This window comes from Chionomys nivalis, chromosome 6 (genome assembly GCF_950005125.1).
Source record: "Chionomys nivalis chromosome 6, mChiNiv1.1, whole genome shotgun sequence".
Taxonomy (NCBI): domain Eukaryota; kingdom Metazoa; phylum Chordata; class Mammalia; order Rodentia; family Cricetidae; genus Chionomys; species Chionomys nivalis.
Window position 1 is genome coordinate 18902587 of NC_080091.1, and position 144179 is coordinate 19046765.

Genomic DNA, 144179 nt, shown 5'->3' on the forward strand with positions numbered 1-144179 from the left:
GCAGCGAAGTGGGGAGGCTAAGTCTCCAAGGGTGGAGAGCTCAAAACATCAACACATAGCATTTTGAATTCTCTTCCAGGGGAGGTAGATCTAAGACACATTCAAAAGTATCAACCTAGACTAGCCCTGTTGGATAGCAGACTTGCTCACCAAGTGCCCCATAATAAAATGGAGGGAAAGATGAGACTAGGAAGAATTCCTCATCGCTAGGTGATATTTCAGTGCTTCATTAAGCCATCTTGGAAGACGATGCCTTGACCAACCATCCCATGCCAGGTGCTGCACAGAGGGTATAAGGATGGACCAATGAGAATTCAGCTCTATATTCTCACTTTCAGAATGAAGTGTCCCTCCTGGTTTGAAAAAGCATCTTAAGGTGTAGATCTCTTTAGGGAACCTGAGTCATTTCCAGATAAGAATTAGCTACCCATGTTTCCTGAAGAATGGGGCGCCGGGACACCATCACACAATCCAACATCCATGCTCCGTCTGAACGTCTGCATCCTTTCATGCACTCCATCATTCAGTGTGCAGATTCAGTCCGCAAATATCCACTAAGGCAGAGTGTATGCGGTAAAGAGCATGCTGGGATACCACGCTGGGCACATGGCATCTCCAGTGTGTGGAGTTTAGTAATCAATCAGTTGCAAGCAAACAATAATTTTCAAATGTGTAGGGAAAAAAATGCATGATACTCTTTTGAAAAACCAAAAATAGGAGCAGGACAAGCTGGCCTGACTAGGAAGTTGGGGATATTTTCTCTAGTGTGTGTCTTCTGGGAGAAGCAGAAAGTGCTGGCGAGGCTGGAGGAAGAGTGTCCCAGACAGGAAAAATGTAATCTGGAGAGTGGGGTACAGTGCAGCAAGGCCGGGGTTCAGTCAATGTCCAGACGAACCACCGCTGAGAAAGATGGTACCAGAGATGTCCTATGCTCCTTAAAGAACTTAGGCTGAACCTAGGAATTGTGGAAAGCTTGTCTGACACACAGACATGGTGTCATTGATAGTCTCTCTGGCTGCAGGATGTGTGATTGAAATGCAGTGAGCACGGAGGTGAGCTGAAGTCCTTTCAAGGACCAAGCAGAAGGTAAGTGGGCTTGCTGGCAGGTAGTATGGAGGTGAACATGGGAGGGAAGTGACCGAAGTGAGGGGTAAAAATGAAAAGGCCTATATTAGCTGTGTAGAGCGGACTCTGTCTGCTGGTTTTCATTCCAGAAGGGCGGGAGACCACGTCACAACCTTCTTCACAGTTTGTACCTGTATGCACCACACCCAGCTGATCCAACCCCTTTCCAGGCTGTCCCGGTTCAGTTGCTCACCCTCAAGCTCAACAGCAAATCATCTAGATGCCACTTTAATGCACTCACAATTCTCCTTAGTGACTGATGCCCCATTCGGTCTTCTGCCTTGGTGTTCTGGGCTGTCTACACAACTCTTGACTGGGACCTGTGAGCACTTCTTACCACCTCCCTCTCGTTACCGCGAATTCAATCCATCAGCTGTTTCTAGCACACGCTGCTGCACGTCTGTGCCCTACTCCCACCCGCTTGGGCTATAATAGGGAGATAAGGGCTGCCTTCATGGCTACACAGAGATTCTCAGCACTCATCATCCTATCATGCTTCCATATCAAGCACAGAAAGCATCATCTCTTAGTGAAGCAGCAGAGAAGAAACCAGGGATGATGCGCTTCAGTGGGCTATTCATTAAACACAGCATTATATCCTGAAGCTTAAACGTTTAAACTCAACAAGAACACATTGAGGAAACTATTACCCCCTTTTGTGGATAAGGAAACCGGGACATAGAACGGTTATCTGCCAAAGGTCGTGTGATCTGTAGTGGTTACAGTGAAATTCGTCCTAAAGGGCCTGACTCCAGAGCTAGATGCCGAATCGCTGGAGTTGAAACCTCATGCTGCAGTCAGATGCTCACACCTCACTGCACTGACCACACACCAGGAACTTCTCTAGGCCCAGCCGTGTTACCATCCTTACGCACAGAGCTCAAGTAGCAGCAGGAAACGCAGACGTCCTTGTGCAGAATCGGAGCTCAACAGGCAGTTGTTTCTAGTAAATTTCCCCACCCTCCTGGATGACTAGCCTTCCCTATGGTTCTCTTCCTCTGTCTCTGGGAGAGCAGATCACGGGAAGAGGCAGAGGGGGTCGGGTGTGTGTGTGTTATACTTTCCCCATTGGTTGTCTATTTATTGGTACCTCCCTGGTTCTCGCACGTGACTTTTCATATCTCAAAATGACCACTAATTCTGTGTCTTAAAGTTTTACTTCTTTCCAGAAAAATTCCAGGTTTTTTGTCTGTTGTTTTCTCCTGGAAAACATAGAGTTTGGTTTTTTGTTTTTTGTTTGTTCTAGGAAGAAATGTAACACTCTGTATAAGAAGACAAGTGCTGTATCTTTTGCAGTATGTATATTGAACAACAATTTATGTTGATTTGGAGATGAATCTTACTCTAGTAAAACGCGTGAGCTTGGGGGCATCTAGCTATTTTGCATATTAAAATATTGCCAATAATAATAAAAACAGCAAACACTTATTGCACTCTCTACATCATAGGCATTATGATGAGTACATTTTAAATGATGACGATTAATCCTTGCTTCAACCCTATTTGCTAGATATAATTGGTATTATTTTACAAAAACAAAACTTGGAGCTTAGAAATAGCATGTTGTTTTCCCAAAGGCATAGAACCTGGGATTTTTCGAGCCTAGACTCTTCTCTTATCCACTGTGGGAGCTGTCCAGCAGAGAGAGATCAGCAGAAGCATTCCAGCTATCAGAACCACGGGCTCCCATCCAGCCTCACTGCCTTTCACTTCCAGGGCCGAGTCACATCACCCATGCTCATACATCACCATGACCTTGCAGTGACATCTGAAGACTGATCCTCACCACTGCCACACTTCTCCAGACTCCTAGGTATCAACTTGTCCTCAGGTTGCCTCACCAAATCTATGCAGTGTTTCTTAAGCATTTGGTACCTTTCTTTCTCCTCTCCTCCGACACTCCACCCCCATTACACCCCAGCTTGAGCTCTCAGAGACTAGACTTGCCAGATAAAATGATAAGACACAAGATGCCCAGTTCTATTTGAATTTCAGAAAAAAAAAATTTCAGCATGCATATGCCCTGTGTAATATTTGGGACATACTTACACACAAAGAAAATATTCATTGTTTATCTGAAATTCAAAGTTAGCTTGGCATTTTGTGCCTTTATTGGCTGTATCTGGCAACCTTACCAAAAATTCTCTCTATAAACATCTTTGTCCACTGGAACAAAAAGCCTTGAAATGACAATGTATGAATTCGTTGATTCTTCCAAATGAATCTTAAATTGAAAATCAGTCTCTAAACCCAAGTATCTTGTTAAAATACTGACATTCAGACTGTATATCAAGCCAGTGAAGCTTGAATTCCTGGGAGTGGCGATCCAGAAAGGGGTCTTATCTTATAGGTGCTCATATGAGGCCAGGGATGAGTGGTGTCACTTTTAAAAAATTGCAGAAGAAGCCAAACCCAGCCAAACAAAAAGGCCTCCTCACTGGTGTTCTGGGACATCAGAATGAAAGGCTTTTGAATTAGAAGAAATTTCAAACTTGTAAAATGCTCATAGAGTTGTGAGAATCTAGACACATCTGCACATATATCCAAATGCAGTTGGGACTGATACAGAAATCATCATAGATAGACTAAAGGATAAACCAGTATGAAAATATAGTAACATGAGAAATCAAAAGTTTCAACATAGAATAGCAAACAGAAGAAAGTTAATTAAAACTTATAATGTTATATTGCAATGATAGCTAAATAATTAGTCATTAATAGACCAACCTAGCTATCCACAGAGAGGCTAAGCACAAAAAAACCTCAGAAACCCCAAGGATGCATAGAACTAATATCTTTAAGTAGATCTGTATACTACAAATCCTACTCCTCAGAAAAAGGAATGTTTCCAGGCCTAAGGTATAGAAAATACAAGTTAAATCTAGAACATCTTTCTATGTTTGAAAGAAGGGACCTGTTTACAAATGGTGTTGAGACCAGAGAACAGAGGTACCTGTTCAAAGAATCTTCTGCTAATAATTGTGAATTGTGTATATCAGGAAAAACAACACCAATATAAAAGTGTATACAAATAGAGCATATCATATATATTCTATAGTATACAAAAAGAAAGAAAAAATCATGAGCTCACAGCAATATACATAAAAGCAGAGCAAAGCAAGCAATCTTAAATTGCACCTATCGCTCTTGAAGTGGTGCATCAATTCCCTGCTCTGAAAGCTGGTTGGCGAGGAGAACGAAAACTCACCCAGCTTCCATAAGAGGATTGCAGCTTGCCCTCATTAGTGTGTAAAACTGTGCATGTTTGGGGAAATTGTTGATTCAATCTCATGTCACCAGTTAAAGCCATTTCGTTAGGATCGATCTTCCTAAGATTTCAGACTAAAATCACCACATGCTAAACGTCAGCCTACCACTGACATCACTGTTACAAATGATCAGACCTGAGCAGGGCAGTGGTGGTGCACACCTTTAATCCCAGTGCTTGGGAGGCAGAGGCAGGCAAATCTCTGTGAGTTCGAGGCCAGCCTGGTCTACAGAACATGTTCCAAGACAGCCAGGGCTACCCGAGAAACCCTGTCTCATACAACAAAAACAACAACAACAAAAAGATCAGACCTGAGGCCCATGACAGTGGGATGGCTGGTCCGCGAACCTTCCTGTGAGAAGTGAATTCAAGCACAAAACAATTCTCACCACTGAGAGCGTAGCAATCCGGCAAAACTTTTAAAGCTTAGTTCCAGACGCTAAACCTACAAAAGACAACACACAAAGCAAATGGCACCAAATGAAAAGCATTTAGTGATTGTAGACCATGGGGTATTCTGTAAAACCGCTAACCTCATCACTTAAGGTAACACTGACATGAGGCGGGAAGTCAGATATACTGTTAGCTCTGCCCAGTGGAAAGAGTCTAAAGAACCCCCACCTAAATAAAAATGCACAACGTTAATTCGATTGGGCAAAAAAACGTAGCTTTAAATGACACCTTGAAAACTTTAAGAATTACTTTCAGGTATGGTGATTACAAATATAAAATAATAATAACAATAAATAATACTTGGAAGAACATCTTACTTAAATGGTATATAAAGAAGTATTTAGAGTGAAATATCATGGTGTCAGCGATTCATTTTCCAGGGGTTCAGGAAATATATGTTCATGCATGTACTTATGCTCAGATATATGTATAAAATTTATATAGAGAACAGGTAATAATTTTGGAAATGTAATGAAAACCTTTCCATTTTCCCACACATCTAAATATAAATTTATATATATAAATATATATAAATAACAAGTAGATGAAACTCTTTCTCATAGTGCACCCCAGAGCAAGCTGACAAGCATCCCTGGTTCAAGTGCTGCGCCCTCTGTAAGATAATTCTAGCACCCCTATTAATTAGAGTCATGGTCCAGCTGAAGAAAACCATTCTATATAATAGGGAACAGTTTTGCTATGTTGCTTATTTTTAAACTGCAGTCTAAATATTAGTTCAAGTCAGTGGACCCTAAGTTAAGATGGTCGAGGTCAGGCCTCCTTTCTCCTTCATAGTATCTTCGACTTGGCACATAGAAGTATTTTCATCACCTGCATTTCCAATGTATATGTACTAGGGACAAGAGGAGATATAAGGTCTCCAGTGTAATTAAACCAGCTATGCCTTTTACCTCCAAAAGTATAGTCCGTACTCTTTCTCCTTCTGCTCTTGATTTGGACCTTGAGATTTCAGTCTAGTGCTCCAGTGTGGGTCTCTGTCTCTGTCTCCTTTCATCGCCTGATGAAGGTTAATATTCAGGAGGATGCCTATATGTTTTTCTTTGGGTTCACCTTCTTATTTAGCTTCTCTAGGATCATGTATAATAGGCTCAATGTCCTTTATTTATGGCTAGAAACCAAATATGAGTGAGTACATCCCATGTTCCTCTTTTTGGGTCTGTCTCACCTCACTCAGGATAGTGTTTTCTATTTCTGTCCATTTGCCTGCAAAGTTCAGGAAGGTCCAAATCAAGAGCAGAAGGAGAGAGAGCACGAGCAAGGAACTCAGGACCACGAGGGGTGCACCCACACACTGAGACAATGGGGATGTTCTATCGGGAACTCACCAAGGCCAGCTGGCCTGGGTCTGAAAAAGCATGGGATAAAACTGGACTCGCTGAACATAACGGACAATGAGGACTACTGAGAACTCAAGAACAATGGCAATGGGTTTTTGATCCTACTGCACGTACCGGCTTTGTGGGAGCCTAGGCAGTTTGGATGCTCACCTTACTAGACCTGGATGGAGGTGGGTGGTCCTTGGACTTCCCACAGGGCAGGGAACCCGGATTATTCTTAAGGCTGACAAGAGAGGGGGACTTGATGGGGGAGGGGGAGGAAAATGGGAGGCGGTGGCGGGGAGAAGGCAGAAATCTTTAATAAATAAATAAATAAATAAATAAATAAATAAATAAATAAATAAATAAAAGTAACATAGAAAAAAAAACAAAAGTATAGTACGATGACTGAGCGGCTGTGTCCCCATTTACGAACCTACCTAACAATCTAGATATTAGTAAAGACTACCCTTCCCTTCCTCCCAGCAAGCGTGGGTTTCACCATCCCTCGGCCAGTTTCTGTTGTGAACTGTGCCCGCCAGGGACATCAGCGTGGGTACAATGCACGCAAATCCCAAGCAGCTTTAAATATAATTACAAAGTTCAGCCAGCTCATACCTGCGTTCTACCAAGAGTAAAATATACCCAAGAGAGGGAATGCTCCTCTAGGCAGAGCCTTTGTGTGAAACACAACAGGAATGGATCACAGTTGCCCATCAGTCTGGAGTGGAGGGAGGAAGTCTGTAGCAGCCCCTATGTGCCTAACATGGATGAAAACAAATGCTTTCCTTTACGGGTTAAGTGATAGCTGAGGAGCAGGGTGGGGCTTGCTAGGCAATGATGACCAGCCAGCCCATAATAACCCTGCTTACTTTGTAGGGCCTTTGGGCAGATTCAGTGTGATAACCCTAAAGGGCGGGTCACAGAGCAGCTCACATATGCCCGTATTCAGGAACTGATCTATTTTGATGACTAGGTATTGGCTTTATCAACACCCTCAAGCAAGATCTGCTTTCAACTGGGCAGCCAAGCTCCTGGTGTTTAGTTTGAGCTGCAACCCACCCATGTCAACTCACCCTTTATGTTTCCTGATTTTTTTAAAAAAAATTCTTCATTGATTTTTGGGGAATTTCACATCATGCGTCCTAATTCCACTCACCTCCCAGTCACCCCATATCCTCCCCTCACCTCTGCAGCAACCCCCAAAAAGAAAATAAAAAAAAATCAAAACAAAACAAAATAATCAAACAAGCAAACAAATAAAAACAAAAGAAAACAAACAAACCCAGAAAACCAACAAACCCTCCTTGCTCCTCCATCTTACCCTCTCCAGCACCTCTTCATTTGTCCTGGTGCATTGGGAGCTACAGTGTATCACTCAGTGCATTACTTTGTCCCATCAGCCTTACTTGCAAATGTTCATTGCAAGGAGTCACAGGCCTGGTTCAAGGCCTCTGTTTACTGGTACACCTACATCATTGGATCGTCACCGGAACTCCTCTGGGATATCCAGGGGCCGCCCTGAATCACAGAGACCCTGCAGGTATCATTCCACAGGACCAGTCCCTTCACAAGCTCCAGCAGGGCCTAGATGGGGTAGATGTCAGGGTGGGCCAACCATAGTTCCCTCTGTTGTAGCTGAGCTGGTCAGTTTTCCCCTCAGACGAAGGTTTGGAGTCAGCTCCCTTAGGCTCGTGCCAACAGGGTCATTCTCTCTTGCCTGTGGTGAAGGATAGGACCAGTTCTTCCATGAAGCGCAGGGTCAACTCTCTTGCTACAGTGTCCAGGGAAGTGCAAAGCCAGTTTTTTCAGGGCCAGCCAAGGGTGGAGCCAGCTCAGCATAACCCTCTGATTTTATCACAAATGATTCTTATGGCCCACTGAGGTGACACGGACCACAAACTTCAATGTAAACCCTGGGTCCAGCAGGACCAGGGACCCAGACATGGCCCTTGGCAGCAACCTAGACCTGGACAGATGTGTCCTGTATTTTATGTCACCTCCCTCTCTGCCTCAGTCCCTGGGCACCATGCTATAACAATCCATATCTATGTCTTCTATGATTGATGACAGAGAAGCTAGCTCTGCTCTGAAGGCCATCTGAATTATGACCTGTTCACTACTTCTCAGTGCCCATTTGGTTAGCTAATGCCCATTTGGTGCTACAATACTTCTTCTCCAAGACTTCCAGGTCTTATGAAACTCCATCAGGGAAACAAACATACATAATGGTTGAGCAGCCATGCTAAAGAGGATGTTAGTTCATTCCCGCAGGACCCTGGATCCCTGCGCACCAGTGTGTGCATACACTGCTTGGCCATTACATGAAGAAGACTTTTGGGTTCCAGAGTCACCCACCCCAACGTGTGCCTTGCTTCTAAGCCAGCAATGGCTTCTACTAATCGAATACAATTCCCTCATTCTAACATTTAAGTTAGTTGTTTTACGATAAACAGTTTAAAACATTAGTGAGTTCAAGTAAACGGAACTCTTCGGACCATAGACCTAAAGACTAAGTGTCTTGTTTTCCCTTCCATGCACCCTCAACCTTTGATTTGCTGCTAGCTGGTGGAGTTGGCCCACACGGCCCTCCTGACCTCCCCGAGCTCCAGACTCCATTATTTGATCAATAGGTTACACCAAGTGCCAGCAGACTAATCTGCGGGCCAAAGTTGCCCTGTTATTTGTTTGTGTAAATAGTTTTGTTGAACCCCAGACACACACAGCACTCTGAAACAAATGTGTGCATAGCCTAGCCTACTGCCTTCATGGAAGTTCTCCCCAAGATACAATTCATCATGATTCTCTAATTTTGTATTGTCTGTTGCTCCCTCAACACTGAAAAGACTTGGGGAAATATATATAGCAATATATATGGTATTTTGAAGTGTAGCATTTTCACCAAAACCATGCCGGCTGCATTGAGAGTGCAAGGACAGAGGGGAAGAAGGGGGAGATGCACCGGATACTGCAACTATTTTGTCTTTTCAAGGAGACCCTGGGTTTGAAACAGTGTGTGTGTGTGTGTGTGTGTGTGTGTGTGTGTGTGTGTGTGTGATTGAAAGCACCACATACCCAGCTCCTTCCACATTAATAGAAGTCACATGCTTCCTTCGAGAGGGAAAACATCTTTCAGAAACAGCATAATTTGCCCTAGCGGATAACAAATAGTTGGGAGTTTTCTCAGCGAGCAACCATTGTATCTGGTTTCAAATTTCTTTTTCAAGTCAAAGAAAATGATGATGATCTCTCAGCCATTGCTGGGTTTTTTTTTTTTTTTTTTTTTTTTTGACACAAACCTGAACTCGGAATTCTAAACAGGACTATGCAGACGTGGAGTACACTCCGTCTCCCTCCCGCATCTGTCTTCCCCTTCCCTGTTCATTTGCTAGAACTACAGAAGTATTGAGTGCCGCGGGGGGAGGGGCCGAGTGGGCTTTCCAAACCACGCAAGTCATTATGGATGGCCTTGTGGCCAGGTAAAGGTTAAGGAGGCCTTTTGTTGTTCTAGTTTAACTTGTCTCTGCCACTGCAGCCTAATCATTCCACATAATAACAGCCCTGATACACAGGCTCGAGTCAAAGTCGCAAGTCAATAAATCCATTCCTTCCTCCCTTTCAGCCCAAGTGTTGAATAGTACTGAGTGTGCAGTGTCACCAGATCCCATAGTCTATCACATCAAGGTCGTCTGCTCTACAGCACATTCAAAAAAAAAAAAGTTCCCTCCTTCAGTAGTTTGTACATTGCAGGGAGCCATTGCGGCCCCACAAGTAAGGGTGGAGGACTGACAGGCTTGGTTCAAAGCAGACAAGGTAAGCCACTGAATGAGAGGCAGGGGTCTAGACACCTGCTACTTAGGTGGCTCTGTAATATTTTACTAACGAGGAAGCTGATGTCAAGTAGAAGGCAGGGATTGGCACAAGGCGCCCACGGCTGGTCTGAACAAAGGCCCTGAATTCCAGGCCAGTGCTTGACTGTTTTGAAAAGATCAGAAGAGGAGCGCAAAGTGGAGAGGAGAGGATGTGTCAAAGTACCACCCAAGAGTTCCTGCTCGCGGCACTATTTTTTCATATTTATATACTTTTCTTTTTGGGGAAAAAGCAATCCACCAGGAAGAACCTCAGTTTCCCCAGCTGTAAAATGGAAACCCTAAAGCCCTGTTTCCTAATGTTCTGAGCAATGTCTGACATGTGGCATCAGCACCATTGTCATCGGGATGAAGACGGTTGCTGTAGATTAACCCACAGACAGCCACCCCCACCGTCCCTCTCCCATCGCATCCTGTGTGCAGCCTTTCGGCTGCGCTCAATGAGACAAAGTGCCACTCCTCAAATTATCTTTTCACCTCTGGTGTGAAAATAAAACCTGCTGACAGAGGATCCTTGGAAGTCTGCAACCTGAGTTACAGTTTGTTTACTTTGCTAAGGGACTTCCAGCTCCTTCAGGTCCATAAATTCCTCGTGGTAGACCAGGGGAGGGATTGTAAATTAACTTGAGTAATAGGACTACATTTGTGTACCTTCCAAAGGTTTAAATCCCTTCCAGGAAAAAAAAAGTCACTCCTCATCTGCTGTCTGTTCCATCTTAATTAGCTGTCCGACTGGGTACTCCTGGAGGTGAGGGGCAATCAGAACCAAATCTCCAGAATTTCAGCACAAGGATCCCAAGATCAGCTTCTCAACAGATGTATAAGATGGGCACAATTTGTGCCCAGCCCCAGGTAGGGTGTAACAGCTGTTTTATTGAGCAAAGCCTAGGATTCTCCAGTATAATTGCCACCTGGCATTGTAAGGACTGTGTCAACCCGCACTCTGTTCAAAGCGTGTCTGCAGCCAGGCACGGAGTAACCATTCCTGGAAAACTGAATCCTTCATAAACCTGTTCTTTGCCCAGAGCTCCATCCTAGTGAGAGATGCTTCCAATCGGATCCAAGACAAGCTCCAGAGTCAAGTGTATGGAGAAAGGGACGGTCTAAAGGTCTGGCGTCCGAGCACTCTGGGCACTGACCTTGAGCTAGTTTGACTGAAGAAGACATTCATCCTCGTGACATTTGGAGAGACCACAAAGACGGCTGGAATAATGCTCGCAAATACTGCCTAGTGTCAAATGGCTGATTAATTACGGTACACATTTTATCTTTGATAACATTTTCAACCAGTGGTGTATGGATATATAAAGCTCTAAAGGACCCGTCCCACCCCACCGTCTGTGGGGATCCATGTTCCTACCTCTTCCATTTTAGTCTTGGAAGTCAATTCTAAACTCTTAAACACATAACAAGAGAAAATTGGTTAACAGCTATGGATGATGTTTTCTCAAATTTTAAAAAATATATCAGAATTTCAGGAGAATTCAAATTCTCATCCATGGTTTCCCTAACTAACTTCATGGATTTGTGTACAAATCAGAATATTGCAGATGAATGTGCGGCATATAGGATATTCTACAGAAGTCAACAGAAGACAGGAGAAGAAACTTATACATCTTTTAAGAGATAAACAGTGAAATGCTCAAATAATAGGCTCTATTTTTCAGCCAATAGGATTAGCCCATGAAGATGAATCTGCTATTTCTTTTGAATAACTTGATCAGGATGAGAAACTTAACTGACTTTAGCAAATACGATACTCAGACTTGCTCAGGAAATGTCACATGCTAGCCTGGAAGCTGAGAATCCAGAGAACAATCTAGAAGACTCATTCCTGAGCTGAAAGGGCTGTCCACTCAACTTGGCTATTCTCAGACATGAAATCTGTATTCTGGTGACCAAAAACTACTAGACACAATTTCAGCTTTCTCTGTTCCACTCACAATCTTCTTGAGCACAAGGATTTATCCAAGATTTATTTCAGATTTAGGTCATAGACACCAGCAGGTAGGTGTAGGGTGGGAGGGCCCTGAAAGTACAGAGTTTGTCTGCCAGAGAAGATAGTGATCCAAAGAAGAAAGAACTGACTTTTCCACAAAAAGGCATTCAATGTGTGTATATATATATATATATATGTCAAAGTTATAACTGTTAGTGTACGGCCATTAGTTTGTGTGTATATATATGTACAATATATATAGTCAAAGTTATGACTGTTAGTGTATGACCATTAGTTAGTGTGTTTGTGTGTGTGTGTGTGTGTGTGTGTGAGAGAGAGAGAGAGAGAGAGAGATTACCTTACTGCACACCATACACCTAGTCTGAATTTCAGCTCCACGACTTATATATTACCTTGATTATCTTAGATAAGTTAAACTCTTGTGACTCAGTTTCCTCATCTATAATAACAGTGCCTGATCAGTAAAATAATTGTGAGAATTCCACTGGTAATTCAAGAAAAGAGCTCTTAACAACGCAAACCTAAGATTAAGAACAAGTACTTCATACACAGCCACCATCACCCATTTTTCCACCAGCCCTTTGATGAAGATTGGAGATAAAAGAGAAAGTACATCACTAACCCATGAGGCATGGTGCTACCCATGCAATTGCTGATCCTGCTTCAGAACGCTCACTCTGGTTTCCATGCCCTCACCTACTATCACCTCAAATTTCAATTCAGATGCCCACTTCAAAGACACGTCTCTGATTCTACTACCTCTACCTACATCTGAGTTGAAGAACGGATTCTGTGTACCATAGAACTCTAGACTGAGAAGGAAAACAGTCAGAGGCCTCTCTCCTCTGACATGATCATCTGCAATCTTCGGAAGGCAGCCCCTTTCAAGATTTTGTGGAATTGTGAGGATCCTGTCAATCATTGGCTTTATTAGAAACCAGAAGACCAGTCCATGAGATGAACTCAGGTGGTCCAGGACTTGAACTCTAGCTCATGTATCAGCTTTAGTTACAGACATGTGAAGCAGGCATACAATATCGCTTATGAAGTTATCAAGATGGTTGGCATAGCATCGAGTTGTAGACCCATGGCACATAGTTCCATAAGTGTTAGCTGTTGGTCCCTCTGGGGCATTCACATGCTCTGGGAACAGCTAGAGAAGCCACAGCAGCGGCACCTTCTCTATGAGTCTGGGAGCCCTTCCACGTCTCTGCGAACTCGGCTCTGGCAATAATTACCCATCACCACACAGAAAGTTTCTCTGATAAAAGAGTGGGTTCTTATTAAAACACGATCGCTTCCTAGGGGACTAAAAAAGGCAACATCGCCCCACATCACCGTCTTCTAATCAGATGGTCAGTGGCGGGATGGGGAGGGGACACAATCGGCCTCCAGCTACTCTGTCACCATTTCTTACGGTGGCTATGTGGGTGTGCTGGTTTCTTCCACCATTCGCTAGCAAACAAAATGGAGTGCTAGAGTTAATTGAAAAACGGCTCTGCCCTGCCTGCCATAATTGACATTAAGTACTGTTTGGGGTAGGAAATCAGCCATTTCCAATTGATATTAAACGGGGAATCATTTAACATCAATGGATATAAACCAGGCTCAGTTGTGCTGAATTAGGGAGAAATGCTTTGGCTCATGTTAAAAATGTGTCTGTGAAGTGGGATTTTTCAGAATGAGTGAGTATTAAGTCAGCTTAATACCTGTATTAGGAAAGAGAAGACGCCACTTCTCAGTCTACCCTCGGGCTTGGCAAAAAGCCGGGGAATGCTCTTTTGGAAGAAGTCATGTTCCGAGGTGGTCTTGTCTTTGAAAAACAAAGTCTAAAGAAGTATAACCTAGCCAAGCAGATGAAATAAACTCTCCTGTGAGTTTCTCCAGCATCAGCCACCATGACACTAAGGGAGATGGCTGATGGGACTGTCTTGGCCCAGTTTATGATGAAGCTGTTGGGACCACCTTCTTGATGCATGAAAAATAAACAAGGTCCCAGATATGCAACAGGAAAAAGGGGCCATCAAGTCTTCCCTCCAAACCCTTTTCCTGAACCAACATAGGTTAGTTACCCAGTGTCTTCCTAGCATGTGATGTGGCAGGCCCAACTCTCAAATCAACTTGTCAAACTCTTGTTCATGTAGTTATAGCTAGTGTATTGCCAAGCAGAACTTTAGAAACTGCTCCCTTGTCCTCCAAAGATCAACAGTAAGTTCAACTTCCCATTCTTCACTTGCTCCAGAGAACAGAAAAAAATGTGAAAAGGGAAGGATTCTAGTGAAGAATGGAATAGGGTTTTGTTTTGTTTCTTGAGACAGGGTTTCTCTGGGTAACAGCTCTGGCAGTCCTGGAACTCACTCTGTCGACCAGGTTGGCAAAGAATAGAATTGCAAAGAGAGAGTGTGGGCCTGTGGGCACAGGAGATAAAAAAATATGCTTTATGGGAGAAGGAGAGACAAGAATTAATTTGGGTCACTCTGAAAATTTCACAGGCTACATAGAGAGGCCATTCTTCCACTTACTGGTGAAGAAACTGAAGTCCAAAAGGTTCTGTAGTATCACAGGCCACAAGGCCTAGTGTTAGAGCTTGGTCTAGAGCTCTCCTGAGTCACTGTTAATGTTAAGTACTTCACATAGAATACTTCTTCAAGAGCAAAGAGATAATAAGAAAAGAAAACAGAGAGAGAAAACTACTGAACAAAGGGGGTCTCTGAAATGCCAGGTTCACGGCCTGCCTAGGGCATCCACCACAGGAGTAGTGTAAATGGAAGTTTCTGTCCTGCCTGGTCCCATAATCATTCAGTCCCAACAAAACACACAGAGGCTTATATTAATTATAAACTGGTTGGTCTATTGGCTCAGGGTTTTTATTAACTAGTTCTTACAACTTGAATTAATCCATAATTCTTATCTCTGTTTAGCCACATGATTTGGTACCTTACTCAGTGAGGCATTCTCATCTTGTTTCCTCTTCATCTGGCTGCTGACTGCAGACTGAGCCTTTACTCTTGCCAGAATTCTCCTAGTCTGGTTGCCCAGCCTATACTTCCTGCATGGCTACTGGCCAATCCGTGTTTTATTAAACCAATACAAGTTACAAATCTTTATAGGGTACAAGAAAATTATCCCACAGCAGAGCAACATGAGGAAAACACATTAGCCTCTGACCTGATACCCCCACATGTGGTTCAAGAAGGGGAGTGCCCAGGATGTGACCCGTATGATTCCTGGTGGGTTTCTGTCTGAGATGCTGGCAGCCACAAATGTAGGCCTCTGAGGAGCCACATCCTAAACCTTCTCACCTGGCTGGACCTTTCTGTCTGTAGCATTTATGACTGAAACAACAGGCCAGGCTTCACCCAAAGGAGAACTCTCACTAGTAAGTCCCAAAGCTCTCTGTAAGATTTCAGCCTTTGAAGTAGGCTTTGCAACCAAACAAAATCTGTCCTTATTAGTGCCTCAACTAAAGAAGCTAAATAAGTACTTTAAAAAGAAAGTGTACCCCATAAGCCTCTGCTCTATAAGGAGAAATCCTGGTCTGCATGTGTTTAGCGGGGCAAGTAAAGCCCACTAAGTCAAGAGTAGGAAACTCTTCCTTATAGACTGTCCCTTTCCTTAAAACCCAAAGTTAGCTCTTTTATGAGTCTGTGCTCTGATAGTAAAGCATTAGACAAACAATCACCTAAAAAATATCAAAAGCTCATCAGAGGAAATAGAAGGACCTGGACCTGCTGCATCTGCTGGAAAAGATGCACCTAGAGATGTCAGCACTTGGATAAAGCTCTGCAGGGGGAGTACAAGGAACTTCTTATTTAATTACCATGACAGCAGTGGCCTTCCCACACTTCTTCCTAACTAAGTATAAAAAGGCTTTGACTTCCTGCCCCCCCCACGCCTTTTCACCTTATATTCAACCATCATCTGGCTAGAACAAGTGGCCACAATAGACTTGATAACAACATGACCTCTTGGGTTAGAAGGGGAGTGCCTAGCAAACAATAATAGTTCACCTTTGTCAAAGCCCTTTGTAGGTAAGGCCAAGGCTGAAGTGCTTACTCATCTGTCCCTTCATTGAGCCAATCAATAGGTTAGTATTGACCCTATCTATGACATCAGACACCATTCTTGGCCAGAAGCCCTAGAAATGCAGAAAACATATTCCATACCCTCAAGGGCTTGCTGTGTTATAGAATTCCTCTGTCTTACTCTGTGCCCATGAATTATGTCTAGGAACAAAATTCATATTGATGAGGCTGCCTCATTCTCTGTCACACTTCAGTTTCTCAAAGATTGATGCTTACCTCTGACTCAAGACGTTTGTATATGCCATTCCCTCTTTCTGCAATGGTTTTCCCTCCTTCCTTCTTCCTTCCCTTACTTGATTTTAGCGGCTTTCAAATCATGCTTCATGCATCTTCTTAGATAAATCTATCTACATCAGTCTGAGCTACCATTGTATGTTCTGTTACCACATTTCTTCTCAGTTGGGGGTCATTCATTCATTCATTCATGTATAATAATAAAAAAATAATAATTCAATAATTTAATGTTTATCTCTATGTCCTGTTATATAAAGAGCTTAGAAAGAGAGGGGTGCATTTTGATTTTTCTCAACATTGCCTTCCTATACCAGGGCCTAGAACATCTTGAGCCCTCAGGAATGCTACTTCATCCTTGTTGTATGGGTCTAGAAGATGATAGTCAAATACTCCTATCCATGCAAGATGACATAAAAAACACCACGGAGGGAAATTCCATTGCATGATTTCAGTCTGTATTTCTGGCTCCCTTCATCCTGGCTCCCTGGTGAAGTGGGAATATCCTGGAAATGGGAACTTGTCATAGAGGCTCTTCAGATCACAATGGACAGGAAAGAGAAAAATACAGGCGCTAGAGACAAGACATAGCCTCCAAGAACTGACCCACAGTGTAAGCTTCAGTTAGGCCCCACCTTCTAAAGTTTCCAGTACCTCTCAAAGTAACACCAAGACCTGGGAACTAAACACTCAACACATGAGCCGTTGGCAGACATTTTCTATTCAAACTATAGCAGAATTTCTATCCCAGTTCTTAATACTACAGTTCAAGGTTGAAGCTGTCTGTATAATCACACTGAAACTTTCAACAGCATTTGCATGCTAGAGTGTTTCAAGAGTCACTGTGGAATGTAAATGAATAAAAACTCAAGCCACACTTGACAATGTTCAGGCTCTATGTCTACAGACTGTATAGCTCCAACAAAGGCTTATGTAATCTCTGGGCCAGGCTGAAAAATGGCTCCTCCAAAAAATATCCTTGTCAAATCCTTAGAATCCATAACTATTGCTTTATATTTTAAAAAGGTCTTCACAAATGTGATAAAGTTAACCAACTTGAAATAAGGAGAAAATTCTGAGTTATCCCAGGGGTTTCATAAACACAGTCCCCTGTTGCCTATAACATAGTCACAACAAAGAGAACTGAGGGTGACAGGGGAGGGGGGATGTAAGGTGACCACAGAGGTAGAGTTGAAGTGATCCAGCCACAAGACAGGGCTGCCTGGAGCAGCCCGAAGCAAGAAGAGGTGAGGAACAAATTCTCCCCTCAATCTCCACTGAGAGCACAACCCTGACAGCGTCTTGAGTCTAGACTGTTTGTCTCTACAAGTGTGAAAGGAAATCAATTTCAGTTGTTTTAAGACACCCAGTTTGTGCTAATTTAGTGTAGCATCCATGGGTATCTGATCTCTAAACCTCAGGTACCTCATATGTGGAAGGTAGACAATGACACATAACCCATAGGATTGTGCATTTAAACAAATCAAAAGGCACTCGGGGAATAACTCAGCCCTGATGATCACGATCAAAACCTCTACATCAAAAAGAAAACGTCTGTCAATCACAGCAGAGTTGGGTCCTTACCTCACTTTTCAATTGCCGGGGGGGTGAGGGGGGGAAGAAAAAAATCATTCCAGATGTCTGATGACTCTTCCCACCTGTGATGCAGATGCCCTTGTCCTTCGCATGCTGCTGCAGCATTGCCAGGAAGCCAGAGGCACGCCTGAGCTGTTTGAAAGAAAAAGCCAGTCTCCCCTTAAGAAGTCGCCAGATCTAACCCAGCACCTGCCATAACCCAGATGCTCAGCGGGTCCTTGGTGTCAGTGAGCCCTTGGCTCATTACAGCTTAAACAAATTTACCGAGTTAGCAGAAGAAAAGATGAAAGCTTCCCAATGAAGGATTGATGTGCATTTGCTTTTTATCCCTACCTGGGTAGCAAACTTCGCTGGAGTCATCTAATGGAAGATGGTGGTAACAAGTTTAGGTCACTCTTGCCAGCATGACAGGGATCCCTGCAAACATCAAGGCAACTCTTTTAGGGACTGTTTAAGGTTATTCTCCTTGCGTGTCCCTGCCTTTCCAAGGGCTTTCAAATTTAGCAAGAGCTCTTCCCAAATGATTCTCGGGTGGTTTTGCCTCACACACACTCCAAGTATCAGCATACATTTTTGTTTTGCATTCAGCTTTTAATAAGGGAGCGATGGGTGTGCATCTAAATATGCTAAAAATTAAAGAGGTGAATTTCATCCCAAGAGTGATGCTTATTCACGGGTTACCATAGGTTAAGCTAAAAGTTAGTTCCCTGACTCATGCCCATTGCACATTTCTGCTAGCGTGATCTACATTTCTAGGCAGTGCATGAGCTATTTTGACAATTATGTATATGCAGAGGTAGGCTATTTTCTTTTGATAGTGTTTCAAACTCATCTAAAGTTATTGAAGCAGTAACCTTAGTAATTATAGCGACTGGTACAATATTAATGATAAATCTGCTTAAAGCAAGTAAGAGATATTTTATGACCATTATAAATATGAGTCACCCAGGCCAAAGCCAGCATAACAGGACCAAAACTTTTCATGAATGTCTCTTTGCGAGAAGAAAAGCTGTTTTCCTGATTTTTAATTTTAGGGTAAATAATAGCTGCCAGTTGGTTTGAAGCCGGATCAGTATGTATAACCTCAGATAGGGAGGTTAATTTAGATTTCTGGAAATACTCAAGCTATATTTTAGGGGTTGCTGTCTTAAAAACCACATAATTCTTAAAATTTCATAAAAGTTCCATTAAAAAGATGTATAGAAAATTAGATCAACCCCTCAAAACTATCCTAAAATGCATTACCTAGATAGAGCATTCCTACTTGACTCTGGGGAGCTGTAACTCTCCAGGGAAGAGTTCAGCCCTTTACAAGGTCGGATCGTCACTTAATCATTCCACACACTCATTTTGAGTCAGTTTTGTGCTAGACACCAGACTAAGACTAAAGGAAACTTGTGAATACTTTCTTTGGGGTCACTGGGTTTTTAGCCTAAGTGTAACTATGAACCATAAACAATAGGTTCCACCTAGTTGCGTCTTGTTGAAGTGGGAGCGGTGGGGCTGCGTCCCCAGCACCCGGCCGCCCGCATGACTTTACCTGAAATAATTACACAGAAACTGTATTCTTTTGAACACTGCCTGGCCCATTTGTTCCAGCCTCTTATTGGCTAGCTCTTACATATTGATCTAACCCATTTCTAATATTCTGTATAGCACCACGAGCTGGCTTACCAGGAAAGATCTTAACCTGCGTCTGTCTGGAGTGAGAGAATCATGGTGACTCACTGACTCGGCTTCTTTCTCCCAGCATTCTGTTCTGTTTACTCCACCCACCTAAGGGTTGGCCTATCAAATGGGCCTAGGCAGTTTCTTTATTATTTAACCAATGACATTCCTCCATCAGTGTCTGGTCTAGGCTTCTCATCTTGCTTTCTGTTACCATCTTCATGTTGAATTTCAGATGTCACCATGCCATTTCTCCAGAATATTCTCAAACCCATGCATGCCGTGCTAGGATGCCAACTCAGATGAACAGTCTGCTCAGGTAACTCCTGCCAGTTCCCACCATAGTCTGCTCAGGTAACTCCTGCCAGTTCCCACTATAGTCTACTCAGGTGACTCCTGCTAGTTCCCACCATAGTCTACTCAGGTGATTCCTGCCAGTTCCCACTATAGTCTACTCAGGTGACTCCTGCCAGTTCCCACCATAGTCTACTCAGGTGATTCCTGCCAATTCCCACCATAGTCTGCTCCAGTGATTCCTGCCAGTTCCCACCATAGTCTGCTCAAGTGATTCCTGCAGTTCTCACCATAGTCTGTTCAGGTAACTCCTGCCAGTTCCCACTATAGTCTACTCAGGTGACTCCTGCTAGTTCCCACCATAGTCTACTCAGGTGATTCCTGCCAGTTCCCACTATAGTCTACTCAGGTGACTCCTGCCAGTTCCCACCATAGTCTACTCAGGTGATTCCTGCCAATTCCCACCATAGTCTGCTCCAGTGATTCCTGCCAGTTCCCACCATAGTCTGCTCAAGTGATTCCTGCCAGTTCCCACCATAGTCTGCTCAGGTAACTCCTGCCAGTTCCCACCATAGTCTGCTCAGGTAACTTGCCTGTCAGTTCCCACCCAGTTTGGCCACCCTTCCTACCAGGCTTATTCAGCAACAATAGGAGGTAGGTTCTTGTTTCCTTAGAGTTAGTGACATATATTTCTATGTGTGTTACAAATCAAATCTCTTCTCTGTTGCTGAAGTAATGTGTTCTTTGTCCCAAATCTAAGACGATGGTCTGAAGTAAAAATTAAGTAATAAAGGATGAGAAATGCAAGACTTTTATCTAAGGAGCCCTTAGCTTATTCTAACTAGAAACGAAGGCTAGGTGAACAACAGGTATCCACAGATTCTGTTGCAAAATCACCTCAGGTATTGCCCAGGCGTCCAGAAATATCAAAGAATTCTCAATAATATATCACCAAATATATTCAAATACCTAGAAGAAAAACAGGTATATAAAGGAACTCCTGAAAACATTTCTAAAAAGGTAGATGAGTTGATTTAATCATAAAATAATTGATGACCATTACACAGATAATGTATGAAAATCTTCCTGGTTATGGTCTTAAGCGCAAGGGAAAGTTGCCAGTGAGTCAAAGGGAAGATTTTTGCCTACACCTTATTTCTTCCTAGGGCCACAAGACATCCAGCTCTAACTCTACAGACATATTGGACTGGCGGCAGAAAACTTCAAATTTAATAAGACTATTCCCTACCTTATTTAGAAATAGAATAAACAGTAACTCCAATGTCACTAAAAAGGGGCAGATGGACATTCCCACAACCGCTCATGATGAAACCAACGCCTCTAAAGATAGTCCAGGGAATTACCGACTACACTTTATGATTCTCCACTAAAACAAACAAATGAATAAATATGAAATCTTGATTACTAAAATGTGTAAACCATTCTTCCTTTATTACTTCAATGAAAGACACATTGTATGCTTAAATTACACATTTTGAGCCGGGTAAATCCTGATAATTTTCTTCTTTTCATTTAAAAGTGAAGAAAGCAAGCAAAGAGGAGGTCCTCATTAGGGAGGAATGGCAATGCGGGCCACAGTGTCTGGAGTCGTTCTCTTCAAAGTTGGAGCTAATGTTGCTTCTTCCCTGAACTATTTTTAATTACACTCCTGATTTTCTATTTGGAGACATCACAGAATTGTTCTGGGGAATTGTCACACTACCACAAGTCAAATATGAGCTAAATATGAGAAAACGCTGCCATTTTATCTGATTTGTGGTTCATTCAGGCACCATTATCTACTTTTAATTAAATAGTATAAAATGCACGTGGTCAGCAGTTTGACTTTTCATTTCCTTACAAAGACAGTGATTCAGCTTGATTGTTCCCACCTACCCTGGAATTACACATTAGACTTATAATCCTGGTCTAATACTGATCCGATATCTTGGCAATTTAAGTTCCTGCTGTAAACATCTCTGGTCTAACCACACCTACAAAAGAGCACAAGAATATGCCAGAGAATATATCCCGTCCCAGATCCAGCGTGCTGTCAACGCAACACAACCCCAGCTCTCCTCAACAGACACTCCAGTTTCGCCACCTCTTTCCTAGTGCCGTACCCCTTGTTGATTTATCATCTGCTAAGTTCATTAGTGATCCTGAGTGACTGCCATGGAATTGCCTAAGGCAGCAGAAGAAAGACCTCCACTTGTTGGCTATGACGAACCCGGACAGTTCACTACTTCATTAAGGCTGTTCTTTCACTGGACAGTGGCACACTGTGGGGCCCCTGCCCCTTTCCTCAGCCTCACACCCCAACCTCATCCCACTCCTGAAGAACAAAGACCGACTAGAGACAGAGGAAGGCGATAACGCCCAACACTTCCCGTCCCTACGGTTATAAGAACCATTTTATTCTCATCGTTGATCTGTTTCACAGGCAACAGCTCTGTATCTAATTTTTATTTATTTCCTTGTAGTCAGTTCAGATCTAAATTAGATGGGGTCTCTTCAGATTCAGTTTAGCTACTAAATAAGGAATGGGGCTCTTGCTGAAGAACAGCCTGCTTGGTCCTTTTCCTGGGGAAACAGGCAGTCTCTGGGAAAACTATCCCTCACACACACCAGGACAGTACTAAAATTATCTCGAAGATCAAAGTTCTTAAGAAGAGATGGTTTTTGTAACCCAAAGAAGAACGAGAGAGATTAGGTGATTGGTAATGAGCAGAAAGTGACCCTGAATGCAAAATACTCTTGGAAATAGTCTTGATTTATTTATAGCTAAATGTATGAGTGCAAAAAAAAAATTACTTTCAGCCAAACCACAGAACTTCTTCTTGATAATAATAATACTTAGCACATAAACAAGCACTCTACATCTGCAAAGTGCTTTGCAAACATTAACTAATTAATCGTTAACAACACCCCAGTGAGGTAGGTAAGTATTACTCAAGTATTCTCTTGAATGATCAAGCCAGGATTACAGCAAGTCCAGAGTGGGTTATTATTGCTGGTGTGTGTGTGTGTGTGTGTATGTGTGTGTGTGTGTGTGTCCTGATCAACTCTTCCTGCATGAGGGACCTGAAAAGTCTTCTAAGTGGGAAGACGGCTCATCCAGGGGAGACTGAAGCCTTTCCAGGTCTGTGGCTTTGGAGTTTCCCGTGTAAAAACCAAACAGCCTCTGAAGTGGCCTCTCTGAACTTGCACGGGTTTGGTGGAACGGCATAAGTACTAGGTTGGAGACAGAAAGTCAGCCAGCCTCTCCCCCACACTCTTCAGCAAGTAGGGTGTTAGCTGTCTTCACCTTCGATAAGAGAGACTAAGTTCTCACCTCAGAAAGAACTTTTGTCGCTAGTCAGGGAAGGGTGGTTGACAGAAAAACGTCTCAGCCTGGGTGACACTGCCATCTCTCAGGAGAGCAAGTCATGCGCCCCCAGGACCACAGGACTGGCCCTCCCTCATGGGATTGCTGGGAGCTCAGGCCAGAAGAGCAGAAGTAAGCAAAACCAGGGAGGCCGTGCTGGGGCAGTGCATTTGAACTGAACAAAGACGCTAAGGTGGAGATTCAAAGAGCCCCTTGTGAACATTGCTAGCGCTCTCTGCTCTCATCTGACTGAAGGTGCTGCAACCTCAGACAGCGAAGGCCACCGTCAAAGCATCGGGTCTCTTTCCTGGGTTAGATAACACAATGTCAAAAATGACCTTGGGTTTTCCATTGATTTCTCCATTTACTCATTAATAATGGCTAAAGTGTACTGAGCATTTCCGCTGTGAAGGTCACCCTGCTAAATTCTTTACTTTTATTTGGTTATTTAATCTTTGCCAAGATCCCCTCAGGAATGTTCCTCTACCATCTGCATTTGAATATCTGTAAAAGAGCAGGAGAAGGAGCTGAACTGGCCACAGCCACACAGCTGCTGAGACACAGCACTAAAACCTGGACTCTGAGATTCTTGGTGCCACTGCCTGAACCGTGGTGTCCTTGCATATTACATTCATCTCGTCTCTTTTTGAGCATATCCTTAGCCCAGAGCTGAGTGCTGGGAATAAACACCAAGCAAACAGACATGGGTTTTCAACGATAGACAGACAGATAGCAAACCTTCCAAATTAAAATGCCATTTCCAACTGTAATCAGGACTGGGAAAGAAAAAAGAAGTCCGAGTTTCTTGAGAGAAACAGGAAACCGAAAGCACATGAGAGAAGCTGAGCAGGCCCGCCCTCTAAGTCAGGGGCATCATTTAAATTCAGGCCTGGAAGATGACAGGAGAAGGCGGGGCAGAAAGGTGCCAAAAAGAATCCTGTCAGAAAAAGACAGAAGGCCTGGCCCGAGGTGGCCAAGAGTTCAAGAAAGTAACCAGCATGATGAGTGGAGAGTGACGATGGGCTGGTCCACAGGAGATGGGATCACAAAGAGGAACTGGGCTGCAGGGGCCAATGTTGACGTCACCAAAGTATATGGCAGCAGGGGCATGAAGAAAACTGAAGTACATTGCTCTCTCCTGTAAAAGAAGCCCAGAGATGGGCGTGGCTCCTGAGGGTCAGTAGGATAGCTCCATGGCCTGCAGGATGGGGATTTCTTCCATCTTTCTACATTGTCCTCGAGTCCTGGCAGGGCCCACCTGAATCATAGAGCAACAATGGAGATTCAGCCCCCAGCACTGCATGCTAGATATTTAAGAGGGAAGAAGGAAAGGACAAAGATATTCCCAAATCGGCTTCCTTGAAGCACCTTCCAGAGTTCCCCCAAAACGTTTCCACTTAGAGATCTCTGATTATACCTGCTGCACATCCATGTCTATTTGCAAGGGAAGTGGGGGGCTAGCATGATGTCACCAGGCAGATCCTGCTCCTCAGGAAAGGGAGGAGGGGCAGCAGAAAGGTCTGGAGTAGATGCCACTGCGTACAACAGTTTGGATTTTACTGTGAGAAGTGATAGAAGCCCCTGAAAAGTTTGAAAAAGAAAAGTAACATCAGCTAGTCAGCATCTTTGGGAACTCCAGCCAAAACACAGATGAAGTAAGAGCAAGCACACAGTGTCACCTACTGTGGTTGTCCAGGGCACAGATGAAGTAAGAGCGGACACACAGTGTGACCTACTGTGGTTGTCCAGGGCACAGATGAAATAAGAGCAGACACACAGTGTGACCTACTGTGGTTATCCAGGGCATAGATGAAGTAAGAGCAGACACACAGTGTGACCTACTGTGGTTGTCCAGGGAATCAATAGAGACGCCATGGCTTTGGTGAAGGCATGTCATTTGAAATAAGCAAATGGTGACATTGAGATACGCGTTGAGAGCGAACGAGTGAAACTGTTTATGTATTCGGCAGGGTCCTGTAGCTGTGGGGCTCTCCAGGATAATGTCTCCCTTAGCAGCACCTACAGACATATGGCAGAAGGTGCCAGTTACATAGAGGGAAACACTAGAGGCACGGAAGGCGTGGGTGTGGAGGAGAGAGAGATTTTAGTCCTAGACATCTTAAATTTAAAATGCAAGTGAGAGATCCAACAGAAGATGTAGACAGGCGACAGTTGGACAGGCAGACCTAGAACTCACAGAAGAAGCGATAGCTAGAGATAAATATTTGGGATCCATCGCCTATAGTTGATGTTTGAAATCACTGGGATTAAAATAAGTTCTCTTTCAGAGAGGATATCAGAAAGAAATAGTCATATATGTCTTGGGGGAGCAAAGTTAGGACCAGATAGGGAGTGCGGGGCAAACCAAGAAGGCCAAAGGAGAGCAGATAACAGACAGAAATCCAACAGAGTGTGGTATCAGGACATCAAGAGAAAGGGCCTTCCAAGGAGAAGCCAACTTGAACAGAAGACACTAAGAAATAAAAGGAGAGTTGAGCGGTCCTTATTAGAAGCAGCATTGTGGTAGTCACTGGCCGTTTCTACCAGAGCACGTAGAACAGTAGAGATGTGTGGATGTGTGTTGAAAGGTGTATGCTGAGATGGGGGTGCATGCCAACCCTTTGCTTGGTGTGGCCATTAAAGCTGAGTTAAGACAGGAACTGGAGAAATTGAAAGGTTATGGACAAATATTTCAAACATGGCAAACACTGATGCGTACTTGAAGCTCATTGGAAAGAATCCATGGGGAGAGAGGGGTTGAACTTACAGCATAAAGAAGAAGACAGAAGATATGAGACTCAGAACACACAAGGGGACCTGTTTCCACTGAAAAGGCCATTTTTAATGACCCAGGTAGACAGATAAGAACAGGTTTGAGCCGGGCGGTGGTGGCGCACGCCTTTAATCCCAGCACTCGGGAGGCAAAGGCAGGCGGATCTCTGTGAGTTCGAGGCCAGCCTGGACTACAAGAGCTAGTTCCAGGACAGGAACCAAAAGCTACGGAGAAACCCTGTCTCGAAAAAAAACAAAAAAACAACAACAAAAAAAAGAACAGGTTTGAGAGAGATAAACGAGAGAAGTCTTCCTCAGTGGTTCAGTGGCTTCAGTTATCTCTGGGGAGATGCAAATTTCCCCAATGAGAAAACTTACCCCATGTGTCCCATAGACAGAGAGGAAAGAGGTGATGGGCACACTGGGACAGCAAGCCTGGAGATGCCAGCATTCTTGCACACTGCTGGAGGGCATGAAAATTGGTGCAAACTCTGTAGAGAGGGATTCAACAGCATCTATTAAACAGCAAATGGCGCACAATTTGACCCATCTATAATACTTTTAGGAATCTATCTTGCAAATATACCAACACATATGAACAACCGCATGGCTATAAACATAATCACTATTGCACAATTTATAAGACTTTGGAAATGACCATCATTAGTGATCTGGTTAAATAAATTCATGTACATCTTCTAGTGGAATGGAGTTATATTTAAAAGAGTGAGGATGTTGGATGTACTGAAATGGGTTCATCTATGACACAAGTATAATTAACAAAAAACAAAAAAGAAGTGATGCCATACATGTAAAAGTAAAGAGAACAGGTAAGAAAAAAATATGCATGTTGGTTTTCATGTTTGTGACATTTCTGGAAATGTATACACTAAGAACTTCAGTGACTGGTTGGAAAGAGGCCTATGAGTTCATCAAATGAGGAGAGAATGCTGATTCTCAGGTCATCTGGATTTCTAATGATTTCATTGTATAGCTTAGTTTAAAATCACGAATATTCTGTTAAAAATTAGAGGGGGGGGAACCCTATGTTGTGTATTATAAATTATGGTGACTCGTTGAAGTAGAAGCCAGACCTGATAAAAGTTTGACAGTGACGCTGTTTGGTCTTGTGATAATGTCCTCCCGCACACGTCCTCCTTTGTAACCACAGTGCGAAGACAGAGGTTGTTACACTCCTCTAGGATACAATGTCCCGGCGAGTGAGAAGAGAGGAAGCGAGTGACGGATTTTATGAATTGTTACTATACTAAGACAGGCATTGGGATGTAAGATGAGAGGCAGGAATGAAGAGAAGCAGCGAGGAACACGAGTCAATAGGAGGCTCTAGGAGTTTAGTGTAGACCGCGATCATGACTGGGTATGCTCTAAGAAAGAGTTAAACTTTCTGCTCCCGGAGTAAGCAAAGAATATTTTGTTCTTCTGGAGGACAAGGATAAGAGGAAACAATTCCATTTTTAAAAAGGCCACAAGTAGAGGACTTATGAGATGGCTCTGGGGGTAAAGGCATTTGGTCTGCAAGCTTGGTGACCTGAATTTGATCCCGTTTAAGGTGGAGAGAAAGAACTGACTCCACCAAGTTGTCCTCTGACCGTCACACGTACACTGTGGCACACAGGTTCCTATACCGCCCAGAGACAAACAAAATAATACTAACAATAATAAATAGCTTTGAAAAGAATAATACATGCAGAGAGAGGAGAAAACGGAAGAGCAAGTGGGTCACAAGGGTGTGTCCCAGGAAGAGATGCAGGATGCAAAAGAATTAATTATATTAATTTTTTTAATGACATGTGTATGCACTGTGGGAGTGGGGGATATGCACATGTGGGTGCAGGTGCCTGAAGAGTCCAAAGGAAGGCACTGGAGTCCCTGGAGCTAGGGTTGCAGACAGGTGTGAACGGTCCAGTATTCGTGCCATGAATGTGCTATGGCCCCGTGAGAGAGTACCACCTGCTTGTAATAACTGAGGCATCTCTCTAGGCCTAACAGGTTCTCCTGGGGATGCTGAGGACAGTTCAGTGAATCGATATCACAGGCAGGATGCTATCTTCAGACATCATAGCACAAACTCTGAGGGCAATGCTGGGATGAGTACAGCCAAGTAGCTCAAGTTGAAGATGGGAAAGTTATCTTTCTCATATAAATGATGGCAATGTTCTGTGTGTGTAGGGGTGTTCACAGATCCCCTGGATCTGTGGACCCACACTCTAGTCCTCTGCTGCAATAGCAGCAAATACACTTAAGCCCATCTCTCTAGTCCTGACAATTTCTTTATTAATATTAAAATCACTGGCCTTTGCTCATGAAAAACACCCAGAAGGGACTCTCATGAGCATATTGTACTGAAAACCACTATCGAACTCACAATTCTAAGGTGTAGTAGGGAGCTGCGGGCCTCTTCCCACAGCCCGGCTCATGGTTGCCTGGCTAGCTTATGCCCCAAAATAACGACACACAAACTCTATTATTTTAAACACTGCTTGGCCCATTTCTATTCATGTGTGTAGCACCCCAAGGAGCGCTTACCGGGAAGATTCTAGCCTACGTCCATCCTGGGTCGGAGCTTTATCGCGTCTGCCGGGGAGAGGGGAGCATGGCGTCTGCTCCAGAGAGCAGAGCTGTCGAGTCTGAGCTCACTTCCTCTTCCTCCCAGCATTCTATTCTGTTTACTCCACCTATCTAAATTCTGCCCTATCAGATGGGCCAAGGCAGTTTCTTTATTAGCCAATGACCTTCCTCCATCATTTCCCCTTTTTCTGTTTAAACAAAAAGGAAAGGCTCTAACATAGCAAAATTACATATAGCAAAACAGTTATCAAGTAAGAATTACAGTTACAATATTTACATCTATTTTATCTTTATCATAACTAAAGAAAACTATAACTATCTATCTATTCTTCAACTCTATCAAAGACTCCAGAAGGATATAATATTACCTAAGCAAACAAAAAATAAGCAACTTTCAAACTCTAGAAATGACAGAGACATCTCGCTGCCTTGACAGTCACCCAAAGTTTCTCTGTACCGTTGGGGCATCCATCTTCGGCCTACAGGCCCATAGTTTCCAGCAGACATTTCCATGAAGCAGGAAATTTCAAAGGCAGTTCAGTCACTATCTGCTGTGTCCTGCAGAATGTCTCGCATGAATTCATGTCTCTTTCATGAATCAGGAACCCCAAAAGATCATCTCACCTTTAGGCAAGTTCAGCAGTCCTCTCTCTGCGGGTTCTTTGTGTCCAGTTTATACAATAGTCCAGGCAAGAGCAGTTTCTTGCCCAAATAGCTATCAAACTCCCTAAGAATCCTCTTCGATGCCCATCTTCTTTCTTCTTGAAGTAGATTGGTGCTGCCAGGAGCAGAGTGTCTCATTGTCATGAAAAACCCTAAGTTATTAAAACATTTAAAATGCCATATTCTGTAATCTTTGAAAGATATGATGAATGCCTATCTGAAATATATCCATGCACATCTAGAAAATCTAACTAACATGACTACAAACTTGACTATTATTGATAATTATCCATTAACAACCTATATACATTACATTTTTACATGAACTACACAATCACAATACTTTAATCAATATCAGAAATACATATACATATAATAAAATTGACCTTAAATTAATACCAGTAAACCAAGATTCATATCAATGCAAATTATTCACATCTATATCATCTCCCCCTTTAAATGTAAAAGAACATTTATAAACAATATATGGGAACATGGGCACAGTTTTTTCTCTCCAAACTGCTTCCTGCTGAATGGGGGCACTGTTATTCAGATCTTTCATGGAGTAACCTGTGTGCCAGGGTCATCTCAGTCGGCAGTTGAGTGAAGTAATTTTCTGAAGGTGTTCACAGCAACCTTTCAGGAGGGCGTGGTCTATCATACCATATTGGGATAGACGCAATCCACAGAGTCTCATCCTCTGTGAAAACAAAAGAAGAAACTCTTTTCCAAAGTATCATATCCTTAGATCCAAATTCTGAAGTCAAGGTATTTTGAAAATATCTATCTTGGATTAGTTCAGCAGCATTTATAAACAAATATCTTTTAGCATCTGTTGCTCCTTCCTCAGCATGCAAACAATTCAAACAGAGCATAATAGCATACAGTATCAAGATTCTCATTGTATTTTCCATCTTTGTGTGGCTTTATTTTAACCTCTATTTCGTTTACTTTTACTTTTATATTTTCTGTATATCTTTGTCCTGTAATAACTCTTTAGACCAGGCTGTCCTTGAACTCTCAGAGATCCTTCTGTCACTGCCTCCCAAGCATTGGGATTAGAGGCGTGTGCTACCACACCTTGAAGTCACAGAGGTCAATCTCCCTCTGCCTCCAAAGTGTTGGGATTAAAGGTGTGTACTACCACACCCAATTACTCTCTTTCTTCCTTATTTTTTTTTAAGAACTTTTAGCCTGCATATACTTTTAACACACTGTAAACCATTTAGAAATTTTCTTTGTCTTTGAATCTCTCTTTACTGTATCTCTCTCTCTTTTTCTGACCACATGAGTCTTTAATTTACCAAGCAATATCAGTAGGATGAAAGCCGTGGCTTTGTCGGCTGGATTCAGCCCATTCCTTAGCTTTCCAGCCTCATGGCTGAGGTACCGGCTGTAGCCATATTTATCACCACAACTCTGTGGCGTTTCAAGGTCCTTGCCAGCAAACAAGCTATAACACTCAAATGCTCTCTCTGTAGCTGACCTCCTGCCTCAAAGAGTCAGAGTTTGCCCTGGCAGGACGGCCCAGAAAGCTGGCATTTTAAAACAGCACAACAGCGATAAAGCTCCGACCCAGGATGGACGTAGGCTAGAATCTTCCCGGTAAGCGCTCCTTGGGGTGCTACACACATGAATAGAAATGGGCCAAGCAGTGTTTAAAATAATAGAGTTTGTGTGTCGTTATCTTGGGGCATAAGCTAGCCAGGCAGCCATGAGCCGGGCTGTGGGAAGAGGCCCGCAGCTCCCTACTACACTAAGGCTATGACAATCCTGAAACCCCAAATACACAGGCTTTCAACGCCTCTAGATACCCTACAGAATACAGCCTACTATGGCAAGCAGGCCTTCTCCCTATGCCCATTCTTCCCTATCCAGACTCAAAAACTGAACACCCAGTATGGCTAGAGCATCCGTCTTATACCTGCTCTTTAATTCTCCTGGCAGGAGAAAAAAAAAATTCTAAAGAAACACTTGTGACTCTCCCTTTAGCTCTAGACTATCAGTATGGAGCCCAGGAAATTGAGAATTCCCCAGGAGAGTAATCCTGGGTAAGGAAAAGGTTGGGCCCCTGATGCCAATCATAGAAAAAGATATCACACAATTCTGACAACTTGCCAGACCACTTTATCAACAAGACTGGAGCCCAAATAACAATGGGTCAGTGGTGGTCATGGTAACATCTTGGGGGACAGCTTAGTTATGTGTACTTCTTACTCTCCGGGTAAACTTAAACCTGTATTAACACAGCAAAGATGAACTCGGGTCCCACTGAACTTCTTTATTTGTTCCTTCTCCCAATGTTTAATAAATCTTTTTTTTTTCTTTTCACCCTTACAGGTGAAAAGTGAAGGAGAAAGAGAAAAACAAAATTTAATTGACTTTTTTAGGACCATGGTCCAGAGCCCCAACAACTCCTATAACACTCTCACAGTTTTACTCAGGGCCTTTGCTTATTTGAAATAATCTTCCTCTCCTCTACTGCAAGTTCAAGTCCAACTTTCCCCTGCAGCACCATCTGTCCAGCAACTCACAAAGCCCAAGCAACACAGAAAATAGTCCTGCTTTCAAAAGGGATGCCAGAAACCAGAGGAGCAAACTCTCCTCACTCATTTGTGCTAAAACAAAATCAAGCCCTGGACTCTGGTCCCCCCAGAGAACTGTAGACAAGAGAAGGGTTTTCCATTTGTTAAGGCTCTTGAAGATCAAATTTAAACCATTTCCTGGCCAGTTCTCCATGACTCTAGCCAGGTTCAACTCCTCTGGAAGCCTCAAATGTAGTTCCTTTATTAATAACTCCTTCCAGCTTTGATGTCTTCATTTTTGAGTTCCAGAACAGAGTGTTTTTTTTTTTTAAAGGAAATGGGAGAAGGCGTGCTCAAGGGGAGCATTATGGGAGAGGGAGAAGAGCTGTTACTTTCAAGCACGCATCTGGATGAATGAGGCTAACTTCCGATGACTAATGTCCCCCAAACACTAAGCTAATGATTAAATTAAAAAATGCAAATCCCCAAGATGTCATATGCTGCTGGGTGAAGTGATGGAAAGGAGCCTTGCAAACAGTCCCCACATTGTGTGGGGAGCTGAGAGGAGGTACGAATCCAAACAGCAGAGAGCCATACGGTGCTAGCCACTGGCCAACAACCGAAGAATCGCAACTCAGAGAACAGAGAAACTCAGAAAAAAAAAAAATCCGTGAGTGCTGCCCCCACCCCAGTTCTGACAGTTCTCTGGAAGTTCTAACGTGCTGGAGGATAGAAAACAGAGCAATGTGTCCGGAAGCAAATCTGCAGCCATCACCGATGCAGCACTGCTCCGCAAGCAACGTGACAGGCGGTTATCCTGAGCACAGAGACTCAGCCAGGTCTTGAGAAATGTGATCAGTCCTCCTAAATGGTAAGGAATGCCATGTCAGGGTGCCCCAGAGTGCCTGAAAGACTCAGCTGAAGCCTTCTGCATCCCCAAAACAACCGAGACTCCGGAAGTTCTGTTTGGGAGGTACAGGACAATTACTTGTCTCATGTCAGCTTGGGCTCTCGCGTGATTATGGCTTGAGCTTGTGTTATGTCTTCCCTTTTTACCTCAAACTACCATGGAACAAATAGCTTATTGTGTCCCATCCTCATCCCTGTATCTTTGGCTACACAGTAAGGATCCTCAGCCTAGAGCTTAGGAATTTCTGGGAGTTCCAAGGAGCCTCTTGCGGTGTATACAGTATCTTACAAGTGTGGTATGGGCATTTTAGGGAAAAGGGAGCCATGATTTTACTTAATTCTCAAACAGATCTATTACCTAAAACTAGTTTAAAGCCATCGATCTGCCTCATGTAACCAAAAAAGTCTCAGTTGCATGGAATATGACATTATACTTTCCAGATGTGTGAAGAACTTGGTGGGGACCCCAGTAGAATCTGGTGCCTAGATAGAGAAACACCCACTTTACAGGCTCTCCTCAGAGTAAAAGAGATATGATATACATTTTTCTCCGAGGGCATACAACTTGATCAGAACTGTCCTAGAAGTAAAGGCTTTTTAATGTGGTCTTATTTCTACGTGTGATTAATGGATGAAATGCCCAGACTCACCCAGAAGTCATCCTCATTACTTTACAAACAATATTAAATTACAGGAGGCATCACAAACCAGCAACGCACATACATCTTTGTAGTCTATTATGTGTTATTAATATAGCCCTGCAAACTCAGGAGAGACCACAGAATCCTCCCTCTCATGGTGCTGAGGAAGAAAATAAGACAGTGTCACAGAGCTCCAGAGAAGCAGTCAAGGGATTGAAGCTAGGAAAACTGGGCCCAATGGATAACCTGGCATTTGTTTTAGGTGGCACAGCTTCATGCCCTTCCTGCTATACCCATGTGCTTTCCCTGGACACGCTGTACTGAGTGTGGCAAATCAGTCAGTATTGAAGTATGTACGGGTATGACCTGGATTTTAATGCTTTTTCCCTTATGACTGAGTTCATGAAGCAGGAGTGGGTGAGCTGGCCACACACGCATCTTCCAATCCCCTAATAATAGAGATCAGAGCATCTTCCCATCTGGCGCAGAAGTCTATCTAAGATGTCTGCTTCTGTTGTCCTTCACCGTCTAGGACTTCAGCTCAACTCGTGAGTCTTAGAACCTTCTCCTCAAGGAAGCAAGCCCCAGATGTCCCACCAGAGGCCTGCCCTGATCCTGTTGCCGGGGTGCTCATCCAGGGGGACAGTTTTGAAGACTATGGGTCAATTCTTTGTGGACAGTCTTGATTTTGCTCCTCCTGCTGTTTTCATGACCAGACTTGGGTTATGCAACCCAAGCAGGAATTCCTTCACATTCAGCATCAGGAGACTTTGCTTTTCTTCCCTCCTTCCAACTCTTTCAAACCCAAGCTGTGCATTAGGACCAGGTCTGTTGGATCCCTAGACACGAGAATCGCCAACACCATGCCAGGCTTCTAGCTCACCACTAAGAAAAAAGTCGTCCTGGGTACCAGTTCTTATTTGGTGCCACCACCTCTTCGGCTCCTCCTCATTTGGGCATTGGGGTTCTCAATTCCCTTTCAGTCTTTTGGAGACTGCCCATTGCAGACACATTGCAGGCTGGCAGGTGTCGGCAGACACAGAGCAGTCGCTGTGGTCTAGGAGCCACAGCCAGGCCTTGCATACTGTAATGTTGACTGAGGTGACGTGGGAGCAAAGGGCCATCTTGCTTCTGTCTTTTTCCAATTCAAACCAGAAAGTTTCAGGGCCTGCAGGATGACCCTCGGCAGGGATGGACATCTGCACTCATCTGGCTGACTTGCTCCCAACCACAGGTCACCCAATCAGTCTCTGGCTTCTTCCTAAACGCTCTTCCCAATCCATTATTCATCCCTCAGCGTCAGCAGAGGGGCAGAAGGGGCCCTGCTGGAACCACCAGAACAAACTAGCCCTAGGCAAAACTGGAGAGTCCAAATGGCTTGTTTTCAGTGACCTCTGCTCTTTCCGAATACTTTCTCCCTTTTCAAAACTAATTTTCTCCCTGGGGCCTTAGGCTCCCAAGCCCTTCTGAGCAGAACTACTTCGTTCGCACTAACATGGTGGATGCTTTCTGCATATTCAGAGCAGGACCACTGCTATTTTAAATGGGCTCATATTTTTCCCATGGTGCAATTATTATCTAACTAATGGGTAGAGAATGAGTTGATGCCCAGTGTGTGTGTGTGTGGGGGGGGTGTTTGGAACCTTCTAAATACCCCTCAAATAATTCCAAGGGCCCCACCCACCCCTGCCCAGATGAACCTGAAGCTACAGAGAACGTTTCTATCAAAAAGTGCTCCCCCAGAGTTGAGGCTCATCCCAGCAACCCCAAGTCCCAGAGAAGCTTGCCAGGAATGAGAGGACATTTGTAGATTTTTCCAAAGAGCACTAGATAGAGCAGAACCAACTCCATCTCTTGATCTGCCTAATATGTTGGTAACTTTGGGCCTCGGTTTCTTCATTGAGCAAAGAAAGACAAGGAGTAGGTGTGGTTCATTGAAAGAGGATTAGGCTAGCCCTTTGGAGCCCAGATTTGACTTCCAGCACTGTTAAACAAAACAAAAGAGCGAGGCTGTCAGTTGGTCACAAAAATCTTTGGAATGACTGAGTCCTATTATCAGGCCTACTGTGACTGAAGCATTAAAAAACAAAACAAACAAACAAAAAAAAAAACTGAGAATGGGAAATGGAAGCAGCTTAAAGCTTTTAAGTGACATTTCTTTATTTACTTTTTCACAGAGGGAGGGAGCTAGCATGCTTTGGCTATGTGGGGGAAGCCCTCAAGCCCAATGACCTTCCTGTTTCTGTGCCACAGGAACTGGAGTTAGGGCATGCCCAGTAGGCCCTGCTTGCTATGGAACGCTGGCCTCTGCATTCTAGTTCTCATGATTGGTCAGCAAGTGCCACTAACTGCTGTGCAACCTCTCCAGCCTGGCTTGAAGCTAAAGGGAAAACACGTTGCAGTGTTTATTGCAAATGCTAGCAATGTCCATAACTCGCCGCGTGTGTTTTGAGAACCGTGCCCGTTTAATGGGAAAGCAAACTGAGGTGCAGCTTGCTTCCTAAGAGTCGTGCAAAGGATTTTTTTGTTTTGTTTTGTTTTTTGAGAGAGGGTTTCCCTGCCTGTGCAACAGTCCTAACTGTCTTGGAACTAGCTTTTTTAGACCAGGCTGGCTTCAAACTCATAGAGATTCGCCTGCCTCTGCCTCCCAAATGCTGGAATTAAAGGCCTGCGCCACCACCGCCCCGGGCGGTGCAAAGAATTCTTATCACGAATGGTGCAATTGTTCATGCTCTAAAAAGACCGGAGACAGGTGGATCTCTGTGAGTTCGAGGCCAGCCTGGTCTACAAGAGCTAGTTCCAGGACAGGCACCAAAGCTACAGAGAAACCCTGCCTCGAAAAAAAAAAAAAAAAAAAACCTAAAAAAGACCATACCATCCAATCTCTACACAATAAAAGAAATTGCCAGAGAGGAACGAGACAGGCTGAGACAGCTGCGGATGAAGAAGGTGGTCCCGCTCTCCCAACTGAGGTCCACACACCAGAGAGGAGAAGGAAGGCAAGAGACCTCAGGAGAGGGGCAGAGGCCGGCCTGGCTGCTCTGTGAAATTAGCTCCCTTGCTGACAGCTTAAGTCTCTGCAAGCTGTAGATGGATGTCTGGGAGCAGAGCTACAAACGGACAGTTCTCAAACCGTCACTGCAGCCTGAGCTGAAGACTCGCACCCACCATGCACCCGTCTTTTCTGGACATCCACTGAGGGGTCCCTTCAGCAAGGTCTCCCTCTTCCGGAGCCAGTCTGGAGTCTTTCACCCTTGGCCCTCTGTAGCCCTCACCACACACCACACAAGCTCACAAATCTCCGTAAAGAACATCGGGAAAGTCATCCAGCTAGCAAGCAAAGGCACGTGTGTGGTCGCGCGTAGGGCATGCTCAAGGGACTTTGCTAGCGACAGACAGACAGACACAGGACTGACTCTTAAATAGCCTGGAAGCTGGTTTAAAGCTTCCAATTTAGAAAACTGCAGAAGCTACGGTGGCGTTGGGAGTCTCTGTCAGTATCTTAAAATTGGTGTTTCAGACCCACCTAACTTTTGCCGCTCCCTAACCCTTTCTGGCTATGGTCTGGCATAAAAGTGTCGGTTTGTTATGTGGGTGGGTAATGGTATGCTTTTAATTAAGGAGGTACAGACTAAATTAAACCACATCAAGTGACTAGTGTTTCTCTAATTTCAGATTGCGAATCCCGTACCCTGAGCACAAGAAGTTGCGCTACATCATGATTCCCCTTTAATGGTTATGGCTGAAAAGTCCATCTCGTGAGCAGCTTCAGAATTGATTAAACACAACTGTGGACTCCCAAGATCAGGAAGTGCAATTTTGCTGGTGTCGCTTCAAGTCTAAAATACCTCCAGGGTAATTACAGACTGAAAAGCAATGCAGAGGCTTTGAAGTAAGGGAAGAAAAGACAACCGGAGCACCCAGAGGATCTGCCTGTTCCTTTGTCCTTCATGGCAAAATCTTGAAAGCCTTGGCGGGGAAGATGCTGGTGTCTGGGACAGGGGGAGGGTCCCAGGATCTGGGGCCCCATTCTGGCTGCAGATGTTCCAAAGAGAGCCCTGTCCCATCACAGCAAGCTGCAAGGATCACCATAGCACCCCCTAAGAAAGGCCACCTCTTTCCGATTGCTCTAGATGTCATGCAGCTCCAACTCCCTTTGCTCTGGGACAGCGTGCCCAGCTGGCTGCCACTTCAGTTGCTCTCACCACTCGAGGCAGGGAGATGCGCGCACTCTGCCTGTTCATCTAAATTATTTACCTCCACAGCAATTATCAGATGCTATAAGCCACACTCTAAAGGCCTCTTTGCAGTTCACGCCGTGAAGATAGAAGCCTCATTCAGAAGTGGAGAGAGTGGAAGACTATTTCTTATTTTTTTAATTAATAATAGGTTAGAAATAAAAACCATGATTAGGGGCAGCACATAATGGGAATGCAAGACCCGCACTGCCCAGAGGCCCATGGCAAGAAATGTTAATGAATGGAATTGGAAGCTTCTGGTAGTCAACCTGGAGACAGCTAATGGTTTCCAAGTGGAAACATGAAGAATTATTAAATGTTGTATATTTATTGCACTAATAACCAGATTGCCAGAGGTGAGGAGAGATGCAAATATGGGTCCAAGTCTTGTTGAACCATTGGCTGGAGAAATGCATGAGATTCACCAGGGGGAAGTTGCCGCACTCAAACATTTGCCAATGCCACCGTGATGAATAGTTCATGGATTAGGACCGTCACCATTCCAATCCCACGAAAACCCATTTCAGCAGAGGATAGAATCATAACTTAATTTTTTACTGGGACTTGGAGAGAGACGAGGGTAATATTTCTGGCAGCTATCATTTCGCATCGTCTGGCATTTTGTTTCGTTAGACATATAAACCTTTTTTCCCCTTGCCAAAGTTTGCCAGCTCTCTCCCAGGTGGAGGTATAAACCACCTTAAATCCTGGCACGCAGAGCAGAGCACTTTCTATGGCAGACGATCCCCCACACCCACCCACACACACTGCAAAGATCTTGTTAAGTCCTATTAAGACTTCCCAGGAAGAACAACTGGCTTGGCTGGGAGCAGCTCATAGATCAAAACAAGTGTGGACCCCAGGGACAGAGGCAGAATTCTGAGCTCAGAATTCTCCGTTTGCCATTTTGCTCTTGGGTCAAACTGGCAAAGCTGCTCATCCCTTGGAACCATAATTTACTGACCTGCAAGATGATGATACTGACGCCAACCTTTCATGATTGGCCAGATGCACACAGAATTAACAAAAGGGTCTAGCATAATAGACACTAACTACGGATTCGAGTATTTTCTGGAGGATTGAAGCATGTTTGTGTCTTCTCAGATCAATGAGCAAAGCGGAATGAGGATAGGGAGGGTAAATTAGGTCCAGAGTTCCAGGAAAGCAGGAAATAGGACGCTCATATGCCTGGGTCTATCAGTCATTGACTAAGGCCTCCTAGAAAAAAACTTCCCAATCGTGGAAAAGGCTGCCTGGGATAGCTCTCCAGAGGTTCCTGCCTGTTGGCAACAAAGGCCCTGGTGTTACACAAGAGCGTTAAATTTAAGAAAGCTGTACTGGTGTTTGAGCTGTGTACCCACGTCACTATAGTGTATTTAGCACTGAGCGCTAACGCTAGGACTATTCTGAATACCCACAGTTGCATTGCTTCTCTTGAAGTAAGTTCCTAAATCTCCCTCCAGTAATCTTCCCATCAAGTATGGAGGGACAGACTTCTTCGGGGGCCTCGCGCCAGCAGGGGCGTAGTATTTGCTGCAGGACCTCAGTGTACAAGATCCTATGAGAAAGACTCACAAAGGACACGAAGGTTCCTCTTCACCCATGGCTGAGACAAACCTCTCAGCTGTTGGGAGCAACAAAACAAAAGCAAGAAACAAAGCAGTTCCTAATCTGGGTGTCACTGGAGAGGAAAACTGAGAGAACGCACCGAAGGCATGATTTGCTCAAAGTGTAGATGAAGGATCCAGATCACGTGAACCGGTGGGTGAGCGGAGGCGGCAGATTACAGACAGAGAAATCAGACAGCAGTGAGGCACTAACTTCCCACTCTCGTGGACAACCTCCCCCACATGCCACTTCTGCGACCAAGAGTCTTACATGAGATGAAGGTGGAGGGGGTTTTCTTGGAAAATAATTCTAAATAATATAATTATCATTTAGAGCTACGAATACTTGAAAGAAATTAGAATTTTCCAATTTCAGGACCCTTAGAGAGCATCTAGACTACTTGGTTTCTTTACTAATAAGGAAATGAAGACACAATGGGGAGGGTTAGCCAACTGAAGCCATAGTAGAACTGAAGTTAGAGGCCATACCTCTCCTAATGTAACGGTCTTCGTGTCGTTTCATGGTAAATGTAGAAATGTAATGTCTGGAGAATGTGCGTTAGCATTGCTTCTATATCACCTCCACCCTTCTCTCCCCTTGCAACTCCTCCCATTTCCCCTACTCTCTCTCCCAAATTCATGATGTCTTCTTTAATTATATTGTTATATAAATGAGTGTCTGTTTTACTAATCAGCTGGGCGGGGTTTTTTGTTTTGTTTTATTTTGTTTTGTTTTGTTTTGAGACAGTGTATCTCTGTGTAGCCTATGCTGGCCTCTTGATTTTACTGTCTGAGCCTGCCAAACACTAACAATATAGGTGTAGGGCACCATGAAGTCCTAAGGATAAAATATGTCAGTCCTATAGGCCAGAGGTCATCAAACTATGGCCCGCAGGACGAATCTTGCTTGTTGCTCATTTTGGTATTAAAGTTTTATTGGGACAAGTCTATAAGCATTGATTTGTGCTGGCAGAATTAGTAACTGTGGCTAAGAGTACAGGACCACCGAGTCATAATCACTATATGGACATTGCAAAAGAGACTTTACCGACTCTGCCAGAGACTAAATAGGAGGGCAGTGTTCTTAGGGACATTCATGGTGGGCCTGTAACTAGGGCAGCTGTTTAAACATTTTAGAAAGCAATCTAAGGGATGGAAAGTGCTGTGACTGGCTAGTTGCTCACATTAGCATGACAATCTACCCTGCATTTCCAAGATGAGCAACACCCTCCTTCCCCACAAAGGCTATTGGTTGGAGGATCTTTTATTTCTTTGAATCCTCAAAGCTGCTGAGTCAGTCAGCTTCCCATAGCTGTAACAAACACCTGAAGCCATCAACTTCTAAAAAGAATATAATTATTCCAGCTTCAAGTTTATGTGCTTCAGTCCACGGTCAGACAGATCTGCTGCTTTGGAGCCTGTGGTGAGGTACCACACCATGATGCAAGATGCGGCAATTTAACCAAATAGTTGCTTACCATGTGGCAAAGAGAGAAGAGAGGCCAGGGCAATACCCCCTCCCAAAACATGCCAAGGACAAGAAGACTTCCCCATAGGCTCTTTTTCCCAAAGTCCAATCCAGGGTCCAAACTTGCATCACGTGGACCTTTGTAGACCACTCTAGACCCAAACCATTTCTGCCACCCCAGTTCCAACTGATGGGCCTTGCCTCTCCCTCCCTCCCTCACGCTGCTTTTCTTCTCATCATCTATGAAATTCCACTCAAAGGTCCCGTTCTTAAGTACTTCCAGCACACGGGTGTTCTATTTTCAGTCATTGAACTAGTATATGCATTTTGCCATGACTGTCTATAAATCTAAGTCTTCTAACAAGAAAAGGTAATGACACTCACCTTGAAGGAGTGGAATCCACCAAGCCACACACTCCCAACACTGAGCCATCAGTCTGCGCAGGAATGGTTCAGATGGTGTCATAGGGAATGCCAGAGATGCTGGTCCTTCAACAGCCGATGAATATGACTCAAAGTACTCAGAAATTACTTTGTTAATAGGCAGCTCTCAGCTGGCCAAGGGGGTCAGCTCAGAAACTGGGCAAAACCGCAGCACTTGAAGATATCATTGTGGTTGGATTGCTACTGAGGAGCATTCATTTGTCAAGCCTGGAATACATTTCCTCTCCATATATGAAGAGGTTATTCCATGGAAGTTTTGAAAATAATTCGATCATCAGAATCAGTCATTTTCTTACATGCAGTATAATTAACATATTATAAAATATAAATCAAAATACATTGCTTATGTTTACCATTTTAAAGCTAGAATAATGAATGTCCTGTCAGAAGACCACTGCCTGTGTCCGGCTGAGACTATGTTTTCTAAGGAAGTCTGGTATTCCTTCCTCCAGCACCTCAAAAGATGAGGTCAAATGACACCTGACAGCCGTGTATGAGTCTCAGGCAGGCGCTATCTGGTCTCACACCCTCAGCAGCACTCTAACAAGACAGAATACAATGGTGAGCGGGAAACTAACACTCTAAAATGGGAGAGGGTAAGAAAATATCCTGCAGGATCAGCCAGAAGGGCTCCTCGGAGACCCACGCCTACAGCAGTAAGTAGGGAAGCCAGCTCCTTCCTCTCAGCAACACCGATAATCCACAAAGCGCACAGCTGCTCCTCTGAAGGCCAGGACAGAGGCCTGGCAGTCCAGTGCTTCCCAGGCTCAGTCCCAGAGGTACTGCCACTCAAAGGTGTTGGTCGTCTGGCTAAGTAGAGGTGGCAGATATACTGATAGATGTTGCAGGGAGCCCCAAATCTCTGGAACACCTGATTGTCTAAATGACTGAAGTTTGTGTATACCTCCAATGCTAACAGTTGAAGAAAGCAAATTTGGAGATGGTGGAAATGACCTTTGAAGAAGTCCGGGACCATTTGTACATGCAGCTGGGGCTCCGATCTTTCCCCAAAGCAAAGCACTGTTCAGGAGATGCTGCCAGAACACAAGCATGGGATTCCTCTTCTGGATGGTTTATCAGACCTTTAGCAGCCATTGGAGAAAAACAACAGTCTTTCTCACTTGACAGTGGATTTGCCTTTTGGGATGAACCCACAAGTTTCAGAAACATGCCAAGCTCCTGAGGTGGGCATTCAGCTGAGAATCACCACACAGAACTCAAATAAGTTGAGGCCAGAGGCTTCCTTGATTGCCTACTGTCCTGTTCCTGAATGTGGTAGAAAAGAACACATCCTCCACAGTGATTGCAAACCTTTGAGAGGTGTCTATAAAAAGCAAAACACCAGAAAGCACACTGAGATGGCACCAGATCTGAGAAAATACCACTTCTAAGACGTCAGCCCCACCACTCCTGTGAGCAGACAAGGACAGAGGCAGAGTCTCGAACAGCAGGGCTAGAGGTGTGCATCTCTGCCAACCTCCACATCTGTGTAGGTCAGGATTCATCTCCAAAGACCTTGTTTATCATCACAGTTCAGGAAATGACAGCCAGAGGGGACAATTCCATTCCACCAGACTACCATGTTTTATAAATAAAACTTTATTGGACACAGCCACACCCCTTTGTTTATATATGGACCTCCTCTGCTTTCACCCCACAATGGCAGCATTGAACAACTGCTGCAGAGAACCCATTGCCAACCAAATCTAAAATATTTACCCCGACCCTTTACAGGAAAGGCTTTGCAACCCTGTACTTTCTGTTTATGTCTGCTTTAGGGACTAATTAAGATGGGAACTTTAATGAACTGTCCTTTCCCGCTAATGTTCTGCGATTGCATTTGAACTTTTTTGTCTAACAAAATATGGTGACTTGGAATGTGCTGCATAATTGTGCCCCTCTCCTGGCACTGTGGCAATGAATTATCATAAACTGGGTAGCTTACAACTCACAGTTTCAGAGAAGTTCAACCAAAGTCCTTCCTCCATCACGGTGATAAAAACACCTAACAGAAGCCACCTAAGGGAGGAAAGGTTCACTTTAGCTCACAGTCCAAAGGATACAGTTCATTCTGGTGGGAGGACACGGCAGCTGTGGCTGCAAGGACAAAGGTTTGTCACACTGCGAAAGCAGAGAGCTTATGCTAGAACTTAAGGAGTAGCCCTCAGGAGTCACTTCCTCTAGCTAGGTCTCTAGGAGTGAAGCTGCTCCAAACAGCGCCATCAGCTGGGGTCCAAACGTTCAGACACAGGAACCTAGAGGGGATATTTCATTTAAATTGCATAGTCAAACTTCATTTGTCTCCTTCAGTTTCTGAGAGCCAGAAATCCATGGCACGGCATGTCTTGTAGACCCATCCCTTCAACTTCTGACTCCATCTCCGTGTTTCTCCCTGTGTCGGTGCCTCTAGTCCCAAACTTCGCTCTTCTTTTACAGCCACCAATCACACAGGACTTTGTTTGACGTCTCTGTTTCTCTGTGACGTCATCTTCACTAGATCATGTCTTCAAAGATCTTGTCTGAAATTGAGGTTATACCCACAGCTTCTGAACGAGCTTGAATCTGTGTGTGTGTGTCTATGTGACTGCGTGTCTGTGTCTGTGTGTGTCTGTGTGCACATGTGTATGTGTGGGTGGGTGCTGTTCAACCCTAGGCAATTCATTACTTGCTACTAAATACATTGTATTGTTCTGACCAGTTTTCAAGCCAGCTTACTCTTTTTCTATCCATAGTGGTCCTGCCGGTATTATCAGTCTGTCCCACCTACTCATGCCTGCTTTGCTAGGCTTTGGAACATCTCTTTCCGGTTGTCCAATGTCCTCTTTTCACTGCCTCTCAAAAAAAAAAAAAAAAGAAAGAAATCTGTGTCTGGGGAGTCCATCCTTGGCATCTCTTTTTATTTTCCATATTTTCACTGAACCGAACTTCTGGCCACAGTGGCTTCCTCTGGTGTGTCTTGTAGACAAGACACAAAACCCTACTGTATTCCTGCAGTGAACGCAGCCACTGTCTAACAAAGAACAGCAAAGCGGAGACAATTCTCCACTGTTCTCTTCCCTCCTGTGATTTTAGAGTCATAATTATTTATTTTGCATTTTAATAGTACTCGCCTTTGTGTGGTGCTATCAAGGAGTCAGGGGTGTTCAAGGAAACCCCTATCTACCAACAGACAGCCTCAGCCCTGCCGCTGACAGGTAAAGCGCAGGACTCACAGGTCAGCTGCAATTTTACACAAACAACAGATCATTCTGTGTAGAACTAGATTGTACACGGTATTTACGACACGGTTATACTAAAAATATTTATTGTTTATCTGCGGTTCAGAATAATCTGCGTGTCATTTGCTACGTATGGTAATCATGAATAATGGTCATTTGCTACTTAAAGGTGCAAAGGAGTTAACTGACTACTCAAAACAGTTTCTCCCCTCTCCCCCTGTCGATCCCTCTGAGGAGTTGTTCTCTAGAGCCAGTGGGAGCAGATAACGCTGAAGCATCTCTCTATTTTACTCCTGGATCGGACGATTTCTCTAAGCATTCTGGCAGTCTAGCATTTTGATACTTGTCTGAGACTCTCAACATTCAGTTGCCATGTGGCTTTAATTCATCTGTCCATCTGCACTTTGGTATATCCATCTGTAAACAGGAATAAAGCAGGTTCTCGTGCGGAGTAAATTTCATATAAAAGCCTGGTACTTTGCATACAGCACTCACTGAATACAGTCCCACAGCTTACAGTTTTCATTGGCCACTGTGCTTGACTGCCCAGGTCAGGGGTGCATTCTGCCAGGACATCAGATTGGCAAAGGAGTCAAATGTAGACTTTTCACCACACTCTGCAGGTAAAATCCTGCCATTATACCTTATCAAGGCAAAGCCGAAAGAACATGTTTACTGTGTGATTTAAATATAAGTCCCACCCACATTCCACAAATACTATTTTAAGCCAAAGTCTATGCTGGCCTCTGATTAGAAATCTCCCACTGAGAAAGATAATCTATGGCCTGACCCTTTCCCACCCAGAGCAAACAGGTATGCTTCATATGGGTCATGGGTGTGGCCTAGGGGAAAACATGTGGGAGCAGAACCCCGTTCCACAGTCATAGATATGTGTGTGTGTATTTATAATGTGTGTTTGTATGCTTATGTGTGTGTATATATAACTTTATATTTGCAACATAATATGAAAGATGTTGAGAAAAACTATTCAAGCCTCCAGGAGAAGCTCATGGCTTTGCTGCCTTGATTTTAAAATCCATCCTTGAGGAGGATAAAGAGGTCTAACATGGATCATAAGAGATGGAGCCCTTAGGGGTGTATGATTAAGGCCCCTCTTTCAGGTGCAGCCTATGAAGTGTGTGCACGAAATCAGGTGGGAGCAAACCTTGCTCAATGACTACGAGCCAGGGGCTTCTCACCCCTACTGACGTAAGATCGAGGCCAGAGGAAGAATGGCACCAAGATGGCCAGGGTCATCTGAGCTCTGTCCTTCAGAGAGAGACTTGCTTTTCCGTCCTGCACAGTGCTTCCCGTTTCAATGATGGAGGTAAGAGCCAGGTGGGCCAGCGCTGGAAGTGTGTGGGCAATGTGGGTGGTGGGTATTTACTGTCTTCCAGGCTCTAATCTCCTGAACAACAGGCAATGATCAGACATGCCAATGCAATGCTGTTGGAGGGAGGAAAACATAGGTTTAAGACTTGAACAATTCTTTGGATAAAACCCAATGTGAAACCTGGTTCTCCAATTGGGAGGGAGTCACTTAAATTCTTTGCACCTCGTTTCACTCACATGTGAAATAGACATAATAGCACCTCCCTTGCTGGAATGTTAGAGGGATTTATGGAGTTAATGCATGAAAGAGAAAGTCAATATCACCCCGCCTGGGAGAGGGACTGGAGAGATGGTTCCCTGCTCCTCCACGGAGACTGGATTTTTCTGGGCCGCTGTCTCTGGAGGCCCTTTGTTCCCTGGCTGGGTTCCATCTTCCATGAGTTCTGCTTTTGAACACTGTTGGACACACACACACACATGCACACACTTCTTTCTAAGTATCACATGCACCTTTGATGACACCTTACCATGTCAGCCATTTAGTTACTATCCCTTAAAATCTGCTTCCAATAATTGCAGTTTTTTTTTAAAATATTTATTTTATTTATTATGTATGCAATATTCTGTCTGTGTGTATGCCTGCAGGCCGGAAGAGGGCACCAGACCTCTTTACAGATGGTTGTGAGCCACCATGTGGTTGCCGGGAATTGAACTCAGGACCTTTGGAAGAGCAGACAATGCTCTTAACCACTGAGCCATCTCTCCAGCCCAATAATTGCAGTTTTTAAACTACAACTTATTCCACTTTTTTCTTCAATCTCATATTACAATGACCATGTGATTCTGTCAGGTTTTGGGGGACAGATCTTAAAGGTACAGTGGCTCCTGTACAGGCATTCCTCCTTCTGCTGGAAGGGGAGAAGTTGCGGCATGAGAACTCATTTTGTTCTGCTGGCTCCTCACCTGGAATATCCTTCCTCATTTTCATGTGAAGGAGACCACACACACAGCATTCCCCAGTGATTTGTGTATCCTTCTCTGTATTCCCAAAGCAATGGAAATGCTCTGTCTTGGGTGATAACTATTAAATGATAATAAAATAATCACCCATCATCTTGCATAAACCTCACACATCCACTGTCTCTTCTAAAGTTACACCAGTGTGCTTTCATCTAAATATCTCTTGGAAGATACAGGCTTGATTTCTTATTTGTCTCTATGTTCCAAAGGGTGGGACCACATGTAATAAGAAGTTGATGAAGAAATGAATAAGTGGATAAATCTCCAGAGATTATGTCCTAAATGGTGAGATGCACTTAAGAAGCAAGCTTGTGATGTCAAAAATCCTCACAGTCTTTAAAAAACAGTGGTCTGATTTTTTTTTTCTTAATGCTGTGCCCTTGTTCCACACATATTTAATCTCTATAGACTGTTGAGGCTTGGTGCCTTGAGAGCGGAGATAAGAAGAACCATCCTCCCCTCAAGAAGGCCTCACCTAGGAAGCATGTGGTCAGGAACCTGTTGGGAAAGCAACCTCCTGTGAATGATGGAGGTGAGAGCTGCATCTAAACTAGCCAAGGCAGTTTTTTTTGGTACTAGCAGACTCCAAGCACTGGTGAGTCATTCCAGTGAATGCCAGTGAAGTTCCAAGTATGAGAACAGGCTCTCTCTCCTTCCTCAACAGCTGCCCTTGGGGTAATCTATTCGAGGATGGCTATATGCTAAGCTACAGAGGGAAAGAGAGCTCAATGGCTAATTGTTTCCTTGTATATAAGACAGGAATTAGCTCAACCCCTCTGCCAGCTTCACATGAGAAGTCAAGTGCAAAGGGCTTCTGTGACCTTCCTGATACCACAGATATTGCGGTGTTAGCCAGCAGCCTGTTACACTACAACACACCTTCAACTTGAAGTCAACACTGGCTAGAAAGGATTTACTTGCTTCAGAAGCAGCTCTTTTAGGAAGAAAGAATAAAGAACATATACTAACTGTGCAACCGATTGCAAGAAGCATGCTGACTATAGGTACCTCAAACTGCCTTGGAAGTATTTCCTAGGATCAAGGAAATATGAGACAAAGCAAATGGAATGCCTCAAAAATTTACTTGCTTCAGCTTAATTTCTTTAGATTTAAACCCAAACCCAAGTTCTTATGAGGCAAAGACTCTGGAGTATTTCAATCTTCTAAAGAGTGTCCTGTACTCCAAAGAAAGGAAGGAGCCTCAAGTCCACGCATGTGCGTCCATATCTGGGAACAGAGAGAGAGAAGGAACCTTGAGTCCACACGCGTGCATTCCTTATTTGGGAACCAGAGAGCAAATCACTCTTCTTGGGGAAAATGTTCATTGTCTGAACAGAACCGTGTTCTTTTCAAATTAAAGCTGTGAGTGGGAGGGCTTGCGTTCTGGAATAGTCTTTCTTCCCCTCGCCTTCACCCCATGTTCCTTGGCTACACGCTATTATGTGATATTCAGGACTGTCAAACCTTCTGGAACCATAGGCACTCTGCGCACAACCAATCTCAATATGCATTATCAAAATTAGATCTTTTCTCTGCAGAATGACAATTATGTATTGTATGGTTACACGCTTATGAGTCTGTGACACCGTATTGTTAGACTCGGGGTACTGACTTTTAACAATATGTTACCTTATTATATTTGGTGTCGCATTATGCCTGGATTTGCTGCAGCATTTGTCCCGTGGCCCCACTCAGGCGGCAATTAGTTTCTCAGTAAGTGGCACGCGGTGTTGGGGGGCGGGGGGAGTGGGTGAAAGGTAACCTGCAAACGGCTTCCTCTCACAACTGTCACTTAACTATCTCGCTCTTCCACAAAAGAAACTTCAACCTCCCCAGAAAACCCAAGTTGTGTGCTCATCAATAAAATTGCCTCTTCTCAGCCAACGGTGACTCCAGTTGGGAGTTCAAACATTCCAAAGTCTTGGATACCACTCCATGGTCACAGCCAGTGAAGAGAGAGAGAGAGAGAGAAAACATAAGAAATCCCTGTATTCATTTCTATAAACACAAGCTCAATGCAGTTTAAACTCATAAACATGCTAAAAAGAGAGAGAGGTAGCCTGTTACTCTGTCATATATTTTTATAGGCCTTTCTGAATGGTTTCGGGTTTGACATAGTAACTGCCTGTTACTAGAAATAAACTGTAAGTCAATTCCATGCTGCCATAATTCACTGCTCAGGGTTGTTCAGAAAGATTTAGTGATGCCCGTGATGGACAGTAAGCCTCTTGATGTTTGCCTTTCCACAGTGTGTTTTTGTCATGCCTCCGGCTTTCTGACCTCAAGAGACCCGGAAGGAAAAGGCTCTCCAAAGGTGCCACTGTTCCCACCCTGTCAGGAAAAGGCCTGTCCTTGCCAGAAAGCAAATGAGACATTCTCTCCTTGTCTCTTTGGGTCTGTCTGCCTCCCTTCTTTTATTTCTAGGGGTTGACAGTTCTTGCTCCTACGGAGTGACCTGTTTGCGAGAGAATAAATTACACCAAGGTCACACGTAGCACCCAGCAAGAATTAGGTGCCTGAAAAGTAGCAATACCTCATCTCCTTGGCTGGCATTTTCTTTTGGCTCAAGGCTTTGGCTGCATCTCCACCATGTCACGCACCCAGATGGCAACTGAGAAATCCATTCAGCCATCTGGCTGTTTCTGTCTACACAGAGCCATGCATCTGGAGCCATCTGGGAGAAGAACTGGATTTTGTCATTTGCTGCCTGGTATTTGGTGTGGTGTAGATGCAGTCCTGTGGAGGACTGAAGAGTCTAATAGCCCCGCCCCCACCCCGTGTGAGAGGCTAAAAGGAAGCGTCTGGGATAATGAGGCCTAGTGTGCCATTCTGGAGAACAAATGGAAACTTCGCGGATTGCAGTATGATGAAAACACTAGGAACTAATAAGGGAATGACCATTGTTTATTAAACAAAGCAAACTCCGAGCGCTGGACCCAGTGATTATTTGTCAGTTTAGTTCGCCCCAGACAGTTAAGAAAATATTCCCCAGGGCATGTTTTCACAATTCTTCCCTGGAGTTGGGCATTTGTCTAAAAGACATCTCACATGGACCCCTATGCTGGAGACTCTGGGCGGGCTTTTCAAAGTATGACTTCGAAGCCCTAATTAGTGTCTCCTCCTAGTTACCCTCTCTGTTTCTCAGAGTTTGTCATAGAAAAAAATCATGAAAAAAAAATTATAAACCCCTTCCCAAGGGTGATGTTCAATGGGAGAGTCACTGCCTTCAGCGACGTTAGGACCTTAGCACTGTGAGACGGAGGTGTAGGTAGGAAGGGAAAAGGAGTTGCGGCAAAATGAGAACAGGAATTGTACAAATGAGGGTTTCCTTGATATTGCAATTAAACATCTTGGGATTCTGGGGCCCTTCCCTCTTCCCAGGTCATCGCTGAAACTCTGGCAGGGCCTGGCACCTTCCCTTGGTGTTGGTCTCCTTAGATACAAACTTGAGTTTTCATACCATGCAAAGCGGTTAAATAAGAACAGCTCACATCTAAACAACAACAACAACAAACTGATGGTGATTCAAAGCTTTGACCCTGTGAAGAAACAGGGAAGGGGATAAGCTGACAGATCAACACAACAGAACACCCCAAGGCTTGAGACCAGAGCACTCTTGAATCTGACCTTGATCCGGGAAAGGATAGAGGGCACTAGGACCCTGAGAAGAGGAAAGTGAGGTCACTACAGGTAGGCTCAGAAGAAAAGAAGTCCTGCGGCTCCCAACCACACATTTAAATGCTGCGCTCACATTTTATGAATCAGACTCTTAGTTTTAATTGCTTCTTTTACTATAGGCCAATTAAGGATGGGTCTGGAGGGCAGGGATCATTCCCACAGCCTCAGAGTTAGAGAGGTGGGGCTAGTTTAGCCTGAGGCACCCATTCACACTTCTATTAAAAAAAAAAAAAAAAAAAAAAAGACTGAGCACACCATTAAACACCTCGGGTGGGAAAGCTTACTTTATAAGGCTGAAAGCAAATACTGGAGACTAAAAGTTTCCCTTTGGCCCCATCTCCTGCTTCCAAATAAATCAACTACAGCATTGCTCCTTGTCTGAATCCTGCAAAGCTAAATACCGGTAGCTACAGCAGCGCCAGCGTTTCTTCTTGAGAAACTGCCAGTAAATTGGAGGATCCTGAGAGTCCCCTTCTGTTTATCTATAATTGATCCCTGTATCTCCGTCCCACACTAGAACTAACGGCTGAGAGTTATAGAAATACATCCACATCCATATGGATATATTATGTGGACATACGACTCACATCTTGGTGTGTTCCCAGTTTTCCCAGAGCACGTCCAGGACTGTATATCCCTGGAGAACACATTTAAGGAACAGAGAGATGGAAAGCAAGTTTTTAAGCTATCCATTATATCCGACATCCTTTGACATACGTATGAACTAATTGCCCCAGCTTTGTTTTCTCATAAGAAAACAAAAATCCCCGGAATGTATACAAGTACTACATTCTATCAAGCATCTCTGAAGCGTTTTAAAATCAGCCTTGAACCTGACCATCACATGGAGCAGGACAGTCATCCGCACCCCACATTTCAGTGACAAACACATCTAAATGTTAATTTTGAGGAGTCAGTGGGGGGTGGCGAAAGGGTCAAGCTGAAGAGCACATGCACCGAACAATAGCAAATAGCATTTCTCGCTTACAGGTCACTGGTTCAAATCCCACTCCAGTCAGCAGGACCCCAAAGCCATGACCATTTAGTTGCTGGGGGATCTGGTGAATTGAGTTGCTAAGGAAAGTCTAGTTACCATCCCAGCTGGACATCTAATCAGAGCAAACAGATTGTTTGTAACTCACCCCTGGTCCCCCAGCTTCCTTCCCTTCCCCCATCTTGTCATGGCAATGTAGGTTTAACCCAGAAACCCCAAGAGACTGGATCTAGAGCAGAAACCCTGTCCTCCCATTCTCAGAAATATAAGCTATCTAAATATTAAAACGCACATAGAGAGAGACAAACACGCAACACGGATGTCCAGGCACTGTCCATAGTCTCATACCTTCTGCTGTGAAATCACTACCTTTTGTCCACACCAGATCTGCTGCAATTTGTTTTCCTCAAGTGTACATATCATACTACTTTCTGGATAAGCGGTCAATTTTATCATATCTGTTTTCTAATTTAGGCTACAATGAAGCATTCTCATTTTCCTAATGAAGGAAGGAGGCATCCAGATAAAAGTAAAACAATTTATTCGATTTTTGCTCCTGCTCCACCAAAATAAAACAGTAAACCAGCTTGGCAGCTTCCACAAGGACCCAGCATGCGCTCATTAACTCTTTGCCAGGTACAAAGGTGTCCTAACAGCTCTGTTTTAATTCCACGATCTGGCCCGTAATCCAGTGCTAAACAATAATTAGTATTGACTTGTTAAACAGTGGTTGAAGGCTTCTTTTAAGCACCTCAAATATGCTTTAAGTTCCACAGACAGAGAATCAAAGGGACTGGGAGGCATCGTTAGGAAAAAGAGGGAGAGGCATGAAGGCATTTGGAGTGTTTTTAACTGGGAAGAAGGAATTGTCCTCACGCCCGGTCACTTTACATGCATTCATGCATTATTTCCAGACCCACATGGGCTCTTTACTTCACCCCATGCCTGCTCATTGTGGGAGGAAGCCTTACCATCCTTAATAGCTCGCCCCTACCCCACAATCCTTTTTACCTCGTCAGACTGACCAAATGCAGGACAATTTTCTCCCCCTTATAATGTGGCTTAAGTTCTTTCCTGCTAATGGCTCTTTTCATCCTATGCAGCAAGTTTCGTTTAAAACCAGCAAGAAATAAAGACCTCTGACACTGGGCTTCCTATGGTATCGTTTATTGTCCGATTATGTATTTGGATAAACAAAAGAGGACACTGACCACACTTGCTGAAGAAGTGCTGAATGCACCCATCTGGCCAGAGGAACCAGGAGGCTGCAACCCCACGATGCGCCAACTGGAGAGAGAAGCAAGGCTTGCTGACCTGCCACACACTTCCCTCCTATAACTGTGCCGTGTATTTGCCTTGGGTACCCCACTGCCAGAGGACAGGAAAGCACAAGATATGGGAGGGGCCAAAAGAAGGGTTTAAGATTGTTCCATTCCCTCTACACATGGGTAGAGTCAGGGATTCAGGATCCAGACGCTGGCCTTCTGCTCAGGAAGCCGAGTCACAGTAATACAGGAGTATGGAATAGATCCCCCTCCTGTGCAAATGAGAGCATGCCAGTTTTGCAGTCCCAAACCAAGTCACATACAGGCTACTGAAGTGCTTCCCCCTCGTCCCTTCTTCCTTCCTTCTCTTCCTCCATCCAGTCAGTGTGAGTGCTTCTGAACATACTTAAGCCAAGTAAGGTATGGTCCTGTCATTTGGACATCCCTGCCTCCCACCAGAGAGAACAAATCATGAATCCAGAATTCAAGTAGCAATTAAAGTATAATTAATTAATAAGGGCAGGCGATAAGAGAGGCAGCACTGTAGGCAGGGTAGACCTGGTTGGATCATTCTTCCAGAGAGTTTGAGTTTCTGCTAGGACTTGAAATGAAGGGAAGGCTGTTATTTATTCATTTATTTATTAAAGAGAAAGAACAAGTCACATTTGTGGATAGCAAGGATTGTGGCACTCTTCATGGAGGAGGTCGCTGAGGAAGAAGAGCAGGCTGGGAAGTGTAGATATAATGGTTTCCCTTAGCATGCAATCCCTTTCATAGTGCTTCAGAAGGCTGCAGTGGAAATGGCCAAGGAACAGGTACGTGTAGACAAGTGGGACTCAGGTCAAAGACTAGATGAAAGTCTAGCTCTGGATGTTGTCAGAAGAACTGCGGGGTCACTAGGACCTCCCCACTAGAAATGACAAGCATTATACTTGGGACCCTTTACTTATGGAGCAGGAAAAGTGCTCATTTATTAAAACCCGTTCTATATAGAAGGCCCCTCTTATACAGTCAAGACTGTAAAAACCATGCACAAACGTTTGTGGACCACAGACAGAAAGTGAAAAGGAAAAGGATGGGCTCTTAGTGCTTCTCCAGGATCTGTACCCTTTCATTTTGTCAAGGAGGAAACTGATAGTGAGAGATAATGGTTGCACCATAGTTTTTAAATCCATTACCATCTAAAGACATCCTTGTTCATGTGAAATGCTTTTGTTAGCTACATGGGAGATGTGAGGCCTAGCCTGAGAGGGAAAAACATTGGAGTTACAGCTCCTTCTGATCACTGGATTCATTCACCCATTTAAGAATTAGCTAGGCTAGAAAGGAAGGGATAGTCCAAATGTCCAGACGCCACCTATTCTATGGGGAGCAAGTGTAATGGATCATTAAAAATTGCTGTGGATCCCCGGTGGCGGCAGGCAGCAGAAACGCAGCAGGTCCCCAAGTGGTGGCAGGCAGTGCAGCAGGCCATGTGGTGGCAGGCAGGGGCCAGCGGTCCTGAGAACAGCCAGTGCCAAGCAGGGACAGTGCAGGAGACCATGCACCAGGTCTACAAAGGTCCCCAGTGGTGAGCCACTTGACAGTGGCGGATGAGAGACTGATGGATAGGCACATCATGCAGAGTGAGGTTGAATATTTATTAGTGGTTATGGAAGGGAAGGGAGAAAGGGAAAAGAACAGAGAGGCAAAGAGAGAGAAAAAAAGAAAGAGAGAGAGAGAGACCAAAGCTGCCTCTCTGAGAAGGAGCCAGAAAAGAGAGAAACTAAGGCTACAAGCAGGAAGGAAGACCTGCCTGCCTCAGTGGATAGGGGAGGGAGTGGGCATGGCTTGTCTCTTAAAGAGACAGAATAATCATTACAGCAAGGACTTACAAATCAGGCATAAAGAGAACAGAAATACGGAGCAAATTCACAGAAGTCCGCTGAAAAGTGTAAGTGAAGAGGAGAATGAACTGAAAACATTTCTTTTTCATCAGTGTGGTAGTACCTGCGAAAAGCCCAGACAAGGCTAGATCAGTGTAACACGTGAAATCCAAAGGACTGTAGTCTGCTTATCACCAGCTCTAACCTCCCAAGAGGGATGGACTGTGGCCTTTCGTAATTATTCAGAGGTATAGGAACAGGAACCTTCCAGCTCATGAAATTCTACAAGTCAAGTAGAGATGCCGAGGATGGCAAAGATCTAGATTATGACCTCAAACACATCTGAGATGAGTGGTATGGACTTGGATAAGTTGTGTGCTATGAACTTGGATAATTTGTGTGCTATGAACTTGGTTAAGCTGTGTGATATGAGCTTGGATAAGCTGTGTGCTATGAACTTGGATAAGCTGTCTTGTATGAACTTGGATAAGTCGTGTGCTATGAACTTGGTTAAGCTGTCTTGTATGAACTTGGATAAGTCGTGTGCTATGAACTTGGTTAAGCTGTCTTGTATGAACTTGGATAAGTCGTGTGCTATGAACTTGGTTAAGCTGTCTTGTATGAACTTGGGTAAGTTGTGTGCTATGAACTTGGATAAGCTGTGTGATATGAGCTTGGATAAGCTGTGTGCTATGAACTTGGATAAGCTGTGTGGCTCCAGACATTTTTCAGAACCTTAAAAAACACCTGTGTTAAACAACAAACCCTACCAATCTCACTTGGTTCTGAAGAAGATAAATAAAATAATGAATTGTGTCTGGCTCAAAATAGATTATCAGTGTAGACAAAGTCCCTTCTCAAGGACATTTCTTTTTTTTTTTTTTTTTTTTTTTTGGTTTTTCGAGACAGGGTTTCTCTGTGGTTTTGGAGCCTGTCCTGGAACTAGCTCTTGTAGACCAGGCTGGTCTCGAACTCACAGAGATCCGCCTGCCTCTGCCTCCCAAGTGCTGGGATTAAAGGCGTGCGCCACCACCCCCCGGCTCAAGGACATTTCTTAACAGGGTATTCAACTCATCCATACATAGACAAATATATAATTAATATTTTTCACTAAATTATTTCTATACTGAACAGAAAGAGCCAGCAGTGGATGCATATACCAGAACATTGTGTAGAATGGTTGTGATAGATCGTATTTATGACATAGGTAGGGGACTCTACTAGTAATTATGAAGAAAGCAAACCAGGGACCTGGGACAAAAAAAAAAGGTGAATTAAATACACATGCACACACACACATACACACACAACCTAGTCTTCCTGAAGAATGTTTAAAGATTAAAGGTCCAGACCAACCTCCTCTTATATGGGTGCAGTTTGTGTAGCTTCCATTAGCCCTCCGAATCAGCCGGTTAACTGTGCATGTAAGCGGCTAATAGCTCCCGCTGTGGGATGCTGAAGGTCTAGAGGGTCACACACCTCGATTTCCACATGTTCCACTATTAGTTGGGATGTATAGGAAGGAAAGGATATAACACAATAACAGTACCGGAAGTAGAGCATGGGTTGATTAAGGCACATGTATTCCAAATAGAGACAGTCTAAGAAATGCCATCCTCCTTGGGGCTCAGCTGTAGAGTCTGACAATTATCTTCAAATAGTTTTTAGATTAAACTGATTCCGAGACTTTTGTTTTTTTAAGGTGGGGAAAATGAATGATAATAGTGTTTCCTCAGTCACTGGAGCACAGGGAACTGAGCTTTGGAAACAGGTACTCCACACCTTAAGAGAACAGAGACGGCCTGGATGGTCTTGAGGATAGACGGGTGCAGTGAAATGACAGAAACAAACGCGAGTGACCAGGAGTAGTGACCCCACTACCCTCCACCATTAAGTCAGTCTGGCGGCAGAAATTCAGTCAGCCTGAGGAGCAGCACTAACCATGAAGCTGCCACCAATATTCTGGACTCTGGCCCTCTGGCCCCAGCTTGAAGCTTCTTCCCTCGAGAATGCTGAGTGGATTTCCCCAACAGCTCTTCCTCCTCAGGACATACAAACTACCCTGTACTATCCACGTGTGTGACCTTGCTTCTGCAGAGCCAAGTTCTGTGATATGTGGGGGAAGAGGATGGGTCAGAATCCTAATTCTAGGCATTTGTGGAGTGGCCACTTATTAGCAACACTGCAATAAGCTGCCCTTGTCCTTGTGCCTGGTGTTCTAGTAAAATGAAATTCTAACCCACATCCTAAAATGTTCAAAGATTCAAGTGACTTGAGAAGTCTCTCTGGCTGGACAACTGGGGACAAAAAGTCCACCAGACCCAGCAGAGTGGAATTAAAATGCCAAGGACTTCTGTGTATGTCACATTTAACTTTCTAGAGATACTTAGTTAGCCTACTGTAACGGAGTACTGAACAGACTTCTTCCGATACTATTTTCCCACAGTAAACAATGAGGAGAGTTGACTTCAGGCAAAAAGGATTGCTTTGGAGCTACCTAAGGAAGGTAGACCAAAGTGGACTCATGACAAGAAGGACTGAATACTTTAGATAGTCATTCTCTCAAAGTTTCAATTTTCTTATCCACGAAATGGGAGTGAAATCCAAAACTGTACCACCAGGGTAGTTAATCTGAGCAACGTGTCTCAATGTGCCAGGCCAATCATAAAAGAAAACAAAGGGCAGCATATATGAAAACATTTTACCTGCTTTCCTGTTTCTCATATATGTTCAATAAATTTCAGTTTTTTGATTTATTGGCTCAAGGCCAATTACTAGTGGGCCAAAAAAATTTCCAAATCTATTTTCAGACTTTAGGACAAAAATTTAGGGACAAAACTTTTTGAATTGCTCATGTCACTTGAAGGATAACTGTGGGGCAAAGTCTGCAAGTGACTGTCCCTGGAGAACCACACCCCTGTAGTCTCTACAATCTCCTGTTAGTCTTGTGGTCCCCTGTCTTCCTTCCCTTTGATCCCCTTTAGGTGCACTCTTCCCTAAAGAAACCCCACTCATCAAAATCTCTCTCTTCTCTGTCTCCCTAATTTAGGATCCCGATTGTTAGCCCCCTAAATTCCGATGGAACTCATTCTCACCCTGTTGTTAATGACTGATAAATGGCTATTCCCTTTCTCAGCGTCGTTTGCATTTCCAATAGGGATTCCTGGAGAGTCCCTGCTCTGAGGAAATGACACGGGATGAGGGCCATGCCCAACAGAAACACCGGCCATATCATCCTGAAAGTTATCTTCTGCACAAACCGTACCGGATGAGAGATTGCCAAATTTGGCTATTCATCAGCCTCTCTAAGGATGATAGCTCCGGTTCCCCAGGGAAGTCATGACTGGGTAAAATGGAGAGTGAAGAAAACAGAGAACCCAGGTTTCAGTTGCTGTGGGGTAGCACTTCACTCTGCCCTGCGCAGGCCTAGTTGGGCTCAAAGCGCAAGCTGTTGGAGAAGGTGGACCCTCTCTCGTTCCTCCTTCCCACAAGCCATCACTGTGCCCTGGGGGTTTCTTGTTCCGATTTAAATGTTCTCAGCTGGGGTTACAATCTGCACCACACCAGGAGTGGAAACATTCGTAGGAGTCATTTCCCAAGAAACTCCAAACGCATTTCCAGTAAACTGCACCTCAACCCACACCGTTGCCTGCATCGTTTAGCGGGGGCACACCCACTGTCTTAGCTACTTTTCAGTTGCTGGGGCAAAACACCATGACCGAAACAACTTATTTTGCTTTTGTTTTTTTGTTTTTCGAGACAGGGTTTCTCTGTGGTTTTGGAGCCTGTCCTGGAACTAGCTCTTGTAGACCAGGCTGGTCTCGAACTCACAGAGATCCGCCTGCCTCTGCCTCCCGAGTGCTGGGATTAAAGGCGTGCGCCACCATCGCCGTCCGAAACAACTTATAAAAGAAAGCTTTCATTCGGAGCTCATGGTTCCAGAGGCTGAATACATGATCACCATAGCAGGGAGCATGGCAGCCGGCAAGGCACTGAAGAAGCAGCTGGGCCATCACATCTCAGTCCACAAACACAAGTTGGGGAGGAGGCGCAAGATGATGAACTCTGGAACCCTCACAGCCCACTCCCAGTGACACACCTCCTCCAAGGCCACGCCCCCTCTCCCTTCCCAATCAGGATCAAGTATTCCAATATATGGGCCTGTGGAGGCCATTCTCTTTCAAACCACCACACCCACTGAGTTCTTTCCCAGCTTTCTTCTGTCCTAGGGAAGAGCTAACCCAACGTGGGGTAAGTTTTCTACTGAATAAGTGTGGCGGATACCAAGTGTCCATTAAGAGGGCGGGACATTCGAGTGGTGTTGTCTGTTGGACAGGCTATAGACAGGGTTAGAAAAAAAGTGTTCTGACGTTCCACACTGAAGTTCCATACTTTGGGAAAAGTATCAAGTGTGTTTCCAGGAGGCTAGGGCTGTATTCCGGCTCCTTACGTTTGCTGCCAAACGTAAACAAAAGTTTTATACGACAGGAGCTGGGGGACAGTGGTCCCTAAATTTACAAAGTCAGAAGAAAAATATAATACCTGACCTAATGGCTGAAAGAATACCAAAGAGAAAGCAAATGAAGTTAGTAGGAGACACGGAGGCGGCGGCAGGAGTTTCCCCTTTCTCTCCTGGGCTGACAGTGTGGTCGCCAGAATGCGATCTCATGAAGTAAACAAGAGTTTTCTTTTTGAGGGTCTTGGTTTTCATTTTTCATAATCTGGTTTATTTGACCCCCTTTTTTTTCTGATAATAAAGGGTCAGGGAGCATGTGGTCCAGACACATCCCTCCAAAATGCAAGTGAGAAGAGCAAAGGCTGAGGAGCCAGCAGGGCGGCCCAGCACACCCAAGGCCTGTTCCGCTGTCTCTCCTTACAACCCACTTTCCTCTGTCGTGTCTTTCCTTTCCTAGTCTCTTCTCCTCTCCTACTCTTTTTCAAAGCCTTCCCTTCAGAGACCGAAGAAGAAAACCCATCAAGGACTGAGTACCGGGTTTTGTTTCCTACTGGGAAGGCAGCCTACTTGAACACACTTTTTTTTGGGTCTCCTTGGAAAGATTGAAAATTCCATTCATTTGACAAATAATAATAGAACAACTTTCCATGCTGAAGGCTTGATCCTGTCGCTGTCGTCTGCAAACCCACCATCAGTGAACTTCTCAGAGCTTTGATATCCCACGCAGGCACACTGCAGTAGATACCCTTTCTGGAGCAACTCCAAAAGCTCCCTGTCTGCTGACAAGGGACCTTGGGGAAGGACATTCGGCAAAGACCCCTGCACCTGCCACATCCTCCTCATGTGGTCCATGACACTTCTGAATCATTGGCATCTTTGTTGCAGCCTTTTTTCAATGCCATTTGAAAGAATTTAGAAAAATAATTTTATTAAAATGTTTTAGATGCCATATCTCCAATCCATAAAATTTATTGTACTTTTATGCAGAATTATACTGGAGTTGAAACATATAAATCAATTTATAAGGTCTAATGACACACAAACGCTTAAAAACTAAAGGCGATGTAGTAAATTCAAATTACCATTACAAATGTAAGCTTTGTAGTCAGTGTGTGACCTGCTAAGGATTATATTTAACTCCCCTGAGAGTGGTTTATCATAAAACTTTATACTTTTATTACAGTGAATTATTAAGTCCTCCATGACATGAGTCATTCCTTGCACTGACTATGGCTTTTTTAATGACACTATAATAGACATCTTGCTAATGGCAGGAGGCTTGCTACTCTGCTGCAAGAGGAGGGGTGGGGGGGAGGATGGGAAAGGAAAGACAATACGGGACACGTGAATGCAGGAGCAGATTTTCCGAAGGACTGGCATTAACAATTGTACACAGAAGACTTCTAGCAGAAGCATCAAAAGGCACACCTCTGCATGTTCTGTCCCCGGTAAACAATAGCTTTTACTGCCTGAAAGAAATTCCATTTCCAAGTCACAGGTGGGGAAGAGGGAACGGTCTCAATTGTCTTGAGCAATTTTAGTTTTCCATTAAAACTTTAAAATCCTTTCCCTGCTGCGGTGCCATAGGTGGAGTCCTTTTTATGCCAAGAAGCTCTTTTTAATAACAGATCATTGCCATCCCATAAGGTAGAATGACCCGCTGCTCAGCAACACGGCTTTCCTTAACAGGAAACTCTGGGGCCTCTTTGAATCCAAGGGCCATCAGAGTAAAGTCTCCAGCTTGACCAGACAATTCTCCGAATGGTCTTCAAGGAGCCTGCAGGCTTCCGGAAGACAATCTGCCAACTAGCTGCTCCCAGGCTCAAATAGATCTGAAGCCCCAGAAGCTTGTGTCTAACAACCGTTCACACACCTTGCCATTTCTATGGAACCAGGACAGCAGAATTTAGGAATCCCAAGCCCCTGACTCAAGAGAACGGCTAGTTCCAATAAAAGGTACTCTGTATGTAAGTGGGTGGTGCGAGGGACAAGACAGAGGCATTGACCAAGAGAGGGAAAAGTGTACGTCTGGCCTAGCTGTGTGCATCTCTATGCAAGAATGACCTCTTTGTACAATTTCCTCACGTGGTCCGCAATGGCCCCTAAGCTGTTCTCTGTTAGTCATCTCTCCGCACCCCTTCCTGTGGTCATTTGATCATTTTTGAGGTTACAATGCAGGAGCTATGGGTCTCCACTTCTTGACTTGCCAGCGGCTTGCCAGGGGCTCTCGGGCACTCATTACTAATGCGGTTTTGTCCTGGCCGTCAAGGCTAGAGCTACAGAGGAAACACATACTCCTCTGCCTAGTTCCTTCTGGTCTCCAAAACACTGGGGCTGGCCAGTGCAAAGATCTGGTTATTTAGTCTGGGTGTTCAGTCGACTGAAGCGCATTTGACAGACACTGACAAGGTGACCAGCTCAAAGAAATCTTCTTGGCTGCTTCGCATTTCTAGTCACAGACAAACTTTATATAAAAGCAGTTACTTCTCAGGATTTGGCTAAGGTCATGTGTAAAATCAATAACGGTCCTCTCTGTATTCTTCCTTTTTCTCCTCTCTCTTCCCATCTCCCCATCTCTCCATCTCTCCATCTCTTCCCATCTCTCCATCTCTCCATCTCTTCCCATCTCTCCATCTCTCCCCATCTCTCCATCTCTCCCCATCTCTCCACCTCTCACCATCTCTTCCCATCTCCCCATCTCTTCCCATCTCTCCATCTCTTCCCATCTCTCCATCTCTTCCCATCTCCCCATCTCTTCCCATCTCTCCATCTCTCCCCTCCATGCACACACAGGTGCTTAGTGTGAATTTGAAAACTTTTACTAAGGAGTTCAACAAAATTTAACACACTTAAATAGACTTTTACCTTAATTATCTCAAATTTTTTAACCACAAATATTTTCCATCCCAAATTTTGTTGTTTCCCTACTTCTCACCAAGCCTGCCCACTTTATTGCCTTCCTGGATATTTTTCCATGAGCACAAGGTCTCTGGATACAATCTAACTTCGAATTTGTGGGTTGCCTGTTTCATGCCAGGCCATTGTGTTGAAGGACCTAGAGTTGAGTTTCACAAACACAGCACCATGTTCCCTAAAGACCTAGCCTAGATCTGAGAAAAAGAGTCAACAAACTCTGCTCCAATACAGTCTGTCACTTGTTTGAATCAACAAAGTTTCATTGCGACACAATCACACTCATTCAACAATGGCGCATTCACAATGGCAGAGCCACGTGGTTGCAAATAAATTGTTCAGCCAACAAACTCTAAAATATTTAAATCTGGTCCATTAGGAACAAATTGCTAGTCTTTCATTTGAGCAACGTACATATATACATAAAGGGGGTTGATACAGAACCTGATTACCCAAGTTCTATTCTTAAGACCCACATGGTACAGAGGACCAATTCTTGAGAGTTGACCTCTGACTTCTACACATACACACATACAACGTAAGTAAATGTAATTTATAAAAATACCATTGGTATTCAGATTGTGTTGTATTAACCAATTTCTAATTCTAAGACACACACACACACACACTCACACACACAAACACACACAAAACAGATCCCCTGCATGTTTGTGACCCAGAACCTGGATCCCAAACCACTCACAGATAATCACACTTCGCAGACATGTGGATGAAAGCAATCACGAGTGTTAGCCCAATAGTCCACTATCTGAGACATCTCCTGTGTAACCCAATTGTGATTAACTTTTCCAGGAGACGGTCTCTGATGCTCTCAGATCTTTAAAACTCTTCATATTATGAGTGTGCCATGAGTGCCAGTGCCGTGGGTGCCAGGCCTCCTAGAGCTGGGATTACAGGCAACTGTGAGCTGCAGGGACGGGTGCTGAGAGTCAAGCTCAGGTCCTCAGAAAGAGAAGCATATGCTCTTAACCACTGGCCTCCCCTCATCCCTCCCCCCTCTTCCTAAATCTTTTTCCTCAGTGACACACATTGCCACCAGGAATTCAACATCCACAAATTCAATTTCTTTATTGGGAAAACATTTGCACATCCATTTCTTCTCACTTGATGCATGAGATACTTGGACTGAATGTTTCAGTAGCCAGAAAAGAAAGCTGACCTCCTCTACTGGTAGAAGAGGACCCGTTTAATTCAACACACACACACACAAACACACACACACACACACACCCCACAAATCCAGCAGCAACATCTAATTTGAGAGCCCCACAAGTGCCTATCAAAATATCTGGAGATGGGCCTCTCTGATCAGCCGTAGGATGGAACAGGAGACCCACTCTGGAAGCTTTCCATCAGCCTTGATTTCCCTTGGGGACCAGGCATACTGTGCAGTCGGTAGAAAAGAGAAGAGCAGCTACTTAAACATGCAAAGGTTCTGATAACAACCCCAACAAACCAGCCCTAGACAGAACAGACTCAGAGTGCATCCTAGCCTATGAGATGCTCAGAGACCTGAGAAAGAAAAACTCAAAGCTAGGCAATTTACATGGCCCAACTTAACTTTCTCTAAAGAAATACTTATCGGTTATTTACTATGGGTTCAGAACTGGTTTGGTATTGGGTAAATAATAGGTCAAAGAATTTGTAGTCTAAACACACACACACAGAGAGAGAGAGAGAGAGAGAGAGAGAGAGATAGAGAGAGAGAGAGAGAGAGAGAAACAGGAGGGAGAGAGAGTTCAGTGCATGAATGTACATATTCACCCAAGAAGCACCTTAATAATAATACAGGAGCCCAGATTCCAGAGCTGCTGGAAAGTAAGGGGGGCTTCAAAGTTGCTAGCCAGTCTATATAAGAGAAGGACCTAGGAATTTGCAGATAATAGCTGAGCTTGAGAAAAGGAGAGATTTTTCTCACCAAGGTCAGATCCCCTGAGGGAAATTCAGGGACAGAGGATCACTGGAACCAAAGCATCATTTGGCTTTCTTCCTTAGCTTCAATATCTTCTCAAATACAGTCTCTGGGAAGCACTGGGGAGCATTGGGTGATCTGAAGAACACTCTAGAAACGTTCTTCAAAGTCATAAAGCACTTTTCTGTTAATTATCTCCCAGTGACCTCTCAACAGCCCTACAAATTAAAAGTTATTAATTGTCACCATTTCAAAGAATAGGCTGCTCTGCCTGGCTTTCCAAGAGGTTAAGTAGGGAGACACGCACGCATGTGTGTGTGTTCACACACAGAGTGGGAGGAGAGGCAGTAATAAAGTTAGCAAATAGTCCAAACTGGAATCTTAATCCAGTTTTTCAAGATTCTTTCTTTCACCAAAAGCCTGTGGGGAGAAGGAGAGAGAGAGATGCTTTCATAGCATAAAAAGCCCACTAGCCTGAGCTGGGGTCCTAAATGGGCTTCCTTAGCCCTCAGGCCTCACCTCTAAATGACAATACTATCTAATCATTAGAAGACAGAGACAAAGCCCAGTGTCTCCAGTGCTCCCTGTGATAAATTAGGGCTCCTCTCCTTTATACACACACTCAAGGACTGCAAAGATGTTAAGGGAAATAAATGAAAAATCCGAATATTGCCCCAAGGCAGACTTTAGCTTGTTTTGCACAACCAATTCATATTTCAATTCCTGCCAAATCTTAGAAGGAAGAAAAAAGGGAGAACGAGAAATTGAACACTGAGGTTGGAAAGGTAGAGGCCACCTTTTGGTGTTCAAGCTGGGTCGTGTCAGATATAAAGGACAGAAATAGGTCCACAGGAATGGGTCTTCCCAGGAGCTTGAAGCAGGGACTTCCTGTTTTTAGCTCATGAATCTCTTGCTGAAGAAACACCTACCTGGTTTTCCAGATTAGAAACAGGTTACATTTTAAGCTCAACCACAGCAGCATGTAGGGAAAACAGGCGAGGGGAAAACACCCATCCCTCCCTGGCTTGACCCCAAGCATGAGACCAGGACCAGGGTTTGTTGCAAGGTGTGACTTTGTGGTATTCCTTGGCCCCTGAAAAGCCTCACACAGCACAGCTCATGTGCACACTCCACGTCTCCTTGCCCCGTCCGTCCTACAGCCTATGACAAGGGTCCTAAATGCTCGTGGGAATCTTCACTGGGATCCAGGTTGATGAAGAGTCTGCCTCCTGGCAAAGTCCAGTGTCTCTCAGCATCAGACAACAGATGGCAAGACAGAGGCTTTAAGTGAGCCAGGGGTGATTCCACAGGGGTGACTCCACAGGGCGTCTAATTGGAGCTCTGTGAAACCCACCACCGTCAAGGGGCAGCGGAAGTGTACCTCCTTCAGGGGTCAGCTTCCCTTCCTCCTCATTCTACAACTCCCACCTGCTGCTCATGCTGGCAGCATCAGCGGCGCACTCAGGGACAGAGCTATGTGAGGTTAAGAGCAAACACTTGGCCTGTGTTTATTTTCGTTAGGATCTCATTCCTGAGATCAGTAAAGCCAAGACTCTGGCCTTGCTGCCTGTGTGTATGGCACAATGCACGTATTTTACAATTTTAAGTGGCTGAAAAGAACCAAGAGGAAAATGAATATGAGATGTAATTCAAATGTCCGTTTCCCCAGTTTTCAACGGAACAGAGACCTATTGGCTGTTTGATTGACTGCTGTCTGGGTTCACATTCACGGCTCAGAGCTGGGGAGCCGTGATAGAGACTAGAGCCTAAATCTGCTCTGGGCCTGTTTGGTGATAAAAACTTAAAAATGTTTGAGGTATAAGAGAAATAAAAGAGAGATGTGACAAAGAGGGAGAGGGGGGAAAGTGGGAGGAACAGAGAGAGGGATAGAAAATGAGCACAAAAAAAAGTAACACATAGTCAGAGGCCAGTGGAAGGGCCGTGAGGCAGTCTGGGAGGAATGGCAGACAGGCTGCAGCGGAGATGGTGCATGGTACCTCCGGCCAATCAGAGGCTCTCCTGGGAGCAGAGACATCACGTGTGGCTATCCAAGAAGGAATACGAGAAGGTCTGTTGTGGGGCCAGCAGGAGCTAAATGGTCAGTCAACACTCCAGACAGAGTCCAGGAGGACTCGGTTTCCCACGTCTAAAGAGTCGTCCAGATTCGAGCTTGGAAGCACCATTCTTTTCGCCCGCCGTTTTCCTTCCAGGCTCCCAGTTAAACCCATTACAAACGGAAAGCCAGAGTTTTGGGGGGTGCTCCTACTTCCTTCAGTCCCTGGGCTGTGTGCACCTCATCTCAGCCCAGATCAGTGGACCACCTACTCTCAAGTTAGACACTTAGACCCTCCAGATGGCGAGATCTCCTGTGCACATGGGCTACTCCCTCCATCTGGACCCTCTCAGCCATTCCCACACAGCACTTGAGACACTGCCTTTGGTAAGGTGACAATGACAAGCTGACCCACCACGGTGGCCACAGCCCTTTCCACCTGCCCTTCTCTTGGTCCTCACTTCCTGTACTACTTGCTCTTGGCTCGCTGGGACCAAGTACCAGAACGAAACGACTCCAGAGAGGAAGGATGTATTTGGCGCCCTGGTTTTGGGAGATTTTGCCCCTTGGGCTAGGGAGGGAGGCATGGCTGAACAGCTCTGCCGGGAATAGCAGAGAATGTGGTGGAATTTTTCACACCATAGTAGACCAGGAAGCAGAGTGGGGCCAGGACCAGCAGCTGGGCTAAGGCTATCAACAGCCTTCCTCTGGGGACCCATTTCTGCCAACCACATAGTATAAGCAAGGGTTATACAACCTCCCAAACAGCACTATCAGAGGGAATATGCATTTCAAAGCATAAACGTGGAGAAATTTCAGATCCAAACCATAACACCCATTTTGTCTTCTTTTCTGACATATTGGCTGTCTCTTCAGAGAACTACCCTTTGTAAATAACCAGTGTTGGGTGTTTTGGGTCTATTTCTGCCATCATCTTTACTCCTCCTACGTTCTTGGGTTCTATACTGCCCCACCCTTCCAGTTTCTAAAGCTAGAGGCTTAGTTTGTTAATTTTCAGTTTTTTTTTCCTAAGCATGTAAGTCTGTAAACATAGTTCTAGATCTCCTACCACATAACTGGGGATCGTAAGTTATTATGATACAATCCTAAACACCTTGGGCTTTCTCTGAGATCCATGATTTACTGGAGTGTGTATGCAGTTGGCCTCTCATAGGGGTGAGTCCTGCATATGCAAGCTCAGCCAACATAGATGAAAAATATTTGAACAATGAAATTGTGTCTGTGGTAAACATGAACAGACTCTTCATTATTCCCTAAACATCTAACAACTGTCTATATAGTGCTTACATTGTAGAAGGTAACATTCGAAGCATACTGGAAAATGTATGTAGGCTATGTCAAAATACTGTACCATCTCATGTATCTGCTTGGGAGTCTCTAGATTTTCTTGTCTACAGAGGTCCTGGAACCAAACCTTCATAGACACTGGGGGACAATCCTATTTCTTGATAGTTTCTTTCAGGTAGCCTATGCTACTGCTTTGTAATAAACTTGCCTTGTGTTCATAAGATTTTCTCATGAGGTAATGACACCTGAAACTGACTGAGACTTGTCAATGCTTGTTAGATGATAACATGCTTCACGTACCCTTGAAAGAACATGTGTTCTAAACTTGCAGACTTCTCCTATGCCAATTGAGCCATACTCCAAACTGCTATGCATTGCTCCCATCCCCCACAGTCTTGCTAAGGTCCCTCCCCCCCACTGTCTCCCATCACTTACTAAAAGAAACATCCCAACATTCCAAATCCTAAGTTACGCTTGTCTGAAAGGTTCTTGCTGTCTTTGTTGAATAAATTTACAAAACATGCTACAATGTAAAATGATGCCAGCCTCTAACAATTGGCTATTTTGTCATGTGATGAATCATTTTTCTTGGTAATGCTCTTTTCTAGAGTTAATCCAGTAATCTCAAACTTGATTGGAATTTCTTTAGATACCTTTTAATTCAAGTTTTATGAATCTTTATGTTTGGTGTTATCATTTGTCTGTTTTGGGCAATTTCAATCTAGATCCCAAACCTTGTCTCTAACTCATAATCCTCTTGCCTCGGTCTCCCCAGTGTTATGACAGTACTTGTCCTCAACCCTGTCCTTAGCCGCTAAGCAATCTTTAAAACAATTTAGCATACTTTAAAAATCTAATGTGATGTCTTTGTTTTCTCACCAGAAATTAATTTCCATTTATAGTGATCAGTTCTATTTAGGCTTGAGCTTATCCCATCTTACCACATTTTGTATTGCCATGCTGCTTTCTTTTTTTTTCAAATAATTTATTTATTTTTATTTTATATGCATTGGTATTTTGCCTGCACGTGTGTCTTTGTGAGGGTCTCAGATGCCCTGGCACAGGAGTTACAGACAGTTGTGAGGTGCCATGTGGGTGCTGAGAATTGAACCTAGCTACTCTGGAAGAGCATCCAGCGCTCTTAAGCTGAGGCACCTTTCCAGCCCCTTCATTGCCCTGCTACTTTAAAAATTCAGTTTTGATCCTTTAATCCCAGCACTCGGGAGGCAGAGGCAGGCAGATCTATTTTGTGAGTTCGAGGCCAATCTGGTCTACAAGAGCTAGTTCCAGGACAGCTAGAACTATTACACAGAGAAACCCTGTCTCAAAAAAAAAAAAAAAAAAAAAAAAAACGAAACAAAATTCATTTCTGTGTATATGTGTGATGCATGTGTAGGGTATGTATGCCAGACATTGGTGCAGGATCACAGGACAAGTCTGCAGAGTTGGTAATCTCCATCCATTTTAATTGGGCCCTGAGTCACCAGGCTTGTGCATCAAGCACCTTTATGCCCTGAGCCATCTCACCAGCCCCGTGTGGCTATTTCTGTTTCTCTTTTCAAATTATCCTGTATTAGTTTTTTAAGATTAAGAGCCGCCCCCCCCCCGCCCCGACACACACATACTCATTTTCCATTTTCTCTTTCGGTAGATAGTAAATTACCAAAATTCAAAGTGGATTTGCATTGCTCTCCTCCTCCCAATAATCCCATGAACTTAGAACATTTAAGCTCCGACCCCTCATCCACTCTTAATTACTGTATGTAATTCTTCCCAGGATCTCAGACTGTCCATGTGATCGCTTCCCTTTTACCTGCCCTTTGGATTGTCTCAAATTAAGGTGATTGTTATTTAATTTATTCGGAGTTGTTCTCTAGAGATTTCCTATGTAAATTGAGGGTTTCTTTGCAGAATGTAGAATATATTATTTTGTTATATTCTATTGCTAAGGTTGGAAAGTCTAAATATCATATTCTGCAGATAATATATAGTGTTCTCTGGCCGCTTTTAAGATCCTCTCATTGTCTTTGATGCTTTATAGCTATTCTGTCCAATATTTATTCTGCTCGATTTATGTTGAGCTACTGAGGATTTATGCTAAGTAACTGGTAAGAATTCTCAATTATTCATCTACTATACTATTTTCCATTCTTCCTGTAACAACTGTCGATATCTTTGATTAGCCATATTTTAGGCCTCTTTTTCCTACTCCACATGTCTCCCTAACAATCTCTTGGTGCCTGTCGCTGTTATCTCCTTCTCACTTGGTCCTTGCTAGTACTGCTGAAGTCTCTTATAGTTCATATAGCTAGATGGAACCCCTGACTGGTTCTGTCTGCTTCTTCTTAGTACCCAGTGAGTCACCCCTAGGTAGCATACTTCTCTGTCCGGCAAATTCAATATGATCATTTCATTTCATTCATCTTGGTCACTCTTTGTGTTGTTTTGTCCCTTTCTCATATTTGAAAGTTTCTCTGTTAGTTTTCAACAGATTCGGTATGGTCACCTGCTATTATCTGGCCTCTGATCATTTAATGATAAAGCCTGGATTTTACTGACTCTGATTTCTGTTCTTGAAGAGCACCATGCTCTTGAAATGCCGTTGATAGGAGCACTCACATTCACTTAATTCTCTCGGAATCCTGGAGGGCTGATCACATAGAGGCTGTGGCGCCCTTAGACACATGGCACAGAATTCGCAGGGTGAAATAGAATGGCTGTAGGGTTTTGATCTGTAACAGCGAAACTGGCAGATTCCCTTGTTCTCCCATCTTGCCACTCACACAGGGCAAACAGCTGCGTGGTCTACCTGTGTTTAAGTCATCATGTAGGACTTCAGAGGGAGGAGGTGAACCAATGCTCATGCCCAGAAGTAACCTAAAGGCCACAAAAATAAATGAAGGGGGCAGAAAAGTGAATCAAGCTCACAGTGAAGGTGAGCAGATAACACTGTGACGTGGTAAGAAACAGCTCACTTCGATAGGACCGAGGACTTTGCTTTCTTCAACCGAGGAGTCAAACCTCACTCAAAGGGGAACAACGTAACCTGGTAGAAAAGAAACAAGCCAGTCAGACCAGAATGTAGTTGTAATTCCTTTCTGCTAGAACTGGGAAGAGGGAAATCCACACACACACTTGAAAGAAAGGAACATACTAGAAATGCACTTGTCCTAATAATCTAATCTGTTTTTTTCCCTCATTGCCGTATGCGCCATGTCTCCATAACACATGGATGTGTGCTTGGCATGCTGAAATCACAACATACCTTCCCCCAAGTCATCTCGAGGAAGAGTCTGCTCCAACAGACGAGGTGGCAAAGACATTGTTACATGATTGCTTGTGCTGAAATTCTATTTTCACAACTAAAAGAAGAACAGGGGAAAACTGGCTTTTGAGCTGATGTCTGTCTATCTTACACAATTAAAGCAAAATTAAGATCAACACTGTATGAAGGAGTCTTAGGGAGTCTAGTGACTCCCCGTTCCAGGGCGAAAAGCATGAAATGGTTTCGGGATGCTTTGGGGAGAAGGTTGTCAGCTTGCAAGGCAACTCAGGAGCTCAGGGGCTCACCCTTGACACTTTCAGAAGGAAGCCAAGCACAGTGGATCTACTTCCTTGTCGCCCTAGGACTGGTGGCAGAAGAGAAAGTGCCACCAGGCGCTATCATCAACACAGCACAGGGCATGAAACCATTGCTGTTGCCACCCTAGACTCCAAACTTGTATTTCTAGAAAGCTAGAAAGAATTGTTCCCGTTTATCAGTGAAATAAAGCCTAGCAATGGGCAGTGGGAACGATTGCCAATTCAGATTACAGGGGGGAAAAAAAAGCAAGACAGAAAGTGCAGACTCCTCATGGCTCTTGGGGTGGATAGAACACTGGGCCCCCAAGGTGTCCGCATCCAAATCCCCAGGCTCTGTGAATATGTTACACTGCATGTGGCAACTGGGAATTAATTAAGGTTATTAATCAGCTGACTTTGAAATAAGGCAATTATCCTGAATTACCCCGGTGGTTCCAATGCAATCATGGTGGTCCTTAGAAGAGATGGGGAACCAGACGCATGGCAGCATGAGGACTCATCTCCAAAGTCGCTGGCTCCTAAATATGAGGAAACAAAAGGTAGCCGAGGAAAACTGGAAGCCTCCAGGGCTGGAAATGGCAAGGAAACCAGTTCCGTTGAGGGTCTCCATAGTGAATGCGCCCTGACCACACCCTGACCAGGGCTCCTGGCCAATGGCGCTGAAGAAAAGCTGTTTCATGTGAAGCTGCTAACGGTGGTGATTTGTGACAATGGCGACAGAAGCTGAGTGCCTTCTCTCTCCCACACAGCCAGCCCATCCCTCCCTTGAAGATAATGCCTTTCTAACACTGTGGATTAGTCGTTCTTCCTTCTTGAGCTTTTACTAAATGAAATTATGCCTTTTATGTCTGGATTCCTTGATTCTTTGGCAGTTTGGGGTAGGTAGCTGTATGTAATATACACACTTATTGTTACCCATGCCACTACTTAAAGACATACCTGGGGCTCTTCCAAGCAGTGTTGTGAGGATAGTTCCACACGTCCTTCAGTGCAGAGTCTCTTATCATGAACTTAGGAGCTGAGCAGCTGGACAATAGGGTAGCCACAACTTAAGTGAGTCTTGCCTGAGTGTTTTCCAGAACATTCTTTTGTTTTGTTTTGTTTTTCGAAATAGGCGTTCACTGTAGTTTTTGGAGCCTGTCCTGGAACTCGCTCTTGTAGACCAGGCTGGTCTCAAACTCGTAGAGATCTGCCTGCCTCTGCCTCCCGAGTGCTGAGGTTAAAGGTGTGCATCATCACTGTCCTGCTAGAACATTCTTGTAAGCTGACACAGTTGTTCCACATCAATTCTATTTGCTATTATTACCTTGTTTTATTTGTTGTTGCTGTTGTTTTACCATTTTGATATTGAATTGGTTATTTTTTTTATTGCTAGGACAAAATGTCATGAGTGAGACAACTTATTTAAAAATAAAAAATAAAACCTTTTATTAGGTTTTTAAAGTGTTAAAGTGTTAGAGTCTATGATGGTGGCGCAAAGACATGGTGACAGGAACACCGAAGTCCTCACATCTTTATTTACAAGGAGGGGGTAGAGAGCACATGGGGACTGATGCTTGCAAGTCTTTTGAAACCTCAAAACCCTTCCCCACTGATATACTTCTGCCATCACGACCACGTCTAATCCTTCCCAAATAGTTCCACCAACTGTGGACCAAGTATTTGAACACATGACACTCTGGAGATCGCTCTCACTCAAATCACCAGAAAAATGTGTGGAGTGACAGCTCCTTGTACTTTAAATTAGCATTTCCCTGATTACTAATGAGGTCCGACGCCCTTTTACAGGTTAATGGTCGTTTGTATTTCATTAGGAAGGGCCTACCAAATTACATGCCTGTTTTCCATCAGTCTAGTAGTCTAAAAGATATATTTGGTCTCTATATCCTTTCATATCGGTGTATGGCCACTCTTAATGTAGCTTTATGGTGACATTTTGTTGGCTCTGAAAATGGAAACATCACTCACTCTGTGGCTTGTGTTTTAATTTTTCTAGTATCAATAGTTACACATAAATTCTTAATTTTAATGAGGTTCAGTTTTCTCCTAAAATTTAATGCTTTCCAGATAACATTTCCCACCTCTAGGTGATAAAGAAATTCTCCTAAATTGTCTTCCAGAATTATTAATATTTAGACACAAGTCACCTCCACTAGATTTTCAAGAAAGATGTATGGTGAGAGTCAGACTTTATTAGGAAGTTAGAGAATCAACACTGTGCTGTAATTGAACAAAAGACTTAATGTCTTCCAGTGCCAGAGTTCTGCTGTTGATCCAAATCAAGCATCCATAAATGTGTATCCTGTCCCTGGGATCACGTGATCAGCTTGTGCACATGCCAGCACCACCCTGTCTTGCCAGCCACTACTTCTCATGTGACTTGCTACAAAACACAATCCATTCCTCACCTGGTTCTGCTATGAGATTATTTTAGCTATATACATATTTTCCCATTTAAATTTGCATTTCCACATAAATATTAGATAAGCTTTCCCATTTCTATAGGATAAATCTGCTGGGGGCTTTCTCCAAATTTCATCAGCTCTGTACATAAATATAAGAAGAACTAACATCTTAAAAATGTCTACACAAGAGGCAGGTGGCTCTCTAAGTTCAAGACCAGCCTAGTCTACAGAGTGAGTTCTAGGATAGCTAGAACTGCTAAACAGAGAAACCCTGTCTTGACATATCACCCCCCAAAAAATTTTACTCAAGAAGTTATCATTAATATTTAAAATGTTTCTGATAAATATCAAGCAAAAACACTCTTAGCTTTAATAAAAAGAACTTCATATTTCAATACTAGTGTGTTATCTTTTCGTTATTTCATTTTATAGTTTAGGAACATAAAAGTACCATTAGGTGCTTCAAACTAGTGTGGCAGTCTTTCTAAGCTCATTTCTACGTTCTAATAATGCGGGCACATATTTGAGGATGTTTCTGTTAACAAAATCATGCTGTCTACGAAAAGTAAGATTATTACATCATTGGAAGTGTGAGCTTACTTATCTGTTTATTATACTAGAGAGAACTCAGGTAAAATTCTGAATAAAGTAAAGCTAGCCAGTCTCCTTGCCTCATCCCAATTGCACAAGAATGCACTAAACATTACATCTTTAAACATGGGTGTACAAAAACCCTGCTTTTCACTAATTATATTAAAAATTTATTAATTATCAATCATATTTCTGTTCTGGAGTTAAATGTGAGTACGTGTTGATTTTTTTTCAAAACCATTCACTCTAAATATTTTTCTCTAATATGGCAAGTTCACTAATGAATACCATAGTTGTATTTTCATTTCAAGGGAAAATATTGAGCAAAAGGCTGGATGCAAACTTATATGCTGCAGGTAAGATCATCCTACAGTAAAGAAAACCAAGACTTATAGGTAATACATTGACAGAAGAGGTGAAGGTGAGGCCATACATCAGTAGAGGAGAGGAAGCTGAGACTCACGGTCCTAACACAATGCAAAAGAAAACAGAAAAGGAGCAAAGACTGGATGACACACGCAGAAAAAGATTCTATGAAGCACATTTAAATCCAATGATAACAGCAAGCACAGTTAATACAAATGGTCTAATACAGTGATGGAAAGGCAGAAGCCAGAGCAAAACTTAGGACTAACTGAAAGACATTCACTTTAACTACGAAAGTGTAAATTGGCTAAAAAGGAGAAATGCTAAAATATATATTAACACTTTTTTTCAAAAGAAAAGAATAGTTACATTAAAACTGCTTGATAAAAATTTCAGAGATTATTTATAAAAGTCATTTCAAAATTTTAAGGAAAAATTAAATTTTGAGGAAAGGCTTATCTTTAGTATTTATGCATTTAATAATAGAACATTAGCAATGTCAAAACAAAATCTGATAGAAAAAAATAAGAAATAAACAACTAGAAATAGGTTATAAGATTTTTTTAATAATTGCTAGAATAAATAGGACAGAAAATCTGTAGGGGCAGAGAACAGAGCAATACCATCAGACAATATGGCTAGCAGACATTTATGCAAAATCCACCTGACAACAGAAAAACACTTTCATGCTAAAAAAATACACAGAATTTCACTCCACAAGTTAGGGGCAGAAGGAAACTGCTTCCCCATAAGAAAACTGTGGAAAACTGTGTAAGGAAAAAAACCCAACAAAAAAAAATCACACTTCATGGTAAAAGAATGGAAGCTTCTCTTTTAAGATTGATATCTAGAAAGAATGGTCATTTTCATATCTAATAACATAATCATAAGTCACCAGTCAATTTATCAGGAAAAGCAAGAACAAACGGTTTCTAAACTTAAAATGAAGTGAATTTTTTTTTGTTTTCCATATAGTATGATCCCATATATAAACTCTAAATATTCTATTAGTGTGTGTGTGGCATGGGTTAGAACCAATAAACACACTCAGTAATTAGCAATAATTTACCATTTGTTTCATATCTGTATATGAGCAAAAGGATTGAGAGCAGGACCTCAAAACCAATATTTTTACCTCAATGTCTATTGCAGCAATATGTGCAGTACCCAAGAGGTAGAAGTTGCTCAAACAACCATGGATGGATTAATGGTCTCAATTACATAAAAGTTCAAATACTTTATCAGATCATATAGGCCTGAAAATCTTGTTAGTACAGATTACCATTTGTTTGGCCTTTTGCTTGTACGTTTCTATTGTTTCAGAACTCATTCATTTTCTTGAAATTTCTAAACTTTGTGCTATATAGTTTTCTTTATTCTCCTCTTTTAAAATCGTGACAGTACCTGCATTGCATCTTCTTGCTCCTCCCTAGTTGGTTCTCTGTAACCGGGCTGCTGTGATCCATCGGATGTGTGGCCTATCACTTTGCACGTCTCTCGAAGGACGCTCTTTTGGCTGTTCTCAACTTCTTCACAGACTGCTCACAGTGGGTTCCTAAAGCTTCCCCCTTATGCTTACTGTTTTCTTCCCTCACCACTGTAAGCGACCAGATAAAGCTTTTGGACATTTTAAATTTTTTTTACTTATGTACTGTGTTTCTTTCTAATCATATCTTTGTTAGCACGTCTAAAATCTTGCTGTATGCTATTTTTTCATTCCATTACAAATATTTTTAATAACCGTTGCTATTTTTGATGCAGTCATTATGAAGACTAATATTAGTTAGTTCCAAGCAATTGGCAGCTCAGTCTTTTCAAGTGGCTTGTTATCGATAAGTAGGTTTCTTTTACTCTATATAACCTATTCCGTAAGATTTCAATCATCTGAAAATTTGTTTTCACTTACCTTACAAGCCACTGCATTGGCCAGTTGGACATATGCTGCCTGTGGATGTAAGTTATTGAAGTTGGGTGTTAACAATGGTTGCCCGGTAGTGGAGACAGAATTACACACAGAAAACTATGACACACATATTTTAGCATAATAAAAAGTACATTGCTGGACATAGTTTTCTTCATGTGTTCCTTAGGCTGATTGATTATCCTCGCTATTCATCATTCTTATTAACTCTTTATTAATTTTGGATCTGCATGTTCTATTCATTGCATAGAAGCTTTCCTATTTCAACTACACATTCTCTACTTCTCCTTCGGTTGTCGTGGTGGTTTGAGATGTCTCCCACAGTCTTAAGAATTTGAGTACTTGGTTCCTAGTTGGTGACCCTGTTTGCGTGCTTTTAGCAGGTGTGGCCTTGATGAAGGAAGTATATCACATCGGAGGTGACTTCAAAGTTCAAAAGCCACATGCCATTCCCAGTTTTCTCTTTAGGCTTCCTGTTTGCTGATCCAGATGCGAGTTCTCAGCTTGCTCTGCAGCCATCATGGCCTGTAAGCTAAAATAAACTTTTTTCTATAGGTTACTTTGGTTGTGGTGTTGTGTCACAGCTGTAGAAAGGTAACCAATACAGTTGAATTTGAACTGGTTGATGTACATTGAGGGCTGTTACCAGGTGGCTATGAATTTGAACCTGCAGTATCTTTGCAGTAAACCGGCCTTCTAAATTGGCCTTCATCCCGGGTGGTGGTGGTGGCGCACGCCTTTAATCCCAGCACTCGGGAGGCAGAGGCAGGCGGATCTCTGTGAGTTCGAGACCAGCCTGGTCTACAAGAGCTAGTTCCAGGACAGGCTCCAAAACCACAGAGAAACCCTGTCTCGAAAAAAACCAAAAAATAAAAAATAAAAATAAATAAATAAATAAAATAAATTGGCCTTCATATCATTATAATATATCCGTTTTCATCTCTAATAATGCTTTTGCTTTGAAATTTTCTTTAACATTAATTTGCCTATATTTGCATTCTTCTGGTTGATATATTTCCATAATTTTAAAACTTTTTATGTTTTGGCAAGGGGTTAAATGTGGAATCCAGGACCATGAGCATGCTGGGAAAGGTTCGATTGTCAGCCCCTCTGCATGATAGCACCATCAGTTGGAGTTGAATCTAGACAGCCGCACACGGTTTGATCCGCCACTAACCTGACCTAAGAACTTACATGACTAGTTCATGTAATCTGTGTGTGTTTACTACAGTATCCAATGTGCTTGGATTTAAAGTTATCATCATTTTACTTTTCATATCTGACAATGTTCTATTTTCTGTATTTCTTTTCTATCAATTCCTATTTTCTGATTGGTTAAATACATGTACTTATTCCATTCCCAATATCTTCCTATGAATTCTTTTAATGAAAATGTTTGTGTTTTATTTAAGGCTACCTATAAATAAAAAAAAAAACCACATTCATGACTGATACCTCTGTCTCAGTTTAATTCATACTTTCATTTTTCCCAAATGATTCAGGGACCTCACAACACTTTAATTCCATCATTTTCTCCAATTTCTCTGCCATTGTTCTAATGCATTTTAATTATACGTGCAGATGCTTCCCAATTTATGATGGGACTATGCTCTAATAAATCCATTGTAAGGTGAAAATATTGTTAAGTTAAAAACGCACTTAATACAATAAACCTTCAGAACATGATAGCTTAGCAACATGGCAAACTGAGAACATGGCTGTGTACCCTCTGGTCACGTGGTTGACACATGGAAACTGCAGGTCCCTGATGCTGTCCAGTAGTACACAGAGCATCTCACCATAGATCCCTAGTCTTGGGACAGTTCAGAATTGGAAGCACAATTTCTGCTACACATTGGTTTTGTACTTTTGTGAAGTTGGAAACCCTTAAGAGACGCCATCATCAGAGACTGTCAATACTCACTCTTCCTAAATGGCGCTTTTTTTTCTATAATTCAGGCTCATTTCTATTTGTCCACATTCCTGCACTTTTTACTTCTCCCATATTCTCAGTGTCCAGTAAGAAATTATTACCGAACATTTCTGCTGCTTTTCTCCACTGTAGATCTAGAGTGATACATTCTGCTTTTGCTTATCTGGAAATATATTCACTATGCCTTCACAGGATAATTTTAACGGGCACAGGATTCTACATTGGTGCTATTTGAGTTCATGCACGCCTGGCTTTTAAGGACATGTTGGAAAGATGGTGGCGGTTTTGGTTTTCACTAGAGTCATGTCACATACAACTCACTCTCCTTCATGCTCGGAGTTCACACTGTCTCCTGTGTGGCTTGCTACAGTCTGAAGAAACATCAGCCTCTGTCTTTGAGAATGTTGTTTTTATCCAGTCTTTCCTCATCTACCCTGATTTTCTTTGTATTCATGGGCCAGATTTTCTCTGTATTCCCTCTACTTCATCTTTCATTTATTACTTCCTATAACATATAAGCTTCATTTGAATATTTTATTCGAAGCTATACTGAAGTTATTCCTTATTCAGCAGTATCTGTTTATTACCTAGTTTTGAGCTCTTAATCACTATTATAATCTTCAATCCTAGAAGTATTTACTTATTAAAGTATTTGATGTATCCTCCCAAATTCACAATTATCCCTCTTTTATTCTCGGCAATAAAAGCACACGATCATTTAAAAATTAATGTCCGATAATTCCATTACATTGATGGCTTCTGGTATGTTTATAAAGTATATCATTTCTCTTAATTCGTATCATATTGTTTTATTTGTTATATGTCTGGATATCTTTATTTGTTGCATAACAGTGTGTTTGGAAAACACTGCAGCAGCTTCAAGACTAGGGTTCAAAATTGTCCTCTTGAAAAGATTTACATTTGTCTGTAAGGGATGGATAAGAGCACTAGCTATCCAAGTCCCCTTATTGCAATAAAACCATAAGGTGATTTGGAGCTGGGCTTTAGTCCTTGCACGTTGATACAAAATCAACTTTATCTTGATCCAACTGCAGGCTTGGGGTTCTACTCTTTCTTTCTCTTTGGCCGTCCATAAACTCAGCCAGTCCTTCAGCCCTGTGAGACTGTCTAGAGCCACAGCCAGCATTCGACCTGACCTCTGCACAGTACCTTCCAGGGCTCCTGTGGATTCCACTAGGTAACGTCTCAGGGCTGGATTTATCTGCCTCAGCTTCCCAAGTCTTGGTCTTATTAGCTTGCACTTCCACCTTCTCTCTGATCCTACTTTCAATAGGTCCTTGTTGTAGCTTTTCCCCTACTTGTTCTTAGTATGAAGCTTGCTCAAGTTGCTCAATCTTCCTTACAGAAAATAAAACTCTCACAAAGAAAATTTTAAATCAATAATATAAAGTAGGCTTTCTTCCTCTCCCCCAAGCAGTGCCACGAATTAAGTCTTTCTATCCTCTCTGGCACCCGCTTTTTTGACTTCAACAAGTAAGAACCCAAACACAAGAGAAAGGATGGTAGAGCTTAAAAATATGAGATGACCTGAGCCCTGTCAGCTTGCTCCCCTGTTTGTCTACTGTGTGATGTAAAAAAGTCATACAATGAGAATGCTGGGTCTGGCAGGATGGAATTAATTTCCAAACCTATACCATAGAACTAATCTCATCTTCACAGCCAGGTCTCCCCAGTGTTGAGTCAAATCCCCTTCTCCCAGATGGCAGATGGAGGTTCCCGAAGGGTTAGAGAATACCCGGAAAGAAACAGAAAAAAAAAAAATTCCACCTCATAATCAAAAGAGGAAAACCCGTGGGAATACCCATCCGGCAGAACCCAGCAGAACTGGCTTTTGCAGTGGCTTGCTTTGCTTCTGAGACATGGTGTTGAGGGTCCTGGCTGTCCTTGAACTTGTGATGTCCTGCCTTAGTCTCCCACACGCTGAGAATTCAGGCACACACCACCACAGCCAGCTGACAAGAGGGTGTTTAATAACATAGATTTTTAGATATTTGGAGTGAGGAAGGACTGAACCCAGATAATGGACATGGGTCATGAATGAGGACATGAAGATCATCTTGCTCTGATTCTGCTGTGGGTTTTGTATTTTATTTTTGGTGGTGGATAACAGCATATTAATACATTGAAGAATTATCTCTACAGCTTTAGGTGGTTATTCTAACTGTAGAGAAGTTATTGAGATGTATAGAATGTGGGTCTGGCTAATTTGGGTGTGATGTTTATTATTTTCTTTGCAATTTATACAGAATTTTTAAAATTCTCTTCTCAGTCTCTCCCCTTGATTAAATGCAGTCTTCTTCTCTGTACCTGGTCAAACAGTCTTGTGGGCTATCTAACAGGTCCTTTCATAAACATAACATAATCAGCTGAATATCTGAGAATTTTCCTTCTCTTAGGAAGCCAAATCTTAATATAAAATGACTTTAGGGGTGAGTTATGGAGGGTCCTCATCTAGTGAGGTAAGATCTTTTGAATGGCCCAGTCCCTTTACTTAAATAAGGCTGCATCTATTCTAAAATGTTTCTGCCTAAATTCAGCCTTTTGACTACTACCTATTATATGCCAGACACCGAGACACAAATATAACATAGACCAAAATAGACAAAGTCCCTCTTCTCGTAGAGTATAAGATTTAGGAGAGGAAACAGGTTTCAGTCTCAAACTACCCCTAGCCTCTACGGGAGGAAGTAGACTTTGAGATGCCCCCATTTGCCCATCTTTTTGTACAATTACTCTACTGCAACCAACTTTAGGCACTGGGTATGGAATGGGGAACAATGTGTGCCGTGTCTTTCACAGGACAAGAAGGCGACTAGAATGGGTCACAAGTGGGGGTGTCTGCTTTCCCTACCAGTCTGTTTACTGTCGGCTGGACTCCTCGGATTCCCACCACTGGGAATAGCTGCCAAAGCTTGCCCTGAGAAGGGAAGATGCATTAGAAAATGCTTGGGAGCTGCCAGCCTCCCCCATCAACGCTTGCATCAAGATAACCATGATACCAAAGGAGAGTCTGGGTGGTGAGGAGCCCAGCAGCTTTGCTCAGCTATTCTCAGCCACTGACACAGCTTTGTCGTCTAAAATTCGTGATGTATTTCCATATTAAGCTTAAAAAAAAAAAAACATGAGGGGGGAGGGAATGGTACAAGTGGAGAGGGGGAAGAAGAGAACTGAGAATGATTGCACATTGAAATAAATGTGCTACTTGAGGAAATTATAAGTGCCTAAAAACAGGCGTGTGTAATGAAAGTGCCCTCCGAAGCAGAACTAGAAGGCCACTGTTCCAATGCCGGAACACAGTAACGCGTCCTCTGAAACCTGAGGAGTTAGATTTAATAAGATGGGTGGTATACGAAATAAATGCTGGCTGATTATTAAAGATCTTTTTTATTGAGGATTTACAACTATGTCATCAAATAGCTTGAACAGTATTCAGGTGTAATAAGACCCACATGAGAAACTTAATTTAAAGTAGCGCAAAGAACCCCAAACACTATTACAAACAGACCATGAAAACTTGGGAGCTAGATAAGTGAAGAGGCGAAAACATCCCATCAAATTATTGTCAATAGTGGGGGTAGAGGCAGTGAGGGAGGACGGGATATCATTTCCATACGAGTCAACTAAACAGCCATTCAAAGGCGCCGTAGCATAGCGGAACTGAGCGTTGCTGCGTAGGCGCGCCCTCCCCTAGCAGCTGGGTGTACCACCCTTCCTTCCCTTGGAAAGAAAATTAACTTTTTAATGTGAACTCTCTGTGGCAAAGGCATCTTTGAATTTTCTAGAAAATGACTCTGAAAAGAAAAGAGAGCTGAGCAAACAGTCCCTGTGACTCCCCTTCTAGACCTGGAATGTCGCTGAGGGAATCCTGGGAGGGATGGGAGAGAGGGAAGGACTAGGGAATCAGGAGGTGAGACACAAACGGAAGTGAGGAGGAGAGGGTGGGGAGAATGAGTTATTTGGTGAGGGGACAGAGGTGGGGACTTCCCTCACACTTGCTGTGCTACGGGCAACGTTTTGCTTCAAATGTTTAAGCTCCATCAGGTCCCTCATATGTAATTAGGAAACTACGCTACAAGCCCTTTAAGCTGCCTGTGAGTTCCACAGCTCTCCTCTCTCTTCTCAGGTCTGCTCCTGGGGTGCAGACCATATGAAAAATTCTCCAGAGCAATATGACACCACTGGAGTCAAAGAATAAGGGGGGGGGGCTCCAGTCCTGGATGATCCTCTGAAGCCGTTGACTATTCCCTCGGCCTTCCTGCTTGCCAAGTGGGAGAGGACGGTGGGTCTGTCACACAGATGACATGGCTGTCCTCACATCTGGCAAGGTTGCTTTCCCGTGTGGGGCTGGCTGGAGGTAAGGACCAGACCCAAGCAGCTCAGTACTAGACTGGCAGGTTAACTGGGTAGACTTGCCACATGGGCTTGGTGCCTTATGCACATAGTGAGAGTGAGTGGACAGGACAGTGTTCCAAGATAAGGAGAGCCAGAAGCGTGACGGGCAAGGCTAAGGGGGACAGCATCAGTGGTGATCCACTGCCATAACAGGCAAAGAAGTCACGCCAGAGAGCAAACAAAAAGCGACACAAAATTCCACTACTGATAAATGTTAGCATTTGGGCTCCAGATTTCAGGTGCTTCACCCTTAGTCACAAGTGACATCAAATTTGTCCCTAAAAGAACTACCCTTCCCATCCTTATTACTTGAGGCTGTAGGTTAAGATGTCTGGCTGCCACTCACAAATCTGATCTCTAGGACCTGTTGGCAGCAGACCCAATTGTCACAGAGAAGCCTTTTATTTTCCTCCAAAAAAAAAAAAAAGCTATGGGGAGGGTTTAAGAGAGTGTTATTAAAATATGCAAAGTGGTTCCTCAATTTCAGGAGAAACACACTTATCTCAACTAGGAAGAAAAGGGAAGCAAAAGAATACCAGAGGAAAAATGAGAGGGAGAAAGGGGAATGTGCGCTTCTCCCTCTCTCCGTCTTTACTGATTTCACCAGCCAAGATCCCAGCAGTTCTATACTATAGAGGGACATCCGTCAACACTAATCAATACATGTGGTGTTAGTCATGGATGATAAATTTGAAAGGGATTATAACTGTACACAGTGATCAATAGAGACTTGCTGCAGGAGACAGAGAGGAAAAAACAACCTTAAAATGTTACACGGTTAATAAAGTATGGGGTAGAGTCAGCCTTAAACAAAACTCCAAGAAAGCCACAGAGCTCCTAGTTCCTTCCCATAGGTTGGAGGGAGAGTGGGCAACGGTCCTCCTCCCCGATACCATCTCAGAGGCAATCACTCCTAAAAGGGGGCATTATTAATTCACAGTACATTTTGTGATCCTTTTGGTTGGAAGGCACATTCTCCATTATCATTTGGTTGAAGATTTGTTCCTGGATCTGAGCTGGCATCACTCAAAGCCCCCAGAGTATAGCTTGCCCTTTCCCTACACCGCCCCCCTTCCCTCCCGTCTCTTCTCCCCTCCACAGCTTTCACCACCTCAGGCACATGACTGAGCAGTGCACTCACAAGCGTGACATTCCTCTCTGCAAACAAATATATCCTGAATCCAAGCAAAGGGGAGGAAAAACAATGCAGGGAGCCTCTGCTGCTCAGCCACAGATGAATAGGACTATTCGTCTTGTCACCAGGGGTCGGAGCGAAAGGTTACTTCGAGTCTATACCTTAGCTTCTCTGCTGACGTTAGCAGGCAACTTCCTTAAAAATAAAGCAAAGTAAAGAGTAAAAAAAAAAAAAAGAAAAAAGAAAAGAAAAAGAAATCCGACCCTATCAGGCACTTAGCCCGTCCCTCCAGAACCCTTCTGAGATCATGTCTTCTTACCACCTTTGAAGCCACAGCTCCAGGCCTGACATAGACATTTTTTTTTCTGCTGACCTTTTGGTGTCCTTTCTGCCAGAGTGTGTAAACCATAAGCTGATATATGAAGGCAATTTTTAGTGGTGCCACTTGTATCTGAGTGATTGCACACACTTTACGTTTCTGGCCTGCCACCCTTCCACCTTTCAAAGATCTCTCTATTTTCTTTTAAGGGAACTGCAACAAAGGTGAAAGCAAGTTTAACTGCTTCAAGACTTTGATGGCCGGAGCACCTGTTCGGAGGACTCATGCCTGGTCAGTGCTCACTTGCAAAGCTGAGGTTCCTTTGCTGCTCTAAGGATCATCATGGCGAGAGGGATGCAGAGAGAGGTCATGCTGACATTCTACCCTTCCTCATATGCCCTCATCCTCAGTTACAGCCAGAATTGATAGGTAGCAAAGTCACAGCCTTACTCAAGACTCCAAGAACACAGCGCCATTTTCTCCATAAATTCTCAGAGCTGGGGCCCTAGGGACTTCTTTGGGCAGAGTTCAGAGATGTTTGGGTGAGACTATACAGATGACAGGGCCATGTAGAGCATCCATGCTCTGCCATGCCACAATTGTCTCATCTTTCTCAGAAGCTAAGACTGTCTTAGTGTGTGAGGCTGTAACTGCAGCCCTTCTAGGCTCTGGGATATTCTGGGACTCAACAGGAACACTCAAAGGTGTATACCAAGAGACAGCATTCACTCTCATTTCAAGCTCAGAAGAAAAGTCCCTAAAGCATTCTTATACAGCGTGACAGAAGACCATTCCTTCAGTTGTCAATGCCAAAGAATCATTAGATGGTTCACAGTTCCAGGAGACCCATCAAGAATATCCTGGCTAACTCAAGTAAGACTCAAGGTAGTCCCCAACTACCTGGTCACAATGTTCCAATGCACCCCAGCAACCAATGAAGATGACTCGAGAGATTTTCACTAGACTCTTCATGAGTCATACCCTAGCCAAGTGTATCTTAGCCATATATGGGGAAACAAAAGAATTTACTAATATTATAAGATGGACAAAATGATTTCAACACATTTGTTCAACTCATTCCCTTTGATAATGCTATCACAGCTTGAGTGATTAGGAAAGTAAGCCAACACAGTGAACCTCTAGCAACTGTCCAATCAGAAAACTTCCCTGTGTCCCAGATTGCCAGATCCCAGACTGCCAGATTGTCAGACTTCCAACATGATAATGACAGGTTATTAAATTTCTGCACCCCACCTTGCTGTAAGATTCTTGGAGAGTGGTTCTCAAACTTTGGATAGAAATTTTGGAGGTGCTTTGTGCATGGAGAAGTCATCTATAATAGTAGTGACAAATAAGAAAAGAATGAGAAAGTAGAACTCGGCAATTGACCAGAGTAGGACAGGCGAAAACCAGTTCAGAAAAAAAAATGGACAGCAGACAGCTGTCACATGCCAGACCTTGTGGGAAAGCAGAGCAACTCTATGGAGTTTATAGACATCCCCTTCCCATCTTTTCATCAGGATCCCAGCTGGAGTCCCCAGTGAGGACAAAGTGACCAAACTCTGTTTGTCACTGGTCAAGAGTACAGAGCTAGCAGGGCCAGGGCAGTCCCCAGAGAAGGAGCCCTGGGAGCTAGGATTTCTCTTTGCTGTTCTTCATAACTAACGTCTTTCCTGTCTGAGGGGTCTGGGTCCAAGGGTTAATAATGACATGGACAGTAGCATTTTAATCTGCCAGCCCCTAAGTACTCAAGGCCAGTGGAGGTAAGCACTCCAACCTAGACACCACTGTCTTCCCTAGTGACAAAATTTTAGAGGCACCCTAGTGAGGAGCCTAGAAGACAGCCGCAATCAAGGCTTTCAGGTGTGAACTTTGAGCATAATTACAGTGTGAGTAATCTTAGTATTCTGGAGGCTGAGGCACGAGACTGACAAGTTCCAGGACAGTCTCATTCTGTCTGAAACAAACAAAGAAATGAATGAAATCAAAGAGAGCAGAATAAAAGGGGAAAGTGGTGAGACGCTGCTGCCAACTCCACCGAATGCTGTTCTGGATCCGTGTTCCACAAAGAAAGGGCGGTAGATTGCCTTGAGTTGTGTGGTAACGGCAACACCAAGGGCAATTCGTAGTTTTCTGGCCAATGTGAGCAAATCATTGCTCTTGCTAGGGGAAGGGCGAACCTCCTCCATTACAGAAACAGGAATTCTGACAGGAACATCATGACTGGAGAAGCAAAAATAAAATTTTTTTAAAAAAAGGTGGAAAGATAGCTTGCAGACATATTGGAACACAAGTTCTCCATGACAAACAGAAAGCTCATGTGTCACCTCTTCTCCCCAGGGTCAGTAGGAAACCTGGCAAGAAGTCGATGTCTGTCTTTAGAAGAAGGAGATATCAGAAATTCGCTGTACAGGAAAACTTGCACTTCGCTAGGTGGGGTGTCTCTCTTACATTTGGCTGGAGAGTGTCTCTCTACGATGTTCAACTGGAGAGCCCTGAACTAGACCCATGGACGTCACACCAACCTGTTTCTTTCAGAAGCACCTTCACAGTCATGAGGGGTTTATAAGCCAACTCACCTCTTCTTCCCATGTCTTCCTATCCTTAGATTACCAAGTCTTACTTCTCCTTCTTCGTCTGTCAGCTCTTATTCTCTTATAGAAGTAATAGCTTTTCTCTGGAGGAAAAAAAAAGTTTCTCCTGGAAGCAGACTATTTGACAATCATTAAAATGAGTAAGCTCCAAGAGAGGCTCAGATTACCATTCCGGATTTTTGCTGACTGGTTAGTTAGTTATTTGGCTGGTTGGTTGGTGGTATACCAAATAGAAAGGAGAGTGAGCTTCTTGAAGGAGAATCTCCTACCACTGCACCTTCACCTCCAAAGATGACAAAACCACACATCATCCCCCTTGTTTTCCTGATCTCCTAGCTACCAACTCCAACCCCTAGTATAGTCAGAGACTGCTTGTTCCTGGCTGCCCAGACCCAAGGCTACTCATTTGTTCCTAGCTGCCCAGACCCCCAGACATGAAATAATCACACAGACTATATTAATCTGTGCATCACCACGAGGTCATGGCATATCAGCAAGATTCTAGCATCTGTCTACTCCGGCAGCTACATGATGTTTCTTTTACTCCACCTACTCTCTCCTCCTCTATCTGCTTAGAATTCCCGCCTTGCCCTATTCTGCACTGCAAAAGGCACAAAGCAGCTTCTTTATTAACCAATGGCATTCACAGCATACAGAGGGGACTCCCACATCACCCCTGGCTTTACTCTACCTTCAGCAGACCCTGGAGTGAGGCAAAGGAGGGACACTGTGATCAACTAGATACTTCTATCCCCACACTGTTCCCATCCATGGCCCTAACCTTTCCTGTGTTTAAGGTTTCACTCCCGGAGCAGCCAGGAGCTCAGAGAAACTCTTGATTGATGCTGTCAGTGAGATGAAGTGCTCTAGTGTCAGGAACTGTCTTTTCTTCATTAAGTTGGAAAACATGCCCAGGGGCTACTCTGTGATCTGCTCATCAATAAGTGGAAATCTACTGGTAGGCTCAAATTCATGCCAGGCGTTAGCAGAGAAAGGACAGGTACCTTGTCAGTTTCCTTCCCCAAACAAGAATCCCCAGACATTGCTGCTGTCATTCACTGTCTCCTGAAATCTGTGGGGTGAGGGGAAGGAAGGACATATGGGCATTGGGATAAGGTTCTTCTGGGTGGCACAGCACCAGGAGCACAGGGTTCAGAGTGGAAGCAGGAGCCCTGTCAAGGAGACACTGAACTTCTGCCAACGTTCACTCCCTCCAGGACCCTCAGGGAGCTACTCGGGAATGGCTATGCTTACAGAACTCCAAGTACATCACCAATGACTCCCCACACAGCCTCCAGGGACTGTGGAGGACAAAGGAGAATGGAGTTGGACTTACCAGGAGTACTAAATGTCCTTGCAGATGAGCTAATAACCAAAACAGACATTGCTGCTAAGTTATCATTCAATAGAAGGAAGGAAAGAAGTACCAGAGAGCAGGGGCATGGAAAGGAAACAACTACACAAGAAACATAAGCCCATTAACTTGCCTTAAAAAATAAAATTTAAGAATTTTACCCTGTGCCATAGGGAAAAGAGACCAAAAATATTTTTTTTTCTTTCAAAGAGCAAATACCAAAATTGCCTTTAAGCAAACAGGCATCAGCTTGAGAGCTCTGACCTGCAGATTTCAACAATTAGCGTTGAAAGTGATTGTTCACCAATCCACTATGATTCCCTTAGCATAGAATGGGGTAATGTCAATATTGGCAGACAGTTCTGGAAAGTCCAGCTGTGAAGCAATAATGTGGTCTATGCTGGAAACCTGGTCCTTAGAGCAGAGACAGGGGTTAGGAGGGAAGCCTTGTTCATGTAGGCTCCTGGTGGCTTTTTAGTTTTCTTTGTTTTTTGCTTTCTCAGCCCCAGGCGGTGCTCTTTGCCAAGTAGCATTACTTACCACTGAACTTGAGAAATGGCCTCTGCAGCCTCACCTGGTAGCTCACATAGATGCTCCGAAGATGGTCTGAAGCAGGCTTCCCCTTCGTATCTACTGTGCTTTTGCATGAGCAACTTGGACTTCTACTGGTACCTGTGCAAGAAACTCTGCTTTGTTTGGGGAGCTTCCTTTTATCTCTTTTCTTGTGATGTTCAAGAGTCATTAAGAGGGCATCTTCATTCATTCTCCAGCTAGCACTCCCTGGTGGCCCATGGTGACCCATGGGCTCTGCACCTGCTATAGAGTCAGGCAATAGTGGTGCACACTTTTAATCCCAGCACTAGAGAGGAATATAAGGCAGGGTGAGACAGGAACTGATTCTCTTTCAGTCTGAAGATTTCATAGAGGTAAGAGTTCTCTAGTGACTTGGCTGCTTTGCTTTTCTGATCTTCAGGTTGAACCCCAATAAGTGTCTCTGGGTTTTTATTATTCATGGCTACATTTGATGCCCAATGTTTGGGGTACAAATTCACAAAATAGCCATTTGCCTGTGGCTTTTTAGCCACCAGCACAAGCCAGAGCTGCATGTGGTGCTGCCACCAGAGCTGCATGTAGAACTCCTGCCAGAGCTGCATGTAGAACTCCTGCCAGAGCTGCATGTAGAACTCCTGCCAGAGCTGCATGTAGAACTCCTGACAGAGCTGCATGTAGAGCTCCTGCCAGAGCTGCATGTAGAGTTCCTGCCAGAGCTGCATGCAGAACTCCTGACAGAGATGCATGTAGAATTGCCACCAGAGCTGCATGTGGTGCTTCCACCAGGGCTGCATATGGTGCCCCACCAGAACTGCATGTGGTGCCCTACCAGAGCTGCATGTAGTGCCCCACCAGAGCTGCATGTGGTGCTCCCACCAGAGCTGCATGTGGCGCCCTACCAGAGCTGCATGTAGAGCTCCTACCAGAGCTGCATGTGGTGCTTCCACCAGAGCTCCATGTGGTGCCCCACCAGAGCTGCATGTGGTGCCCTACCAGAGCTGTATGCAGAGCTCTCGCCAGAGCTGCCTGTGGTGCTCTCACCAGAGCTGCATGTAGACCTCCCTCCAGAGCTAATGTTGCTCTCCCACTGGAGATGCATGGGGTTGCAGCCCCACCTGCCTAGGCTTTCATTTCTTTTTTCCCCAAGCCTCTGAGTGACTTTGGGATTTTCCTGTTGTAGCCTCTCTGAAATAGTCCACAGCTGCCACCCAAACTCCAGAAGCACCTGGGCCCCAAATGCCATAGGACTCACCCACCCTAAACTGAATGCTTCTGCCTTCAGGCAGCACCCTCCACCACACATGATTTTTCAGAACAATCACCTGTGCGTTCTTCAGACACCCCCCCTCCACTGTGGGTGGCAGACTTTCCCTGCACCACCCACTTCTTGGGCTGCTGCCAAACTAGGTAGATGCCTTGAAATCCAGTCAGGTTTTACAGTTCTACACAGTCACATTAAGCCTCACATCTTCATCAACACTGTGGATTTGGTAAGACAATTGAGAATTCTTAAAGGGAGGAATTAGTTAACAGATAATTTTTTCCCACATTAAGAAAATGGGGGAAACCATTACAATGGAGGGATTTGTGTCTCTGTATGATAATATGCCAGATAGTTTGAAAATGGAACAATTAAATGAAAGGATATCTAATTTAGATGGGATTTATGTAACATCAATTGTAAACATTATTAGCTTCATCATTTTTGTCTTATCACTAAAAAAGTTGGTTAATCTGGGTACTGAGATACAGGTCTTAGAAAAACTTAATACAACAGATCACAGAGATATTCAAATCCAGAGAGGGGAAATCAATGGAGAACCAATTTTAATGGTTCATTATAAGAATAGAGAGGAACAGTCTATGGTTTTCAGACAACCAACCGTAATGTATCCAGTAACATTATAGGAATTGCCACATGTTACAGATAACTGGATTCCTGTGCCAATGTTAGATTTAAGGAGATTCAAGGAAGCAATAATCTCATATGACATGTATTCACCATTTGTGAAGCAAATGTTAAACTTGTGACCAATTTGTAATAGAATTATAACTAATTACTGGATAGAATTGGTTAAAAGTGTTTTAGAGCCTGGTCCACAATTACAATGAAGTACCTGGTTCAGAAAAGAGACTAAGATTTGAACAATGGAGTAAGGTTAGAGGTAGGGAAATATCCCAAGATCAAATTCTTGGAGAAGGAGATTTTACTACTATAGAAAAGCAAGATATATATGATGGCCACACCCTGGATTTATGCTGTGCAGCAGCTTTGAATACTTGGAACAGAATTGGAGAAATAGGGAAGAAAATTGAGTCATTTACTAAAGATATACAGGGCCCAATGGAAGCCTTTATGGATTTCTTTAAAAGATTGATTTCAGCAGTAAATAGAATGATACCAAATTTAGAAGCTAGACAAATAACAATTTAATCTCTGGTTTTTGAAAATGTCAATTATCTATGCAAAAGTATAATTAGACCATTAAAGGCAAGATGATGATGAAACATGGATGGGAGAGGTGATTTCCAGAGGTTTGGGGAATAATCAAAATGTCAAATTTATAATTGTGGCAAACAAGATGACTTTAAAAGGGATTGTAGGCAGGGCATTCCTAGAAACAATGTTTTTTTTTTTTCTAAGAGTTATCCATTCAGAACACCCCTCCCTTCTGAACTATGGAGAAGGTGTGGCAAAGACAAGTATTGGACTAACAAATGTAGATCAATGAAAAATACTCAAGGTAATCTTTTGCCATTGGGGAACTCCATGAGAGGCCTCTTGCAGGCCCCTGTGCCAAATTCAGTTCAGTTGCTTTCTGCCATCATAGAGGAAACTAGAACCTAATGCCTATTGTTAAAAGAAAAAAAGCATACAGCTCTGAATAATAAAACAGCTATTGGAGAGAGAACGAAAAAATTCAGGAAAATCTATAAATCAAGTATTTCTGTAAATAAACAAACACCAAAATTAAAAACATGAATAAATTACATACTCATTGAAGGTCTAGTAGCCACAGGTGTGACTGTAACAATAATTTCATCAGAATCTTGGCATCCTAATTGGCCTCTTTGGGATGTAAATGTTGAGTATTTGGGCATTGGAGCTTTATCTTACATAAAGCAGAGCACAAGATGGGTTGGATGTATAAGGCCAGAAGAACATAGAGGAATATTGAAACCATATGTGGCTAACACAGCATTGAATTGTGGGAACACGATTTGTTACAGCAATAGAATACTCAGATTAACATTCCCAAATCTTAGAAACAACCCATAAATGTGTCTGGGGAAAATATTACAAGATATTATAAAGAACAGTCACTGACCATTCGGGTTGTACAGAACAGGTCACAACAGTTGCTGATATGTCAAAGGCACCAGCACCTCTACCTTTAAAATGGTTGACAGACAAACCTGTATGGGTTATTACACAATGGCCTTTAACAATAGAGAAACTGAAAACTTCAGAACAGCTGGTACAGGAGCAACTAGATGTTCAGCATATTGAACAATCAACCAGTCATTGGAATTTTCTTGTATTTGTTGTTAAAAAGACATCTGGAAAATGGAGAATAATAACAGATCTAAGAGCTGTTAATAAGGTGATTTAGCCAATGGGATTTCTACAGTATGGAATTCCTTTGCCTTCTTTATTATCTAAAGGATGGCCTCTTATAGTTATTGATTTAAACGTTGTTTCTTCACTATACATTTACAAGAAAAGGACAGAGGAAACTTTGCCTTCACAGTACTGACTTATAATAATTCTCAATCTGCTAAGAGATATCAATGGAAGGTTCTCCCACAGGAAAGGTTAAGTATCCTCACTCTGTGCCAATATTTTGTAAGTCAGCCATTGCAAATGATACATAAACAGTTTCCCGAATCTATATTTTACCATTACATGAGTGACATTTTGCTATCTGCTTCAAATAAAAACTTTAGAATAAAAAAGTATTTGAAGAATTAAAGAAAATTTTGTCTTATTGGGGATTACAATTTGTTCCTGAAAAAAATACAAAGAGGAGATTCTTTTAATTATTTAGGTTATAAATTTGGTTTACAAAACAATTAGACCTCAAAAGGTGTAAATTATAAGAGATTGATTGCAGACTCATAATGACTTCCAAAGTTTAATAGGAGACATTTTCCATCTATGGCACACTATTGAGATAGGTGCTGATGACTTCACTAATTTAATCAAAACCTTAGATGGTGACAAGGATTTAGATAATCTCAGGTAATTATCATCTGAAACTGAAAGAGAATTGACTGTGATTGAAAAGAAGTTACAGAAGGTACATGTGGATTGTGTGGATCCAAATCTTAACTGTATTCTGATCATATTACCCTCTAAGCATTCCCCTACAGTAATTTTAATGCAGAGGGAAGATATTAACTTATTATGGATCTTTTTGTCAAGTAAAAATTAAAAAACATACGTGGGAAAGGTCTCTGAGTTAATTCTGAAAGGAAAATTGTGACTTAGTCAATTAGCAAGAATAAACCCAGCAGAAATTATAGCATCTTTCAATAATGACAAAAATATGGGCAGAAAGTGAACCCTGGCAAAGAGTTTGTAGTAATTTTTTGAGAGATATTAACTACAACTATCTGAAAAGCAAAAGAATTCAACCTATAAAGAGAACTAATTGGATACTTCCTTGCGTTGTATAGGACATATCAATAACTGGAGCCCCAACATTTTATACTGATATAAATAAATCAGAAAAGCTTACAAATCAGAAAATTTAAGTACAGTGGATCAAAGCCCTTATGATTCTGTCCAAAAATCAGAATTATATGCTATTCTGATGGTACTAAAGGATTTTAAAGAACCTCTCAACATAGTTACCAATTTGCAATATGCAGAAACAATTGTTTTGAATATTGAAACCACTGAATTTATACCAGATGATACACAATTGACTTTATTATTCAGTTACAAGATACAATCAGGAGTACAGATCATCCCATATACAAAACACATCTAATCCCATACTGGTCTGCCAGGTCCTCAAGCACAGGTAATACAGAAATCAATCAATTACTGATAAAAATATTCTGAAGGCTTCAGAATTTTATAAAAAGTAATATCAATAGCAAAGATTTAAAAAGACTTTCCTATCATGTGGCAACAAGCCAAGGAAATTATAAGAAAATGTACTACTTATTCTTTGTACAACCAAACACCACTACCTACAGGAAGTATCCCAAAGGGTAGAAAAATGTTTTCCATTTTGTAGAATATAGAAAACTAAAATATGTGCACCACACTATTGAAACCTATTTAGATTTTCAATGGGCAACTTTGAAAAGGCTGACTCCATAGTCACACATTTGCTAGAAGTTATAACCATCATGGGTATACTTATACAAATAAAGACAAACAATGCTCTAGCATATGTATCTAAGAAAATGAAACAGTTTTTTGCTTATTATAATATAAAGCATATTACAGGTATACCACAGAATCCTACAGGCCAAGCAGTTATAGAAAGATCAAACTGAACTCTAAAGGATATGTTAAATAAACAGAAAGAGATGACAAAGACCCGCAGAAATAGATTGCACAATGCTTTAACTTTGAAGTTTCTAAATGCTAATGAGAAAGGAACAACAGCTGTGAGAGGCATTGGATAGCAAAAGAAAAAAAAACTATAGAATAAAATCAAACAATATACTTTAAAGATGTACTGACCTCAGAATGGAAATCAGGATGTGTTATGTTGGGAAAGGGGTTTTGCTTTAGTTTCCACAGGAGAAGAAAAGCTATGGATGCCATCAAAACTGAGAAAGATTCAATTTGAATAAGAGACACCTCTTAATTAGAAGAGACAATAGTTCATCAAACACATTGCTATTTAGTCTAATCTAACCTATAAAACTAACAAATGCTTTTCATCTGATTATATATAACTTGCCAAAATATAATATCCCCAAAATGAGGGTCAGGGAAGAGTTTTGTTTCTTTCTTTTCAAGAGAATAAAGGTATACAGCTAAGGAATCCAAAGACCACTGGACAAAAGAGACATCAGAAGAAAAAGGACAAATCATTCAGAAAAAAACATGTCTCAAGAAAAAGTGTAAATTGGCCTATTGTCATATCACATTTCCAACAGGATAAAATTTCATAGATCTTCCCAAATGTTTGTTTCTGCTATTCTCTAAAGACATATAATGCAAATGGTCTTTTTGTAGTCCCAGTTCAATTAAAGATTAAATCTGGTTTTGGAGTTGGAGTGTTGCTCTCTCCTTGTCTAAACCCAAGCATGCTTATTAAAGCAAAATCCAAAATCTCTATCTCATGTCAGAAGAGTCACCTGATATGTGACAGAAGAAAAATAAAAATTTAAGAACTATTTTATAACCATTAATCTCATAATCCTTTGGTTTTATGTGTACTCATTTACAGCTTTTCTTAATGTATAAAATTTATAATATATATAATGTATATATATATATATATATAAAACTTTTTGTAATGATATTAATGGTCATAAGAGTAATAACTAATTCTAGACAAAGGTTTCATCTACCTTACTGTACATGATTTCTGGTTTGAGTTTCTATCAGCTTTCTGCAGTGAACCACGAGCATGCTCAATAACAACCTTTAAAGTCTCTGAAAGGAGGGTGGGGCCCCACAATGATGATTCTTCCAGGTCTATGACAGTGCTACTGATCTGAAAAATATCACCTAAAAATCAGCTTTGACTACAAACTGCAGAACAGTTTTGAAGTGGCTAACTCAAATGATTCAGCCTAACAGATTACTCTAGCCAGGACTTGAGACTTTTCCATTATGAAAGACTGGACAAGAAATGATATAGCTACCTCTCCCAGGATTTGACAATTGACCCAAATTTTTCTTTTTGGGATCCCCTAAAGATGCCATCATCCTCAGACAGTAGGAAGTAAACCTACAAATATGATGTACATAATCTCAGAAGATAGGGTAGTTGGTTTTTGATCATTCAGTGGGTTATGGATATTTGTCACTGTTTAGGAGTGTTAGTTACCAGTTTTTATTATTGGTTATGGCCAGGAGGAAAGTTGGACAAATGGTATGAGATTCAGAGTTCTTGGTTTGAAATGAAAAAGGGAGCTGTAGATATGATAGCTTATTATTATTATATTTAATAATAGGTAGATTATTGAATATACTCTGAAAAGAAAAAGGGAGGATATAGATATGATACAATAAAAGGTAGATTATTGAATGTACCTTAAGAAATCAACTACTAGCTTTATATGTTTTACATTGGATTGGATTTTTGTATATTGCATACAAATTTTGTACATTGGTACAAATTTGAGATTAATTTTGGTAGAACATATGGTACATACATCTCTACTCTTATTCAAAGTACTGTATCTATACAACTCATTTAACAATGTGATGCAAATTTCTAGTCTTTAAAAATTATTGACAATTGTTTAAGATAATAGAATAATACAGGTTAGTAGTTAATCACCTATTATAATCAAACTTGTAGTCACATTAGGTATGCTTTTAAGGTCAAACAAAGATATATTTTAGATAGAAAGTTCATCTTCAAACACTTCAGACATAAACAGAATAAGTCATTTAAGATGTTCTAATAACATAGGTTCTTTTTTATGACAATGAGGCTTGTCTGCTCCTGACAGCACGAATATACTTCATAGAAGATAATGGACATTGAAGAAACTCCACATACAGTTTACTTTTTTGAGGCAAAAGTAAATTACTGGGCAAGAAAATGCCCTTTCCTCGACTGCTGACAGTATGCTGTCCTAATTGAACAATCAGGACACAAAAGAAACTGACTGCCAGACATTGTCAAGACAAGGAGAGACAGTCCATCAGAATTCCCTGATTCACAGAAAACTCTGTCAGATATGCTAGATCTGTATGCCAAATATGGATGACCAACTGTTGCAGAGAAACTTAGAGAGACTGTTCAGGCAGCCATATGTTTCTGTCATTTCTTACATTTCTTGGAAGTCACTTGCTTGAACTTCCCATTTACTCAGTTACTATTATTTCCTTATTGGGTTTCTGAGAGAGTTGAAAATTAGATAGTTATAGTTTTCTCTGTTTACCAGATGCAGAAGGCAATTTATGATAGAAAGTAAATATAATAGAAAGTAATAGGTACAAGACTTTAGATTCACCAAGACAGGACAGATATGAAATATTCTCTCTGAATTTGTCAAATGAAAATGGACTAGACATTGCTGATATATTTATTGCCTGTATATATTGTATATAGTTATTGTACTTATTGTATATAGTTTTTCTTATATTAGTTATAACTTTTTTATTTTAGACAAAAAGGAGAAATGTAGTCATATCTCTTTTGTATTTTAATAAATAAAGCTTGCCTGAAGACCAGAATGCAAAACAGCCACACTAGTAAGACATATAGGACAGGCAGTGGTTGCACACACCTTTAATCCCAGCAGCCACACTAGTTAGCATTAGAGGTCAGGTGGTGATGGTGCCCGCCTTTAATCCCAACACTAGAGAGGAATACAAAGTAGGATGAGACAGGAATTAACTCTCTTTCAGTATGAAGATTTGAGAGAGGGAAAAGCTCTCTAGTGGCTTGGCTGCTTTGCTTTTCTGATCTTCAGATTGAACCCCAATATTTGTCTCTGGGTTTTTATTATTCGTGCTACAGTTTCTCTTCATCTACATTTTTGTTACGGGACTTTTTACCTTTCTTTCATTCTGCATGTCCTACTCCTTGCTTTCTCTCTTTCTAATTGGCTGGCAACTGCCTGACTTGATGGCCCCAGGTACATCCCTTTCTTTTTCTGTATCTCTCTCTCTCTCTTCTCTTCTCTTAAGCTTGCGTTCCTCCTACTACTTATTCTTGCTACCTGATAGCCCCTCTATCTCTTTACTGCCTTGCTACTGGCCATTCAAATTTTTATTAGACCAACCAGATACCTTAGGCAGACAAAGCAACACATTTTTATATCATCAAACAAATGCAGCATAAACAAATGCAATACATCTTTGCCTAGTTAAAGTAATATTCCACAACAGCAGCTCTGGCTCCAGACACCATACCCCACCACCATGGCAGACAGCAGAGTCTGGCTGAGGCAAAAAATGGAAAATAGGAAAAATGGCGAATACTGGGCAGGGACCCCAGAATGCAGACTAAGCATTATTCAAAAGCTGAGGTGAACTTAGGTAGGAATAACAGATTAGTAAATAATAGGTTATTAAAGATGACTCCTTAGCTATGTAAAAAATTATGACAGGTAAAAGAAAAAGAAAAAGCAGACACATTTTAGCATTAAATTCAAAGGAAGCATTCCTGAGGTTTTTTTTAAGTAAACTCCAACACACACACACACACACACACACACACACCACAAATAAATAAATAAATGTAAAAAATATAAATATAAAAATATAAACACTTTTAAATTATACAAAATGCTTCTAGACAATATGGAGTGAGAAGAATTGGATTTACACCTCTGCCTAAAACAACTAAAAACCAAACGAAATATATGAAACTAAAAATGTATTTTGAGTAGTGGTTAATTGGCAACAAAGGCCAGGGTTCCCTGATAATGTGTGAGGTGATATCTGCTGTGAATATGTTTTATTTAAATTGGTTAATAAAGAAGCTGCTTTTGGTCAGTGGCTTAATAGAGTAAAGCTAGGCTGAAAGAGATATATGAAGAGAGTATAGCAGGGAGAAGCCATGTAGCTGCTGCCAGGGACAGATGCCTCCTCTGGAGCCTGCCCAAACTTTGTCAGTAGGTCACAACCTCATGGTGATACACAGATTAATGGAGATTGGTTAATTTAAGATATAAGAGCTAGCTAGTAATATGCTTAAGTGATTGGCCAAGCAATGATTTAATTAATATAGTTTCTGAGTGATTATTTCTGGTCTGGGCAGTTCATGTTCACTTTCATTAATGTGACAAAGTATCTGAAAATACTTACACGAAGCAAAGTTCTAAAAGTCTGCTTGTGATTGTAGGTTTTAATTCAAGGTCTCCTAGCCCAGTGGATTTGGGCCCATGGGGAGGCTCATTGTGGTAGCAGGCAGTATGGTGATAATGTTATAGCACCTGAGATAGGCAAGAGAGAGGAAGGAGTGCAGATCCCAATATCTGCTTAAAGTGCACCTTCCTCCCAACACCATCTATGAAGCTCTACTTGCCATTGCCACCACAGAGAGGAAACTAAGCCTTTGACACATGAGGCTTTGGGCATGATTCAGACTCAAATTCACAGTATTCCCCCCAATTTATCACTTGCAGAAGGTTCCAGGTTTCTGTGCAAGGAAAGGGACCCACATTGAGCACAGTGTTCTTCCAGATTAAAGATGTGAATCTGGTTTTCCTGATGATAGTGGAGGCATCCAGGGAAGATACTGGAGGTGGAGAGACTGCAAAGACACAGAACCCTGTGGAGGGCTGAGGAAGGTCAAAGTTAGCTGAGCACTGATGAGCTGAGGGAATTAGGGAAATAAGCAAGGCCAGTGAGAAAAACAGAGAAAAGGAATAGGACCACTCTGCCAGCCAGGACAAGAATGGTGACTATACAAGGTAAGTTTCTGCTGGAGCTTTAAACTGCTCAGATCTAGTCTGAAAAAGTAGATCCATGATCTTCCAAATAATTTTACTGATGTGGGAGTGATTTCTTTCTAATCTGTTGCTTTCATTGGTTAATTAATAAAGAAACTGCCTAGGCCCATTTGATAGGCCAACCCTTAGGTGGGTGGAGTAAACAGAACAGAATGCTGGGAGAAAGAAGCCGAGTCAGGCAGTCGCCATGATTCTGCTGGACACAGACGCAGGTTAAGATCCTCCCTGGTAAGCCACCAGCTCGTGGTGCTACACAGATTATTAGAAATGGGTTAATCAAAGATGTGAGAATTAGCCAATAAGAGGCTAGAACTAATGGGCCAAGCAATGTTTAAAAGAATACAGTTTCTGTGTAATTATTTCAGGTAAAGCTAGCTGTGTAGGCGGCCGGGTGCCAGGAACTTAACCCGCCGTTCCTTTACAACATTTTACAATATCTCAGAATAAAGTTCAAAATATCTATACAAACACTAAAATGGGTAACACCTAACAATATTAAATTCATAATCTGTTATCCAATTGAGACCTCCAAAGAAGTTAAAAAAAAGTCTTTATACTTAAAATAAAAATCAAGAAATTCAAACTGGCCTATTGTAGAATTAGCAGACAAGAACATTGGAAATGATTAGAATAATATTTGTTGCATTCAAGAAGGCACAAGATTGTTCACTCTCTTCATCAGCAACACATATATTAAAATTGGTACGATACAGAAGATTTGCTTGACTTCTGCTCAAAGTTAACACAAAAACTTGTGAAGCATTACATATTTTTAGAGAGGTGTGGAAATCTGTGTTGCAACACCTGAAAGAGTGGTTGACATTTTAGACTGTGGGGAAATCAATCTGAGAAGAACAGACTACCTTGTCCTCAGGAAAACATATAGAACTCTTGACACGGGCTTTGAACCCCAAATAAGGATGACTGTGAATCAATAAGACCTTAAAGGCAAACCATGACAAAGATGGTGGACATATGTCACGATGGAGAAAAGGGTGAACTTATTCATCTAATGAAAGAGATCATGCATGAGGAGAATAAAACCATTGCTTTTGTTGAAACCAGAAGAAAATGTGATGAATTTACCAGAAAAATTAGAGTAGATGGGTGACATGCCCTGTCACCCATGTGACAAGAGTCAACAGGAGCATGACCGGGTTCTAAATTAATTCAAGCATGAATAAGTTATTCTGATCACTATCATCATGGTCTCCACTGGGATAGATGTGGAAGATGTGAAATTTGTCATTGATTATGACTATCCTAACTCCTCAAAGGATTATATTCATTGAATTGGAAGAACTGCTTGCAGCACCAAAACAGGCAGAGAATACCCTTTCTTTACACCTAACAATATAAAGCAAGTGAGTGACCTTATCTCTGCACTTTGGGAAGTTAATCAAACAATTAATCCCAAGATGCTTCAGTTGGGTGAAGACAGAGGCTCAGGTCATTCCAGGGCTAGAAGAGGCACCAGGATGATCATCGTGACAGATACTCTGAGGGCAAAAGAGTTAATTTAATACCTTTAGAGACAGGGATATTATGACAGAGGCTACTCCAGTCTGCTTAAGGGAGATTTGGGGGCTAATGCTCAATGGTGTTTACAGTGCTGCAAATTACACCAATGGGAGTTTAGGATGTGATTTTGTATGTGCTGGTATACAGACCAGTTTTAGGACAGATAATCCAACAGGGATTTACCAGAACAGTTATAATAACACTCAGCAATATGCAAGTAATGTTGCACATATGCAAAATCATATGCACCAATAGACAAACGCAGATCCTGCTACTGCAGCTACTATGCCTGTGACCAGCTACCCAAAGCCAACAACGTATTCTCAATAAGATTTTAGAAGTAAGCATATGCACATATCTGTTTTTTCATAATTGTTCTTTATGTTATGCCATCAGAGAAGATTGTTATTTAGGAAATATGGGAAATGCAGAAAAGATCGCAGTGCAGCAGTGATTATGATGCACTTCTTTCTTAAACTGGATATTTCTCTACATCCCTGAAACAATGTTTAGGGTTTTCTTTTTATCCTAGAAAATGCAAGCAGTATTTTCACAAAAGTAACTGTATAGTGATTTTAAATACAATAAATGAAGGCAGTGCATGGCCTTCTAGAAAAAGAGATTTGAAGACTAAAAAATAAAAAAAGACGATAAAAGGATATTTGGTCATGCCAATTAAAAACTGAAAGATGACCATCAAGACCAGAACTGAAACTACAACCCCCATCCTGCCCCCAAACTTGCCTATCCTCCTGCAACCTCGGTGGTACCCTGAAACACAGCTTGCTACAATACAGAGAGGACCAAGAGATGGGTAACCAGCAACTAGGCAGGATGCCCCACTCTCTAGGCCCACTATAGAGGAACAAAACCCCGGGACCCTCCCCCAAGTGCCTTGGCCAACAGGAGAGTTTCCTGCAGGTAGGCTGCCCCAATACCCAACCCCATTGACTGGACACCATAAACTTCAAGTACCATCCTGCCCCCAAACACACCTGTCCTTCTGAAACCTCAGTGGAACCCTAAAACACAGCTTGCTACAATATAGAGAGGACCAAAAGATGAGTGACCAGCTACCCTGCGGGGCTCCCCACTCTCTAGGCATTCCGTGATGGGGCAGAATCCTGAGTCTCTCTCCCATCTACCTCAGCTTATCCAGGCAGCCAGCAAGAGAGTTTCTTGCAAAGAAAATCAAGAGAGAAAACCAAGAAAGAAACTCTAAAGCACAAGCTGTGACTACTACAAACAGGGTACCAAGAGACAAAACCAGAAGAGCAGACCAAGAAAGACCTTGGTGGCTCCCTGAGACATAGATATTGACAGTACAGAGCAGACCAAAACAATTCCCAAAGACTCAGACAGCCATTGCAAGGATTGGACCAAGATGCAAAGACACTGCCACATCAATTGAAGGAAGAGATAGGTAGGCACCAATGCAAGAATTCATCAAACAACCTAAAAAATAACATGGTAACACTTGAACCAAGTGGTCACACAACAGGAAGAATTGACCATCCTAACCCAGAAGAAGCAGAATAAAATGATTTTAAACATAATTTTATGAAGATGGTGGAGACCTTTAAACAGGAAATGAAAAATTCCCTTAAAGAATGAAGGAAAAGATGAACAAAAAATTGGAAAAAAATCAATAAATCTCTCAAAGAAAACAAAGAAAAAAACAATCGAACAACTGAAGCAAACAGTTCAAGACTTGAAGACTAAAATAGAAACATAAAGAAAACACAAACCAAGGGAAATCTGCACATGAAAATCTGGGTAAATGAACGGGAATTACAGAGGCAAGTATAACCAACAGAATACAAGAGTTGGAAGAGAGAATCTCAGATGCTGAAGACACTATAAAGGAAATCAATTCATTGGTCAAAGACAACATTAAATCCAACAAAGACTTAATACAAAACATCCAGGAAATCTGGGATACTAGGAAAAGACCAAAACTAAGAATAATAGGGACAGAAGAAAGAAAAGAATCCCAGCTCAAAGGCACAGAAAATATATTCAACAAAATCATAGAAGAAAACTTTCCCAATCTAAAGACGGTTATCCCTATGAAGGTACAAGAAGCTCACAGAACACCAAATAGACTAGATCAAAAAAATCCCCTTGCCATGGAATAATCAAAACACAAAACACACAGAATAAAGAAACAATATTAAGAGCTGCAAAGGAAAAAGTTCAAGTGTCATATAAAAAGAGACCTATCAGAATTACACCCAACTTCTCAATGAAAACCATGAAAGTCAGGAGGTCCTGGGCAGATGTACTGCAGACATTAAGAGACCATGGATGCAAGCCCAAACTACTATACCCAGCAAAGCTTTCAATCACCATCAATGGAGAAAACAAAATATTTCATGACAAAACCAGATTTAAACAATATGTATCCACAAACCCAGTCCTACAGAAAGTATTAGAAGGAAAACCTCAATCCAAGAAAGCTCACTGCATCCACAAAAACACAGGCAAGAGATAACCTCCCATTAGCAAAACCCAAAGAAGGGAAACACACAACCACTAACACTGAAAAATAGCAAGAATTAACAACCACTGATTGTTAATATCTCTTAATATCAATGGACTCAATTCACCTATAAAAAGACAGAGGCTAGAGAAAGGATATGAAAACAGGATCCAGCCTGCTGCTGTATACAAGAAACAAACCTCAACCTCAAAGACAGATGTCAGAGTAAAGGGTTGGGAAGAGGTTTTCCAATCAAATGGACCTACGAAACAAGCATGTGTTGCTATCCTAAAATCTAACAAAATAGATTTCAAACTAAATCAATCAGAAGAGATGGAGAAGGACACTTTATACTCATAACAGGAACAATCCTTAAAGATGAAGTCTCAATCCTGAATATCTTGAATACAAGAGCACCCACATATGTAAAAGAAACATTACTAAAGTTTAAATTGCACATCAAACACCACACACTAATGGTAGGAGACTTCAACATGCCACTCTCACCAATGGACAGGTCAACCAGATAGAAACTTAACAGAGAAATAAGAGAACTAACAGATGTCATGACTCAAATGGACTTAACAGATATCTATAGAACATTCCACCCAAACACAAAAGAATATACCTTCTTCTCAACACCTCATGGAACCATCTCTAAAATTGACCACATACCCGGTAACAAAGTAAGCATCCACAAATACAGAAAAAAAAAAAAAACTTGGAGTAACCCCCTTATCTTACCTTATCTTATTAGATCACCATGGTTTAAAGTTAGAATATAACAACAACACTACTCTCAGAAAGCCTACAAACTCATGGAAACTGAACACCTGGGTCAAAAAAGAAAGAAAGAAACAAAGAAAGAAAGAAACAAAGAAAGAAGGAAAGAAGGAAAGAAATTAAAGACTTCCTAGAATTCAATAAAAATGAAGGTACATCATATCCAAACCTATGGGACACTATGAAAGCAGTGCTAAGAGGAAGTTCATAGCACTAAGTGCCTAAATAAAGTGCAGAAAGCTCACATCAGTGACTGAACAGTACATCTGAAAGCTCTAGAACAAAAAGCAGACTCACCCAGGAGAAGTAGAAGACAGGAAATAATCAAATTGAGGGCTGAAATCAATGAAATAGAAACAAAGAAAACAATTTTAAAAAAGCTATGAGACAAACAGCTGGTTCTTTGAGAAAATCAACAAGATAGACACACCCTTATCCAAACTAATCAAAAGCCACAGAGAGAATATCCAGATTAACAAAAGCAGAAATGAAAACAGAGACATAAAAACAGAAACTGGGGAAATCCAGAGGATCATTACATCATACTACAAAAACCTGTACACCACAAAACTGGAAAATGTAAAAGGAATGGACAATTTTCTGAATAGATACCATATACCAAAATTAAATCAAGACCAGTAGAACAATTTGAATAGACCTATAAACTGCAAGGAAATAGAAGCTGTCATCAAAAGCCCCCCAACTAAAAATTCCAGAACCGGATGGCTTTAGTGCAGAATTCTAGCAGAATTTCCAAAAAGAACTAATACCTACACTCTTCAAAATGTACCACATAACAGAAACAGAAGGAACACTGCCAAACAATTTTTATGAGACCGCAGATACCCTGATACCAAAACCTCATGAAGACTCAACCAAGAAAGAGAATTACAGACCAATCTCACTCATGAACACAGATGCAAAAATACTCAGTAAAATACTGACAAACTGAACCCAAGAACACATAAAAAAAATCATCCACCATGATCAAGTCGGCTTCATCCCAGAGATGCAGGAATAGTTCAACATACAAAAATCTATCATTGAAATCCATCATATAAATAAACTAAAAGAGGGGAAAAAACTATAATCATTTCATTAGATGCTGAAAAAGCATTCAACAAAATCCAGCACCTCTTCATGATAAAAATCTTGGAGAGATCAGGGATACAAGGAACATATCTAAACATAATAAAAGCAATATACAACAAGCTGACCACAAACATCAAATTAAATGAAGAGAAACTCAAGACAATTCCACTAAAATAAGGAACAAGACAAGGTTGTCCACTTTCTCCTTATCTCCAGCATAGTTCTTGAAGTTCTGGCTATAGCAATAAGACAACAAAAGGAGATCAAGGGGATTCAAATTGGAAAGGAAGAAGTCAAACTGTCATTATTTGCAGATGATATGATAGCATATATAAGTGACCCCAAACACTCTACCAGGGACCACCTACAGTTGATAAATTCCTTCACTAAAGTGGCAGGATACAAGATCAACTCAAAAAAAAAAATAAAAAAATAAGTAGTCCTCCTATATGCAAATAATAAAGAATCTGAGAAAGAAATCAGAGAAACATGACCTTTCACAATAGCCAGAAATAACATAAAATATCTTGGGGTAATGCTAACCAAGGAAGTGAAAGACCTATTCAACAAGAACTTTAAGTCTTTGCAGAAAGAAATTGAAGAAGATACTAGAAAATAGAGAGATCTCCCATGTTCTTGAATAGGTAGGAGCAACATAACAAAAATGGCAACCCTACCAAAAACAATCTATAGATTCAAAGCAATCCCCATCAAAATCCCAACACAATTTTTCACAGACCTTGAAAGAACAATAATCAACTTTATATAGAAAAACAAAAAACCCAGGATAGCCAAAACAATCCTGTACAATAAAGGAACTTCTGGAGGCATTACCATCCCTGACATTAAGCTCTATTACAGAGCTACAGTAATGAAAACAGCTTGGTACTGGCATAAAAACGGTGATATTGACCAATGGAATTGAATTGAAGACCCGGATATTAATCCACACACCTATGAACACCTGATTTTTTACAAAGAAGCTAAAATTACACAATGGAAAAAGAAAGCATCTTCAACAAACGGTTCTGGCATAACTGGATGTCAACATGTATAAGAATGAAAATAGATCCATATCTATCTCCATGCACAAAACTCAAGCCCAAATAGATTAGTGACCTCAATATAAATCTGAGCACACTGAAACTGATAGAAGAGAAAGTGAGAAGTAGCCTTCAATGCATAGGCACAGGAGACCAATTCCTAAATATAACCCCAGTAGCACAGACACTGAGAGCATCAATAAATAAATGGGACCTCTTGAAACTGAGAAGCTTCTGTAAAGCAACAGACACAGTCAATAAGACAAAAGGCAGTCTACTAAATGGGGAAAGATCTTAACAAACCCCACATCAAACAGAGAACTGATCTCCAAATATATATAAAGAACTCAGGAAATTAGACATCAAAATTCAAAATAACTCAATTAAAAAATGGGGTGCAGAACTAAACAGAGAATTCTCAACAAAAGAATATCAAATGGTCTAGAAGACACTTAAGGAAATGTTCAACTTCCTTAGTCATCAAGGAAATGCAAATCAAAACAACTCTGAGATATCATCTTACACCAATCAGAATGGCTAAGTTCAAAAACACCAATGATAGCTTATGCTGGAGAGGATGTGGAGTAAGGGGAACACTCATCCATTGCTGATGGGAATGCAAATTTTGTACAACCACTTTGGAAATCAGTATGGTGGTTTCTCAGAAAATTGGGAATCAATCTACCTCAGAAACCAGCAATACCACTCTTGGGCATATACCCAAAAGATGCTCAATCATACTACAAGGACATCTGTTCAACTATATTCATAGCAGCATTATTTGTAATAGCCAGAACCTGCAAACAACCTAGATGCCCCTGAACCGAAGAATGAATAAAATGTGGCACATTTACACATTAGAGTAATACTCAGCAGTTAAAAAAAATGACATCTTGAATTTTACATGCAAATGGATGGAACTAGAAAAAACCATCCTGAGTGAGGTAACACAGACCCCAAAAGATGAATATAGTATGTACTCACTCATAAGTGGATACTAGTTATAAACAAAGAATATTAAGCTTATAGTTTGCGATCCTAGAGAAGGTAAGTAACAAGGTGAACCCTAAGAAAAACATATATAAATCCACCTGGAAAGTTGAAATAAATAATATTGCCTGACAAAACTGGGAACAAAGGGGTGTGGGGAGATATCTTGATTGAGAAAGCCATTATGGGACTAGTAAGAAAGTTGGTTCTAGAGAAATTCCTAGGAAACCACAAGAATGACCCCAGCTAAGACCCTAAGCAATAGAGAGTGCCTGAACTTGCTTTGCCCTGTCGTCAGACTGATGAATATCTTAAATGTCACCATAGAACTTTCATATAACAATAGATGGAAACAGAGGCAGAGACTCACATCAGAGCACTGGGCTGGGCTCTCAAAGTCCAGTTGAAAAGTGGGAGGAGGGAGAATATTAGCAAAGAGGTCAAGACCATGATAGGTACATCCACTCAAACAGTCTATCTGAGCTAGTGGGAGCTCACCAACTCCAGCTGGACTGGAAAGGGACAAGCATAGGACCAAACTAGTCCCTATTGAATATGGTTGACAGTTGCATGACTGGGGCAGACTGAGGGGCCACTGGCAGTGGCACAGGATTTATCCCTATTGCTTGTACTGGCTTTTTGGGAACCTATTCTCTTTGGATGGATACCTTGCTCAGCCTAGATATAGTAGGGAGGGCCCTGGACCTTCCCCAAAGCAATGTATCTTACCCTCTCTGAGGAGTGGATGGGGGAGTGGAGGAGTAAGTGAAGGTGATGTGGGAGTCCCCTCTGTGTGCTGTGATTACCATTAATGAATAAAGGAATGGCCTTGGCCTGTTGATAGGGCAGAACTTAGGTAGGTGGGGAGGACTGAACTGAATGCTGGGAGAAAGAAGGGTGGAATCAGAGAGAGACACCATGGAGCCACCAGAGTCAAACATGCTGAATCTTTGCCAGTAAGTCACTGCCACATGGCATTATACAAATTAATAGAAATGGGTTAAAATAATATAAGAGTTAGCCAATAAGTAGCTAGAGCTAATGGGCCAAGAAGTGTTTTAATTAACACAGTTTCTATGTGATTATTTCAGTTCTGGGTGGCCTGGATGAACAAGTGGTTCCTTCTAACATGGAGGGACTGGGAGGAGGGGAGAGGGTGGGAATTTTGATTGCTATGTATAATAAAAAAGACAGGTTTGTTTTATTTTTTAAAAAAGAAAAAACCTGAAAGACAATTTTTGAAAAGTGAACCAAGTCAAACTTCTAAAGATAAAAACTGCATGGTCTGAAGTGAAGTATATTCTAGATCAGTTAAAGAGCAGTTTAGATACTGCTAAAGAAAAATAAGCAAATTGAAGACATTCAACAGGAATTTTCCAAATGGACAGAAAATCAGGAAACTACAAGCTGTGGGACAATGACAAGAGGTTACTACTCATGTATTTGAGTCTCTGAAAGAGGTTAAGAAATGACATTGAAGAATATTCACCAAAAATTTTAAAATATTTTTGAAAATTATAAACTTCATACAGACACACACACACACCCTCACACACATACACCAGCAATAAACCATGGTAATGCATATCATTATCAAATTTCTTTTAAAAAATGAATGATAGAGGAGAAAGACATAGTCACACAGAGAAATGAAGATCTGAATGGGAGAATTTTCTACTTGGAAACAACACATTGGAGTAGTATATCTATTGCTATTGAATACAAAAGTAGTAAGTTGTCAATATGAAAATAGCCATTAAAATAAGGGCAGAATGAGGATATCCTTAAATACATGGAAGCTAAAATATTTATAATTAAAAGACAACCATTAAATGAAGTGACAAATAATTCAAACAGAAGAAAAATCATAGATGTGTATCTGAAGTACACAGAAATATGAAGAGTACTAGAAAAGAAAGCTAGATGGCTAGATATGCTTTATATTGTTTAAATTACTTAAAATGTGATTGGTTATTTAATGCAAAATTGAGTTTAAATCTATTGTGAGTTTTATACAAGAAAGTATAATAGCAGAAGGGCCAAGAGAGGAGAAATGTCAGTCTGCTTTTACAAAGTACATAACTATGTGCATAAAGCGGTATAGGTCCTCCACAGAGCAGATTTGATGAAGTACTATGCTATGAAGTGGGCAGTGGGCATGGCTTCATATTAACAAGAGGAGCAACTATGGGGAGAAAACCCACTTAGCTTACAGAAACACAGAGCTCATCCAGTATTACGGTAAGGTATGTGTAATGGCCAAGATGGCCATATGGAGAGCAGATACCTAAGTGACTGTGTCTAGTTGACATAAACATGGCCAATCAAGAACCCTAATGCCCCAGACCCATGGAAAAGCCAAGGCCTTTCTCTCCCAGGTAGGCTCTGGGAAAGAGCAGGGTCTTCTGATCTAGATATTTACAGTGTGTACAGAAAGAGTCAATCACAGCTTCCTCCTCCCAAATGACAGCAGCCTGAGAATACTCGCCTAGAGAGACCCCTACCAAAATTAGCTAGCCTGCCTCCTCATTCATTTGGCTGATACAATAAACCCACCTCTTCAATCATCTGTGTATAATAAACATGCTGAGTTTCTGGGTTGTTGGTACATGTCCATGAAAGTGTGCAGCCCGCCCAACCCTACCCTTCCTGTGTGTGTGTCTGTCAGTTCTCTGTTGCCCCAGTGAGATCAGTCCTGAAGCCATGCAGATTTCAGCACAGCTACTGTGATTTTAATACCACCTTCCTCTCTTGTCCATTAGAATCTTAGGAAAGAGCTCACCAGAGTTTAGTGGGGGTAGACTTCCCACAAAATGACATCATTAAGCTAAGTATTATTCTAGTTTATATTTTCCTCTTTATCCAGAGTGTTACAATTTGTTGTTACATAAATTATTACTTGAAATCAATTATATGTAGACTTCCAAATTTTGTCATATTTCGAATTGCTCATTAGCCAGGCGGTGGTGGTGCATGCCTTTAATTCCAGCACTTGGGAGACAGAGGCAGATAGATCTCTGTGAGTTCGAGGCCAGCATGGTCTACAGAGTGAGTTCCAGGCTGCGCTCCAAAGCTACAGAGGAACCCTGTCTTAAAATACAAGAAACAACAACAAAAAAGAAAGGTAAAAGCAAAACAAACCAATCATATATTGTCCAAGGATATAAACTCTCATATGAAGGTCATGGGGGATCTTTATTACTTACCTTCAACAGTCCAGAAATTCTGGTGTTGCTGTTTTTGTCAATGCCAAGTCTCTGAGGGCAATGCTAGTATGTTGAGAGTAATGGGTTTAGACACAGCCAGAGGCTGCCACGCTCCTCACCAGGCAACAGTGTGTGGGTTAGAGATATAATTTAGATTCAGCCTCTGACCTCATCCTAAGCCAGGTGTCTTCTGAAACAATGACCTTCTCTTGGAACTGCTACTAGGCTCTCCAGCAGCAGTGACTCAGGGTGGGGCCTCTACACATCTGACAGGAATTCCATGCTGTCTTCCATGGCCTGCAAAGGCCCGGAACAATGGCACTCTCTGTGGGAAGAAGCGCTTTCTTCTTCACGAATGGAAGTAACTAGAGCACTGACTCGGGCTGTGTGCTGTGGGGCGAGTACCAGGTGTTCCTCTGTAGCTGGATGAAAGTGTCTACAGATGCCAATTAGGTCAAGTTTATAATGTTTAGATCCTACACAGCTGCATTGATTTCTAATTGATCTCTGTGTTATTGAAGAGATGTTGAGTTTCTCATTGTAATTGTATCTTTTTATAATTCTTTGTAGTTCTATTAGCTTTTTGTTTCATGGATTTGGAAGTTCTGTTATTTTGCACATATGTGTACATACATGCAAGTCTGTTATATCCTATAGACTTCTTTATTATTATAAAACTATATTCCTTTTAAGATTTGTTTGTTTTTATTTTATATGTATGTGTATGTGCAAGCCTGTTTGTCTATATGCACATCAGAGTAATGCAGGTACCCACAGAGGCCAGACGAGGGTGGTAGATGGTGGTAAGGTGCCCAATGTCGGTGCTTGGAACTGAACCCGTGTCCTCTCTGTGGTCAGCAAATACTCTTCATTGCCTCACCACCTCTCCAGCTCCAAATGGTTCTCTTTAGTCCCAGTAACACCATTTACTGAATGAATTAGTTTGTTTGATATTAATATAGACTTTCTAGCTCTTCAGTGTTAGCATGGATCTCTTTCTTTCAATCTACCTCACTAGAGTAGAATTGATTTGTATATTGATACTTAGCGATGACTAATTGTCGTGATCACTGCTATGGCTTAGCTTCAGTCCGAAATCTTTCTATTTTTTCCTAGTAAAGACACATCTGTTTTGTCTTCTGTTTTCTCTTTCCAGTTTATTTGGACCAATGAAATACTGTTTATGATTTCCTTCTATCTCTATTGCTGTCCTTATTTCTTTTTGTTGCTATTTTAACAGTTGTTCACTTAGTACGGCTGTTTCAACTGTTCAACTGATAAAATTAAAAAAAAATTGTTCATGCACCATAAATACATACAGGTTTTACTAGTTACCCCTGAAGTAAACTGTGAACTAATTGAAGTGGCTAGGCATGCTGGCACAAGCACCTGGCGGGATAAAGGAGCAGAATCACCAGCTCCAAGCCAGCCTGCACCACATAGCAAGGCCCTGTTTGGAAAACAAGTAAGACAGAAAATCTTATTTTAAAAAGAGGGAAAATGTTGGGGTGACAGTGGTTTATATTTGAGCTCTGGGATGCAGACATGGAATCTACACTCTACTGACGATATCATCTTGTGTGGGCCAAACAAAGACTTAAATCACTATTAAATTCCTCTTGGAAGATGAATTGCTTTGTGGAAAACAGAACAATCAGTGAGATGGAGGTGCTGAGTGAGAAATTGATATGGAAGATGAGTCTCATAATGTCACTGATGGAATCCCTACACAGCCCTGGGTGATTACTGTTATCCAAATTTACAGGTACGTCAGAACAACTGAGAGCACCATGGAGCACGTTTTGTCAAATAACACCAGAAGTAAAACAGAAGAAAAGGCTCTAGAGGCCAAGTTTGCATGACCCAGATGCCTGGACTGGATCCCTGTTCTCTGATTCCAGCCCAGAGTCTGATTGACACTCAGTACGTGCTCAGTCCATTTTGTTGAGCAAATGATTTAGAAGGCAGAATAAAGTAGAGATGTAAAGACATAGTTAGACTCATAGTCATGCGCTCATCCTGCGGGTGTTCGGGCATAGAGGTGTGTGTCACCTCTTACAAAGGGCTCCCCTGCATCCTGAAACCCAATTCTTGCTCCTCACACACTGTTTTAGGGAGACTCCGAGACCCCTCCCCTTCCCCTACAGAAGGAAATTTTAGCATTTTTAAATTACTGGGGGACAATAGAGATGATGATGATGATGATGATGATGATGATGATGATGATGATGATGACGACGACAAACAATTAATTAGTTAATTCAAGATTGGGATGGATTCCAGTAATGACAATTTAAGTAAAGATCAACTTTCCAGAAGTTAGAAAGTTGCTTAAGATAGAAACCAGCTAAGGGTATCTGTAACCATATCCTGGGCCTTGTTTTCAACAGTTGAAAGGGGTAATTACGCACGGAGTTAAGATTTGCTACAGGCCTGACACAGTGTGCCTTCCGTGATGGGGAGGCAGAAACGCTTAGGCAGATGGAAGCCCCGTTCTGAAGCCACTGGTAAGGTGAATTTTGGAAAGGTAATGTGAACTTGCCTGGGAAGCAAGAGCGTCCACAAAGACATTACGCCATGGCCACCCACCCTCTGTAACAGGAGGTCCAAGCAAGTCACAACTCCCTTCCCTTTTCAGCCAAAGGCAAGGAAATCCAGTCTCGGGCTTGCAGAGTATTTCAGGTCTCTAAAATCAAGGTGTGTACATTAACATAGCGGAACACCAGGGCTGGGGAGGCAGTACAATGAAATGGTGTTTACCAAGCATGCCTAAACTGAAAACATCGGCCAAAACCTAGGAGTATTCATCAAGGAGGAGCAGCCAGAACGTTAGGGCTATCTTCTGTGAGCCCCCTGGTGCCATCTGTGGTCCTACATGACCTTCTGTCGCCCATGTAGACTTGTGTCTTGGAAGCTGCAGCCTATAATACGTGTTCGCAGAGAAACTGAAGAATGCCAACACAGGCGGCTCTCGCTGCATAAAGATGGCCCACCTGTCCAATCCCGTTTTCTCCTCTAGCCCTGATTACAGTTTGAAGAGTCCGAGTTCCAGAAAGGTTATTACACTTAATAAAATAGTAATCTCTCTCACCCATCTGAATAGTGCCTTATGGCTTCGACAGCACTTGCATTTCCATTTTCTCCTGGACGAGGCCAGAGGGGTCTGACAGCAGAGCAAATAAGCCAAGGCAAGACAGAGCAACCGAAGAAAGAAGGAGCGACCTTCTGCTCAAATATTGAAAGAAAACAGAAAACTAGAAACACAAACCTACAGCCAAAGATGAGAGAAACTAGTGGACCGAGGGCCCACAAACCAAAGCGCATACTAATTAGAGAAATCAATAGGAATCACAAGGAAACCGAAGGTGCGGATCAAAATCTAAGCCAGACCAGCTAGCTCTAAAATGGCTTCTGAGCATCCATGAGTGCAGGAACTGTGAGACTCTGAGCTAAATTGGTGGCACTAGTTAGTTACCTGCAGAGATCTGGTGAGCACAATCTGTTCTTTTTATTTGGGTAGCAAGACGCTGCAAAAAGAAATTGCAAGCAGAGAGTTCATTCCTGCCTCTGTTTTATAATTCTGAAAGGAAGGGTCTCCAGTTGATGCCACCAGTCCATCTCATGTGTCAGCAAGCTTACTGAGGGTTGTGGAGGCAGGGCTGGGGTTCTGGCCTGTGGTGCACATGGCAGGGCCCATGTATCTCTGAGCTTTGTCCCAGTAAGGCCAGATGTAATTATACAGGGTGATTGCCATTGTACTAAGTATAAAACTCTACTTATAGAGCCAAGCTTCCTTGCAGAGATCAAGGGAGGAGCAGAAGTCCTGATTGGAGAAGTTGGCCATCTTTATGGACTGGCAAGCCCTGTCTGAGTAAAGACTCAGAAGGTTACAAATTCACAAACATGTTCATGCTAGCATGTTCTGTTCTCTGTAATTCAGCTCAAAAGTCAAATTAATTAATTTATCCTGAGATGAAAGGACAGGGTAGCTTGGAAAGGAAGCAAAAGTCAAGTTATTTGACTACCAAATAGAAACTAGTTTAATTATTCAAAATGTATTCACTAGACTTAAACAGGTCACAACACAGAATTGTTGGCTTCCTCCAGCACTGTCTCCAACAGAGAGATAAAGATGAGGAACAGTGGCACTCTACTATTTGCTCATGTAATCTAGTATTCTCAAGAACAGTATGGCCTCTGTAGCTGACTCAGCTTCTCCGAATGGTAGTGTTTGCACTCATGTTTATTTGTTCCAATTCTTGATCTCTTGGGACTGGAGAGATAGCATGACAGGTAAGAGCACTTGCTCTTTCCGAAAGTCCTAGATCAGGTCTAAGCTGCCTGCAATTCTACCTTCATGGATTTGACACCCCCTTCTGGCTTCCAATGAGGCATGCACATACATGGCATATATACAGACAACAAGAAGATATGCATGCACAAAAATAATAATGAATATTATTTTAAATAAAAACTTGGTTTCTTTATCTGTAAAGTTCTCAGCTCATTGAACTCTTCAAAAGAAATCAAAGGATACATCTAAAGCATATATCTTAGTGTATGGCACATGTTAGAGACCCAGGAAAAAGTTCTTTCTCCTTTTTCTTTCAAACTCTGCTCTGGTCCACAAAAGTCAGCATCAGTTGATAGCCCACAGGACAGGTGGTTGAAAATTAGAAACACGTCAGAACACAAAAGGCGAAGTGCGAAGTGTGCACATTATCTGTGTCCTGTGTGTGCATCTCCATCACCAGGGCTTACGAGATCACACCTATCTCTGTTTTTTGGGATCACACCTAGCTCTGTCTTGTTTTTCCCATAAGACTTTAGATTAAACATCATCTAGTATTTTACTCCTCTCCTAACTGCATTGGGAAGTCTAGAACACTTTATTTCTGGCAACTATACCATTGTTGAATGAGATCCATTTGTAAATTTGTATATATTTCATGTGTTTTGCTTTAGGAAATAACATATACACTCTAATAATTATTTTTGATAGCTGAAACTTGTAGTATCATGAATATTCTTCAAGATATTTTAACAATTTTGGATAATTACCACATGAACATTTTATACATTCCCTTGCATTGATATGTATATGTATATATTCCATTCATATACACATTTACAAATGACATTTATTTTACTCTGGTTGCTCAGAATAAGGATTCAGTGTTACTGGCTTAACCTATAGTAGGGCTATGCCATATCAATGCCTAAAATGGAAGATTTCTACATCATTCCCCTATCTCCCAAGCAATATTTATAAGCCCATAGATTTGGGAATGTCTGCTTAGACAGTTTTTTTTTGTAAATTTGCTGTACTAGTTAATTTAATATATCAGTTCTATTTTGTGGGTATATCGGTGAAGGTATATCTGACTGAAATTAACAGTTGAGCCCATGGATTAAACAAAACCACTGTACTCTATAAATGGGACCCATCAAACCAATTAAAGGCCTACACAGAACAAAAGGGCTGGGAAAATGTGAATGCTTCTTGCCTCAGTTGGTCATGGGTCTTTTCTTGCTTTGAGATTCAAATTGAAAAACTGACTCTTCTTAGTTTTGAACCTACTGACTGTCAGAGTACAACTTATGCCATTCATTCCTTCAGGGTTTCTAGCTTACCACCGTCATGACTAAGGGATGTGAAGATATATATATATATGATAGATAGATAGATAGATAGATAGATAGATAGATAGATAGATAGACAGATAGATAAAACCAATTATCCTTCTGATGAGCTTTATTAGGAGAGTTATGACATCATATCCTGAAGTGGAAAAGCAAGCCCTCATGTCTGAGAAGCTTCATTAGGAGAGACCGCCATCATGGATAGCATGATGGGTCCCATAAGGGAGGCACTCTTTAGTTCCAAGAATATTAAGAAACAATGGTGACTTAATACTCTATTCCTGTGAAGAGACACTATGACTATAGCAACTCTTATAAAGAAAAGCATTTAATTGGGACTGGCTTACAGTTCAAAGGTTTAGTCCATCATCATCATGACAGGAAATGTGGCAGCATACAAGCAGACATGCTGCTGGAGAGGTAGCTGAGAGTTCTATATCTGGTTTGGCAGGCAGCAGGAAGAGAGAGACACTGAGCCTGGCTTGAGCAATTGAAACCCCAAAGCCCATCCTCAGAGACGCACATCCTTCAACAAGGCCACACCTACTCCAACAAGCCACACCTCCTAATCCCTGTCTAGCAGTGCCACTCCCCAACAACTAAGCATTCAAATACATAAGCATATGGGAGCCATTGCTATTCAAACCATCACACATACTGAATATTGGCAGCATAATATGGTCCTGGAGGGAGAGGTGGGAGAGTCAGACTGGTTTCACAAGACCAAAGCAATTTGTCCTTCTTGTTCCTTTCCTTAGGGGTGGTGAGATAAGTTGCTGTAACCTAGCTTGTGTGCCAGGATCCAGGGAGAAAGGCACTAGATTAAATAGAATTACAGTTCAAGGTTGTTTGAACTGTGCATCAGGAAGTAGGACTTGCTCAGAACTGCAAGCAGGGAGAATAGAGCACATTATTTTTTGTAAGAGCTGCAAGGATATAGAATTGGTTGCTTAAAGGGCCCAGGAGAGAGAGCCTGAGAATGACCTAGTCTGACTTCTGATAGAGAACACTCAGAATATTTGTATCTGATAGCCACCAGTATATCTTATTACCTTTTTGTTTCCCCAACCACAGACTCTACTTGGTTGGATGAATAGACAGATGATGGATGGACAGATAGGTAAACAATACTTTTCTACTGCTGTGTTAATACACCATGACCAAGGTAACTTATAAAAGTCAGACTTTATTTGGAGCTTATAAATTCAGAGGGTAAGTTAGAGCCCATTACCATCATAACAGGGAGTATTGCAGCAGGCAGGCATGGTGCTGGAGCAGTGGTTGAGAGATCACATCTTGGTCCTCAGGAACAAAGCAGAGAGAGACACACTGCAAATGGCATGAATATTTTGAAATCACCAAACCAGTCTCCCTTGACACACCTCCTCCAACAAGACCACAGTTCCTAATCCTTCCAAACAGTTTAACCAACTAGGGACCAAATATCCTAATATGAGACTATGTGGGCCATATTCATTTAAACCACCATAGATAGATAGATAGATAGATAGATAGATAGATAGATAGATAGATAGATAGATGATTGATAGATAGATAGATAGATAGATAGATAGATAGATAATAGATACATGCATACATAGATGATAGATAGACAAGGATAGAGATAGATAAAAAATGATAGATTGATAGATAGTGATAGATATATAGATATAAAACCTAATAATAGATAGATAGATGATAGATAGATAATATTAGGTAGATGATTGATTGACAGATGGATAGATAGATTGATAGATAATGATAGATAGTGATAGAGATAGAAAGAGAGATAGTGATAGATAGAATAATAGATTGATAGATAATGATAGATAGTGATTAGATAGATAGATAGATAGATAGATAGATAGATAGATAGATAGATAGATACATAGATGATAGGTAGATAGATAGGTAGATAGAACGTAATGACTGGTAATAGAGAGAGATAATTAGACAGATAGATGATAGATAGATGTAGGTAGATAGATACATAATGATTGATGAGAGAGATAAAGATATAGGTAGATGATAGATAGATAGATAGATAGATAGATAGATAGATAGATAGATACACACATACATACATACATACATATGTACATAATGATTAATGACAAACAGATAGAGATAGATAGATAGATAGATAGATAGATAGATAGATAGATAGATAATAGGTAGGTAGATTATTGATAGTTACATAGATACCTAGGAAGAAAGGAAGGAAGGAAAGAAGGGAGGGAGGGAGAGAGAGATAGAAAGAGAGAGGGAGAGACAGAAAGAAAGAAAGAAAGAAAGAAAGAAAGAAAGAAAGAAAGAAAGAAAGAAAGAAAGAAAGAAAGGAAGGAAGGAAGGAAGGAAGGAAGGAAGGTAGAAGATCATATTGGTTATGCTTCTCTGAAATATTGTAACTGGACTTCATTTATGCATCTACCTAGACATGGTATATAGTAATGTCCTCCAACTTGAGGCATCCCTTCTATAGGGAAGAAGGAGACCCCAGAGACTCAGAAAAAAAATTCTACTCAAACCTAGGAAAGCTTACAAGATTCACAAACTTCCCTAAGGTCTTCCAAGAATTAAACAATTACTAGTGAGAAGAGGCCATCTGGCTCACTGCCAGAGCTGTCTGTAAGTCATTTGGGGAGCTCTGGAAATGTAGCATTCACAAATTGTCCCATGACATGGTATTTATCTGACAAAGCTGCTTTTGGGTCATCTGTCCTCTTTTAAGGAACCCCTCTTTTACATTCTTATGAACAATCTCAACCAAGTCACCGGTCTGGGTGGGGTTATAATCTCAATAAAGTTACTGGCTTGTTAAGGTAGGATCAGGTGAGGTTACTATCTCAGTGAAGTCACTGGTTCATTAAGATAGAATCAGGTAGGGTTACAATCTCAGTGAAGTCACTGGTTATCTAAGATAGATTGGGTAGGATTATTTCTTTGATCTCCTGTTGGTGCCCTACCTTGGGTACATAGATATTTGTTTATGGATCTCTGGGAAAAGTCACACAACACCTAGACAAAAGGGATCTTTGACTTAGGCCTTAGAGTTTAGTGAATCCTACTTGTCATAAATAAGGTAAAAAGGCACTTATTGAAGAAAGCATGGCAGTTATGTGCTGAGAACTCATAACTGGCACAGAACAACCACCAGCCTACACACTGCCCTCCGGTCTCTCTCAGGCTCCCAGGACTCCTCCACACTTGTCTCCCAATATAAAGCACACCAGGCATCTGTGTTTGGATACCATGAACATTTGTGAGTTATGCTGCTATTGACATTGGTACTGATGCTGCTGATTCTGGCGTTGATACCGATGCTGCTGCTGTTGACACTGATGCTGATGCTGTTTCCCAGTGTGGAGAAACAAAGCATCAGAACTGCTTCGTTGAAAAGGTAAACCTATGAGTTATCATGTCAAGTCCTCTTCAGATAGCTGGAATTCAGTTTGTTTACCACTCTGGCTTCCCAGAAGCACTGAGCATTCTTATCATGCTTTTCTTTGTGTCTCCATTCATAATTTCAGAGGCACTCACAAATAAATATGGCATTTACAGCGGTTGCATAGGGTGACTGGGGAACACTTTGCAATATCGCAGTACCTTTACTTTCAAATTTATGTATGTATGTAAATCTAGGTGTACTGTTCCATGTTTATGAAGCATGGTAGAAAGCTTTGCCCTAGCAAGTAGGTGGGCTTTAGGTGTTAAAACTAGAACAATTTTAGTTTCTCAAAAACAAGATTTAATTATATTTCACAAATTTAAAATCTCACCCTTATTTACATAACTTCAAGCAAAAACGTTGATATGGTTAATTGCGGTTTATAATTTGCTCTTTGCTATAATAGTCTGAAATATTTAGAAGAAAAAGAACTTTCAAAAGTATACATGAATATAATTTTCATTCATATGCTATATTTATGAACCATCATTTTTCAAAAAACAAATTCATTAGCATTTTCATTGCAGTTTAATTTTTATTTCTTAGACCACTACTCTCAACAGAAAAACAAATACACAAAAATTTTGGTTGCCATAATCAATGATTTTTGTTGAAATTAAAGTAAATATAAAATGCATAGATACCTTCATCTTATTATTTGAATAAACAATATTTAATATTATTTTAAAAAAATAGGGTTTTTTTATTGCTGTGAAGAGACACCATGACCACAGAAACTCTTATAAAGAAGACCTTTAATCAAGGTGACTTGCTTAGAGTTTTACAGATTCCGTCCATTATCATCATGTTGGAGACCATGGTGGCATGCACACAGACATGGTATTGGAGAGGCAGCTTAGAGTCCCACATCTTGCAGCCAACACGAAGTCTAATGAGATACTGGACAATATCCTAAGCATAGGAAAGCTCAAAGCCCACCTCCACAGTGACACACCTCCACTATCAAGGACATAGTCACTCCAACAAAGCCACACTTTCTAATAGTGCCACTCCCTGTGAGATTATGGGGGCCAATTACATTCAAAGTTCCATGCCAGCCATAGAAATGACTCAGATTTCTCAATAACAGTTAAATTCTGTCGTCTTTGATTTTATGCAACTTTTAGTTATAGAAAAGGAACAGCTTTGCACATATATATTTGTTTATTTCACCAATGAAAAAGTTTAATTGGCAAGACAGGAAAACAGATATATTTTATGTAAGAGTTCTGTAGATTAATCTACAACCTTTGGATATTTGGGCATGTATCATATAGGTCTCTATTTATATTCATGTCTTTGACCCTACAAATATTGGGATAAGCCTTCATTCAATTCTCAGAAGTTCAGGACAGCAGGTAGGTAAAGTCTAAGGTAAGGCTGTTTCTCCTAGGTGATTCCAAATCTAGTCCAGTTAACAATGAAAACGAATGGCCGCAGAGTAACTGAAGGAGGCAAACATGCTAAAATTTCAGAAGCTCCTCTGGTACTTGAAATATTAGAGTGGGAAGGAGCTGCTCCTGGAGTCTTAAGACTACCTTTAGGATATGTGATCATGTCTTTAATATATGTGATGGGATGAAAGAGTGAGCACTGTGAACACTTGCCTGTTACCCAGCCTGGTAGCATTGACTGAGACAGAGCAGGAAATGGCATGATAAAACCTTAGCAGTCACTAACACTTCAGGTATTTGTCCCTCGGAGTAGACTTAATGATTCCCAGTGATGGGTCCAGTCAAAGCATAAGACAATTTTGGTGTGGAGCACATACTTCTAAGTACTCTGCTTGAGGAGGGCTCCAGATGAGGAACAGGAATCATCAATATCTTGGTGTTCAGGAAATATAAGCCAGGAAAGGAGTTGCCATAATGGATAAAAGAAACAAGTTACGAATGCTATCTACTTCCTAGTTACTTGTTTGGCTAACCTATTTCCTTATTCCCAATCACTCTATGTAACCTCTGGAAACCTAGACTGCTTGGTGATGTGTCCAATTTCCAGATAGTTACTAGAAGGGAGAGCCAGAATCCCCAAAGTGAGCTAAGGATAGGAAAGATTAAAACATGGGTTTGGAGGACAGTGTTGGAGAAGAAACTGTTTCTCTGGCCCCATTTTGAAGAAGAAGCCAGCCAGATGCCAATCTGCAGCTTTCATGCCGATGGCCACCCCACCACCACCAAAGAAGGACCTTAGTAAACAGGCAGAGTAGTGTTTACCACAAATAGACCCAGTTCTCTAAGTTTACTGGGGAGAGTTTCATCCCTGCTGGAATGACAGAGATAACTCGGAGATCTGAGTTTCACCAATTGCCTCCATGACCTTGAGTGAGTCACCCGTGTCTCCAGGCCTAAGTTTCCTTAGCAAGATGCTAAAAATGTTCTGTGAAAACCCCATCTGCCTTTCTGGGCTCCAGAAGGAAGCTGGGGAAAGCTGAGATCCTGTGCATGGTTTCAGCAGTAAGGAAGAGCAGCACTCCACAAATGATGCCAGGCTGGAACCCCTCTCAGCTGCCCCTGCAAAAAGGTGCTCATTAGGATAACAAAACACATCCTCACCTTGTCATGCCCATCCCCAGCGAACTGAAGAGCAGCCATGTTCTTGACTCAGTGATGACCTCCATTTATCCTAGTGATTTGGAGGCTCGTGAGTGAGTAAGGAAGCAGGGTACAGGCTCTGATAGAACTCTGGTGCCCAAGGTCTCAGGAAAAGATTGCTATGTCCTTCCAGTTTTACCCAAAGTAGGAACACCTTCCTCTCTAGAACACCCGGAGTCCCATGACAATAAAACTCTGAGTCCTCAAGCCCCAAAACTTGGCATTCTCAGCAACTGACCATTTAGTTTCAGCAGTAAAGTTAGAATCTTGGGAAAAAAGTCTCTTTTCCAGGGCCTCTAATTTTCCCCTCTGTGTAATGGACAAAGCATCATCTGTTTCTTCCCGTTAGTCACAAGAGCAGTATGAGAATGAAGGAGATAACAGGAAACTCTCCTTATGTAACAGTGCTTTGTTTGGTCTGGTGATTAGACACCCATGCTGCTTCACCAATACAGACAGATGAGTTGGGAAGGCTCTGTGGAAAGTTCAAAGCAGGTAATGGATTTTCAGTGGACTATTTAAATGATCCCTCAGCTTCCTCCCCTGGCTGGGGATGGGCCCGCAGATAAAGAGAAAATCCTAGGCTCTGCATTCTTGACCATCTTTCCCATATCTACTCTCTATACACGCTCTGAAAACGTTCTAGGAAAATGGTCTAATTTAGACCCTATTCATGGATGGCTACCATGAGATGAGTGCACTGCTATTTTGAGGTTGAGGACTGGAAGGAGTAACCAGTACTGAGACTTTCGTCTTGGGAAGATGATGACGGAGAGAGCATCTTGACAGAGGGGGACTTTACCACCCCATCTGTTCTAAGACCACCCCTTTCTGAAATCATGCAGCCTGGAAAAGATAGGCACAAAGGCATGGCAAAACTGCATACTTCCAAAGCATGGCTGAACATCTTACTTCAAGTAATCCTTGGGATATTTGGGTGACAACTATCACTTCAATCTCAAAGGTCCCCCAGAGGCTCATGTTCTGACTGTTGTTTGCCAACTGGAGGGACCTGGAGCAGGTGGAAGCTAAGGGTAGAGGTAGGTCACTAGGGGTAGGCCTTTGAATGTTATTTGGTGCAGGAGGTCCTTCTGTATTTGTGTTGCTTTCATTGGTTAATAAAGAAACTGCTTTGGGCCTGATAATAGGGCAGAACTTAGGTAGATAGAGAAGACAGAACTGAATTCTGAAAGGAAGAAAGCAGAGTAGAAGAGAACCACCCTGGAGACGCCAGGTCAGACATGCTATATCTTTCCCGGTAAGTCACGACCTTGTGGTGAACACAGATTAATAAAAATGGGTTAAATCAAGACGTGAGAGTTAGCCAATAGGAGGCTAGAGCTAATGACCAAGCAGTGTTTTAATTAATACAGTTTCTGTGTGGTTATTTCAGGTGTAAACTAACCGGGCAGCTAGAACAAGGGGCCCAGTTCTCCTTGCAACAGTTATTTCTGGTCCCTGGTTCCTGCCTCACTCTCTGCTTCCCAGACCACCATGATGTAAGCAGCACCTGCTATAGGTTCTGTCACTATGCTCTTACCTACCCCACCACCATGGGATGAGTCCTCAACCGTGAACCAAAATAAAATTGTCTTCCCACCAGTTGTTTCTGTTAGGTATCTTGGTCACAGTTACACAAAAGCTAAACTAGCCTGTAAACATCATCATTTATTCGTATTTTACAGTGGGCAAAGCAGGGCTAGTAGATAAAGAGACTTGGGTGTGAACACAGCCTGCCCCACCTCAGAGATGCTACCCACCATGCCTGACACCACCTAGGAGAACAGGCACCTGCAAAACAAGCCAAGTGAGGCCCATTTAACAATGTTTTTCTGAGCAAACGTTTAGGACCACAAAGTTGTTCGGGGCTCTTAGCTCTGACACTGCCTTCCTGATTGGCTTCTACCATTTGGATTTATGAACCAAAGCCAGGAAAGCAAAGTTAGCTCCAAATGCAGCTTGCTTCAATGATGACTCTAATAGTTCCGTGTTGCTCCATGGGCCTGTCTTCATTGAGAGACCGTCACAGGAGATGGATGGACAGGAAAACAGGGAAAGAAAAATTGTATCAACTTAGGAAGCACAGGTAACAAAAATAAATACTAAATAAATAAATAAATACCAAATCCATTCTTCTCCTGCAAAGGCTTTGGGCAGTTCCATCTCTTGGCAAAGTAAGAACTAATGCAGAAATTTATTCCCTCTGGGAGTTTATTCTCAATAATGGCTCCAAAGTGCTCTCTGATGCCTTTAAACTTGGCAGTGTCCTCCTGGGCTAAGTCCCATGGCCATCCACTCTTGTGTGTGAAATGGAGATCGATTTTCATCTCATTTGGCAGACAAGGAAACTCAAGACTCAGAGTTGTAAAGCGCTTTGCCTAAGGTAACACAGCTAGTAACTAGGCAAATGAAGATTAAACACAGATTTTTTTTTTTCTGACTGCCATACCTAGATCATCCCTCATGCTTCTTAAAAGCCACATGGCTCCACACTCTACTCCAAGCTATTTATCCAATAGAAAGGAGGATATAAATTACGCACACAAAGACTTGTGTACAAATTTTCTAGAAGCTTTATCACTGTGTCCAAACTGGAAATGTCCCAAATTCCCATCTGGGAGGAAATATAGTGGGGTGGTAGCTCCTGTCTGCCACCCTTGCACGGGGAATGTGGATGCAAGAAGATACAGATTAGAGGAAAGCCAGAGCTTCATAATAAGACCCTCTCTCAAAAATAATGACAAGTAATAGATTTTCACTAAATAAACTGTTTTACATGCAATAATTAATATTCTTCAACAGAAAAAGGTGAGAATTATTGATGTGTCCAACAGCATGATGAACATCAGGATATTCTGGATGAAGGAGGTCAGGTATAAAAAACACAAGCTGTGTGAATCCACTTACATAAAGCTCTGGAAGAGGCAACTATATTTATGGTGACAGAAAGCAGATCAGTGTCTGCTTGCAGATGGAGAGACTGGAGCAAAAGATGACAGACACAGGGACATCCTAGATAGTAGATAGATTCATTACCGTTATCATGGGGACAGTTTCCCAAGTGTGGGCTTTTAACAAAATTCATCAACGTGTACACCTTTTCTAGATAGTTTATGATGTGCCAAATATACACCAAAACCGCTGTTTCAAAAATTCATATAGCTCCATATAGTCACGGAGCTGTCCTTACCTCACCCAGTCCCCAAAGGAGTTTCCCTCCTCAGCGCTTGGTCTTCAGTGAGTGATTCCTGACTGGGAATATAGAGAAGGACTTGATACTGGGCAATCAATGCTGTAATCACCCTCTTAGTCTCTTCCTCCTCTTCATGAATACAGATTTAGGGTGACGGCAGCTTCACTTTAGGCAATGGATTTTCTTTCCTCCTGCCTGGGGATCACTTAGCAAAACAAACAGAAGCAGTTATCATTATTCTTCCTATTAAATAAGCCTAGTAAACATTTGGACTAGCCTTTCAGATTTAAGACAGATGTTTCCATTGTAGAGGCTGAGAAAACTGCAGACATGGAACATGGAGAAAGGAGAGAGAGGAGAGAGAAGAGAGGTAGAAAGAGGGGAGGAGGGAGGGAGGGAGGGAGGGAGCACCTTATTTGGATGAAGAGAAAAATTACTTTCAAGGTAGCAGGTTTCCTTGGAAAAGATGCTGAGAATGCCCTGCCTGTGTGCACCAGAGATGTGGTGAGAGTCTCCGAATTGTCATCTTTTCTTATGGCTCGGGATTTGCCTAAGAAAACTCTGTCATTGATGACCTTCTGGAGAAAGTTGTTTATATTAATCAAGGTACTCCAGAGAGTAAGAAACAACAGGATACACACACACACACACACACACACACACAACTTTCTATCACTGTAGCAAAACAACTAATTCTGATTTTCCTCTTCACTTTCTGGCTGCTGTACCATAAATGGGCTTCTTCTACCACATGTTTCTACTATGCTATGCTAGGTTACGACAGTCCCAGATCAAGAGGGTCAAGTGACCATGGACTGGAACCTCTAAAATGTGGAGCCAAAGATAAACCTTTACCCTTTATAAACGTCTTAGAGGTATATTCTCCTGCCTTGGGCATCGGCATGTCTGGCCCTTAGGCCTTTAGACTCTCAGTAGATAATACCACTGGTTCCTCTCATTCTACAGCTGGATTATGGCATGTTGTAGGACTTTTTGGCTTCCATAGTCACATGAACCAATTCCTGTAATAAACCTCCTCCTGTATATATAGATGGGTGGTTTAAAAACTTAGTTGCCAGTCTGTGCTACTACTGGAAGGGGTAAAATCTAGTAGAAGGAAGATAGGTCACTGGGACACCCTTGAAGTGGGTGTTTGGACCCTGGCCCATTCTGATTTTTCTCTTCTGACTGCTGTAAGATAAATAGATTCTTTTTTCTACCACAAGCCAATGCCCAGGGCAGGAGAATATAACTGTATCAGCTCAAAAAAAGAAAGTGAATTTACCTTCCCTCCACCAACTGGAAAATGTCAACGCTGGCTGGTTTTTATCAACTTGACACAAGCTAGGATCACTTGAGAGAAGGGAAAGTCATCAGAGAAAATGCTTCCATAAGATCAAGCTGGAGACAGGTTCGTAGGACATTTTCTTAATTAGTGGTTGATGCGGAAGGGCCCAACGCATTGTGGGTGGGGCCACCACAGGCTGGTGGGGCTGAGTTTTGTAAGAAAGCAGACTGAGCAAGTCACGAGAAGCCAGCCAGTAAGCATCACCCTTCATAACTCCTGTGTCAGCTCCTGCCTCTGGGTCCCTGGTCTGTTTGAGTTCCTGTCCTGACTTCCTTCTATGCTGAACAGTGCAGTGCACAGGTAAGCCAATAGCCCCTTTGCTCCCAAGGTGGCTTTGGTCGTGGTGTTTTGGTACAGCAGTAGTGATCCCAAGACAGTGGCCCTTCACATCCGTAAGGATGGTTTTGCTCTTACCGGGAACATTAACTCCAATATTGACTTCTATAAACAGCCTTGTAAACTCACTCAGCAATGAGACCTGACTACATATTTAGACTTTTTTTTCCTACCCAATTCAAATTGATACATGAAATTAACCATCACTCAAACCCACAGAGATAAAGCTCTGATATGCAGGCATTCATAGCTTTGTGGGTGTCAGCATCCCCACTCATAATAATCCATGGGGTCTCTCAGAAAAATGAGATTAAATATGCTGGCATCGCTTAGTAAGATGGACACACCTACTAAATTAGAGTTTCATGGCGCTGCCAAATAATCACCATGATATTGAACTCCCTAATGTAATGTCTTTTGAAAAGGTAGTTTTAAAATTAAAATATAGTTATATCACTTCTCTCTTACCCTTTTCTACCTCCATATCCTCCCATGTCTCTTCTTTCCAACCCTTCCCATGTCCACCCTAATTTCTTCTCAGATTGATGGCCTCTTTGATTAGTATTATATTTGTATATATATATATATATTTATATTTATATATTATATTTTATTATAGTATATATTATTTTTATATAAAGCATGATATTCAGAGGCCACCAATTTAATATGTACATACATACATACTTATATATGTGCACACATATGCATAAGCATGTTAGTATAACCTACTGAGTCTATTTTTTGTTACTTGTATATGTATGATTTCAGGACTGACCACTTTGGATTGGATAATCAATTATGGGGCTCATCCATGAGAAAGACTAATTGTTCCTCTCTCTACTGTCTTTAATTGCCTACAGTTCTTTGCCTAGGATAGGACCCCTTGAGAGTTCTCCCTTCTGTTTTAGTTTGTATATTGAAAGTTGTCATTGTTCAAGCTTTGTGTAAGCAGCCATATTGTATGTATTATATATATACATATATGTATATATAATGATATGACACAATACATATACATATTGTATGCATATGTATCATGGGTATAGCTTCTCTGTCATTTCTAGGATAATCTCACAACAGAGTTCCTGGTCCTTTGACTCTTAGCATCTTAGCATCTTTCATCTTTCCTTGATGCTCTCTGAACCTTGAATGCAGGAGTTGTATTATAGATGTATCTGTTGGGTCTAGAATCCCCATATCATTGATTTCTGCACTATTATGACCCCCTCATGGTTTTCTATAATGGTGTCCCTTTGCTGTAAAGAGAAGATGCTTTAGCTGGGGGCAAAAGTTCCACTTACCCATGGTTATGAGGACATGTTTTAAGATTCCAGTCTAGCAAAGCGACAGTAGTAAGTTCTCCTATATCCGTGACCTTGCTGGCCCCACATAGTCGACTGGGTCTCTCATACCAAGCATAGCTTCTCTTTTGTCGAATGGGCCATGCGTCCAATTAGATTGCTGTTACTGCCAACATCTGGGTGCCACTGCAGCATCCTTAGGGGCATCTTGCTGTGCTGGTCACTATTGTGGTGAGTCATAGGGGTCACAACTAGATAGACGTATTGAGGGCTTCCTTACCTTGGCAGCTTGCATAGTCATTTCTGATATTATCAGAGCTAGACCACAAGGAATCTTTCGGGTGTGATCTGAATCAAATCTCCAAAGTGCAGTGGCCTGAGTGTGTGGTATTTTCAACAAGAGGAACTACCTCCAACCTCTGAGAGATGACTGTACCATGTCCTGAGTGTGTGTCTTCATCAAGAAGGACTACCTCCAACCTCTGAGAGACAACTGTACCATGTCCCGTGTACGTGGTGTCTTCAGCAAGAGGGACTACCTCCAACCTGTGAGAGGTGACGGTACCATGTCCTGCGTGTGTGGTGTCTTCAGCAATAGGGACTACCTCCAACCTCTGAGAGACAACCAAGGGCAACAACAATACCCTATATTGTTTTGAAAGTCATTTGGACTAGCCTGACCAATAATTCAACTCATTTCTCATGACTGGTACTGGCTCTTGTGGGGAGCACTATCAGGCCAAGTAGCATAAATTCATATGTAAAATATGATTTTAGGTAAATACAGACTAGTATAATTTCTGGAGGCTTTATCAAACATCCTTGGTTTTCTTTGTTTCTCTTCTCCCATTCTCTTTTTTATTGTACTGACCTCCTTTCCTCTCTATTTTAAGCCTCACTCCACTTTTTAAATTTCCTACTTCATATCACCTGCATCCTGCATCTTCCCAACTCTACCTATCCCCTGTACTTCTCTTTTGTCTTTGTTTCCCGGCTCCAGATCTTGAGGTGTGATGATATTCCTTAGAAAACCTCAGAAACAGAGACAAAGAAAAACCTGAAACTTTGTTTTCCTGGGACTGTATTTCTTCACCCAACATTATCTTTCCTAGTTCTGTCAATTTATTTTCAAACTTCACTTTTCTTTAGAGATGAGTAGTATTCCATGGTGTAATGGCTTACATTTTCACTATCCATTCAGATGTTCACCCACACACTGAGACAATGGGGATGTTCTATCAGGAACTCACCAAGGCCAGCTGGCCTGGGTCTAAAAAAAACATGGGATAAAACCGGACTTGCTGAACATAATGGACAATGAGGACTACTGAGAACTCAAGAACAATGGCAATGGGTTTTTGATCCTACTGCACGTACTGGCTTTGTGGGAGCCTAGGCAGTTTGGATGCTTACCTTACTAGACCTGGATGGAGGTGGGTGATCCTTGGACTTCCCACAGGGCAGGGAACCCGGATTACTCTTAGGGATGATGAGGGAGGGGGACTTGATGGGGGAGGGGGAGGGAAATGGGAGGAGGTGGCGGGGAGAAGGCAGAAATCTTAAATAAATAAATAAATAAATAAATAAATAAATAAATGAAGGTTTAGATTGTTTTCATTCCTAACTATTGTGAATAGAGCAGCAGTGAAGATGGCTGAGTAAGTATCTGTCAAGTCCACTAGGATTATGGCCAGGAATTGATAGGTAGAGTTGGATTATATGGTATATTTATTTTTTGATTTTTGAGCATTCTGTACTCTGGTTTCCAGAGTGACTGTACCAGTTTGTGTTCCCACCAACAGTGAATGTGGGTTCCCCTTTCCTTGCATCCTTGCCTGCATTTTCTGTCAGTTGCTCTGTTGATCTCAGCCATTCTGACTAACATGAGGTGAAATCTCAAAGTTGTTTTAGTTTGTGCTTCAGAATTGTTAATAGTAATGAACACTTTTGAGGCATTTTCTAGACATTTTTACTTTTTCTAATAGGAATTTTCTTCAGATATATGCTGGCTGATTTTTGTCAACTTGAAACAAATGGAGATATACCTATGAAAGGGGACTCTGAATTGAGAAATATGTCTCCATAAGATTGACTGTAGGCAATTATGTAGGGCATCTTCTTGATTGAAGATTGATCTGGAAGAGCTTCCCATCCACTGTGGACATTGCTGGGCAGGTGGTTCTCAAAATTATAAGAAAGCAGACTGAACAAGCCCTAAGTGGCAAGCCAGTAGGCAACATTCCTCTGGTTTTGAATTGATGTCTTTGATCCACTTGGAGTGACTTTCTATGCATGGGCTAGATACGGCTCTGATTTCATTCTTGTGCATATGTATATCCAGTTTTCCCAGCACCATTAGTTTAAGATTCTTTTATTTCCCAGTGTTTTTCTTTTGGGTTCTTGGTCAAATATCAAATGACTTGTAATTATATGTACTTACATTTCAGTGTTCTGCTTCATCCCCTTGGTCTACATATCTGTTTTTGTGCCAGTACCATATTGTTCTTATTACTATAGCTTTGTAGTATATTTTGAAATCTGGGATGGCAATCCCCCAGTACCATTCTTTATGCTTAGGATTGTTCTCACTACTGAGGATGTTTTAAGGTTCTAAATGAATTTTAGGATTTTTATTCCTATTTCTGTGAAGAATGTTCTGGGTATTTTGATTGGGATTGCATTGAATCTATAAATTGTTTTTGGTAGAACGGTCATTTTTACAAAAATTATTTCTACTGATTTGTGACATGGTAAAATCTTTCCATTTTTGAAGATCTTCACCTCTTTCTTCAGAGATTTGATGTTTCCTCCTTGACAAGGTTTATTCCAAGTTATTTTATCATCTCTGTTGTTGTTGTAAATGGGAGTGTGTCATAATCTTAGACTCAGTGGGTTTGTTGTGGTATGTAGAAAGGCTACTAAGTTTTGTAAGTTGGTTTATATCTTGCCACTTTGTGAAAATTGCACATTATATCTAGACATTTACTGGAGGACTTTCTGAAATCTCTTGTGAAGAAGGACACTTAAAAGAAATCTCACACTAGCTCAGAATTGAGAATAACAGAGGATTATTTATTTAGGGTAGACACACAAATCAATATTCTCTGCTAGAACGGAGAACAGCAACTGAATCTTGCAGCCTGAAAAGAGAACAGACACGTGCTTTACATTGGCATGGATAGTATAAGAGGCCACGCCCAAGTGCGTGGGTAACTTAAAGGTTATTGGCAATAGAAATTCCTACAGCACCTCCCCCTTTTTGTTAAATAAGAGAGTTCTAAGCCTAACACAAAATTATGTACAATAAGAACAAATATATCAAGCAAGAAACATGTGATAAATGTTTCAATAATTATCCTATCCTAATGAGTTTAAGTCTTGTATGATAAATAGTTTGGCTAAGTCATGAGAGGAAAGTAACTACAACTATCTAGTCTTCAACCCCATCGAAGATCCGAGAAGGAGATAATGTTGCTTGAGTAGACAGGAAGTGCAATCAAGCAACTTCCAAAAATGTACAACAAATGACAGACACAGCTAGCTACCTGGACAACCCAAAGTCTCATTTGCAATGTTGAAGCAACCAGCTTTGGCTAACTGACAGACCAGTTTTAGAGGCAGGAAAATTTTCAAAACCATCTTACTCTGTCTTGGCAAGATTTGACAGTCTTTTTCCTTGTGTCCTGCTTATCCATTTCTGGATACCATGTACCTTGTCGATGGTTGAGGCATGGGCAGTTCCTTGCCCAAAGGCCAATTGTGCTAAGAAGAAAAACTCTGAGTGGAGTGTTTTTAGTGCTCAACATTCTCTTGGGAATAGATCAGTGCTGCTAGGAGCAATCATGTCTCACGTCAACAAAACCCTAAGTTAATTAAATGCCATATTCTACAGCTCTTTGAATTGGTTGAAGATTACCTATCTATATAGGATACAATCTCTATATATCAAAAGAACCTGGTTAGTCTAACTATAAGTATGACAAACATAGATGACTATTGATCTATAATTCTTAATATCTATATAACATAAAGACTAAGACTTCATATAAGAATATTATACAATAAACAACTGTGCAACAAATGAGGACAATGACCTCAAAATGTAAACAATGTATAAGTATCTTGATCAGAGGTAGAAATGTACATTGCAATATGATAAATATATCCTAAAAGTGTATCAATATGCAAAAATGTTTTAAGCAGAGGTAGAAGCATGTATGCATACAATATGACAAAATAACTTTGCCTACATATACAAATATTGTAGATGCAAGTAGAAACATATTCAATATAATTTAAGTTTGTATCGATATACAAGAATCTATACCAATGTAAATTGCCTATAAACAATAATAGCTCACAGTATTCACTCTATTACTCACTATTATTATTAGTGTGAGTAAGACAACACTAATCTATTATCCCATCCAATTTCCCCCCTTTTTCTCAAAGGGATCCCTGATCCTACATAATTTTCTCTCCAACCCTCAACCCTATGCAAATTATAATCAACCCCTAAATGATGTCCCTAACCCTGAGGACAAACTTTGTTGGGAGAGGGGATGTTGTCTTCTAGAATTACTTCTAGCTGTCATGGGGGTAATGTTCTTTCTATGGGATCCTGTGAAAGTAAAATTATGGTTAAGTTCCAAGATTACTGTCTGGTATAATTGCAAATAGTCTGAGTATTTGGTAGGTTTTTCTGAGGTTCCTATTTGGAGTTCTGGCCAGAACATTGTAAAAAAGTGCACCATTTCAGCTAACCAAATGGGATCCATCTTGAGCAGCTGGTACCCAAAACAGGTCTCGTAGTAGCACTATCAGCAACATGGTGTAATATCAACCAGGTGGAATTGTTGTGGGGCCCCATCTTCTTCCTGTAAACTTCAAAGATTCCTGCAGGAACGTTCATTATTTATTGTGTAAAACTTAAACTTTATTTATACAGACATATATATACATATATATATATATTCAATTAAAGGTACAATAGAGACAAAAATATGAAGACATATAAAATTTTTTCTAAATTCTTTTTCCTTTCTGTCATATATCATGACTCCTGACATGAGACAGAAACTCTGGATGCTTGGATTTAGAGAAGGACAGAGCCAGTGTCCAACTCTAAAACCAGCTCTCTCTCTCTCCCTCTCTGTTGCAGGAGCTTCTTCTGCTCCCTCAGCCAATAGCCACTGAGATACCAGCCCACTGGGGCGTGGTCTCTCTCCCTTTAAAAAAGCAGCCACTTCCCTCCGCTCACTCTCTGGCTTCAGGCTCCACTTCCAGCGACTGGGCTCTCTTCCTGATTGCGCAGAGGGCTATTGTCTGGGATGGTGATCTGTAAGTTTTCCCCCCTTAAATAAATAACCATTCTATTAATCATAATTCCAAACTGGTGTGGGATTGTTTGTGACTTACGCCTTCACCTCTCTCTCTCTCTCTCTCTCTCTCTCTCTCTCTCTCTCTCTCTCTCTCTTTCTCTCTGTATACATATATATATATGTGTGTGTGTGTGTATATATATATATGTGTGTGTGTGTGTGTGTATGTGTGTATCAGTTACCTGACTTCATAAATCATATTCCTTTTTTTCCTTAGTGGGTAGTTTTTTACCATCTGTCAGCATCCAAACATTCAGGGTCTCTTGAATTTTTGAAGATGTGTATTTCCCTGTAAAGACAAGAGCAGAAGCCTGCCCCAACCTTATATGCTATTGTTGTCACCATTGTGGATTAGCTGTCATTTCTCTTTTTCAAGTGGTTTCTCCTTTTCAAAACGAATCTTTATTAATTTTGATGGTATCCCTAGTTTTTCTTCTCCTGTGGAAACAGGAGCAAAATTCCTTCCCCAACATAGCACATCTCCTGACTTCCATTGTGAGTTCAACACATCCTTGAAATACACTGGCTGATTTAATTCAGAAGATTTTTCTATTATTCAATGTCTCTCTGGTGCTGTTGTCCCTTTCTCATTAGCATTAAGAAAATTCAAGGTTAATAAAACATTATGTAATCCATTTCTGGGGTCATTTCCACCCCTTTTTGTTTGTTTAAGATATCCTTTATAGTTTGATTTGATCTTTCTATAACTGCCTGACATGTAGGATTGTGTGGTAATATGCTTAATATTATAATATGCAAAATTATAATATATTATAATACTATATAAAATTATAATATGTAAAACCTATAATATGCTTAATATTATAATAAGAAAAAAAACTTTTATTTTCTTAGAGACATATGCTGGACCATTGTATGTCTTTATTTGTGCAAGTATATCCATGATGGCCATAACTTCTAACAAATGTGTGATTACTGAATCAGATTTTTTTCTGAGCTTAAAGCAGTTGCCCACTGAAAACCTGAATAAGTGTCAATGGTATAGTGTACATATTTTAATTTTCCAAATTCTGCAAAGTAGAATACATCTATCTGCCAGATTTCATTCCTTTGAATACCCTTTGGGTAGTCCCTGAAGGTAGCAGTGTTTGGTTATAGAAAGAGCAAGTAGGAAATCTCTTTATAATCTTCTTAACTTGTTGCCATGTGATAGAAAATTCTTTCTTTAAACTTTTGCTATTGATATAATGTTTTTATAAAATTCTGAGGCCTGCAACACACTTCCAATCAATAATTGATCAATTTCCGCATTACCTTGTGCTAGAGGACCTGGCAGACCTATATAGGATTGGATGTGTGCTATGTATATAGGACAAAGCCTATTCCTGATTATGTCTTGCACCTAGATAAATAATGAAGTTAATTCTGTATCATATGGTATAAATTCATTGGTTTCAATATGCAAGACAACTCTTTCTGCATATTGTGAAACAGTAACTATATTAAGAGGTTCTTTAAAAATCCCTTAACACCATGAGAATAGCATATAATTCTGCCTTCTGGACAGAATTATAAGGACTTTATTCCACCTTACTTAATTCTTCTGATTTGTAACTTGCCTTCCCTGACTTATTTGTATCAGTATAAACTGTACAGGCTCCAGTTATTGAAGTATCACATTCAGGGAAGAATCCAAGAAGTTCTCTTTATAAGGTTAAATCTATCGATTTGGGAATAATTGCTATTAATTTCTTCAGAAAATTAGCACAAGCTCTTTATTATGGTTCATTGTCTTACCATAACTTTTTATTTCATCATCAGTATAAGTTACTATAATCTCTGCTGGGTCTATACCTGCTAATTGACAAAATCACAATTTACCTTTTATAATTAATTCAGAGACTTTTTCCACATAAATTTTTAATTTTTATTTGGTTTATGTGGTAACAAGATGTATATAATCCCTCTGATTAAAATTCCTGTAGGAGAAATTCTGGAAGACAATATGACTAGAATACAATTAAGATTTGGATTCACCCTATCCACATGTGCCTCCTGTAATTTCTCCTTAACAACTGTCAATTCCTTTTCTGCTTCAGCTGTTAATTCTCTGGTACTATTCAAGCTATCACCATCTAAGGTTTTGTTTAAATGAATTATTAGATCAGATGTTATCCCAACAGCCAGTCATAGACTAGAAATGTCTTCTAACAATCTTTGAAAGTCATTAAGAGTCTGCAACCAGTCTTTCCTAATTTGTTCCTTTTGTGTTCTAATTTTCTGTAAACCTATTCTATAACCTAGGTAATTGACAGAATCTCTTCTCTGTATTTTTTTCAGGAACAATTTATAATCCCTATTTTGGCAAAACTTTATTTCTTCAAACATTCTTTCTAAAGTATCTGCATTTGAATCAGGTAACAAAATGCCATTTATGTAGTGATAAATTATCTACTTAGGAAATTGCTTATGTATTATTTTCAATGGCTGACTTACAAAGTATTAGCAAAGAGTGAGGCTATTGAGCATTCCCTGTGGGAGGATGGTCCATTAATATCTTCTAGTAGGTTGAGAATTATTGTAAGTAGTACTGTGAAGGCAAATTTTTCTCTCTCCTTTTCTTGTAAAGGTATCGTGAAGAAACAATCTTTTAAATCAATAACTATAAGACACCATCCTTTTGATAATAGAGAAGGCAGAGGATTTCCAGATTGTAGAGGGCTCAAAGGTTGAATTAGATCTGTCACCATTCTTCATTTACCAGATTTCTTTTTAACAACAAATACAGGAGAATTCCAAGGGCTGGTTGATTCTTCAATATGGCGAGCATCTAGTTGTTCTTGTATCAGCTGTTCTAATACCTGCAGCTATTCTTCAGTGAGAGGCCATTACTTAACCCATATTGGCTTCTCAGTTAACCATTTTAAAGGTAGGGCTGTTGGTACCTCTAAAGGTTTGCTAGTTGCTTTATGTTTTTGTGCAGCCTGAACGGCTAGTGACCTTTGTGTATAGTACCTTATAATATCTTTTCTAGAATTATGAGTGCTTGGGACTGCAGGAATGTTAATCTGGGTATTCCATTGCAGCAGCAGGTCATTACCCATAAATTTACTGCAGTATTAGCCACATTTGACTTCAGGTTTCCTCTCTGACCTTCTGGCCCTATGCAGTCAACTCATCTCATGCTTTGTTTAACTTGAGATGCAACTGGTGGCAACATGAATGATCCTGAGCTGCTTTGATTTCCCACCTTGGTACTGGTTAAATATTGAGAAATATACTTTCCTTGAAAAATTAAAAGCAATTAAAACAATTCCATGCACAAAGCAAGAAGCCCAGAACTCATGGGCAGGGAGCACAAACCGGAGGCTGCACAAGTCGCCAAGTGGCAGGTAACCACGCCAGGGAACTGCACCAGGGAATGTGGCAATGGTGGTGGAGGACATGCATGTACTTGGGAAATTTTCAAGTCACCACATGCAGTTAGCACCACTGTGGTAGGGGTTCTACAATAAACCCTTAGGTAGAAGCAAGCCAAGTGGGCAGAGTTGGGAGACTTTCTGGTCTGTGGACTGGTTAGACCCTCAGGCCATTCACCCAATAAGTGTGGAGTCCAAATCCACATGGAGCACTAGTTGAAGAAGGACGCTTAAAAGAAATCCCATACTAGCTCAGAATTGAGACTAATAGAGGGTTATTTATTTAGGGATAGACTCACCAATCAATATCCTCTGCTGGAATAGAGAACAGCAACCAAATCCCACAGCCATAAAAGAGACCAGACATGCGCTTTACATTGGCATAAATAGTATAAGAGGCTACACCCAAGTGGGTAGGTAACTTAAAGGTTACTGGCAGTAGGAATTTCTACAGCACTCTTGTGTATAATATCATATCATCTGCAAACAGAGATAATTTTTTCTTGCCTTATTGCTCGAGCTAATGCTTCAAGCACTGTATTAAAAATGACTGGGAATAGTGGACACCTCTGTCTCATTCCTGGTTTTAATAGGATTACTTTGAGTTTTTCTCTGCTTAAGTTTAGGTTGGCTTGTAGGTTAGCTATATACAGCCTAGAATAGGTTGCTACACGGTCTCCTTTAGTCTTTCTCTCTCTAGGACTTTTATCATACTGGGTTTCATCAAAGGTTTTTTCTGCATCTTTTGAGATAACCATTTGATGTTTGTCTTTAAGTCTACTTATATAACTTATTACTTTTATTAACTTAAGTATATTGAATGATCTCTCCAATTCAAAAGTAAAGGCAATTTGTTCATGGTGGATCATCTTCTTGTTATGTACCTGTATTGCTTTGTACCTGTATTTGGTTTGCAATTTTATTGATGTTTTTGCATCTATGTTCATCAGAAATAGTGTTCTGTGGTTTTGGATATGTATTTACCTGGTTTTGGTATTAGCAAAATACTGGCTTTGTGAGAGGAATTTGGGAGCCTCCTTCTGTTTCTTTAAAAAAAATAATAATTTGTAAAGTTTTTGTTGTAGGTCTTTGTAAGATTTGATAGAATTCTGCTGTGAATTCGTCTAGGCCTGGCCTTCTTTTTACTTTTATCTGAAAGGCTTTTTTTAAATTACCTTTTCAATCTTTTAACTTGTTATAGATCTGTTTATTTGTTGACATATTTTTGGTTTAACTTTAGTATTTTGGATGAATCTAAAAAGCCATCCATCTTTTAGCTTTTTTCAACTTAATGGAACACAAGTTTTTAAAGTATTCACTTGGGGTGGAGGACTGGCTCAGTTATTAAAAAGACTAAGCACACAACCAAAAATATAAAATATTACCTTGTGATATTCTGATTTCTTTGGTATGTGTTGTAATCTTTCCCTGTTCATTTTTGATTCTGTTTATTCAGATTCTTCCTTCCTTCCTTCCTTCCTTCCTTCCTTCCTTCCTTCCTTCCTTCTTGTTAGTTAAAACAAGGGTCTGTTGATCTTGTTTGTCTTTTAGAAGAACCAGATATTAGATGCATTGATTCGTTGTTTCTATTTCATTAATTTCTGATTTTATTATTTCTTGCCATCTACTGGATTTGAGTTTGGTTTGTTCTTATTTTTCCAAATTCTTGAGTTGTATCATTAAGTCATTTTAGTGTACTCTCTGATTCTTTTACTGTAGACTCTTAGAGCTATAAATTTTCCTCTTAGAACTGCTTTTAATGTGCCCCAGTGGTCTTGGTGTACTGTGTTGTCATTTTATTTAGTTCAATGTTTTTTTTATTTCTTTCTTAATTTCTTCTTTGACCCATTCATTATTCATTAATGACCTGTTTAATATCCATGAGATTTTGCTGTTACTAGAGATTTGTTTGCTGTTAATTTTGTTTTATTGCATAATGGCCAGATAAGATACATGGGATTATTACTGAATTTGTTAAGGTTTCTTTTATGTCCATCCCCCAGATGGGGTCAAAATAGAGAAATTTCCATAGGCTGCTGAATACAACATATATTATGTGTTGTTTGTGTGGAATATTCTGTAGGTATGCTAGGTTTATTTGATGTAAGATGTTGTTTAATTTTGAAGTTTCTCATTTTATTTTCATCCAAAAATATCTATTTATTGGCAAAAGTGAGGTATTGAAATCATCTACTATATTGGACTGGTATTAATATATGCCTTTAATTCCAGTAGTATGCTTTTCTGTTTGGATTTTTGTTTGTTTGTTTGTTTGTTTGTTTGTTTTTCAAGACAGTTTTTTTCTGTGTAACCCTGGCTGTCCTGGAGCTCATTTTGTAGACCCGGCTGGCCTTGAACTCACAATGATCCTCCTGCCTCTGTGCTGGGATTAGAGGCATGGTCACCACATCTAGCCATTGTAGTTTGCTTTGTTGATACAGTTAGCTGCTGCAGCAGAGTTTGTGTACACCCTCTCAGGATTGTAGTGTTTTCTTGGGTAATTGTTCTCTTAACTAGAATGAAGGCCCTTCTTTGTCTCTTCTGGTTAGTTTCAGTTTGAAATCGAATCTGTCAGAAGTTAGGGTGGCAACAGCTGTTTGCTTCCTGATCCCATTTGCTCCGGGCACAACTTCCCACTCTCTCACTTTAACTTGTGCCTGTCTTTACATCTGAGATGAGTTTATTATAAGCAACACAAAAGTGGCTTGGTTTTTGTTTTTGTTGTTGTTGTTGTTGTTCTTTGTTTGTTTGAGTCCCACTATGTAGCTCTGACTGTCTTGGATTCACTGTGTAGACCAGGTTGGCCACTGTCTCGCAAATTCTGTGATTAAAGATATGTACCGCAACGCTTAGCTTTGGCTTTTGGATTTTGTTTCTTAATCTCTTCAGAAGGCTTATATCCTTTGATTGAAAAGTTGGAGTCATGAATATTTAAAGTTATTATTTAAAGGTGTGTGTGTGTGGTGTTGATTACAATCATTTGGTCTGGTTTGCTTTTAACTGTTCTTGTTTGGTCACGCTTTGGTTTTCATTAATTATAGTGTCATTTGTTAGTTTTTCTAGAGACCCCTGACTGTACTTACTCTGTTCGGTTCAATATATTGCTTCCAGTGTTCTCCTTAGGGGTATTTTTTTTTAACTGCTTGCATCGTGGAAAGTCTTTTCATTCTCTATACACTGTAACTTTTCTGGGTCGAGTAGTTTAGGTGGTCAGTCATAGGCTTTTAGCACACAGAGTGAACTGTTCCAGGACCTTCTGGTTTTCATTGAGAAGCCAGCTGTTTTCTGGTGTGTTTTCCTCTACATGGGGTTACTTTTGTTTTTCTTGTGGCTTTTAATACTTTTTGTGCTGTTTATTTAGTGATTTAACTGTGATATGCCATGAGTGAGTTTCTTTTCTGCTCCTGTCTATTAGGCGTTCTGTGTGCTTCTTCTATCTATATGGATGTGTCTTTTTCTTAGTTTGAGGAAGTTTTCTTTTACAGTATTGTTCAAGATCGGGTCCATGTCATTGAACAGGAATTTGTCTATATCTATAACTCAGATTTGGTCTTTTTATGGTATCTTACATCTCTTCATGCTACTTTCTTCTGCTTTGAAATCGTTCTCATGTTCTTTCTTTAGCCTGGTCCCTGTACCTTATGTTTGAGTACCAGTATTCGGTCTTCTCCTTGATCCATTCAGCTACTAAGACTTTTTCTTGAGCTTTCTAATTGTGTTTGTTACTGAGTTTTTCAATTCGATCTTCACTTCAGCTTGACTTCTCTTTAATATTTCTTTCTCTTTTCTGAATTTTTATTTCAAATCCCGGATTGTCTTCATCATTTTCTTGAGTGGTATATTTATATTTTCGCAGACATTACTGGTTTCCTTTTAAAGTTCAACGAGGTATTGGACGCCTGCTTTAAGTCCTTTGCCATTCCATGGCATGTGGAAGGCAGGCAGACAGGAGGCCATGTGTGCTACTGCTGAGTCAGTTAGCACCTAGGGCCTTGTGGTTGATGTAATCCCAATTTGCTCTCAGAACAGCCGAGTGAGCAACAGATCGTTATCCCAGTTTTATGGCAGAGTCTAGTCTAACCTTCTCACTGGGTGTTCCTGGTCTGGCATGCCCTGCTTTCTGAAACACTGTGCCATCACTAGGACTCCGGAATGTCACTAAGGAAGGCATTAGACCCAAAGATTTCCTTAAGAACTAGAAAATAGAGTTCCTACCCCTTCTGCCAGTATTTCCACTTCAAACACCATGACATTTTTTTTTTAAGTTCTAAATACCTAATTTGCTTTCCACCACCCTCACTGTTGCTCAGGACTTCCATCCCTCTAACACTATTGACTAAAGGATGCTCCAAATTGCAGATGACTTAACTGTGCTGCAACCCACACACAGCCCAGATGTCTGGGATGGTGTAGAGACCCTGGGAAAGAGGGAAAGATGATGGCTGCACCTGTCCCTGAGTCATTTAGTGTAGGACACAGTGGGGCAGACACAGCCTGTCAGGTCACGTCTGCCCAGGCTTTCCAGTGGGTGTTTCAAAGGCATGTGTCATGTTGTTTTCAACCAGGTGGGCCCAGATACCTTGGCTGTCTGCCTTATATGGGCCCCACCTCCAGTCCCGTGAGGATGCTTTGCCCATTAACAGGGAGTTCATATAGTCAAAGGCTTTCCGATCTCAATAACAACTGGGCCTGTGCCCAAGGACCTGGTGACTTGGTTCACAGGACAAGTAGGGTAGGTGAGTTCCTCCATTTAAAAACAAAGATGTGAACTCCAGTCTCTGGTTTTCCTAATATAATGTTTCTGTTTGCTTGTTGTTTGGGTTTGTTGTTGTTCTTGTTCTTGGTTTTGTTGTTATTGTTGTTGTTGTTGTTGTTATTGTTTTGCAAACTAGGAACCTAGTCTGACCAGAGAGCTTCAGTTTCCCCTAAAAGCAGATAACAGGGGAAGGCAAACAGACACGTACTGTACTGAAGGCCAGTGCAGAAAGAGAGAGAAAAATGAGATAGAACACTGGAAAATAAACTGGTTACTATTGTGGTGGATAGAATAGATCCCACTATGAACCTTTTTGGACTTCCTGATGTGTAACATCCCAAAACTGTCTCTTATGGGATAATGGAACCACCATTACATGCATCTGCTAGCTCCTGTCTTGGGTACCTGTGGGTACCCGAGACCCTAGAGCTGCAACTTCTGGGCTGCCCTTCCTTTAGGCATGCAAGCCTCTGTACAGAAGAAAATGCCACAGGACATGGAAGCAGGGAGACCTAGCAACCTGAGATAGAAAATGGCCAGGAATCTGGGTTGTCCTCCACTCATCTCCCTAGAGTGAAGTGTATAGTGTCTGGGGCCACAGACAGGACTGGTGTATAATGATATGGCCTAGTGTTGAGGGATTGATCGTTAAAGCCCAACATTGGCTATTGAAAACACACACACACAACATCACCATTATTAATATGTTTCATTCAGAATTCACCCCACATTTTGTGACTTTGTCTCACCAGTTTGGCTAGACAAATGCCTCTTCAACTTGATTCGAAATGAAAGCTCCCCTGCTGTAGCACCATTGTAGCCAAAGTGTGTATGAACAGAGAGGATCAGAAGGCACACAGTAGGGCCTAAGGGACTACCCAGAGAGTGTCAGACACAACACCTACCCTACTCTCGCTCTGTCTAGTTAAGGGTTCACATTGCACACTTTTTGTTAACCTGGGCAGAGACATTCACAAAATTCCCTCAGAGTTTCTTAGCACTCATATTCTCAATTTTTCATTGTGATTCTAGTGTTTGTGTTAGTACACCCCCGCCAAACAGTGTAGAAATCCAGCCAAGCCGAAGCCTTCAGGATCCACAAGGAGCTCATGACTATTAAACATAAAGCAGTAGCTGGAGAGATGGCTCAGCGCTTATGAGTTCTTGACACTCTTAAGAAGACAGGAGTTTAGTTCCTAACACCTATGTTAAGCAGCTCACAACTGCCCATAACTCCAGTTCCAAGGGGTCAAACACTTTTTTCTAGCCTCTACAGGCACCAATACACATGTGGTATGTGCACACATGCACACACACATTAATTAATTAATTAATTAATTAATTAATTATTCAACCAATTGACTAAAATATTTTTTCCAGTTTAACTTTTTATTGATGCTTTGTGTCTTTCCCATCATGCATCTTGATCCCACTCATCTCCCTGTCCCATCCTATCTGCCCTCTACCCTTGCAATCTCACCCTTTCACGTGATAAAACAAAATAAAATTTCAAAGAAAAATCTTGTCATGGCAACTGTCAATCTCGTCATGAGTCATGCGGTATACTCTTTAGCCCATACATCTTTACTTGCAAGTGTTCATTGTGAAGATCATTAGTCTGCTTCAAGGCCTCTGGTTTCTGCTCACCATTGATAATGGGTCCTTGCTGGGACTCCTCTTGGATAGCCTGCTGTTGCCCTGTGTCATGGAGATCCTGCAGTTCGGGGTCTGCAGGACCAGCCCCGTCACATGCTCCAACAGATCCTAGATGTGGTGGATGTTGAGATGGACCAACTCATAGCCCTGGTTCCGGGTCTGGGTGGTGGCTTGGTTGGCCAGCCTTCCAGCTCTCCCTCATCCTCAACACCAGGGTGAGCTCTCCTACACTGCCCTGGCTAGCTCACACTATGCAGTAAGCAACAAGCCCCGTGGGGCCCTTTCTCCTGCTCTCATGTCCTCAGGGTACCTACACCACCAGGGCTGGCTTTACTGAGTTACCCAGTGAGGGGTAAGGAACACTCTGCCAAGTGCTGGAGCTGGTGAAAGGCATGGCCATTTCTCTCTCTCTCTCTCTCTCTCTCTCTCTCTCTCTCTCTCTCTCTCCCTCAGGGGCAGCTCTCTCACCTTCCACAGTCAAGGCCAGGTGTGCAGGAAGTGGGGCATCTCTCTCTGACTCACACTACCATATGGCAAAGGCTAGTCAGCGTTAGATCTCATGCTCAGATTCTTGGAGCCATCTCTCCTGACCCCATCAATGGAGCCCGCTACACTGTGTTGTCTTGGTGAGGTGCAGGTGCAGGACCCACTCTCTTGAGTTCTACATCAGGTGAAGGGCAAAGTCTGCTCTCTCACCTGCCACAGGTGTCAAGGCGCAAGGAGGTAAGGCATCTTTCCCTCGCCCTTGTCACCACGACAGACAAGAGACTCAGGACCATACTAAAATATTTTTAAAACTCTACGAAGTGACCCAAAAGCTAAATCAGAGGCAATGTCTTAGGGTCAGTGAGATTTTCCTTATTCAGAAAGAACAGAATCCAGAACTAGCATCTCACCCTGTCAGCAGAGACCCATCCACCTGTGATGGGTGGTTGTGAACTCAGCACTAACCTGGATGTACCTGAGAAGAAGAAATCTCAGAGGAGTGATTGTTGTCACCAGAGTGACCTGTGGCAAGTGTGGTGGACACTTTCATGATTGCTACTTCATGTTGAATAGCCCATCCCCCTGTGGGTGGTGCCATCCCTGACCAGGTGAGTCTG

The 144179-nt window shown here is 41.8% G+C and overlaps 1 non-coding gene and 1 pseudogene across 1 annotated transcript; both read left to right on the forward strand.

The window, feature by feature from the left end:
* Nucleotides 1-24271: 24271 nt before the first annotated feature.
* LOC130876318 (probable ATP-dependent RNA helicase DDX5) lies at nucleotides 24272-100696 on the forward strand (annotated as a pseudogene).
* On the forward strand, nucleotides 99592-99694 carry LOC130876690 (U6 spliceosomal RNA). Its single transcript, XR_009057340.1, has one exon. It is a non-coding gene; the product is annotated as a U6 spliceosomal RNA (small nuclear RNA).
* Nucleotides 100697-144179: the final 43483 nt, after the last annotated feature.